The 144,179-nt window shown below is 43.7% G+C and overlaps 1 protein-coding gene across 1 annotated transcript; it reads left to right on the top strand.

Annotated features, from left to right (window-relative positions):
- Positions 1 to 46,426: 46,426 nt before the first annotated feature.
- On the top strand, positions 46,427 to 139,994 carry LOC121009490 (cysteine-rich and transmembrane domain-containing protein 1-like). The gene is made up of 3 exons (XM_040442647.1): positions 46,427 to 46,548; positions 77,272 to 77,497; positions 138,062 to 139,994. Exons 2-3 carry the CDS (start codon positions 77,278 to 77,280, stop codon positions 138,166 to 138,168), a joined length of 327 nt encoding a protein of 108 aa, XP_040298581.1. The 5' UTR covers positions 46,427 to 46,548; positions 77,272 to 77,277; the 3' UTR covers positions 138,169 to 139,994.
- Positions 139,995 to 144,179: the final 4,185 nt, after the last annotated feature.

Raw genomic sequence — 144,179 nt, 5'->3', positions numbered from 1 at the left:
AGGGGTGGAAGAGATAGAATGCACTAACGCACAACCACTTATGTTTCCTGATGATGAGGACATGGGAATACCACCTCAGCACGTCTCTGATGATGACGAAACACAGGTGCCAACTGCTGCGTCTTTCTGCAGTGTGCAGACTGAACAGGAGGTCAGGGATCAAGACTGGGTTGAAGACGATTCAGGGGACGATGAGGTCCTAGACCCCACATGGAATGAAGGTCGTGCCACTGACTTTCACAGTTCGGAGGAAGAGGAAGTGCTGAGACCGAGCCAACAGCGTAGCAAAAGACAAAGAGGGAGCAGTGGGCAAAAGCAGAACACCCGCCGCCAAGAGACTCCGCCTGCTACTGACCGCCGCCATCTGGGACCGAGCACCCCAAAGGCAGCTTCAAGGAGTTCCCTGGCATGGCACTTCATCAAACAATGTGCTGACGACAAGACCCGAGTGGTTTGCACGCTGTGCCATCAGAGCCTGAAGCGAGGCATTAACGTTCTGAACCTTAGCACAACCTGCATGACCAGGCACCTGCATGCAAAGCATGAACTGCAGTGGAGTAAACACCTTAAAAACAAGGAAGTCACTCAGGCTCCCCCTGCTACCTCTTCTGCTGCTGCCGCCTCGGCCTCTTCTGCTGCTGCCGCCGCCTCGGCCTCTTCCTCCGCCTCTGGAGGAACGTTGGCACCTGCCGCCCAGCAAACATGGGATGTACCACCAACACCAACACCTGCGTCACCAAGCATCTCAACCATGTCACACCGCAGCGTTCAGCTCTCCATCTCACAAACATTTGAGAGAAAGCGTAAATTCCCACCTAGCCACCCTCGATCCCTGGCCCTGAATGCCAGCATTTCTAAACTACTGGCCTATGAAATGGTGTCATTTAGGCTGGCGGACACAGACAGCTTCAAACAGCTCATGTCGCTTGCTCTCCCACAGTATGTTGTTCCCAGCCGGCACTACTTCTCCAAGAGAGCCGTGCCTTCCCTGCACAACCAAGTATCCGATAAAATCAAGTGTGCACTGCGCAACGCCATCTGTGGCAAGGTCCACCTAACCACAGATACGTGGACCAGTAAGCACGGCCAGGGACGCTATATCTCCCTAACTGCACACTGGGTAAAAGTAGTGGCGGCTGGGCCCCAGGCGGAGAGCTGTTTGGCGCACGTCCTTCCGCCGCCAAGGATCGCAGGGCAACATTCTTTGCCTCCTGTCTCCTCCTCCTCCTACTCAGCTTCCTCCTCCTCTTCTTCCATCTGCTCATCCAGTCAGCAACACACCTTCACCACCAACTTCAGCACAGCCCGGGGTAAACGTCAGCAGGCCGTTCTGAAACTCATATGTTTGGGGGACAGGCCCCACACCGCACAGGAGTTGTGGCGGGGTATAGAACAACAGACCAACGAGTGGTTGCTGCCGGTGAGCCTCAAGCCCGGCCTGGTGGTGTGCGATAATGGGCGAAATCTCGTTGCAGCTCTGGGACTAGCCGGTTTGACGCACATCCCTTGCCTGGCGCATGTGCTGAATTTGGTGGTGCAGAAGTTCATTCACAACTACCCCGACATGTCAGAGCTGCTGCATAAAGTGCGGGCCGTCTGTTCGCGCTTCCGGCGTTCACATCCTGCCGCTGCTCGCCTGTCTGCGCTACAGCGTAACTTCGGCCTTCCCGCTCACCGCCTCATATGCGACGTGCCCACCAGGTGGAACTCCACCTTGCACATGCTGGACAGACTGTGCGAGCAGCAGCAGGCCATAGTGGAGTTTCAGCTGCAGCACGCACGGGTCAGTCGCACTGCGGAACAGCACCACTTCACCACCAATGACTGGGCCTCCATGCGAGACCTGTGTGCCCTGTTGCACTGTTTCGAGTACTCCACCAACATGGCCAGTGGCGATGACGCCGTTATCAGCGTTACAATACCACTTCTATGTCTCTTTGAGAAAACACTTAGGGCGATGATGGAAGAGGAGGTGGCCCAGGAGGAGGAGGAGGAAGAGGGGTCATTTTTAGCACTTTCAGGCCAGTCTCTTCGAAGTGACTCAGAGGGAGGTTTTTTGCAACAGCAGAGGCCAGGTACAAATGTGGCCAGACAGGGCCCACTACTGGAGGACGAGGAGGACGAGGATGAGGAGGAGGTGGAGGAGGATGAGGATGAAGCAGGTTCACAGCGGGCTGGCACCCAACGCAGCTCGGGCCCATCACTGGTGCGTGGCTGGAAGGAAATGCAGGACGATGACGATACGCCTCCCACAGAGGACAGCTTGTCCTTACCTCTGGGCAGCCTGGCACACATGAGCGACAACATGCTGCAGTGCCTGCGCAACGACAGCAGAGTTGCCCACATTTTAACGTGTGCGGACTACTGGGTTGCCACCCTGCTGGATCCACGGTACAAAGACAATGTGCCCACCTTACTTCATGCACTGGAGCGTGATAGTAAGATGCGCGAGTACAAGCGCACGTTGGTAGACGCTCTACTGAGAGCATTCCCAAATGTCACAGGGGAACAAGTGGAAGCCCAAGGCGAAGGCAGAGGAGGAGCAAGAGGTCGCCAACGCAGCTGTGTCACGGCCAGCTCCTCTGAGGGCAGGGTTAGCATGGCAGAGATGTGGAAAAGTTTTGTCACCACGCCACAGCTAACTGCACCACCACCTGATACGGAACGTGTTAGCAGGAGGCAACATTTCAATAACATGGTGGAACAGTACCTGTGCACACCCCTCCACGTACTGACTGATGGTTCGGCCCCATTCAACTTCTGGGTCTCCAAATTGTCCACGTGGCCAGAGCTAGCCTTTTATGCCTTGGAGGTGCTGGCCTGCCCGGCGGCCAGCGTTTTGTCTGAACGTGTATTCAGCACGGCAGGGGGCGTCATTACAGACAAACGCAGCCGCCTGTCTACAGCCAATGTGGACAAGCTGACGTTTATAAAAATGAACCAGGCATGGATCCCACAGGACCTGTCCATCCCTTGTGCAGATTAGACATTAACTACCTCCCAACACAGGTTAATGAAACGCACAGGACTGAGGAAAAATTAGGACGAGGTGCTGCCAGTAAAAGAGGATCCGCCCTTCCTCTAAAGTGAATAAATAATGTTAAAAAATATACTGGGCACACTCACTTATGTAGACTATATTTTATTCAAGGGCATGTAAGGTAAAGTAAAATCAATTATTCTAAAAACACATATAAAATACAGTCAAGCAATATAAGAACACATTGATACAATAAAACACATAGATATAGAATAAATAGTAGAACCAGTGGTGGATAGGCTGGGGATGGTATAGATCAATCCATACGAAAGTCAGAAAAAATAGAAGTATAGCCCAGCTGGTGGCTTGAGCTAGTATAGTGGCTAGCTTCACAAAGTACTATAAGGTTCACAGTCCTGATTCGCTGGAAGAGGATAATGTAACTGTGGTCAAACAGGGTTCACTTAAGTAAGTATACTTGCGGCGTCCCGCTAATACTCACTGTGCAGTGCGATTCCTTGTGCAGGTAAACTTGGAGACAAATTGTCGTTATCAGCTGCTGCTGTAGCAACTGAAAGATACTGTGTCTTTTCTCTGTGCCCTTGCGATCCTCTGGCTGTCGCTCCGTAGTAACAGGAAGCCGGTCAGCGCTGGGACTCAAGATACTTTTCCCCTCGTCGGTTTGGTATGCGACACACTCCTCGTGTGTTTGCACTTGTGGATCCCGGCGTATCAGGGGTTTAGTAAGGCACGGAGTTCTCAAAGACTTTGAATTGCCGCACGGCTCTGGATAGTTCAAGCACGTACTCCTTGGGGTTGTTCCGGGGGGCTCCTCACCAAACGCGTTTCGGGGTACTTGCCCCTTGGGGGGCAAGTACCCCGAAACGCGTTTGGTGAGGAGCCCCCCGGAACAACCCCAAGGAGTACGTGCTTGAACTATCCAGAGCCGTGCGGCAATTCAAAGTGAATCAGGACTGTGAACCTTATAGTACTTTGTGAAGCTAGCCACTATACTAGCTCAAGCCACCAGCTGGGCTATACTTTTATTTTTTCTGACTTTCGTATGGACTGATCTATACCATCCCCAGCCTATCCACCACTGGTTCTACTATTTATTCTATATCTATGTGTTTTATTGTATCAATGTGTTCTTATATTGCTTGACTGTATTTTATATGTGTTTTTAGAATAATTGATTTTACTTTACCTTACATGCCCTTGAATAAAATATATGAGTCTACATAAGTGAGTGTGCCCAGTATATTTTTTAACATTAACTACCTCCCCTTAACAATATATTATTGTACTCCAGGGCACTTCCTCATTCAATCCTATTTTTATTTTCATTTTCATTTTACCATTATATTGCGGGGCAACCCAAAGTTGAATGAACCTCTCCTCTGTCTGGGTTCCGGGCCTAAAAATATCTGACAGTGGCCTGTTCCAGTGGTGGGTGACATGAAGCCTGATTCTCTGCTATGACATGAAGACTGATTCTCTGCTGACATGAAGCCTGAATCTCTGTTATGGGACCTCTCTCCTCTGCCTGGGTGCCTGGGCCTAAATATGTGACAGTGGCCTGTTCCAGTGGTGGGTGACGTGAAGCCTGATTCTCTGCTATGACATGAAGACTGATTCTCTGCTGACATGAAGCCTGAATCTCTGTTATGGGACCTCTCTCCTCTGTCTGGGTGCCGGGGCCTAAAAATATCTGACAGTGGCCTGTTCCAGTGGTGGGTGATGTAAAGCCTGATTCTCTGCTATGACATGAATACTGATTCTTTGCTGACATGAAGCCAGAATCTTCGTTACGGGACCTCTCTCCTCTGCCTGGGTCTAAATATCTGACAATGGACTGTTCCAGTGTTCGGTGACGTAAAGCATGATTCTCTGCTATGACATGCAGACTGATTCTCTGCTGACATGAAGCCTGAATCTCTGTTATGGGACCTCTCTCCTCTGTCTGGGTGCCTGGGCCTAAATATCTGACAATGGACTGTTCCAGTGTTGGGTGATGTAAAGCATGATTCTCTGCTATGACATGCAGACTGATTCTCTGCTGACATGAAGCCTGAATCTCTGTTATGGGACCTCTCTCCTCTGTCTGGGTGTCGGGGCCTAAAAATATCTGACAGTGGCCTGTTCCAGTGGTGGGTGACGTGAAGCCTGATTCTCTGCTATGACATGAAGACTGATTCTCTGCTGACATGAAGCCAGATTCTCTGTTACGGGACCTCTCTCCTCTGCCTGGGTGCCTGGGCCTAAATATCTGACAATGGACTGTTCCAGTGTTGAGTGACGTAAAGCATGATTCTCTGCTAGGACATGCAGACTGATTCTCTGCTGACATGAAGCCAGATTCTCTGTTACGGGACCTCTCTCCTCTGCCTGGGTGCCTGGGCCTAAATATCTGACAATGGACTGTTCCAGTGTTGGGTGACGTAAAGCATGATTCTCTGCTATGACATGCAGACTGATTCTCTGCTGACATGAAGCCAGATTCTCTGTTACGGGACCTCTCTCCTCTGCCTGGGTGCCGGGGCCTAAATATATGACAATGGACTGTTACAGTGGTGGGTGACGTGAAGCCAGATTCTCTGCTATGGCATGAAGAGACTGATTCTCTGCTGATGTGAAGCCAGATTCTCTGCTATGGGACCTCTCTCCAATTGATATTGGTTAATTTTTATTTATTTTATTTTTATTTTAATTCATTTCCCTATCCACATTTGTTTGCAGGGGATTTACCTACATGTTGCTGCCTTTTGCAGCCCTCTAGCTCTTTCCTGGGCTGTTTTACAGCCTTTTTAGTGCCGAAAAGTTCGGGTCCCCATTGACTTCAATGGGGTTCGGGACGAAGTTCGGGTCGGGTTCGGATCCCGAACCCGAATATTTCCGGGAAGTTCGGCCGAACTTCTCGAACCCGAACATCCAGGTGTTCGCTCAACTCTAATTGCAGGCCTTTTCGGCTATTAAGAAATGTTTTGCGTCTGCTCCCATTCTGATGCAGCCCGATGTGTCTCAGCCATTCGTGGTGGATGTGGATGCATCAGAGGTGGGGGTTGGAGCAGTGTTGTCGCAGGGTTCATCTCCTGGCAAGTGGCGTCCGTGTGCTTTTTTTTTCCAAGAAGCTCTCGGTCGGCGAGAGGAATTATGATGTAGGAGATAGGGAATTGCTGGCCATCAAATTGGCCTTTGAGGAATGGCGTCACTGGTTGAAGGGGGCGTCTCATCCCATTACGGTATATACTAATCATAAGAACTTGGCTTACCTGCAATCTGCCAAGCGTCTGAATCTTAGACAGGCTAGATGGTCACTGTTCTTTACTAGGTTCAACTTTGTGGTTACATTTTTCGCCCGGGGTTAAGAACGTCAAGGCAGATACATTGTCTCGTAGTTTTTCTGGGGGAGGTGATTCAGAGGATCCTGCTCCGATTTTGGCTGATGGGGTGGTTGTTTCCGCTCTGTACCCTGAGTTGGAGATGGAGGTGTTGGGATCCCAGGAGGAGGCTCCGGATTCTTGTCCCCCGGGTAGGTTGTTTGTTCCTGCTGAATTGTGATACAAGATATTCAAGGAACATCACGATACTGTCCTTGCAGGACATCCCGGTGGCAAGTCCACCTTTGATCTGATTTCTCTGAGGTTCTGGTGGCCCGGGTTACGTAAGAGTGTTTGGGATTACGTAGCAGCTTGTGAGACCTGTGCACGGGCAAAGGTTGCTCACACTCGACCTTCTGGTTCACTTCTTCCTTTGTCTATTCCATCTCATCCTTGGACGCACTTGTCTATGGACTTTATTACTGATCTGCCGAGTTCCCCTGGGAAAACTGTGATTTTGGTGGTTGTTGACCGTTTCAGTACAATGGCTCACTTTGTATCATTAGCTAGTCTGCCCAATGCTAAGACTCTTGCTCAAGTTTTTGTGGATAACATCGTAAAAATTACATGGCATTCCCTCGAATGTGGTTTCTGATAGGGGCACGCAGTTTGTTTCAAGATTTTGGAGGGCGTTCTGCTCTCGTCTTGGTATCCAACTTTCGTTCTCTTCGGCTTTTCATCCGCAGTCCAATGGACAGACAGAGCGTACTAATCAAAACCTGGAGACCAACTTGAGGTGCTTTGTGGCTGAGAACCAGGAGGTCCTCATTCTTATCACTAGCTGAATTTGCTTTGAATAACCGTAGGCAGGAGTCCACGGGTAAGTCGCCATTTTTTGGCGCATACGGTTTTCATTCTCAGTTTGGTACCTTTTCTGAGACTAGTTCCTCTGGGATGCCAGAGGAGGAGAGATTTTCTTCTGCCTTGTCCTCTATCTGGCGGAAGATTCAAGTGAATTTGGAGAGGATGGGTGTGAGAGGTACAAGCGAATGGCTGACAAGAGACGTATGACTGGTCTGGACCTGTGTGTGGGTGATCTGGTGTGGTTATCTACTAAAAATATTAAACTGAAAGTACCATCTTGGAAACTGGGTCCAAGGTTTATTGGACCTTACAAAATATCTGCGGTGATCAATCCAGTAGCGTTTCGTCTGGATCTTCCGCAGATCTGGAGGATCCATGATGTGTTCCACAGGTCTTTACTTAAGAAATATGTGAAACCGGTTGAACCATCGCCATTGCTTCCTCCCCCTGTTCTGATTGATGGAAATTTAGAGTTACATCTAATGTAAAAACATATCAATACTTGTAACGGATGAGAACCTAACTGATCCCTGCAACATTGAACTCCAAATTGAGTCCATAAGGTTGCAGGGACCTTAGGGTGTATATCCACTTAAGTTCTTTTTTCCTAAGAGCAGCATCTCTGTCACCACCCCTCCGTAAAGCACCCACACAGTCTATCACCCTAAAACGCAATTGATTGACAGAGTGTCCTGCCTCCACGAAATGTTTGGCTACTGGTTTGTCCAAGTTAGTCTTGCGATCAATTGCAATCAATTGCGTTTTAGGGTAATAGACTGTGTGGGTGCTTTACGGAGGGGTGGTGACAGAGATGCTGCTCTTAGGAAAAAAGAACTTAAGTGGATATACACCCTAAGGTCCCTGCAACCTTATGGACTCAATTTGGAGTTCAATGTTGCAGGGATCAGTTAGGTTCTCATCCGTTACACGTATTGATATGTTTTTACATTAGATGTTTATATACACCCCCTGGTTAATCATTGTATCTATTGAAGTTTGTCTATGTAATGATCTGTATGCCCTATTACTGTGGGGCATCTTTTAATATAGGATTAGTGTGGCAATTATCATTACACTTCATGATATTTTGACCGTCTCTCTTCATAACAGTGGGCGAGTATTCAATATACTTCGTGGTTCCTCTTGTGAAGATGCACATGTCCTGGGCGGTGACAGGTTGCGATAGCATCATTGCGTGGCTAATAACAATGTATATGTAAACAGCGGTCATGTGATCGAGACTATCGGCCATGTGACTTGCACGTCGGCTATGATGTTGATGGTGCGGGCGCCTCCCATTGTTGATGACGCTGCTGGTTCATTTCAATTGTGATCCACCGGAGAGGCGGGATCACAGTTAAGCCCGCGAGATTTTATCTGCCCTCGCACTGTCACGGACAATTATGTGTATGGACATGCGCAGTTACTCGACAGGCACGCCAAGGTTTGCACAGCCGCGATTATGGGAAGCTCATACAGGTGAGCTAGAGGGGCGTACAAAGATTATGTTAAATAGGCATTGCAGTGGGACCCCTTTACTATTGGTACTGATTAGATTTCCCTCATTAATTCTGTTTTTTGATTGGGTGAATAACTTTGTGGGAGTGTATGTTTTTAACTATTTATATGTGGGCATTATCACTTGTATTGTATGCTTGACAAAGGCTAGATGTAGCTGAAACGTTGCATGTTTTTTGTACACCGTGCCATGGAGTCTTGAATAAAGAGGCAACTTTATTGGAGATGCTGCTGTAGCCCATGTTTTCTATTACAAACAGCATAAGAGACTGCTGCATGACTTGAGGCTCAGATAGGTTCCCCGATATGCACGGGGGTGATGTGCGCTTTCTGCAGAAGACTGGGTGGGAGATAATGTGAACGTGCTGGATCCACTGTCGGCCACCCAATCGACTAGCGCCTGTACTTGCTCAGGCCTTACCATCCTTAGAACAGCATTAGGCCCGACCAAATATTGCTGTAGATTCTGGCGGCTACTGGGACCTGTGGTAGTAGGTTCAGTAGGACGTGTAGCTGTGGCAGAACGGCCACGTCCTCTCCCTGCACCAGAGGCTCCACCAACACCACGACCATGACCGCGTCTCTTATTAGATGTTTGCCTCATAGTTAGCGTTCACCAAGCAAAGTAAAAAGTGGTTGAGTCTGTTAAAAATAATTATCCAATAAAAACCCTGATGTAGGGTATTGCACTCAATTATTATTTTTTTTACTCTATATGACAGCGGTATTTGTGGCCTAAATTTCACAGTAACTTATGCACCTCTAATCCCAGATGTGCAGTATATCAGAGTTTTTTTTTAACCCCAGTAAGCAAAAGCCGTATTTGTGGCCTAAATTTCACAGTAACTTATGCACCTATAATCAGAGATGTGCAGTATATAAAACACAGTGTTTTTTCCACCCTGGTATGCGAAAGGCGTATTTCTGGCCTAAAATGAACAGTCCCTTATGCACCTATAATCCTAGATGTGCACTATATGAAACAGAGTTGTTTTTTTCACCCAGTATGCCCCAGTATGCCAAAGCCGTATTTCTGGCCTAAATGTAACACTCACTTATGCACCTACAGTGGGGGAAATAATTATTTGACCCCTCACTGATTTTGTAAGTTTGTCCAATGACAAAGAAATGAAAAGTCTCAGAACAGTATCATTTCAATGGTAGGTTTATTGTAACAGTGGCAGATAGCACATCAAAAGGAAAATCGAAAAAAAAACTTTAAATAAAAGATAGCAACTGATTTGCATTTCATTGAGTGAAATAAGTATTTGAACCCCTACCAACCATTAAGAGTTCTGGCTCCCACAGAGTGGTTAGACACTTCTACTCAATTAGTCACCCTCATTAAGGACACCTGTCTTAACTAGTCACCTGTATAAAAGACACCTGTCCACAGAATCAATCAATCAAGCAGACTCCAAACTCTCCAACATGGGAAAGACCAAAGAGCTGTCCAAGGATGTCAGAGACAAAATTGTAGACCTGCACAAGGCTGGAATGGGCTACAAAACCATTAGCAAGAAGCTGGGAGAGAAGGTGACAACTGTTGGTGCGATTGTTCGAAAATGGAAGGAGCACAAAATGACCATCAATCGACCTCGCTCTGGGGCTCCACGCAAGATCTCACCTCGTGGGGTGTCAATGGTTCTGAGAAAGGTGAAAAAGCATCCTAGAACTACACGGGAGGAGTTAGTTAATGACCTCAAATTAGCAGGGACCACAGTCACCAAGAAAACCATTGGAAACACATTACACCGCAATGGATTAAAATCCTGCAGGGCTCGCAAGGTCCCCCTGCTCAGGAAGGCACATGTGCAGGCCCGTCTGAAGTTTGCCAATGAACACCTGAATGATTCAGAGAGTGACTGGGAGAAGGTGCTGTGGTCTGATGAGACCAAAATAGAGCTCTTTGGCATTAACTCAACTCGCTGTGTTTGGAGGAAGAAAAATGCTGCCTATGACCCCCAAAACACCGTCCCCACCGTCAAGCATGGGGGTGGAAACATTTTGCTTTGGGGGTGTTTTTCTGCTAAGGGCACAGGACAACTTATTCGCATAAACGGGAAAATGGACGGAGCCATGTATCGTGAAATCCTGAGCGACAACCTCCTTCCCTCTGCCAGGAAACTGAAAATGGGTCGTGGATGGGTGTTCCAGCACGACAATGACCCAAAACATACAGCAAAGGCAACAAAGGAGTGGCTCAAGAAGAAGCACATTAAGGTCATGGAGTGGCCTAGTCAGTCTCCGGACCTTAATCCAATCGAAAACCTATGGAGGGAGCTCAAGCTCAGAGTTGCACAGAGACAGCCTCGAAACCTTAGGGATTTAGAGATGATCTGCAAAGAGGAGTGGACCAACATTCCTCCTAAAATGTGCGCAAACTTGGTCATCAATTACAAGAAACGTTTGACCTCTGTGCTTGCAAACAAGGGTTTTTCCACCAAGTATTAAGTCTTTTTTTGTTAGAGGGTTCAAATACTTATTTCACTCAATGAAATGCAAATCAGTTGCTATCTTTTATTTAAAGTTATTTTTTCGATTTTCCTTTTGATGTGCTATCTGCCACTGTTACAATAAACCTACCATTGAAATGATACTGTTCTGAGACTTTTCATTTCTTTGTCATTGGACAAACTTACAAAATCAGTGAGGGGTCAAATAATTATTTCCCCCACTGTATATTCACAGATGTGCACTATATGAAACAGAGATTTTTTTTTCACCCCAGTATGCCCCAGTATGAGAAAGCCGTATTTCTGGCCTAAATTGAACAGTCACTTATGCAGCGATAATCTTAGATGTGCACTATATGAAACAGAGTTTTTTTTAACCCCAGTGTCTCAAAGCAGTATTTCTGGACTTGCAGACATGCAGATATCCTGTGCTGGTGCACTATCATTGCATAAAATGGCTGCCGATTATGTATTGACTAACTGAAGGAAAAAAAGTTAGTTTTCAGTAGTAGTTGGCTCAGGGCAGGCTTAAAGGGAACCTGTCACCGGGATTTTGTGTATAGAGCTGAGGACATGGGTTGCTAGATGGCCGCTAGCACATCCGCAATACCCAGTCCCCATAGCTCTGTGTGCTTTTATTGTGTAAAAAAACTGATTTGATACATATGCAAATTAACCTGAGATGAGTCCTGTACGTGAGATGGGTCAGGGACAGGACTCATCTCAGGTTAACTTGCATATGTATGAAATAGTTTTTTTCACACAATAAAAGCACACAGAGCTAAGGGGACTGGGTATTGCGGATATGCTAGCGGCCATCTAGCAACCCATGTCCTCAGCTCTATACACAAAATCCCGGTGACAAAACAATTGTGCACTGCACCCACAAAACACATTTGCTGTAGATTGCTGAGTAAAGAAGCAGTTCTTCATAAGATTCCTCCCTGATCTCTCCCTCACAGCAGCTGCAGCTTATCCCTACACTAATCCGAGCAGAGTGACAGGCGGCGCTACGTGACTCCAGCTTAAATAGAGGCTGGGTCACATGCTGCAGTTGGCCAATCACAGCCATGCCAATAGTAGGCATGGCTGTGATGGCCTCTTGGGGCAAGTAGTATGACGCTTGTTGATTGGCTGCTTTGCAGCCTTTCAAAAAGCGCCATGAGAAATCGCCGAACACCGAACCCGAACTTTTACGTAAATGTTCGGGTTCGGGTCCGGGTGCCGAAAAACCTAAAGTTCGGTACGAACCCGAACTTTACAGTTCGGGTTCGCTCAACTCTAGTTAAGACTGTTTAGCTTTATTGGTTCGTCTATTCGTCCAGTTGAGAACATTATTCGTTGTTTACAAATTAGGCCCAAGGTCGGTGGCGTTTTATTTTTGCATAAAAATTTATTTCCAGTTACTAAGTATCAATTCAATTCGGTTTTTAAAAAGTGCTTGTTGGAATTGGGTTTAGGGAGCTTCTGTTTTTCGTCTTATTCTTTCAGGATCGGAGCTGCAACAGAAGCAGCTAGGTTGGCATTGAATGATGCATTGGTTAAAAAGATTGGACAGTGTGAATCAAATAGATTTAAATTATATGTTAGACCTGAGTTGCTAATTACGAATTAATTTTTCTCTTTAGATCCTATTGTTATATGGATCGTGGGCCACTCCTTAATTTACTGGGCTCAGAAGTGAGCTGGCTCAAGATGTTACTGTGAGAATTTGGGCTTTAATTGTAAAATGTTTAATGTTTTTTGGTATGGAGTTCAAGGTTTGAAATGGAGGAATTTGCTTAATGAAATGCATAAGTTGAACGCAATTTGGCCTTCACCAGATGTTTTAATTTTTTATCTAGGGGCAATGAAATTCGAAAAATAAATACCTTGGATTTGTTATTTGAGATGAAGCGAGATGTAGGGATCTTGCACTGCATTTTTCCAAATTCATTTTTAATCATTTTAGAAATCATTCCTAGATTGGTCTGGGCCAATAAGCATTGCGTTTTTCTTCAAAGAATTAGGAAGAGAATCAATCGAGCAATGTTAAAATTCATGTCGTTGATTGGTGGATTCTCTTATCGTCATACTGATCTAGAGGGTTTTACAGTTGGTTTTTACAGAAATGACAATGGGCATTTATCAGATGTAGGTCTCAATATCTTTAACAATGGTCCTGAGAATATGATTGAGCAATGGCTGCGGTGTTTTGGGGGGGCCACTCCTTTTTGAGTGGTGATGTGTGGGAGTTTGTCGCTTAGCAAATGCTGGGTAAACTGGTGTTTATGGTTTTCTGGAATTTAATTGATGATTTTATTTGGGATGAATTTAATAAAATTTATGCTAATTAGTATTTATTGTGCTAATTTGTTATGCTAATGTGATTATTTATTATACGGTTATCCTTAATAAACATTGCGGCCATATATTTCCACTCAAAAAGTGTCTTTGTATTTATTTATTAACCCCTTGAAGACCAGGCCTATTTTCATTTTTACATTTTAGATTTTTCTTCCTCATGTTCCAAAAGCCATAACTTTTTTTATTTTTCCGTTCACATAGCTATATGAGGGCTTATTTTTTGTGGGACAAGATGCATTTTATAATGCCTCCATTTAATTTACCCTGTCTCGTATTAGGAAAAAAGGAAAAAAAATATTTGTGTGGTAAAATTGAAAAAAAATATGGAATTCCACCAAGGTTTTGGGGGTTTTGACATCACAGTGTTCACTATGCACTAAAAAATGACCTGACATTCTTATTCTGCAGCTTAATACGAATGCAGCGATACCAAACTTGAACAGTTTTTTTTTTTTGTTTTACTACTTTAAAAAAAAAATTTAACCTTTAGAAAAATCTAAATTTTCTTTGCATCTCTATATTCTGACAGCCATAACTATTTTATATTGCTGTCTACAGTGCTTTATAAGAGCTTGTTTTTTGCGTAACAAACTGTAGTTTCCATTGATGCCATTTTTTTTGTATACACAACATTTTTATCACCGTTATTCAATTTTTGGGGAGACAAAATGACCCAAAAATGGCAAATAGCGTGTTTTTAATTATTTTTCTGTTAATGCGTTCACCGCACAAGAATAAAAAAAATTATTTTTAATAGTTCTGACATTTTCAGACGCGGCGATACAGGCATTACCAGTGTTTATGCGCCGTTTAAATAGTGTGCTTAATCGCGATTCCGGTCATGTGACCAAAAGTGACGAGGTACGTGGATCGCACGCCTGCGTTCCATAGGGCGGAAGTATCAGTGAGCACAATGGTTCTGGTCACATGACCGGACGTAACGAGGTATGTGGAGCGCAAGTATGCGTTCCATGCACCATCACATGATCAAAAGAAGTCTGTGCATGCCGGAAGTAGTCAATGCATGTCTATATCTGAATCGGCGTTATTATCTCCACATATAGTTCGATCTAGTTTATATTAAATACTATTGAATATTGGATGTCTAGTTGAGCAGCAAGAAACAATCTATCGGTGGGGGGTGAGTGTAATTGAGTCAGGAAACACTGATATAGAATGGGAACGGTTATAGAGGGTCTAATAAGATTTGGAGGTGTAAATCAGGAATGGAAATGGTAATAAAGGAATAACCTTTGGGACTAATTTTAAGCAGAAGCATATGAGGAATGGTGGCACTAATGGCGAGGCAGGGGCTTCACATCCTATCTGTGGATGAACAGAGTGCGGTTCCTCACTTTACTACAGTGTAAGAAGAAAGAAGACCTGGATCAGCGCCCCACCCTCCCTCCCTTAATTTTGTTGCGATGTTTATTAGTGGGAGTTTGTCGCCCTGCTAATGCTGGGTGGACTGGTGGTTACGGTTTTCTGGAGTTTAATTAATGATTTTATTTTTAATACATTTTTATTAATTTATGCTAATTGTTATTTATTATGCTAATTTGTTATGCTAATTTATTTATTATAACTTAGAAAGTGTCTGTGTATTTATCTATTAAGGTTGTTTAATGACTATGTGGCTTGGGCCACCATGTCTGCAGCCACACTCATGCATGCACTTCACTCGATGATGCCATTACCTGTAGTCCGCACGGGCGCAGACTACAGTGTGTAGTGCGCACGCGCGGGATTTCAAACAGGCTCAGGGAATAAGTCAGTGCGCCGGCTCTTGAATATATTATATTAGAGGCGGCGCTGGACTCATGAAGGCGGCGCTGGGCACCGGACTGAGGGGTGCGGCTGGGCACCAAGTTAGGAAAGGACATCCCCTTGGGCACCTTATGTAAATCATTAGCATATCACAAAAATCGATTTTATAAAGAAATAAATCAAGACTATTAGTTAATGAGGGCATCATTTAATGCAGCTCAGGGAGACCTACAAGTAGCTATGTTTTACTATAGGGGGTAAAATGTGGTGACAGAATCCCTTTAATTCCCCTATATATGCAAATTGTCTCTAGGCGTATGAATGCACAAATGTGTGTGTGGCTGAGATAAGCTGAATCTAGGAAGGGTCTGACGCTGCTCCCCCTGAGCCAAGCTTAAAGTCTGGAACTCGCTGACTGGCTTGTCCAGTTCCTGTCTCTGGAGGCCTCTGGTTCTAGTGGAGGAAAGGTTGACGGACCTATCCTGGAAGAGGCTGTAAAAAGTGGCAGTGTATAAAGCTGTCCAGTAAAATTAGATAGGGGCCCTGCAGTTCCTTGTTGGTACCTGGAAAGGCGCCAGAGGTCAGGGGTTGTTCCAATGTTATGTCATGTGAGATTTCACATGTACTAAATGCCTGCTGATATTGTATGAGGAAGAATTACTGCTAACTCCTGTGCTGCATATTGTATACATGCATGGATATTATGATACTAGATTGAATTGGCTGGTTGCAGTTATAATAACTTGCATAGTAGTGTTTGTGGCTTCCTGTGCCATAGAAAGAGCCTAGAGGGGTTTAAGGGGTTTCCAGGGCGTAACCCCAGAATGGACGTGTGAGTTACTTTGTGTATGGGCAAGACTATACTGTAGTGTTGCCACCAGTGGATAGTGCTGCCTCGAAAGTGTGTCCACAGCACCACTGGTACTTGAGGAAAGTGGTGCTGCCTCGGAAGTGTGTCCACAGCACCACTGGTAGTGCTGCCTTGGAAGTGTGTCCACAGCACTGTTGTAATTCACCAGGTGTGTGAGTACCTGAATAAGTGAATTACAAGGAGCCACCCATGGGATGGGGGCAACAGAGAGTAAGCGTTCCTCTGAGAAGAAAGCAGAGAAATGGGTCTCTGCAATTAAATTATGCAATGCGTAAAAGGCACTGAAGCAGCCAAAGACTGTAGACAAATGTTAAAAAATTAGGAGCAGGTGTGAATGGAACATTGGATGAATCAGTATGGCAGAAATTTCTTACTAATTTTAAAGGGTGGTTGAAGGACCATAACAGATATTACCAGGCCACAATGTGGTATGATGTAGTCCAGGGAATGACTATGATTGCCCATAAGGCAAAAGACACTGACAAAGGGACCGTGTATGAAATATGGGATGTGATTAAATTGCCAACAAAATAATTAACCATCCCTCATGAAGTACGGTCTAGGGCTTATACCCACTGGTCAATAAGACCCTCCCCACAGTCAGAGCTAGGCAAGTGGAAACACATGATTATAATGTTTATCGGCCAAGGACCCCTAGTGAGTTGATGGCCATGTGTAACACTTTGCCAGACCCCCGTACTGTCCCCAGTACTTTCCTTTGTATATTGGAAAGTATCCAAACCGCATATAAAGCCACATGGACGGATATGGAGAGTCTTCTAGAGACAAAAGGAGGGGAGATACTTAAGAATCAAATGCTGGCAAAGGCCCCTGGTATTGTCCCCATAGATAAAGTCACAGACTAGTTGGGCCAGGAGTTTATCATGACCCTCAAACCCTGGGTGAAAGAGCAACAGGACAATCAGACTGATACCTTTATGAAGCAAACACAAGAAGCAAACACAAGACTCTAAGCAGACTGTAGCTAACTACGCCACAGCTTTAGAACAGCTCTGGCTTGACTATGGGTATGAGACAGGAGACAGTAAGGACATGAGACTACTAAAACATACATTCATGTCTGGATTAAAAGCACCCATACAGGATGCTGTAAAAAAGTCTCGCCCTGATTGGCGGACCTGTCGGTTCCGTGACCTAGTGGCCATAGCAAAAGGGAGCTAAGCTAGACTTACAAAATAAAAAGAAGCCAATAATGGATAACCAACCCTTCGAACCAAAGGGTGGGTTCCAGAAAAAGGTATGTAACTGGGACCAATTAACTTGTTGAAATTGTGGGAAAAAGGGGCATTACTCAGTCAAATGTCCCCAGAGAGGTCAAGCTACTGCCCAGACCTCTCAATGAAGTCCTGTGAGTCCAGACCTCTCACAGCAATCCTGTGAGTTCCCTCAACATTAACTACCCCCTTGACATATCCCCAGGTCCACAACTAATCATCACATCCACATGTGAGGACATGGGGAATTCAATTTACTTTTTGATAGACACAGGAGCAGCCCGTACCCTAATACAAGAAAAATATGTGCCTGAGGAGCTTATCTCATCAGATTACATCTATTGTCAAGGGGTTAAGGGAACGTCCGTTAAACTCCCACTAACAAAGCCTGTAAAACTTAACATTCATGATGCTTTATTGTCACACGTGTGTTGGTAAGCTCAGATAGTCCATATAATTTACTTGGGACTGACGTGCTTAGTGCCATGAAAGCATCTGTAGATTTCTCTTCAGGAAAACCCCAACTTATGTCCTTAATGACACTTAGTGCCTCCTCTACCTCTAAATTTACACCCCCAGACTGTCTGTCTGAAGTCCAATCACATTTGTGGGTGACTTCAAAGACAGATGTTGGTAGACTGCCAGTAACTCCGATAGTCATGCAACTGAAACCTGGCACTAAGCCACCATGTGTACATCAGCACCCACTAAATTCTTCACAGGAAGATGTAATTTCAAATGATCTAAAAGATCTGTTGGGGAAAGGGTTAATATTGCTATAAAAAAAACTTAAATACGCCCCTATTTCCTGTGTAGAGACAGGCTGTGAAGGGTCAGCCTCCAGTCTATCGTATGGTACATGATTTAAGGGCAGTAAATGCTGTCATAAATAAACTACAAGTACCCAATCCACACATCCTGTTAAACCTATAGATGCCACATCTTTTACTGTCATTGATCTTGCAAATGCTTTCTTCTCAGTCCCTTTACATGAAGAATGCTTTCACATTCCATCACAATATGCATGGGTCGTTTTACCGCAAGGTAAATCCAGCTACTTTGTTGTCAGTGGATTTAGAAGAGGTGGGGGAAGTGGAAGTACAGATGTAGTAGGGTTAGCACTCCTGCTGTTAAGTCAAATTTCTTAACTCATTTCATTATCTTGAGACAAAAGCCATTGAAAAGCAATTTAAGGTGTTTGCTTAGATTAGATAACCAAACTCAGAAATCTCAGAAAAAAGGAGTGCTAACCATGTTACATCCGTAGTAGAAATGTCTGATCCAATTGCAAATCATAACTGTCATGAATTGATGATTGCAGAAACAAAAGAGTTACCAAATGTTACTGAAACACCATTAACTAACCCTGATGCTGAGTATTTTGTAGATGGCTCCAGATTGTGGAATGATGAATAAGGACACTTTATCACCGGGTATGCGGTAATCCAAGATGGTAAGGTAATTATACATGTCGGGGGGTAATAATTCAATTAAGAATTATTAATTATGGTCATAAAAATAATTAACCATAAAAAAATAAAATTTATAAAATTTGTCATAAATTCTTAAAATTATGACCTGGTAAATTGTAGACAACCTAATTGATACAATTCACATCTGAGTCCGACTATTTCCTCAGATAAATAAGTTATTTTTGACGTGAGATGATGTTAATGATAAAATGTAGTTCAGCATTATACAATAATACACAGGTATTATAAAAATATGCCGATTTATTGGTTACAAGGTTATAAACATATATAAGTAAATAAACACAAAGATACATGCAAATGAATATATATAGCGTTAATATAAAGCATTACAAGCTTAACAATACATGTGAGTGGAAATAACTTGTCACATTATAACCAAGCTATTATTAGGTTAGGATATCAAAGTAGGAACATAAGTTATATACATTACTTCTGTTCAGAGAAAACCTCATGATATCAGGATGGGCATGTCTAATCCTAGACATCAATATAGAATGCTAAATACATTCCACCCCCCTCTAACCAACTACACATCACATGACTTCAAGATGGGCAAATCCATTCAATGATTTAACTTAGAAGAGATAACTGTATCCTTCCGCCCCATCCTGGACTATTTTCACATATATAATTTTGGTAAGACTATTAAGACAAATAACAGGGATCTAGGATCTTAAATGGAAAGGACTTGAAATAAGTCTTTCCTGTGGGAATCCATCACTTAGATTGGCGAAGAATGTTCTATCGATATATATATATATATATATATATATATATAAAAAGCAATTATTTAATGCTTTGCTAGATTATGAGTCTAGATTCTTCTGCAGGTAGAATGAAGCCTCACAATATCCTAAGACTACATCTCAATATGGAGATGATCAATTGATTTATTTATTCGCCAATCTAGATGGTATAATTTCACCCACACTATCAAATTAGTCTTAATAAAATGAAATATCATTTTCTGTGTCTCTTACCAAGTCCTAGTAGGAATCTCACTTCTGCTACTAGGAAAGCTGGGTGGTCCATCATAGCGCATCTCATTATGGCTTTCATCTTGATAGCCCCTCTAGAAAGCTTTACTTTTCTTTCCTCTTTTCCTCCTTCTCCTTCTTTCTTTTCCTCCTGTGTATGGTTTATGATCACAAACTTATCAGTTAGACACACCTTCCTAGTTTGGAACTTTCCAATAATTGTCGGATGGGCGTGACCATTGATAAAATGTGACATCATAACCTTACCCAGAATGCATTTTTGATACTGTTGTAATGTCACCTACTGATACCTAGGTGGCACTGCTGTATAAGCTGTCTGCATCATAGTATAAAGGGTTAACTTATGTAAGTCTGAATATACATTTTGACCTTAGAAGCTTTAATTCAAAGCCATAGATTAATTCTGACACTTGTAGCAATTAGAGACAGACCTCTAGGCGTCTCTCTGAATGTTTCTCACACTTTTGATTTATTGATTATGATAGTATGAATGGCTTTGTTTTCTCACAGAGATATCAGTACCTCCTGTCACACCAAAGATGTAATTAATGTTTACAAAATACACATCTTTACAGACACTCTTTTAGAAACAGATACTCCTAATGAGAAATATATATAATATACTGGATACATGTTGTCTTCGTAACATATAACAACATAATATAAACAAATATATATATATATATGTCCTACTGATTGTCTTATGCTAAGGACTAACTAAGGCTCATTAAATGAATACATACATATTATATATTTTGCTTCATTAATAAATGCCTAATTGTATAGGTAATGATCACCAGCTGCATAGAGCTTATCTTTATCTCCCGTCATAAATTTATAAGTAGGCAAGGAGGCATCTTCTCAGACTGGTACATTCATGAAAAAATCAACACTGAAGAGTATAAACCTTTGTGTGACCTTAATTTGGCCTACTCAAGACATACAAAATTGCAACTATAGTCGAGCATGGCTCTTAAAGGTAATGAACATCCATCTTGACAATAATGAATTGGATATGAATGTATTTACCTATGAAAAGGCACAACATACAAAAAACTAGTTTGATAGTAAGACGGCTCACTCCCTATAATCACGGCTCGGTGCCTGTGTCTAATATGAATCACCCTTTCAAAATAGTAGAAATATTGTAAAAAATATAGACCGGCACTCAAACATGGAATCACGTAAGAAACTCAGGAGATATGTGATAATATAATACAATTTAATAACTAAATACACAGTAAAATCTAATAAAAATACAACATAAAAAGCAGCATAGACGTGGGATAATATTAGGTACGCAGTCCCATATAAGAATCCGCAATACCGCGTGCTGATAATTATAGCTGGAAAGTCTGCAGGTTGTTACAGCTGTTTAGATAAATATGCCAAGTTTAGCATGCAACTGTGGAAACACCATCCCGTTGTAATAGTAGCTTCAGTTCCCGTTTCATAAGGTTTGTAGTAATAAATAACAATGTATGGCTCTTTAGTACTCACTGTTCGGTAGTGCGCGTACTTGTGGCGTCCCACGTGTAGAATCGCTTACCTCGATGCAGAGTGGATCGGATACATACGGCAGAGTATAGTGTCTCGCTGCTAGAGTGAGTCGGAATCTCGATGACTTGTTCCTATTCTCGCGAGATAGACTGTTGCCTTTCTTTTGTGTGGTGCATTGAATGGCTTCAATTCACAATGAATCTTTGTTCGTATTATCGCGAAAGTGGGAGGATACCTTTTTTTCGTATAATGCCGTGAATAACTTCGATCCACAGTGAGTCTTCGCTCGTTTTATCGCAAAGTAATTCCTTGACACCACAACGATCTTTTAGTGGGTATTCTTTCAGTAGTGCATGGCCATGCTAATGTACTGGACTCTTTATGAATAAACCTTAAGTCCCGTGCTCCTCCGTCAACAGCAGGCTGGCAGCGCGCCTTCCAGCAGTTTGTCTTCCTAGCTCGTTGTACTGTCACACTTAAGGGGGACTCTCTAGGCGACCTCACCGATCTTGGTGTGTCGGTATTAGTGGTGCAAATCAGTCAGGGGAGTCAGGATTCTGCAGGATTGCGGGAGAGCTCTCTGCCATGCGTCTCTACTCCATGACAGTTAGGCCACGCCCCCCCCCCCCCCCTCAGCAGCCATTCTTGTGAGTTATTCAAACTCCTTACTTAGTTCTATGTACCAGCCCATAGAAGGGCAAAGATCACAGTATCCCCAGACAACCCAGAGAGGTAATGAAGATATTGACAAAGGAAGGTAACTGTCATGTATCTGACTCCAGCCTCCTTTGCATTAGGTGGAGAGATCTCAAGCTATCAGCTACCCACAATACTTAAAGGCAAAAGGATCATTTGTCTGAATATAGTATTTCTATAAAAGAAAACTGAAGTATAGGATTATACAGTACAATAAGAACAGCATTAACCTCCAAATTGGAGCCTAGAGAGAGAGAGAAAGACTGATTGTCATAATGGACTATTCCCCATGCAACTTCTGAGAACTAATGGGAATCATTATAAAAGCTGCACTGATGTAAATGACTTTTCATACATTGATAACCTGTGGATCAGCTTCAGTAAAATACCAGGAGTTTACTTGAAACTCTCTAGTCTCTTTATTCCATATCATTCCTACAATTACTATTCTCAACATTTGCACCTAACGGTGCTGGCGTCACGGACACAGGGGCCCAGCCACAAGCACCCTAAACATCACCTCCATCAAGGGCACCTCAACCAACATCTGGCTGGTGTTCTCTGCAACGGAGAGTGCCCTGGAAGATCTTGTGCTGTCTTCCCATCCACTGCACTGCTGACCCAGGGAGGCATCTGCTAACCGTGAGTACAAGCAACCACTACCCCCATCGGCCCACCATGAGCCTCACATGTTTTCCCCTGCGGTCCGGTACACTGCATGAAGTGTTGGAGTGGAATACTGCCCTGCGGCCTCGTTTCTAAAGGGAGGGGATCATGCGCTGCATCAGTATGCATCAATACATGTTGGCATTCATGGTTTCCTCAATGAACTGTAGCTCCCCACAGCCGGCAGCACTCATGCAGCCCCAAACCATGATCCCACCACCATGCTTGACTGTATGCAAGACACACTCGTCTTTGTACTCCTCACCTGGTTGCTGCCAACCACGGTTGACACCATCTGAACCAAATAAGTTTATCTTGGTCTCATCAGACCAGAGGACAAGGTTCCAGTAATCCATGTCCTTAGTTTGTTTGTCTTCAGCAAACTGTTTGTGGGCTTTCTTGTGCATCATCTTCAGAAGAGGCCTCCTTCTGGACCAACAGCCATGCAGACCAATTTGATGCAGTGTGCGGTGTATGGTCTGAGCACTGACAAGCTGAAACCACCACCCCCCCACCACCACCCCTTTAACCTCTGTAGCAATGCTGGGAGCCCTTATACGTCTTTTTTAAAAAGACAACCTCTGGATATGACGCTGAGCACGTGCAGCCAACTTCTTTGGTCAACCAAGGCAAGTCCTGTTCTGAGTGGAACTGTAACGGTCGCGTACACACACACACAGGGGGAAGGGAAGTGACCACTGCGCTCCACCCTTACCCCTGGCCCTGCCTACTTGCCTCGCGAGTCCTAATGACAGGGGACAACTGGACGGCAATCCCTAACTTGGAGTAAGTGCAGGGATAACAGACAGACAAACAACAGGACGTGAACGGACCGAGTCAATACCAGGAAAGCTGCAAAGTACAAATGGAGCAAGCAGAGAATTGTCAGGAGAAGCCGGGGTCATAAATACCAGGAGAGCAGAGAAGTACAAGAGGAGTCCTAAGAGAGTAGTCAGGTGGGAGCCGAGGTCACAATACCAGGACGGATGCGCAGTACAGGAGGATCAGGCAAAAGGATGGTCCCGGGCCCAAACTGTGCACAGCTCGGCGCTCAAGGCAGACTTAGGAGCAAGGAGCCACCCAGCTAGTAAAGCCGCCCTGGGAATGAGGTCAAACACAGAACCTCATTCCAAAAGCTAAGCAACAGTTCTGCGGGCAATGGGGGACCGAGTGCACCTTCGGAACCCCGTGACAGTACCCCCCCTTTTACGAGGGGCCACCGGACCCAAGACTTCAGGCGATGGCTTTTCAGGGTGTTCTAAATGAAATTTACGAACAAGTCTAGGAGCATGAACCTCCCTGGCAGGTACCCAAGATCTCTCTTCAGGTCCATACCCCTTCCAGTGAATCAGGTACTGCAAGGAATTACGCACCTTCCTGACATCCACTATTTTAGACACCACATACTCGACAGCATCATTAACAAGAACTGGCGGAGGCGAGGCTTTTGATGGTACTACCGGTTCAAAATATTTTTTAAGCAGAGATTTATGGAACACATTATGAATGTGGAATGACTCAGGCAGCTCCAACCTAAAAGATACCGGGTTAATCACTTCCGTGATCTTATATGGTCCAATAAAACGAGGAGCAAATTTTTTAGAAGTTACCTTGAGAGATAGATTCTTGGAGGACAACCATACTTTATCCCCAACCTGAAAGTTTACCCCCCTTGAACGTCTCCTATCGGCCTTGAGTTTTTGAGAACATTGAGCCTTTTCTAGGTTCGATTGAACCCGGGCCCAAACTGTGCACAGTTCGGAGGAGAGTTTATCAGCTTCAGGGTTAGAGGAGGAGACGGACGACCCAGAATGAAAACGGGGATGAAAACCATGGTTACAAAAGAAAGGGGAGACCCCAGCAGAAGAATTGACACGGTTATTCAGAGCAAATACAGCCAATGGAAGGAATTTGACCCATAATTGCTGGTCATCAGCAACATACAACCTCAGGAATTGTTCCACAGACTGATTAAGGCGTTCAGTCTGCCCATTACTCTCAGGATGGTAGGCGGAAGAAAAAGACAACGAAATTTTACATCTTTGACAGAAGGCTCTCCAGAATTTGGACACAAACTGCACACCCCTGTCCGAAACAATATTTTCCGGGATACCATGCAATCGAACAATTTCTTTCACAAAAATAGACGCCAGGGTTTTGGCATTCGGGAGTTTAGACAGGGGAATGAAATGGACCATCTTGCTAAACCTATCCACCACTACCCACACTACAGTCTTACCCTCCGCCAGTGGTAGGTCAGTTATAAAGTCCATCGAGATATGGGACCAGGGTCTACTGGGAATGGGTAGGGGTCGTAGGTTACCAGCAGGGCGAGTCCTAGGTGTCTTGGACCTGGCACAAACCTCACAGGCTGACACATAGGACTTGACATCCCTAGTTAGAGTGGGCCACCAATAAGATCTAGAAACCAGATCCTTAGTGCCCTCAACACCCGGATGTCCACAAAAGGCAGAATCGTGACACTCACCCAACAGCTGGAGACGAAATTGTACGGGAACAAACAACTTATCTGTTGGGGTGGATACCGGTGCCAGATGTTGTTCCGACCTAATGCGAGCCGAGATATCCTGGGTAAGAGCTGCTAAGAAGATTTTTGCTGGTAGGATGGATTCAGGTGGTACCTCAGTAGGTTGAAAAGCCTGGAAGCTCCGAGATAATGCGTCCGCCTTCACATTTTTACTTCCCGGCCTGAACGTGATGGAAAAATCAAAACGAGTAAAAAACAGAGCCCATCTGGCTTGACGGGGATTCAACCTCTTAGCAGACTCGAGAAACATAAGGTTTTTATGGTCAGTGACAACAGTTACACAATGCCTTGCCCCCTCCAGAAAATGCCTCCACTCCTCAAATGCCCATTTAATGGCCAGCAGCTCCCTATTCCCTATGTCGTAGTTTCTCTCCGTGGGAGAGAATTTCCTGGAGAAGAAGGCACATGGTCTCAGATTAGTGAGGCTGGCAGGACCTTGTGAAAGGACTGCTCCTGCGCCGTCCTCGGACGCATCCACCTCCACAATAAAAGGTTTCTCCTGATCAGGCTGGATCAGAATGGGAGCGCTACTGAATGCCTTTTTTAATTTTTCAAATGAAGAAATGGCCTCAGTAGACCAATTCTCCAAATCCGCCCCTTTCTTAGTAAGGTCGGTCAACGGTTTAGCAATTACAAAAAAATTCATAATAAATTTACGATAGTAATTGGCGAAACCTAAGAACCGTTGTAAGGCCTTTAAGGATGAAGGTCTTACCCATTCCTTAATTGCTAGTACCTTACCAGGATCCATCTTGAAGGCGTGAGGAGTCAGAACATGCCCTAGAAACAGAATCTCCTGCACACCAAAGACACATTTCTCTTGTTTAGCGGATAGCTGATTCTCCCTCAACACCTCTAATACTTGTCTAACATGAGACACATGGGATTCGAAGTCAGGAGAGAATATCAAAATGTCGTCAAGATAGACAATAACAAATTTACCTAAGAATTCCCTAAGAATGTCATTCATGAAGTTTTGGAACACAGCTGGGGCATTGCTGAGTCCAAAAGGCATCACCTGATATTCAAAGTGTCCTACCGGAGTATTGAACGCCGTCTTCCATTCGTCTCCCTCCTTGATTCGGATTAGATTGTATGCCCCTTTCAGGTCAATTTTGGAAAACCAGGTTGCCCCCAGGACCTGGTTAAATAAATCCGGAATCAATGGGAGGGAGTATCTATTCTGGACAGTGATTTTATTTAATCTCCGGTAATCGATACATGGCCTAAGACCACCATCTTTTTTCTTAACGAAGAAAAACCCCGCCCCCATAGGAGAGACAGAAGGTCTAATATGCCCTTTACCAAGGCTCTCCTTAATATAATCTTCCATGGCCTTGCGTTCGGGCATAGAAAGATTATAAATTCGTCCTTCAGGAAACTTGGCCCCCTCTACTAGCTCTATGGTACAATCATAAGGTCTATGGGGGGGTAGAACCTCTGGGGTTGGTGATGAGAATACATCAGAATACACTGCGTGCAGAATTATTAGGCAAATGAGTATTTTGACCACATCATCCTCTTTATGCATGTTGTCTTTCTCCAAGCTGTATAGGCTCGAAAGCCTACTACCAATTAAGCATATTAGGTTATGTGCATCTCTGTAATGAGAAGGGGTGTGGTCTAATGACATCAACATCCTATATTAGGTGTGCATAATTATTAGGCAACTTCCTTTCCTTTGGCAAAATGGGTCAAAAGAAGGACTTGACAGGCTCAGAAAAGTCAAAAATAGTGAGATATCTTGCAGAGGGATGCAGCACTCTTAAAATTGCAAAGCTTGTGAAGCGTGATCATCGAACAATCAAGCGTTTCATTCAAAATAGTCAACAGGGTCGCAAGAAGCGTGTGGAAAAACCAAGGCGCAAAATAACTGCCCATGAACTGAGAAAAGTCAAGCGTGCAGCTGCCAAGATGCCACTTGCCACCAGTTTGGCCATATTTCAGAGCTGCAACATCACTGGAGTGCCCAAAAGCACAAGGTGTGCAATACTCAGAGACATGGCCAAGGTAAGAAAGGCTGAAAGACGACCACCACTGAACAAGACACACAAGCTAAAACGTCAAGACTGGGCCAAGAAATATCTCAAGACTGATTTTTCTAAGGTTTTATGGACTGATGAAATGAGAGTGAGTCTTGATGGGCCAGATGGATGGGCCCGTTGCTGGATTGGTAAAGGGCAGAGAGCTCCAGTCCGACTCAGACGCCAGCAAGGTGGAGGTGGAGTACTGGTTTGGGCTGGTATCATCAAAGATGAGCTTGTGGGGCCTTTTCGGGTTGAGGATGGAGTCAAGCTCAACTCCCAGTCCTACTGCCAGTTTCTGGAAGACACCTTCTTCAAGCAGTGGTACAGGAAGAAGTCTGCATCCTTCAAGAAAAACATGATTTTCATGCAGGACAATGCTCCATCACACGCGTCCAAGTACTCCACAGCGTGGCTGGCAAGAAAGGGTATAAAAGAAGAAAATCTAATGACATGGCCTCCTTGTTCACCTGATCTGAACCCCATTGTGAACCTGTGGTCCATCATCAAATGTGAGATTTACAAGGAGGGAAAACAGTACACCTCTCTGAACAGTGTCTGGGAGGCTGTGGTTGCTGCTGCACGCAATGTTGATGGTGAACAGATCAAAACACTGACAGAATCCATGGATGGCAGGCTTTTGAGTGTCCTTGCAAAGAAAGGTGGCTATATTGGTCACTGATTTGTTTTTGTTTTGTTTTTGAATGTCAGAAATGTATATTTGTGAATGTTGAGATGTTATATTGGTTTCACTGGTAAAAATAAATAATTGAAATGGGTATATATTTGTTTTTTGTTAAGTTGCCTAATAATTATGCATAGTAATAGTCACCTGCACACACAGATATCCCCCTAAAATAGCTAAAACTAAAAACAAACTAAAAACTACTTCCAAAAATATTCAGCTTTGATATTAATGAGTTTTTTGGGTTCATTGAGAACATGGTTGTTGTTCAATAATAAAATTAATCCTCAAAAATACAACTTGCCTAATAATTCTGCACTCCCTGTATTCTCTAACAACAGAGAGTAAAGTATCAGACTTTACTGAGACCCCAGCCTGTACCACGGACAGGCACGAATCACACTTAGGCCCCCATCTCACCAACTCCCCATTGGACCAATCTATAGTGGGGTTATGTAGTCGGAGCCAAGGCAACCCTAGTACCACCTCAGCAGGTAGGTTCTCCAGGACTAGAAGCGAACATCTCTCTGAGTGGCACACACCCACGGTTAGAGAAATCTCCGAGGTACATAAGCTCACCGTACCACCAATAAGAGGAGTAGCATCAATAGCCATGACATGGATAGGAGTTGGTAAGGCAAACATAGGAATACCCAATCTAACAGCATACTCAGAGTCAATAAAGCTAGCCGCTGAGCCAGAATCAATAAAGGCCTTACCCGGCCATTTATCTACTCCCAGAGAAATCGTAATGGGTACCGAAAGCTTACATTTAGAAAATTCAGGGTGTACCTGGTCTTTAGGTTGCCTTGCCTTAGGAGACTTGACAGAGAGGACCTTCTTAGGACACTGGTTGATCCAATGGTCAGAATCTCCACAGTAAAAGCATTCTCCACGTCTGCGGCGAAGATTCCCTCGGGTCATGCCAACCTGCATGGGTTCCTCGGTGGAGACCTCAGCATTGTCTCTGGGATAGGCCTCTGGCTGGACCACCATCTGGGAAGAGAACTGTTGTTCCTGTCGTCTCTCTCTAACCCGTCGGTCAAGTCGGACAACAAGGGTCATCATCTCCTCTAAGGTCTCTGGAAGTTGATAACTGACCAGAAGATCCTTTAATTTATCAGACAGACCTGACCTGAACTGACTCTTCAGGGCTGGTTCGTTCCATCCTGAGGGGACACACCACCTTCTGAATTGGGTGCAATAATCCTCCGCTGGTAAATTGCCCTGAACCAGTGCCTTTAGAGCCGTCTCGGCTACTAGAGCCCTGTCTGGTTCATCATAGAGGGTACCTAGGGCCTGAAAGAACCCCTGCACAGAATATAAACAACTGGCGCCAGCAGGTAAAGAGAACGCCCAGTCCTGGGGATCACCCTGTAATCGGGAAATGATAATGCCCACGCGTTGACTCTCGGGGCCAGAGGACACGGGGCGCAAACGGAAGTAAAGTTTACAACTCTCCTTAAAAGAGAGAAACTTCTTCCGGTCTCCAGAAAAGGTTTCTGGGAGCTTAATCTGGGGCTCAAAATGCGGACTGGAGGCCTGAGGAGTGGAAGAGCCTTGCCCTAACTCAAAAGAGCTGAGTTTTTCCCCTAACTCCTGCACCATCTGCGTCAGATTAGAGACATAGTCAGTCAGGGTCACCAGAGGATTCATAATACAGTGGTTATTGGGCCTGTTAATCTGTAACGGTCGCGTACACACACACACAGGGGGAAGGGAAGTGACCACTGCGCTCCACCCTTACCCCTGGCCCTGCCTACTTGCCTCGCGAGTCCTAATGACAGGGGACAACTGAACGGCAATCCTTAACTTGGAGTAAGTGCAGGGATGACAGACAGACAAACAACAGGACGTGAACGGACCGAGTCAATACCAGGAAAGCTGCAAAGTACAAATGGAGCAAGCAGAGAATTGTCAGGAGAAGCCGGGGTCATAAATACCAGGAGAGCAGAGAAGTACAAGAGGAGTCCTAAGAGAGTAGTCAGGTGGGAGCCGAGGTCACAATACCAGGACGGATGCGCAGTACAGGAGGATCAGGCAAAAGGATGGTCAAGGAACAGGATCAGGTAAGTATTCAGCAGTCCAACAAATACCAGGAACCTAGAAATTAACAGGCAACCTGTAGCCAGCAGGCTGCATGTATTTATAGTGGGGAGTGAGGGTCATGTGACGTGGCCAGCGTCACATGACCGACAGACCAACCAGTCGAGCACCGAGTGATCAGCTCGGCGCTCAAGGCAGACTTAGGAGCAAGGAGCCACCCAGCTAGTAAAGCCGCCCTGGGAATGAGGTCAAACACAGAACCTCATTCCAAAAGCTAAGCAACAGTTCTGCGGGCAATGGGGGACCGAGTGCACCTTCGGAACCCCGTGACAGGAACCTGTCTTGTTAAACCACTATGGTCTTGGCCACCGTGCTCCAGCTCAGTTTCAAGGTGTTGGCAATCTTCTTATAGCCTAGGCTATCTTTATGTAGAGCAACAATTTTTTTTTCAGATCCTCAGAGAGTTTTTTGCTAGGAGGAGCCATGTTGAACTTCCAGTGACCATCATGAGAGAATGTGAGAGTGATAACACCAAATTTAACACACCTGCTCCCCGTTCACACTTGAGACCTTGTAACACCTAGAAGTCACATGGCATCAGGGAGGGAAAATGGCTAATTGGGCACAATTTGGCCATTTTCACTTAGGGGTGTACTCACTTTTGTTGCCAGTGGTTTATACATTAATGGCTGTGTGTTATTTTGAGGGCACACCAAATACATGCTGTACACTGACTACATTGTATCAAAGTGTCATATCTTCAGTGTTTATATAATAAACTGGTTACAAGTGAGGGGTGTACTCACTTTTGTGAGATACTCTGTATATGTTGGTAAGGCTGATTAGTCAGCCTGCATTTGTGGGAGGGGCGGAGGCTCTTCATATACGAGCCACAGCCTCACTCACAGGCGTGGGTTCTCAGGTGCACAGCTGCTGCTGGGTGTCATTAGCAAACTAGCTTCTCTGGTGGTAGGAGTCTTTGCAGCATGGAGCTTGTTATTTTGCTCTCTGCTACCGTAGTATGCACGCGCCATACTATGTAAGTAGGTTGGGCTGATATGTTAAGGGAATTATGGCTTTCAGCCAGAACCTCATCCTGATGACCACACAAATATGCCTAATAATTGGACCCAGTGGTATTCACCCATTCAGTATGGCCAGTAGCATTGTGTCCCTTGTTAGCATATCTAAGGCAGTTGAACAACAACCTCTTGACCAAGAGATGGGGGAAGATATTTGGGTGGTCACAGGGTGGAGTCTATGGTGGGGGGCTGGGACACAGCAAGATATAGGTGAAAGTTGGGAGTGAGGCGGGGGCTTCTCTTTCTGGACACCGATGGATGCAGGAGCAAGCTAAGTTATATGTGTGCGTATGTGGGTATGTATATAAGTATAATATCCCAGTAGACTTTATATGTGTACATATAGATATTAGCAATTGTATTACCAGTTAGATTATATGCTGTTTATGCATGAGTCTCTATATGTACATGTACTAATGGTCAGGTACTGGAGGTGAGTTGGTTAGAAGAGTAGATCCAGTAGACTGTATATTGGTGGACTCTGGATATACTGTATATACATACACATTATTAGCCGCATTTGCTTAGCATCCAGGGTGGACAGGAACTGAGGTGGCTGTGTGTGGTGGTGTCCTCTATGTATTGTGTTATCTGTATCTCTATGTATATTGTCCATTGCTTTGTCATCTCCATGTTATCAGTAAACTATTTTTATATATAAGTATCTGCGAGGGTTGTGTGTTGCTCCTGGGATATATGAAGGACTGGAAGAGGTGTAATTATACACAGGATACTCGGGTTGTATGGGAAACAAAGGCAACTTGCTAGGAATAGAATAGAAGGGATGGAAAACGGAGATATACATAAACAAACGGAAAATACAAATTTGATCGCACTCTGCATCCAGCATTCTGTCCTGCCTCCATGCTGGATGAGGCATTGGTGTACATTTTGGCCAAAGCGTAATAAGCCACTCACCACGTCAAGGTCGCCTCTACTGAGTGGTCCCTAACACTAGTTCCTACCTGTTTATGGGCCATGACAGCCACACAAAGTCCAGGGAATGCAGGTCAGCATGCACGCCAAGCACACTCTGCTTTTAACCCCGTCCGGTGCCATTACAGCTTTCATCGGATCCAGGGATGCAAGTACCAACATGCATGCTGAGCCCACCATATACGTCTCCTGGAGCCAAATGGCTACTGGTAGGTTCTATATAAGCAGACTCAGTTTTATACTGACTTTAAAACCAGCCTCCAGGACAGATTGACTGGTCAGGTGTGCATGACTGCATGGAGATCGCCACGCCTCCAATATACACTACAAAGAAAAAATGTGGGGGATTGGGTCAGCACAACCTGTATGTAGGTGCACATCACTATGGCGAAATACATATACAAACGGAAAATACAAATGTGATCGCACTCTGCATCCAGCATTCTGCCCTGCCACCACATTGTGTGCTGTCCGCATCCATTTCTGCCCCATAGAGAATGAATGGGTACCCACCCGTTCCGCAATTTGCGGAACGGATGCGAACCCATTCTATGGACGTGTGAATGGACCCTAAAGAGAAATTTTACGGTGGGCCAATGCCCAGGGGGCTGCTGAGCCCTCCTCACAGCCGCTGGCCATTTACATCAGGTACTTATGCACCTGGCCAAGAACCACCCTCCTGAATTCAACTGTACCACCCTCCTCAGCAGTATTTTATGCTGGACTGTGGTATTTGGTTTTGCTGGGACGATATTTTGTGCTGCACTATGGTATTGCTGCTCCCACCTACTTCTGTTTTTCCATCTGTCAATTTGGACTCTCCTACAAATTGGGGCCATGTTTTTTTATTTATTTTCCCAGGGTCAATTTAAGTTCCCAGTCCGCCCCGAGAACAAGTGATTATGGACGCAGCCCTGCTAAATATGTCTATTTTCTTAGAGCCATATTTTTTTTATTGTTCTGGCAATGGTCTTCTGTGGGGGCTTGATTTTTGCAGAATGATGTGATGTTTTCATTGTTGCCATTTTGGGGTACATGTTTTATTTGTTCACTGTGAAATCGCAAATGCAATCATGTCACGACACATAAGGGTGAATTTTCAGATAATACAAATATAAAAACCTCTGCTACATAGAGGGATAGACAAAGTGTGAACCGTCGTGTAAACCCCTGGTCTCTGACCAGATGCCTTGCAAGCATCATCTACATGTCAGAGAATAAACTAAAGAACTAACAGACTTAGGCCCCTTTCACACGGACGAGATTTCCGCGCGGGTGCAATGCGTGAGGTGAACGCATTGCACCCGCACTGAATCAGGACCCATTCATTTCTATGGGGCTGTGCACACGAGCAGTGATTTTCACGCATCACTTGTGTGTTGCGTGAAAATCGCAGCATGCTCCTCTTTGTGCGTTTTTCACGTAACGCAGGCCCCATAGAAATAAATGGGGTTGCGTGAAAATCTCAAGCATCCGCAAGCAAGTGCGGATGCAGTGCGATTTTCACGCACGATTGCTAGGTGACGATCGGGATGGAGAACCGATCATTATTATTTCCCCTTGTAACATGGTTATAAGGGAAAATAATAGCATTCTGAATAGAGAATGCATAGTAAAATAGGGCTGGAGGGGTTAAAAAAAAAATTAAAAAAAATTTAAATCTCCTTTATCCACTTGTTCGCGTAGCCGACATCTCTTCTGTCTTCATCTGTGGGCAATAGGACCTTTGATGACCATGGTGATGGATCATGTGATGGATTATGTGATGAACACAGTGACGTCATCAAAGGTCCTATTGCTAACAGATGCTCCGTGAAGAAGTTCGGGTCTGGGTACCACAGTCGGTTTTTTATCACGCGCCTGCAAAACACATTGCACCCGCGCAATAAAAACTGAACATCGGAACGCAATCGCAGTCAAAACTGACTGCAATTGCGTACCTACACGCGCGGGTTTGCCGCAATGCACCGGGACGTATCCGGACCTAATCCGGACACGCTCGTCTGCAAGCGGCCTAAGGCCTAGTTCACACGAATGTATGGGTTTTAGGCCTAGTTCACATGATCGTTTTTTTTGCGAGTGTACGGGCCTTTTTTTGTGTTCCGTATACGGTCCATATACGGAACTATTCATTTCAATGGTTCCGCATTAAAAACGGAATGTGTTCCGTAAGCATTCCGTTTCCGTATTTCCGTTCAGTTGAAAGATAGAACATGTCCTATTATTGCCCGCAAATCACGTTCCATGGCTCTATTCAAGTCAATGGTTCCGCAAAAAAAAACGGAACACATACGGAAATGCATCCGTATGTCTTCCGTATCCGTTCTGTTTTTGCGGAACCATCTATTGAAAATGTTATGCCCAGCCCAATTTTTTCTATGTAATTACTGTATACTGTATATGCCATACTGAAAAACGGAACGGAAAAACAGAACGGAAATGGAAACACAACGGAACTCAAAAACGGAACAACGGATCCGTGAAAAATGGACTGCAAAAAACTATAAAAGCCATACGTTCGTGTGAACTAGGCCTTATAGTTTTTTGCGGTCCATTTTTCACAGATCCGTTGTTCCGTTTTTGAGTTCTGTTGTGTTTCCGTTTCTGTTCCGTTTTTCCATTCTGTTTTTCCGTATGCCATGTACAGTATACAGTCATTACATAGAAAAAATTAGGCTGGCATAACATATTCAATAGATGGTTCAGCAAAAACGGAACGGATACGGAAGACATACGGATGCATTTCCATATGTGTTCCGTTTTTTTTTGCGGACCCATTGACTTTAACCGCTTTACGTCCGCCCATAGGATATAAACGTCCTATGGGTGGACGTCTATTTCTGAAAGCACGTTTTAGAACGTCCTTTCAGAAATAGCAGCTGCACGCTAATCGTGCAGCTGCTGATCGGGTTGCCCGCTGTCAGTGACAGCAGGGCAACCCTAAGACAAGGCAGGGACAGTGCCCAGGTGTCCCTGCCTTCCGGATCGCTGCAGACACAGTGTTCACCGAGCGCTGTGTCTGCAGAGAAGGAAGCGCTGTGCGCTTCCTGTTCCGGCCCGGCGGTCATGTGACCGCCGTGACCAGAGAGTGCAGGGGCTGTGTGAGGTCTCTCAGAGACCTCGATCAGCCCTGCTGTGAGGCTGTACAGCGCTGGATTGCTGCTGTACAGCCTCTCTAGGGGTGTATTTGTCCTGTAACTGGGGCTACTATGTTAGCCCCAGTTACAGGAGAAATCAACAGTGGAAAAAAAAAAGTGAAGCAAATGTCCCCCAGAGGTCTTGTATGACCTTATGGGGGACGAAAAGTGTAAAATAAAAAAAATAAAAATAAAAGGTTGAAAATAAAAATAAAATAAAAAGTTTCACATGTAAAAAAAAAAAAGTCCCCAAGTAAGGAATGAAAAAAAAAAGTTAAAAATAGAAAAAATTAAAAAAAGGCACATATTAGGTATTGCTGCGTCCGTAAAAACCAGCTCTATAAAAATATCACATGACCTAACCCCTCGGGTGAACACCGTAAAAAAAATCCCCAAAAAAACTGTGTCAAAACAAGCAATTTTTGTCACCTTGCATCACAAAAGGTGCAACACCAAGTGATCAAAAACGTGTATGTCCCACAAAATAGTACCAATAAAACCGTCACCTCATCCCGCAAAAAATGAGCCCCTAGATAAGAAAATCTCTCAAAAAATAAAAAAACTATAGCTCTTAGAACATGGAGACACTAAAACATCATTTTTTTGGTTTCAAAAATGCTATTATTGTGTTAAAGTGAAACAAATAAAAAAAAGTATACATATTAGGTATTGCCGCGTCCGTAAAAACCAGCTCTTTAAAAATATCACATGACCTAACCCCTCGGGTGAACACCGTAAAAAAAAAAAAAAAAACTGTGTCAAAACAAGCAATTTTTGTCACCTTGCATCACAAAAGGTGCAACACCAAGTGATCAAAAACGCGTATGTCCCACAAAATAGTACCAATAAAACCGTCACCTCATCCCGCAAAAAATGAGCCCCTACATAAGAAAATCTCTCAAAAAATAAAAAAACTATAGCTCTCAGAAAATGGACACATTAAAACATAATTTTTTTGTTTCAAAAATGCTATTATTGTGTAAAACTTTAATAAATGAGAAAAAGTATACATATTAGGTATCGCCACGTCCGTAACAATCTGCTCTATAAAAATGTCACTTGACTGAACCCCTCAGGTGAACGTTGTAAAAATAAATAAATAGAAACTGTGCTAAAACAACCAATTTTTTTGGTCACCTTGCCCCATAAAGTGTTATAATGAATGATCAAAAAATCATATGTACCCAAAAATAGTACTAATAAAACTGGCACCTTATCCCCTAGTTTCCAAAATGGGGTCACTTCTTGGGAGTTTCTACTGTAAGGGTGCATCAGGGGGCTTCAAATGGGACATGGCATCTAAAAACCATGTGGAGTTCCTTTTCTTCTGCGCCCTGCCGTGTGCCCATACAGCAGTTTATGACCACATGTGGGGTGTTTCTGTAAACCGCAGAATCTGGGTAATAAATATTGAGTTTTGTTTGGCTGTTAACCATCGATGTGTTAACGAAAAAAATTGATTAAAATGGAAAATCTGCCAAAAAAGTGAAATTTAAAAATTTGATCTCCATTTTCCTTTAATTCTTGTGGAACGCCTAAAGGGTTAACAAAGTTTGTAAAATCGGTTTTGAATACCTTGAGGGGTGTAGTTTCTACAATGGGGTCATTTATGGGGGTATCCACTATGTAGGCCCCACAAAGTGACTTCAGACCTGAACTGGTCCTTAAAAAGTGGGTTTTGGCAATTTTCTTAAAAATTTGATGAATTGCTTCTAAACTTCTAAGCCTTCTAACGTCCTAAAAAAATAAAATGACATTTCCAAAATGATGCGAACATAAAGTAGACATATGGGGAATGTTAAATAATAAATATTTTATGAGGTATCACTTTCTGTTTTAAAAGCAGAGAAATTGAAATTTAGAAAATTGCGAATTTTTCAAATTTTTGGGTAAATTTGGGATTTTTTCATAAATAAAGGTGAAATATTTTGACTCAAATTTATGACTATCATGAAGTACAATGTGTCACGAGAAAACAATCTCTGAATGACTTGGATAAATAAAGGCGTTCCAAAGTTATTACCACATAAAGTGAGTTAGGTCAGTTTTGCAAAATTTGGCCTGGTCAGGAAGGGGGCAAATGGCCCAGATGGCAGGTGGTTAATGGAGCCACGGAACGTGATTTGCGCCCAAATATAGGACATGTTCTATCATTCAACGGAACGGAAATACGGAAACGGAATGCATACGGAACACATTCCGTTTTTAATGCGGAACCATTGAAACGGACCGTATACGGAACACAAAAAACGGCCCGCACACTCGCAAAAAAAACGTTCGTGTGAACTAGGCCTAATGGACTCATGTAGGTTGCCCCTAAATTGTTCCCTAGCATATCATTCTGTATGTTGGAAGGACATCATCATGGATTTAATCTTCATGGTTGTGAGCTGAATACAAATAAGGCTACTTTCACATTAGCGTTTTTTGCGGATCCGTCAAGAATCTGCAAAAACGCTTCCGTTACAATAATACAACCGCATGCATCTGTCATAAACGGATCCGGTTGTATTATGTCTTCTATAGCCATGAACACCATTGAAAGTCAATGGGGGACGGATCCTTTTTCTATTGTGTCAGAGAAAACTGATCCGTCCCTATTGACTTACATTGTGTGTCAGGACAGATCCGTTTTCTCTGACATTAGAAAATGGATCCGTCCCCCATTGACTTTCAATGGTGTTCAAGACGGATCCGTCATGGCTATAGAAGACATAATACAACTGGATCCGTTTATGACAGATGCATGCGGTTGTATTATTGTAACGGAAGCGCACCACATCACGGACAGGACAGAAAAAACGCTGCTTGCATTGTTTTTCTGCCCGCAATGGGGATGCAACCAAATGGAACAGAATGCATTTTGGTGCATTCTGTTTCGTTCAGTTCAGTTTTGTCCCCATTGTCAATAAATGGGGACAAAACTGAAGCGTTTTCTTTCGCTATTGAGATCCTATCAGAATTGAGAACGCTAATGTGAAAGTAGCCTAAACCGTTTTCACCTACAAAATAGACCCTTTGTCCCTTTAGCCATGAATTTTTCTGTTGCAAATGTATCCATTAACATGAAAAATGACATTGAACTAATAATTTTGGCTGGGATGGCAGGTTTCAACCATGCGTTTAAGAGACATAGTACCGCAACAAGTAGAGCCACATCAACTCAGCACCACACTGCCAATCAAAAAGCTATGAAAAAGCAATATTTCTAATTTGAAAGGAATAGTTATCGCCCAAGTAACAAAAATCCAACTGAATATTCTTTGCCTATATGCCTGTACTATAGGAGATTTCCATAGACACATAAAACTTTTTGATCACTTAAAGGGGTTATCCAAACTACAAAAGATGCCCCCAATGCCCGGGCCCCTCATATAGATTATACTTACCCGGCACCCGCGTTGCTCCTGACGGATGCCATACAGTGGTATCCATCACCGTAGAGATTCATTGTAAAAAAATAAATAAAAAAAACATACGTTAACCTCTTAACCACCTCAGCCCCCCTAGCTTAAACACCCTTAGTGACCAGACCACTTTTTACAATTCTGCACTACACTACTTTCACGGTTTATTGCTCGGTCATGCAACTTACCACCCAAATTAATTTTACCTCCTTTTCTTCTCACTAATAGAGCTTTCATTTGGTGGTATTTTATTGCTGCTGACATTTTAACTTTTTTTGTTATTAATCGAAATTTACCGAAATTTTTTTAAAAAAAAGATATTTTTCACTTTCAGTTGTAAAATTTTTAAAATAAAACTACATTTCTATATAAATTTTTCTCGAAAATTATTGTTGTACATGTCTTTGATAAAAAAAAAATAAGTGTATATTTATTGGTTTGGGTAAAAGTTATAGCGTTTACAAACTATGGTACAAAAATGTGAATTTCCGCTTTTTGAAGCAGCTCTGACTTTCTGAGCACCTGTCATGTTTCCTGAGGTTCTACAATGCCCAGACAGTAAAAACACCCCACAAATGACCTAATTTCGGAAAGTAGACACCCTAAGGTATTCGCTGATGGGCATAGTGAGTTCATAGAACTTTTTATTTTTTGTCACAAGTTAGCGGAAAATGATGATTTTTTTCTTTTTTTCCTTACAAAGTCTCATATTCCACTAACTTGTGACAAAAAATAAAATCTTCCATGAACTCACTATGCCCATCACGAAATACATTGGGGTGTCTTCTTTCCAAAATGGGGTCACTTGTGGGGTAGTTATACTGCCCTGGTATTTTAGGGGCCCTAATGCGTGAGAAGTAGTTTGAAATCAAAATGTGTAAAAAATGCCCTGTGAAATCCTAAAGGTGCTCTTTGGAATGTGGGACCCTTTGCCCACCTAGGCTGCAAAAAAGTGTCACACATGTGGTATCGCCGTACTCAGGAGAAGTTGGGCAATGTGTTTTGGGGTGTCTTTTTACATATACCCATGCTGAATGAGAGAAATATCTCTCTAAAAGACAACTTTTCCCATTTTTTTATACAAAGTTGGCATTTGACCGAGATATTTATCTCACCCAGCATGGGTATATGTAAAATGACACCCCAAAACACATTCCCCAACTTCTCCTGAGTACGGCGATACCACATGTGTGCCCAAATTCCTTTTAGGAGGGCATTTTTAGACATTTGGATCCCAGACTTCTTCTCACGCTTTAGGGCCCCTAAAATGCCAGGGCAGTATAAATACCCCACATGTGACCCCATTTTGGAAAGAAGACACCCCAAGGTATTCAATGAGGGGCATGGCGAGTTCATAGAAGATTTTTTTTTTTTTGGCACAAGTTAGCGGAAATTGATTTTTTTTTTGTTTTTTCTCACAAAGTCTCCCTTTCCGCTAACTTGGGACAAAAAGTTCAATCTTTCATGGACTCAATATGCCCCTCAGCGAATACCTTGGGGTATCTTCTTTCCGAAATGGGGGTCACATGTGGCGTATTTATACTGCCCTGGCATTTTAGGGGCCCTAAAGCGTGAGAAGAAGTCTGGAATATAAATGTCTAAAAAATTTTACGCATTTGGATTCCGTGAGGGGTATGGTGAGTTAATTTGAGATTTTATTTTTTGTCACAAAGGAGTGGAATATGAAACTTTGAAAGAAAAAACAAAAAAAACAAAAAAATATATATATATATTTCCGCTAACTTGTGCCAAAAAAATGTCTGAATGGAGCCTTACAGGGGGGTGATCAATGACAGGGGGGTGATCACCCCATATAGACTCCCTGATCACCCCCCTGTCATTGATCACCCCCCTGTAAGGCTCCATTCAGAGGTCCGTATGTGTTTTGCGGATTCACGGTTCCATGGATCGGATCCGCAAAACACATACGGACATATGAATGGAGCCTTACAGAGGGGTGATCAATCACAGGGGGGTGATCAGGGAGTCTATATGGGTTGATCACCCCCCGTAAGGCTCTATTCAGACGTCCGTATGTGTTTTGCGGATCCGAACCGTGGATACGTAAAAAACATACGGATGTCTGAATGGAGCCTTACAGGGGGGTGATCAATGACAGGGGGATGATCAATGACAGGGGGGTGATCAGGGAGTCTATATGGGGTGATCACCCCCCTGTCATTGATCACCCCCCTGTAAGGCTCCATTCAGACGTCCGTATGTGTTTTGCGGATCCGATCCATGGATCCTCAAAACACATACGGACGTCTGAATGGAGCCTTACAGGGGGGTGATCAATGACAGGGGGGGTGATCAATGACAGGGGGGTGATCAATGACAGGGGGGTGATCAGGTAGTCTATATGGGGTGATCAGGGGTTAATAAGGGGTTAATAAGTGACAGGGGGGTGTAGTGTAGTGTGGTGCTACTTATTACAGAGTTGCCTGTGTCCTCTGGCAGGCTGTAGATCCACTCGCTTACCTGCAGTTCCTGTGAACGCGCGCGCCAAATCTGCCAAAAAAGTGAAATATTGAAATTGTATCTCTATTTTCCATTAAATCTTGTGCAACACCTAAAGGGTTAACAAAGTTTGTAAAATCAGTTTTGAATACCTTGAGGGGTGTAGTTTCTTAGATGGGGGTCACTTTTATGGAGTTTCTACTCTAGGGGTGCATCAGGGGGGCTTCTAATGGGACATGGTGTAAAGAAAAACAGTCCAGCAAAATCTGCCTTCCAAAAACCATACGGCGCACCTTTCCCTCGACGCCCTACTGTGTGCCCGTACAGTAGTTTACGGCCACGTATGGGGTGTTTCTGCAAACTACAGAATAGGGGCAATAAATATAGCATTTAGTTTGGCTGTTAACCCTTGCTTTGTTACTGGAAAAAATGGATTAAAATGTAAAATTTGCCAAAACATTTAAATTCTCAAATTTTATCTCCATTTGCCAATAACTCTTGTGCAACACCTAAAGGGTTAACAAAGTTTGTAAAATCAGTTTTGAATACCTTGAGGGGTGTAGTTTCTTAGATGGGGGTCACTTTTATGGAGTTTCTACTCTAGGGGTGCATCAGGGGGCTTCAAATGGGACATGGTGTCAAAAAAAACAGTCCAGCAAAATCTGCCTTTCAAAAACCATACGGCGCACCTTTCCCTCTATGACCTACTGTGTGCCCGTACAGTAGTTTACGGCCACATATGGGGTATTTCTGCAAACTACAGAATCGGGGCAATAAATATAGCATTTTGTTTGGCTGTTAACCCTTGCTTTGTTACTGGAAAAAATGGAAAATGTGCCCAAAAATCTAAATTCTGAAATTTTATCACCATTTGCCATTAACTCTTGTGGAACACCTAAAGAGTTAACAAAGTTTGTAAAATCAGTTTTGAATACCTTGAGGGGTGTAGTTTCTAGAATGTGATCATTTTTGGGTGGTTTCTATTATGTAAGCCTCACAAAGTGACTTCAGACCTGAACTGGTCCCTAAAAAGTGGGTTTTTGAAAATTTCTGAAATATTTCAAGATTTGCTTCTAAACTTCTAAGCCTTGTAACATCCCCCAAAAATAAAATATCATTCCAAAATTGATCCAAACACGAAGTAGACATATGGGGAATGTAAAGTAATAACTATTTTTGTAGGTATTACTATGTATTATAGAAGAAGAGAAATTGAAACTTGGAAATTTGCAATTTTTTTCAAATTTTTGGTAAATTTGGTCTTTTTTTATAAATAAAAATGAATTTTTTTTACTTCATTTTACCAGTGTCATGAAGTACAATATGTGACGAAAAAACAATCTCAGAATGGCCTGGATAAGTCAAAGTGTTTTAAAGTTATCACCACTTAAAGTGACACTGGTCAGATTTGCAAAAAATGGCCTGGTCCTTAAGGTGAAATATGTCTGTGTCTTAAAGGGGTTAAAGCATGTGTATTTTTTTCTGGACTCTGTATCCTTCTTTTTTCCCCCCCAATGTATAAGGCCTCCTGCACATGAACGTTAGCGCCCCGTGTCCGTGCTGCGGCCCGCAATGCACGAACACAGACCGTGGGGCAGCCGCAGAGGATCGCGGACCCATTCACTTTCATGAGTCCGCGATCCGCCCGTTCTGCAAAAAGATAGGACATGTTCTATCTTTTTGCGGAAAGGAAGTACGGGACGAAACACCACGGAAGCACTCCTATGTATGGCGAAAACGTGATGTGAACACAGCATTAGGCCTTTTTAAAGTTGGTGAATCACGGATGTGTGCTGTCCATGGCCTCGCGTACCCATTGACTTTAATGTGTGTATTCACGCATAAATGGTTTTGAACTTGAGTGACACCACAGAAGCATGCTCTAGTCTGGTCCCTGATTACAGATCCCTCAAACATTATATCACTACGGACACAACACTGATGCAATCCATGTTTGATCTGTGGTTTTCACAGATTGTCGCCAGGAGATGCTTTGGAAATTTATTTTTGGCCAAGCAGTGTTTGTAAAATACAGATATATACCTGCACGATGCCCTGAAGATGCTGGGTGACCAGCGAAACATGTCAGGATGCAGGGTGTATGTGTGTATGTGTTTTTAGGCTCAGTGAGGGAGCTCCAATATTAGGAGTATAGAAATAAGAGAACTACAAAGCGCAATATCAGGCTGTAGTTGATATTGACACAATCTACTTGCTGTGAAGCAACATTAACAGCAGTAGTATATAGAGAAAAAGAGGGAGCGACCCAGGCCACTGATAGTTTTAATCTGTCATAGTTTCATTAGCACTCATTTATAATCTGGTTTTTAAAGGGAAATGATAAATAAAAGCGATGTTTTATAGAAACACAATAGCATATGAAATAAGACATATATAGGTCCGATTGGACCATGGTTAGTTTACTACGTAGAATACAGACACACGGAGGGCTAAAACCAGACACATGGGCCAAACACAGATTGTTCGCGATACCTTCACAGATGAACCACTGACCATCTTGTGTGACGCCCGAGGAAGGGGCTAGTCCAGCCTGGAAGCGTTGCTATTCTACCTAAATAAACGGATATATTAAGACCACACAGTTGAAAGTTTCTTCAGCTAGCAGCGCCCATGAGAAGTCTTTTTTTTTTTTTAATACTCTTCAACTGGATTTTGTCTGAAAATACATTGTGGCAGCAGCTTCAAGTACCCCGATTTGGCCCATCTGGGTACAAAAGTAAGTATATAATTGCTAAGTACCTCATATTCATTTGTTATCTATTGGATATAGCATTAGTTCATATAGTCTGTGTTTGCAGAGTGCTTTTGCATTGTGTTTGCTTTTACCTTCATTTATAATCAGAGTCCTGCAGACACAGTCACACACAAAAGAGTCACCAGTATAGGGCTCCTTGTACATGACATTACAGATGAAGTCTCTGGAGTGAAACCAATTAACATACGCAGCTAACCTCACCTATTTCCCCACCCATATTTCAAAACTGGAATGTTGTCAAAATAGAAAAAGTCACAATTTTTTGGATCAATAAGTCCAAAAAGTTATGAAAGCCTCAATTTTGCGACTTTTTGAGCCGGAATTTTGAAGTGAAGGTATGATAAATCAGGGCCTAAGTATACAAAAAGTGCCAGGTACTAAAACACTAGAGATGAACAAAGTTTACAAAAGCGCATTTCTTTGTAAGTAGCCGGCACAATGATGGGGAACAGAGATTGCGCCGACCCCTGACATCGAACCCCTATGATGCCACATTCATGGCTGAAAGCGGCATTGGAGATAAAAAATAAAAAAAATGTAGCTTTCAGGGGTTAATCGGTTAAAAAAACAACTCTCACCTCACTGACCGGCGTGGTGATGTCATACATCACCATGCATGAGATTTCTCACAGGATCTTCAATCAAGATGGCTGCGAGAGGTGAGAATGATTTTTTTTTACCTTCATTTCAGGCAAAAATGATTCCTTACCATGAAGCACGAGGAAATTTGGTGAGGTGAGTATGTGATGTTTATTATTATTTTTTACTGCCTATGAAAGGGGCACAGCTGGGCATATTACTGTGAGGGGACAAATCTGGGCATCGCTATTGTGAGGGGACATAATCTTGGGCATATTACTGTGATGGGGCACATATCTGGGCATTGCTACTGTGAGGGGCACATATCTGATATAACTACTATGAGGGGGCACATATCTGGGCATAATCTGTGAAGGGGGCACAATTCTGGCATAACTACTGTGTGGTGGCATAAAGGGGGAATAATTACTATATGGGGCATTTAGGGGTTTAATTATGTTTTGCGCATATTTAGAGGCGTGGCCTAGTCCGGAAAAAATATGCCACACAAAGTGTCCCTCTTCCTTCTTTCCTCAGTATAGGTCATCAATATCAGATCGGCAGGGGTATGCTCATACAGGTGATCAGCGGGGGTTTCGGGTGTCGGACCCCTGCCGATCTGATATTGATGACCTATACTGAGGATTCAAAATGATAAGTTTCTCCTTTAGATTTTGCTGCAACTGCAGGGATCTCAAGTCTCCCGGAGGTTCAGGGAGTCTCCCGCTATTAGATAGCAGCTCCCTGACACCCCGCATATTTCACATATATCCCGGAAAGGTTTACTGATAGCAGAGCAGAGAGATAAAAGAAGTGACAGATGACACAGAGTTTAGATTACAGGTTGAATTAACCCTTTAGGGTCAAATTGACTTCTAAAGGAGATCTATATGTTAAAGGCATCCCTTCTTCTGTCTCATTCAGTAGCTATATAACTATTGAGAGAGCTGTATTTTTTTTTAAATACATTTACACATTTAACCCTCCATTTGAATTATATTATTTACCCCAGTGTTAAATTCACCCCCCCCTGGATGCTTGTTTTTTCCCTACAGTGGGGTAGATAATTACACACAGGGTTTTAAAGAATAAACTTCCTGATTCAGACCAAGAGCCGACTCAGCGAGTCAGCAAGTGAATGGAAGCATCCGCGCATGCGCATTGCGCAACCTAAACTTCGGTTCCCTTGCTTCTTGTCAGCTCAGCGAATGAACGGAAGATTCGATTCATGAACCGATTCATGTGAAAGATCCGAACTTCCCATCTCTAGTTTACTTGCAGTAAATTTTTCCGGCAACCTGTAGCAGTGTCCCCTTCTCGGCGGGTGCGCACAGTGCAAGAAGAAGCCGATGCCAGCAGTCCGCAACGGCGCATCAGGCTGAGTCTGTGCACACGCGCGGGATCTCAATGCGAGAGGAGGGGGAGGGAGAGGCGGCACTGAGGAGTAGAAGGCGGCGCTGGGCACGAACGGCGATGCGCGTGGCCGGGCACCATGCATTCACAGACCTCCCCTGCTTGGGCACCTTAATTAAATGATTGACAGGTTAGTCAAACCTGTTTTTCCGCAGAATAAAGCCACAAATAGCTTTTATAAGGCCACCTTAGAAATCAGAATGCTACCTGGACATGAGCAGATGTTTAGCTCACAGGGCTTCTAGGTGGTGACAGAATCCCTTTAATCATATACATAAATGATAATTTGGGGCAGGGTAATGAGCCCCGTCCTCCACACCATAGAGTAAAGTGTGCAGATACTGCATATGTTTGGGAAATGTAGTTAAAAGTTTGTGAAAGAAAAAAAAAGAAAACCTCCCTGAAATGAGTTTTTGCAGGTTGGGATGTCTGCAACTGCGAACATAGAGAAAGAAAAGTGACAAGAAACACTTACATAAATACATCAGATAAAAAAAAAACAACAACAAACATCTCTCTGCATAACAAAGTGTTCAGTCACTGGAAGGAGGGAGTTTCACCTGAAACCAGGTGCCCAGCCTGCCTGTATTTAGGGCGTCCACAAGCACTCCTCAGATAGCAAGCTGTACTCTGGCGTCACCAATCACTGCCTCATGTCGCCTCTGCGTCCACGCCCTACGGAGAGAGCCTAAAGTCTGCCGGTACCGGGCTCTGCAGCTTCTCACCAAGACGTCTACGGCCGCCGGTAAGGAGCTGGGCCTTTACTGGAGCGGGGTGTGGGCAGTGGCTGGTAGTGCTGGGATGTCCAGTAACCGGCGTGTAGAAGGGATTCGGTGCCAGGTTACCGGGATAATGGGCGCGGGGCTGATACCGGGCAATGAGGGGACAGGGTTTGAAAGTGGTAGTTTTCTCTGCAGGAGTGGGCAGTGCAGAGCCAGGAGACTTATGACAGCCTCTGCCAGCTGCTGCAGGGGCATAGACTTTCATGTTGGCAGAGGCACAGAAGAATGCTGTCTACGCCACGTTCACATGTCATTAAAAGACGCAGGTTCATACTCCTTTTTGTACTGCAGCTTTGCTGTGGTTGTTGCCAAAATGATTTGTGGTGCGATATGTAAGGGCTCATGCACACGACCGTTGGTGGCCCGTGCCCGTGCTGTGAACCGCAAATTTCTGTCCGCAATGCACGGGCACCGTCCGTGGGGCAGGCGCCTGGGGATCGCAGACTCATTCACTTGAATGGGTCTCCCTCCGTTCCGCAAAAAGCGGAAGAGCATGTTCTATCTTTTTGCGGTGCGGAGGCACGGAACAGAACCCCAGAAAGCACTCCCGTAGTATTCCGTTCCGTGCTTCCGTTCCACATCTCCGGATTTGTGGACCCATTGAAATGAATGGGTTCGCATCCGTGATGCGGAATGACAACGCATTGTGTTTGCTTTTACCTTCATTTATAATCAAACACAATGCGGGAACAGGACACCAGCGGTCGTCTGCATGAGCCCTAACTCTGATGGAGGGGCGTCCCCAAAACATCACAATTTTCAGCTGGGATTTTGTGAACAGGATTTTATAAAATTCTGATGATTTATAGAATGAGAAAACCTCAGGAAAAAGCCAGGTGTGGACTGGGCTCAGATCAGCAGAGAACATTAGGAGATTGGTTCTAGTTCTACTTACTGTCCAATTTATTATTTATCAGCAAAAAGGCAAATTGCACCAAATGTGTTTGTGTTTCATCCGCTGTGCTCCAGCGCGGTGGCCGGGATTTAACCCCTCAGGGTTTGGCTCACGCAGCTTTTTTCTGCATTTTGCTGTCCATGTCATGGGACAGCAAGACGCGGAGAAGTCGCGTGACGCAAAAATACTGTATGTGTGACTTGTCTGCAACTTGCTGTCCGGTGACCATTTTAGAACTGTGATTTTTTCCAGGGAAACACAGAAAAGTCACCAGTGAGCTGCATGTCCCCCGCCACTTACATTAAAGTCAGTGGAGTAAACATTGTGGGTGACCTGCGACACACAGTCCAACATAAATTGAAGGAGTAGGGCTCACCTTCATTCAGATACACATGGAAGAGTTTTTCCAGACAATAAATTTATTTATACCAGAAAAAATATATATACATAAAATATTATTAAACATATATTTGCATGCTATATAGATTTATAGTCACTTTAAAATTATTAAAATTGCAAACATCCATAAAAAGCAACACTAAAATATAAAATTATGTGAAAAATCCTAGGGAAGAAATGTCCTGAATAGTCTCAGATTTTTCTGTTATTTTCTATTACTCTGAATGTCCGTGTTACAATGTAAGGCCGAGTTCACACGAACGTGTGTGACCCGTGCCTGTGCTGCGGCCCGCAAATAGCGGGCCGCAGTGCACGATCGCCGGCCGTAGGTCAGCCGCATCGGATCGCGGACCCATTCACTTTAATGGGTCCGCGATCCGGCCATTCCGCTAAAAGATAGGACTTGTTCTATCTTTTTGCGGAACGGAAGTACGGGACGTAACCCCACGGAGGCACTCCGTAGTGCTTCCGAGGGGTCCCGTCCCGTGCGGCCGTTCCGCGATTCCGGATTTGCGGACCCATTGAAGTGAATGGGTCCGCATCCGTGATGAGGAATTCACACGGAACTGTGGCCGTGTATTGCGGGCCGCGATTTGCGGGCCGCGATTTGCGGGCCGCAATACGGCCACGGATCACACACGTTCGTGTGAACTTAGCCTAACACGGACATTAAGAGTAATAGAAAATAACAGAAAAGTTTGAGACTCTATTCAGGACATTTCTTCCCTAGGATTTTTCACATAATTTTATATTTTAGTGTTGCTTTTTATGGATGCAATTTTAATAATTTTAAAGTGACTAAGGCCTCTTTCACACTTGCGTTGTTGGGATCCTGCGTGCACTTCCGTTGCCGGAGGTGCCTGCCAGATCTGGAAAAACGCAAGTGTACTGAAAGCATTTGAAGACGGAGCCATCTTCAAAATCCTTTCAGTGTTACTATGGCACCCAGGACGCTATTGAAGTCCTGGTTGCCATAGTAGGAGCGGGGAGCGGGGGAGCGGTATACTTACAGTCCGTGCGGCTCCCGGGGCGCTCCAGAATGACGTCAGAGCGCCCCATGCGCATGGATAACGTGATCCATGTGATCACGTGATCCATGCGCTTGGGGCGCCCTGACGTCACTCTGGAGCGCCCGGGGAGCCGCACTGACGGTAAGTATGCTGCTCCCCCGCTCCCCGCTACACTTTACCATGGCTGCCAGGACTTTAGCGTCCTGGAAGCTATGGTAACCACTCTGAAAAAGCTAAATGTCGGGTCCGGCAATGCGCCAAAACGACGTTTAGCTTAAGGCCGGATCCGGATCAATGCCTTTTCAATGGGCATTAATCCCGGATCCGGCCTTGCGGCAAGTCTTCAGGATTTTTGGCCGGAGCAAAAAGCGCAGCATGCTGCGGTATTTTCTCCGGCCAAAAAACGTTCCGTTCCGGAACTGAAGACATCCTGATGCATCCTGAACGGATTTCTCTCCATTCAGAATGCATTAGGATAATCCTGATCAGGATTCTTCCGGCATAGAGCCCCGACGACGGAACTCTATGCCGGAAGACAATAACGCAGGTGTGAAAGAGCCCTAAGTCTATATAGCATGCAAATATATGTTTAATAATATTTTATGTATATATATTTTTTTTCCACATTCGGGAACAGATAGTTAGGCCTCTTGCACACAAACATTTTTTTCCGTTTACGTTCAGTTTTTTTTGCGTTCCGTATACGGAACCATTCATTTCAATGGATCCGCAAAAAAAACAAAAACGGAAGGCACAGACAGGGTGAAGAAAGTGGCAGTCTGAAAGTCTTTGAATCTCCTCTAAGACTTGCTCAGTGTGGGGGACTAAAAGAGGAGACTCTCAACCACCTTCTCCTGGAACTCGAGGTGTGTGTTCCTTGGGCCTTTTTAAATAAAACAAAACCATTATAGGTAGCTACTTGAAATCTGAATGAGATGGATTGCTACCTTTTTATACCAAGTAGGGTTGTCACGATTAGGGTTGCATCGGGTATCGAAATTTCGATACCCAATCCATACTTTTGTGCCAGTATCGATTCGGTACCGGGATTTGCGTTATTGCGATACTAGGCTGCGCTGCTGTGCATATCTCCTAGTATCTCCTCTTATAAGAGAACATGGCGTGTGCCGCGCTCGGCGCGTGCTATGTTCTCTCCGGCCAGACAGTGGAGAAGAAGGGAGTCCCTCAATGACGCTGCCGCCACTGAAACCAATGAAAAGGGTGGGCTCTGAAGCTGCCCACACCACTGCCACCAATGAATGTGCAGCTAATTAAAGCAGGAGGAGGGACGGGGGAGGGAATAAACTGCTGCGCCGTCTGAGCTAGTGAGCTCAGCGAACAGAAGCAGCGGCAGTAGCAGCCTCCTCCTTCTCCTCTTCCTGAGTGTCCTGTCCTCCTCAGCGTCAGCGTCGGGCCCCAGAGTCAGTGTGCATTAGTGCACTGAGCAGCCAGCATAGCAGGTACCCCACCCCCACACAGTGCAAGAGTGATTAGCCTGCCTCAAACTAAAGGCAGCCAAAATACATATGTATCAGGCAGCCAGTAAGATTTTGTTAAAGTGACTCATTAACCCCAATCTTGCCACTGCCATGTTTTAAACATGAAGGGGCGTCACTTATTTTTAATGACAGGCTGGGCACATGGTTTTGGACTGGACGCCATGTACCTCACATTAATAGTAAGTGACCCCCAAAGTACCATCTCACATAATGGTCAACATGGGGTCAATGTGAGTTACAGAATACAGGCCACTTATTAATATGAGGCACATGGATTGGAAGTGAAAATTTATAGCAAGTGACTGTTCATATAGCTCATGCATTAACCCCATTATGTAAGGATATGGATACTTGATAGGGCACATGGGGGTTTTATCACTAGGAACGGTTGGACCTGTGCCTCACATTAACCCCATTATGTATCACTTTGGCAGTTTCCGATTGGAGCCATGGCATCCAAGACGGTTACCATGGTAGCCAGGACGCTACTGAAGCCATGGTAGGCTCCCTGCTGCTGTGTGCACAGCCCAGGGACAGTGTAAAGTCCTATTCACCCTAAGGCCTCATGCCTCCGCAAAAAACGGATCCGCAAAAAATACCGATGATGTCAGTGTGCATTCCGTATTTTGCAAAACGGAACAGCTGGCCCCTAATAGAACAGTACTATCCTTGTCCATAATGCAGACAATAAAAGGACATGTTCTTTTTTTTTGTGAAACGGAAATACGGACATACAAAAACGGAATGCACACAGAGTAACTTCCGGTTTTTTTTTTTGCGGACCCATGGAAATGAATGGTTCCGTACAGGGTCCGCAAAAATCCCCCCCAAAAAAACGGAACGGACACGGAAAGAAAATACATTTGTGTGCATGAGGCCTAATAGAGATCTATCAGGTTGAATAGGATAAGGGTTGTAGCCCCTAAGGGGGCTAATAGTTATTAAAAAGTAAAAAAAATATATAAATCATTAAACAAAACCCCACATTCACCCCTTTCCCAATTTTACATATAAAATACATAAACAATAAAAAATAAACATATTAGGTATCGCCACGTTCCTAAAAAGTCTAAACTATTAAAATATAAAAAAAATCTCCTATGCTGTGAACGCTGTAACAGAAAAAAATAAAAAAAACTAACAAATTCATCTTTTTTTTTTTGTCACTTTGTCCCCCAAAAAATAGGATAGGACGGACGTTCCATAAAATGCGGAATGCACGCGGCCTTGTTTTTTTTTCCGCGTGGTATCGAGTATCGCAATACTTTTACATGGTATGAAAAAGTATCCGCAAAATACGGAATGCACACGGACATCATCCGTATTTTTTGCAGAGAGCAAAATACATACGGTCTTGTGCATGAGGCCTAACTGCTACTGTGGTGTCTGCGTGCACGGTGGGGAGCATGTATAAATCCTTACTGTCCTACTTCACTGTAAACGCTTGGACACCAGTGGTTTATTTCTTTCTTTATTTTATGTACTATATTCTGCAGCACTTTACAGACATTAGCATCACTCTGTCCCCAATGGGGCTCACAATATAAGTTCCCGATCAGTAACGCCCCTTTCACACGAGCGAGTTTTCCACGCGGGTGCAATGCGTGAGGTGGACACATAGGACCCACACAGAATCCTGACCCATTCATTTCAATGTGTCTGTGTACATGAGCGTTTTTTTTCACGTGAAAAACGCTGACAAAACTGAACAGCTGAATGCAATCGCAGACAAAACTGACTGAACTTGTTTGCAAAATGGTGCGAGTTTCACTGAACGCATTCTGACCTAATCCGGGGCCTATGTCTTTGTGAGTGTGGGAGGAAACCGAATTACCTGGAGTTAACCCACGCAAACATGGGGAGAACATACAAACTCCATGCAGATGCTGTCGTTGGTCGGATTCGAACCTAAGACCCCAGTGCTGCAAGGCACCAGTGCTAGTGGTTGCGGGAATCCCACTCTGTCCCACAAGTCCCTGTGTTTGCAGCATGAAGGGATTTAAAAAGGTGTACACTAGTGTGAACGTTTTCAGTGTACGCATGGTGCGCTTTGCACAGGAATGGCTCCAATATGTCCCTCACAATTTCTGGGCAGCATTGTGGATTAAGTAGACGGTTTCAGCCCTCGTAAACAGAAAAACTGCAGCATTCTGTATTAAGAATGCTATTATTTTCCCTTATAACCATGTTATAAGGGAAAATATTAAAATCTACAGAATACCTAACCCAAACCCGAACTTCAGTGAAGAAGTCCGGGTTTGGGTACCACAGTCAGTTTTTTATCACGTGCGTGCAAAACGCATTGCACCCGCGCGATAAAAACTAAACATCGGAATGCAATCGCAGTCAAAACTGACTGCAATTGCCTACCTACTCGCACGATTTTCCCTGATCGCAGACGCAACGCATCCGGACCTAATCTGGACACGCTCGTCTGCAAGGGGCCTTATGCAAGATAAATACCTTTCCTTGTGGGGTATAATGCTGCCACCCTGCCTGTTTTTTTTTTTTATATCTCTCCTACGCCCCGCTGTGCCCCCCTGTATTTTTCCCGCTCAGTATGCTAATACTGAGCATCGGTACAGGGAGGAGGAGACGGACAGTTTATTTGTGTGATTTTTATGTGTTTTTGTTTTCCACTGTAAAGCGCACTGTCAGGACAGTAGTCTGATCTCTCTTTCCTCCAAGTACTGCCCTGAGGACTGGGAAACAGCCCCTGTCCTGGCTGTGTTAGTAAGGCCTCATGCACACGACCGTTGTTGTGTTCCATTCCGCAAAATGGGGTTCCGTGATCTGTTTCCGTGTGTCTTCCTTTATTTTTGGAGGATCAAAAACGCGTGGACAATCTTGTGTGCCTCCGCGTTTTTTCACGGTCCCATTGACTTTAATGGGTCCGCGAACTGTTTTCCGTGAATAAAATAGGACAGGTTATATTTTTTTGACGCACTGGAACCACGGATCACGGACGCGGATGACAAACGGTGCATTAGCTGAGTTTTCAACGGACCCATTGAAAGTCAATGAATCCGCAGAAAATCACGAAAAACGGAACAACGGACACGGAATAAAACAACGGTCGTGTGCATGACCCCTAAGTATATAGGTCTCTGATCATTTCCCCGGGGTACCGATGTGCTGTGCCAGGATCTAGCTGAGCTGAGGAGTACACGCAGGAGCAGTGATGTGGGCTCCTGCCTGTATAACGCTCACTGTGGCTCCTATTCGACCAGTACAGTGGAAACAATACACCCGTACGCTGCTGATGTGTCAGCCATATGCGAGTATACTGATTGTAAAGCACTCAGGACTTTGCCTATTTCTTTAGTAAACCAGTAAAATCCATTTATAAAGTATATTACAAAAATATTTTTAAAGGCATTTAGAACATTTTTTTAATAAAGTTGCCCAAAAAGTCATACGGGTTTTGCCACTTCAGCAAATAGCATTTACATGGTTACGACCACCCTGCAGTCCAGCAGCATGGCCGTGCTTGTACACTATAGAAAAAAGCACCAGCTTATATGAGCTCCCACGGTCCGTCACCAGAGAGGCTGGCATTTTTTCTTATAGTGTGCAAGCACGACCACCACTGATGGATTACAGGGTGGTCATAACCATGGAAACGAGCAGTGTATACTGTGATAGAAAAATGAATCCAGCCAGCAAAGGAGGCAATATGGATAATAAAAATACATTAGTAAGTGCCTTGTATTAACTTCCTCTACATGATAAATGCCACTTGCTGAAGTGAGACAGACCTTTAACCCCTTCCCAACACATGACATAATAATACGTTATGGCGGCAGGTACGTTCTCGCATTTTGACGTACCCCCAAAAGTAAAGTCCCAGAGTGGGACAGAAATAAAGTTTAAAAAAAAAAGTCAAAAAAAGAGTTTTTAATTTAAAAAAAATTACATTTCAAGTAAAAAAAGAAAAAAAAAAACATCCCTTTCCCCTGATTTTATATTTAAAAAAACAGAAAAAAAAAACAAAACACACCCATATTGGGTATCGCCGTGTCCGTAACGACTGGCTCTATAAATATATCACATGATCCACCCCGTCCGTTAAACACTGTAAAAAAATGAAAACTGTTTAAAAAAAAAAGCAATTTTTGTCACCTTACATCACAAAACGTGCAACACCAAGCGATCAAAAAGGCGTATGCCCCCCAAAATGGTACCAATAAAACAGTCACCTCATCCCGCAAAAAAAAAAGCCCCTACATAAGACAATCACCCTCCAAAAAAAAACTATAGCTCTCAGAACATGAGACACTAAAACATAATTTTTTGGGTTTCAAAAATGCTATTATTGTGTAAAACTTAAATAAGAAAAAGTATACTTATTAGGTATTGCCACGTCCTTAAGGACCTGCTATATAAAAATATCACGTGACCTAACCCCTCAGGTGAACGCTGTAAAAATAAATAAAAACTGTGCCAAAACAACCAGTTTTCAATTTGTTTGGTCACCTTGCCTCATAAAGTGTAATAATGAATGATCAAAAAATCATATGTACCCAAAAATGGTACCAATAAAAACGTTAACTCTTCCTGCAAAAAATTAGCCCCTGCACAAGACGATTGGCAAAAAATATGGCGTTCAGAAAATGGAGACACAAAAACATTTTAATTTTTTTCAAAAATGCTTTATTATGTAAAACTGAAACAAAGAACGTAGACATATTTGATATCACCGCATCCGTAACAACCTGCTATAAAAAAAAGCGCATGATCTAATCAGATGAACGTTGTAAAAAAAAAAAAAAAGTGCCAAAACAGCCATTTTTTGGTTACCTTGCCTCACAAAAAATGTAATATAGAGCGATTAAAAATCATATGTACCCCAAAATTGTACCAATAAAACTGTGACCTTATCCCCTAGTTTCCAAAATGGGGTCACTTTTGGGAGTTATTACTGTAGGGGTGCATCAGGGGAGCTTCAAACTGGACATGGTGTCTAAAAACCAGTCCAACAAAATCTCCCTTCCAAAAACCATGTGACCGTCCTTTCCTTCTGCGCCCTGCCGTGCGCCCTTACATCAGTTTACGACCACATGTGGGGTGTTTCTGTAAACCTCAGAATCAGGGTAATAAATGTTGAGTTTTGTTTGGCTGTTAACCCACGATGTGTTAAAGAACAAAATGGATTAAAATGGAAAATCTGCCAAAAAAGTTTAATTTTGAAATGTCATCTCCATTTCCCTTTAATTCTTGTGCAACACCTAAAGGGTTAACAAAGTTTTTAAAATTAGTTTTGAGTAACTTCAGGGGTGTAGTTTCTACAATGGGGTCATTTATGGGGGGGGGGTTCTATTATGTAAGCCCCACAAAGTGACTTCAGACCTGAACTGGTCCTTAAAAAGTGGGTATTGGAAATTTTCTTAATTTTTTTTTTTAGAATTGCTTCTAAAATTCTAAGCCTTCTAACGTCCCCAAAAAATAAAATGACATTTACAAAATGATGCAAACATAAAGTAGACATATGGGGAATGTCAAGTAATAAATATTTAATGAGGTATCACTTTCTGTTTTAAAAGAAGAAAAATTGCAATTTTGAAAATGGCGAATTTTTTAAAATTTTTGAATGTTGTATGTTCGTTTCCATGGTTACGACCACCCTGTAAATCCAGCTGTGGTCGTCGTGCTTGCACACTATAGGAAAAAATGCCAGCCTCTCTGCTGGCCGGGACCGTGGGAGCTCACATAGGCTGGTACTTTTTTTTTTATAGTGTACAAGTACAGCCACACTGCTGGACTGCAGGGTGGTCGTAACCATGGAAACTTTCTCTGCATAATAAATGCTATTTGCTGAAGTGGCAAATCCTCTTTAAAGAGGATCTTTCACTAGAATAAAACATCTAAACTAACTATACAGCCATGGAGAGCGGCGCCCAGGGATCTCCCTGCACTTACTGTTATACCTGGGCGCCGCTCCGTTCTCCCGTTATAGCCTCCGGTATCTTCATAGTTAGGCTCCACCCAGGGGAACCTGCCGGCGTCTCATTCTCCCAGGCTGTAGCGCTGGCCAATCGCAGCACTCAGCTCATAGCCTGAGAGGCTTTTTTTTCTCTGAGGCTATGAGCTGAGCGCTGTAATTGGCAAGCGCTACAGCCTGGGATAATGAGACGCCGGCAGGTTCCCCTGGGTGGAGCCTAACTATGAAGATACTGGAGGCTATAACGGGAGAACGGAGCGGCGCCCAGGGATAACAGTAAGTGCAGGGAGATCCCTGGGCGCCGCTCTCCATGTCTGTATAGTTAGTTTAGATGTTTTATTCTAGTGAAAGGTCCTCTTTAAGGCACATTTAGATGCTGTGAGGAGCAGATTGTCTTTAAGGAAGCACTCCGAAGGTTGGGCTGTGTAAATCCAGCTCTGGCTATATATTTTAGATGATGGCTGTATCTCCTGACCCCCCATAGAATCTGATGGGCGGTGGTCTGGCTCCTGGAACCCCGCTGATTATCAGTTTGAAGAGGTTGCAGTGCTCACAGGTTGCCCTAGGCCAGTGATGTCATGTTCATCTGTCACGTGGCCTAGGAGCAGCTGTCTCGTTCAAGTGAAAGGGGCTAAGCTGTGATACCAAGCATAGTCGCTATCCAATTGACAACACTGTATTAAGGTGTTCCACAGCCTCTTCAAACAGCTGATTGGCAGGGTTCCTGGGAGTCGGACCACCACCTATCAGATACTGATGACCTATCCTGAGGACAGGTCATCAATATAAAACACTCGGAAATGCCCTTTAATTTGAAAAAAAATAAAAATAAAAATCAGTTGTAGGATGTTTTATAATTTCCTATTTGCCAACATGTACACCTGGCCACAACAAAAACTATGTGCAACCCCCTTTTTCATTTAGGCTTGCACACATTAATTCGGCTACCGTATATTTTTCACCAGTATTTTGGTGTGTTTTTTTGTGATATTTTCTTTACACATTTGTTTGCCCACTATTGTTTTCTTCATGTAGTTTTTTCCCTCAACGATGTCTAGCCTCAGATTGGTGGCGGGGTCCACAGTGCTCATATGAACCTTGCATTCCCTTACGTCCTAACCAGCAGCACAAGTGGGGAGTTCTCCCCGGTGAAACTAGTAGGACAGGTGGAATTTTTGATGATAATAAATTTCCTACCAAGTAATAATTCAATAATTAGTAAAACCCACCCCTATAAAGGGCAGACTGCCCATAATTCAGTGCTTTTTTTCCTCTGTCCCTGTGGACAGTAGGACGGGTCAGGCTGCGGCCTGTTACTTAAAAAAAAAAAAAAAAATCTTTTTCGTTCGGATAAAAATTTTTCCTACCACTTGACTGATGGTCCTAGCTCCTGGCCAAAAGTTGCTCCCGGTCCCCTCTGCCCATGGCGTTGGTCCGCGATCCGCCGCATGCTGCACCTGTGGTAGCGGCAGTTCCAGGCTACAGGGGCGGAGCCTATCGGCACTCTGTCCGCCTACAGGGCTTGGATCGCCGGCGTCTCTTCGCCGGCTCCTGCTGCACAGCCGACCGGAAGTGCGTCATTGACGACTTCCGGTTTTCGGCCGGGTTTGTTTAATCCTAAATGCAGATGTATTTTAGTAATATGAGCCGCGTGCGGCAGAATTAAGAATAAGATGTAATATATATATATGTTTTAAAAACTAATATTCCTAGGCTTTCAGGGAAAGATTTAAGTGAGGCGAAGCTATCGCAGAGGGGGCCGAGCTAAGGTCAGAGGTGGAGCTATTCCACCTATATAAGCCCACAACAAGAGGAGTACTTCCTCTTTCTGAGCAGAGAGCTAAGGCTACAGTTCTGTGCCTGCTAACTACTACTGAGAGCTAAAGCTACAGTCTGTGGCTATTACTACTAAACTGAAAGTTTCTTTCCAGATGGCATCCCCTAACGGTGATCAGCGCGGGAAAACGGCCCGCAAGCAGAGACATTTAGTCTGCGCTTCCTGCGAGATGCCAATGCCGGACTCCTATGAGTACAATCGGTGTCCATCATGTCGTCCCCCTCTCGCGCAACCGACTGTAAGCGACATGTTTGAGTGGATAAAGGACTTCATGGGAAATTCCATTTCCGAAATTAAGAGCGCCCTCGCCTCAAAGAGACCAAGAGAATCATCTTCGGGTCCGATGCCCATGCTGGAAGCGATCTCCGTGGACGACCATTCTTCTTCTTCCTCTGACGACGAAGATTCCCAGCCGAGAAAACTCAAAGGCTTTTACGCTCCATTCGGTCAAGGGATCGGGATGTTGAGCAAGGGGAAGCTCCGCCATCCACCTCTAGGGGGTTAAGAACCTTCAAAGTGGATGAAAACCTTAAACGTTTTATGCTTACGGAATGGAAACATCCAGAGAAGGTCCAGTCCTCAACAAGAGGTTTAAACTCATGTTTCCCCTCCAGGAATCTGAGTCTGACCTTTGGGTACCGCCTCCAAAGGTTGACATGGCGATATCCAAATTGTCCAAAAGGACCCTAGTCCCGTCAGATGACGGTAGTAATCTCCAGGACCCGTTAGACCGAAAGGTCGAATGCACCTTAAGGCGCAATTATTCTGCTGCGGCAGCTTCCGCGTCAGTAGCTGTCGCCTCCTCTGAGACCGCGGACTTTGTACGTTCCCGCATCCTAAGAATTCAGGCTGACCTAGAGGCCGGAGTGGCCAGAATGGACATTCTGGACCAATTTAAGACCCTCCTATTAGGAGTGGATTTTCTATGCAACGCCTCTGCGCAGCACTTGAAGCTGGCTGCGAAAAGTATGGCGCTTTCTTCTGACAGCCGTAGGCCCCTTTGGTTACGACCATGGGTCGCTGATAACACCACCAAGTTCAACTTATGTGGCCTACCCTATGAGCCAGGAAGGCTATTTGGTTCTGAGCTAGATAAGCTCATGGAAAGCTTGGCAGATAAAAAAGGGAAAAATCTCCCTCAACAGTCCTTTCGGGGTCGCAGTAGGTCCAGAAACACAAGACCTCAGGGCCCCTCGAGATCCCAGAGGCGTCAGGCGTCCTCCAGATGCGGACGCGGTCGTGGTAGAGGCAGCGAACGTAAGGCGGACCTATGACTCTCCCGCTTACCTTCTCCCTTCCCCTCCAGACCCTCCTTGCAATGCACAACTTCCAGTTGCTCCTCCGGTCGTTGAAGTTTTTTTCAGCAGACCTGGCTGCAAGAGATCCCGGACCAGTGGGTCCTAAATATAATTTTGTTTGGTTACACGATAGATTTCGTGTCTCCCCCTCAGGAGAAATTTGTGTTAACCCGACCTTTATCCCAAATCAAACAAAAGATCCTGGAGGACGCAGTCCTCCTTTATATTCACAAAAAAGCCCTAGAGGAGGTTCCCTCCCACGAACGAGGGCGAGGGGTGTATTCCCCCATATTTCTAGTCCCAAAGCCTTCTGGAGACTGGCGCATGATAATAGATCTGCGCTACCTAAATCTCTTCATAAGGCAGAAGCGCTTTAAAATGGAGACTGTCCGTTCCTTAATCAATATTCTAAATCCCGGAGACCTCATGGTCACTATAGATCTAAAGGACGCTTATCTTCATGTCCCTATTCATCCAACTCACCGAAAGTTCCTAAGAGTTGCGGTCTCCATTAAAGGTGTGGTAAAGCATTGCCAGTTTGCTGTTCTACCCTTTGGCATCTCTTCCGCTGCCCACACCTTTACCAAGGTTGTGGCTCCGGTTGTTGCCAAGCTCAGGCTTCAAGGACTAGACATTGTGCCATATCTAGACCGTCTCTTAAAAGCGGCGTCTCTAGACGTTCTTCAGACCCATCTTCATCTGGCTCTTCAGACTCTCCAGCGGTTAGGCTGGCTGATAAATTGGGAAAAATCCCAGATTCTGCCTTCCACTGTATTCCTGGGGTTTATAGTGGGTTTATAGTCCTTGATTCAACCTTGTTGGATCACGTTGACCACAGACGCCTCCCTTCTAGGTTGGGGAGCCCATCTGGAAGACAGTCCAGTACAAGGTATCTGGACTCCACAGGAGAGGCTTCTCTCGTCCAATATGAGAGAACTAAGAACTGTACGTCTAGCTCTTTATCACTTTGCTCCTCTCATCCGCGGAAAGGCGGTGAGAGTCCGTTCGGACAGCACGACTGTGGTCGCTTACATCAACAGACAGGGAGGTACGAGATCTCAACCTCTTCTCCACGAAGTTGGTCTAATTCTCTCTTAGGCAGAGCTCAGTCTATCCCACCTATCCGCGGTTCACATCAGGGGAGATCTCAACATAGTTGCAGATCGACTCAGTCGGGGTCTACCAGTTCCAGGCGAATGGTCACTGAACAGAGACATCTTCTCCCAGATCACTGTACGTTGGGGTACTCCGGAGATCGACTTGATGGCGACCCGGTTGAACGCGAAGGTGGACAAGTTCTGCTCCCTCTACAAGGAGGACAACCCTTTGGCGATAGACGCTCTGTCCATTCCATGGAGGTTCAGGCTGGCATACATATTCCCTCCGCTTTCCATGATACCACGGGTATTGACGAAAATCAGACAAGACCAGACCCCGGTCATTGCAATAATACCATTCTGGCCGAAGAGGTCTTGGTTCACCCAGCTCATGAAGATGAGTCAGGGCACATATTGGAGAATTCCCCTAATGCAGGACCTTGTGTATCAGGACACAGGCCCCTGCCTAGATCTAAAGAAACTCAATCTGACAGCCTGGAGATTGACAGGCCCCTACTAGAAGCTAGAGGGCTTTCTGCGGAGGTCTTGAGAACTATTTCACACTCCCGTCTACTCTGAGTCCACATCAGTGCTCTCTCTGCCTCTTTAGGTAGACCATTATCTCAAGACCCCCTACTCAGGAGGTTCCTCAAGGGAGCCGAAAGATTAAAACCTAGAATCCTGAGACCTATCCCTGAATGGGATTTATCCATTGTTCTAAAGGGGCTATCCTCTCCCCCCTTTGAACCCTTAGAAAATGTAGACCTTAGGTTTCTATCCTTAAAGGTCACATTTTTACTGGCCATAACTTCGGCCAAAAGGATTGGAGAATTACAGGCCCTAGCTGCCACTGAGCCTTATACCCTCTTTCTCCAGGACTCTGTCCTGTTGAGATTTCTACCGACCTTTGCTCCTAAGGTTCCCTCATTCGGTAACCAAAATCAAACCATCTCCCTGCCGGTCCTACTCCATCATCTCCTGAAGAGGAAGCCCTTCACTCCTTGGACATTTCCAGAAATCTAAAAATCTACCTGGACAGGACTGCGAACTTTAGGAAATCGGAACACCTACTACTCTCCTTTTCTGGTAAAAGCAAAGGTCTAAAAGCCTCTAAACCCTATCTAAGTAGATGGGTAAAGGAGGCAATCCGGGAAGCCTTTTTATCCCAAGGCTTGGCTCCTCTATCCTTTATCACCGCCCACTCCACGAGGGCAATATCTACTTCTTTTGCGGAAAAGAATCTCGTTCCACTTGAACAGATTTGTGCTGCGGCTTCCTGGAGCTCCCACAGCACTTTCATTAGACACTATCGCCTAGACTCTAGGCGTTCGGAGGGGGTAACATTCGGACGTACCATTCTGTCTGCCGCCCTCTCATAAAAAATAAATAAATAAATATATATATATATAATTATAATTATACCTGGGAAAGGCCCTCCCAATTTGTTGGGTTACTTGCTAAGTCCCCACTTGTGCTGCTGGTTAGGACGTAAGGGAAGCGTTAATTTTTAACGTAAATTTGTTTTCCCTTAGTCCTAACAGCAGCACACAAATTTCCCACCCTTGTTTGTTTCTACTTGTTATAAAGCACTGAATTATGGGCAGTCTGCCCTTTATAGGGGTGGGTTTTACTAATTATTTAATTATTACTTGGTAGGAAATTTATTATCATCAAAAATTCCACCTGTCCTACTAGTTTCACAGGGGAGAACTCCCCACTTGTGCTGCTGTTAGGACTAAGGGAAAACAAATTTACGTTAAAAATTAACGCTTCTTTTCATCGTTTACCTACTTGCCGTTGACATCGCAGTGGTGAGCATGTGTAATTGCAGTGAATTGAAGTGAATGGGTTGGAGGAGCTGCAATTACACCTGCTCGCCGCTGTAATGTCTGGATAGGAAACTGGCTAAGCCCTTTGTGACCACTAATAAGCCTTTTTTACAGTGTTCACTTAGGCTAGGTTCACAATCTGCACCCAGTAGTCTGGATTACCGTAATCGTCATAGCTGGACACCACCAGGGCCCTTTGGATCCCCATTCACTATAATGCGATTTGTTGGGCTTCTTGCCTAAATGCTGTCTTTCTGACGGAAGATTACCACTTTATGCATACGTTCTTTTTTCCCCCAGAAGAACGCCGTCATTCTTGCTGGACACGCAACGGATCCCATTATAGTAAATAAGGATCTGGTGGGCTACAGTGGTGCCCAGTTTTGCGGATAGATAATTCCAGTAGTCTGCTCCTCTGCCAGAACAGACTACCGAATTTACCAAATGCATATATGGATGTAGCCTAAGGGCTCTCAGGCTAGGCCTCCGACCTTATACGATGGCCTAGTCTATGGCTACTTTCACACTAGCGTTTTTGCGGATCCATCATGGATCTGAAAAAAACGCTTCCATTACAATAATACAACCGAATGCCTCCGTCATTAACAGATCCGTTTGTATTATCTGTAACATAACCAAGATGGATCCATTATGATCTCAAAGTCAATGGGGGACAGATCCATTTTCTATTGTGTCAGAGAAAACAATCCGTCCCCATCGACTTACATTGTGTGCCAGGACGGATCTGTTTGGCTCCGCACTGTCAGGCGGACATCAAAATGCTGCAAGCAGCGTTTTGGTGTCCGTCTCCAGAGCAGAATGGAGACTGATCGGAGGAAAACTGATGCATTCTGAGCGGATGCTTTTTCATTCAGAATGCATTAGGGCAAAACTGATCCGTTTTGGACCGCTTGTGAGAGCCCTGAAATGATCTCTCAAACGGAAAGCCAAAACGAGAGTGTGAAAGTAGCCTAAGCATTGCATGGGTCTCCCATGCAGTGAAGAGCAGAAGTTCGGCTCTCTCATAACAGCCAAGTCCCTGCTCTAACAGCCTGGATTTGCAGAATCACTGATCCCAGCCATTTAGCCCCACTGTCAGTCATCAGCATCCCAGCGAATGAGATTACAGGGTGCCGATGTCTGTTTATGGCAGTCAGGGGTCCAGTTAAGATCTGCAGGTCTGCCTTCAGTTCTTGCCTCCAGCATGGCCAAATAGGTTGCCTGTCAATTTTCTACTGACAGCATAATAGACTGCACTACATTAGTACAGTGTATTATGGAAGCGATCGAAAAAATAAAATAAAAATCGCATGTGAAAGTCTGTAAACCTGTAAATTATATTAAAGTTTCATTTAAAAAAGAGACTCCAAGTTAAAAAAAAACACACAGCTTTTTCCATTTAAAAATTATTTTCAATGAAAAAAATTAACCCTACCATATATTTAGTATTGCTGCATTTGTAAGAACCTGAACTATACAATTATCACATAGTAAACGCCATAAAAAATGCTAGAATTTCGTTTTTTCTTACCTTCCATCCAAAAAAATAACTAAAAGCAATCAAAACATTGTATATAAACCAAAATCATACCAATGTAAACTACACGTTTTCCTGCAAACATCAAGTCCTTACACAGCTTTGTAGAGAGAAAAATAAAAACGTTTTGGGTCTCAGGATATGTAATGCAAAAACATTTTGTTCTCTTTTTTTGTTAAGGGTCCATTTACACGTCCGTAAGTGTTTTGCAGATCCGCAAAACACTGACACCTGCAATGTGCGATCCACAATTTGCGGACCGCACATCACAGACAATATAATAGTATAATAGAAAATGCCTTTTCTGGTCCGCAAGAATAGAAAGAATTTTTTTTCAGGAACGGAATTGCGGATTCCGAAAAAACTGATGCGGATTCGCATCCGTTCCAGCCCTATTGAAAGTGAATGAGTCCGCAAATTGCGGAAACTAATGCGGACCCAAATTACGGACGTGTGAATGGACCCTACAGGTGTTTTATTTTTCAAAAGTAATAAAAAATTTATATATTTGTTTGGTATTGCTGTAATCCTACAGATTCAGAGAGTGAAATTATCAGGTTAGTTATCCCACAAAGTAGGGCTGCAGTAAACGATTATTTTGGTAATCGAGTATTCTATCGATTATTTTTTACGATTAATCGAGTAATCTAATAAGAAAAAAATAATACTGTTTTCCTTTATAAAAACTCAGACGCCCTGCCATTAGCCCCCAACACCCTTTGTTCCCCACTGTGCGATCAGCCCAAGTGCATCAGTTCCCCCCCAGTGCCATCAGCTCCACTATCCCCCAGTGCCATCAGCTCTCCCTCACCCCAGTGCCATCAGCTCTCCCTCACCCCAGTGCCATCAGCTCTCCCTCACCCCAGTGCCATCAGCAATCCCTCACCCCAGTGCCATCAGCAATCCCTCACCCCAGTGCCATCAGCTCTGCCCCCTTGTTCCATCAGCAGCTCTGCCCCCTTGTTCCATCAGCAGCTCTGCCCCCTTGTGCCATCAGCAGCTCTGCCCCCTTGTGCCATCAGCAGCTCTGCCCCCTTGTGCCATCAGCAGCTCTGCCCCATTAGCTCTGCCCCCATTGTGCCATCAGCTCTGCCCCCATTGTGCCATCAGCTCTGTTGCCATGCTCCTCCTGACACCCGTAGTGCACAGCGTCACTGGTTTCTATGACGCTGTGCACTCCAGGCGCCTGGCCTTAGTTGCGCCCCCACCCCCTCGGTTTCATCCACTTACCTTTCCAGCAGGGGCGCTGCCGACACTCCATCGTTCTGCGCTGCTCTGCTCCTGACGTCACACGGTGCGTCGGGTCACGGCGTGCGTACGTCAGGAGGTCAGAGCAGCGCGGGACCATGGACGTACTGTGGAGTGTCCGGAGGCCGCCTGCTGGAAAGGTAAGTATTCCAAGCGCCGCAGGAGACCACGGAGCGGGAGTAATAGCAAGCGCTTCACTCCCGATCCGTGGTCACATGACACAAACGAATCTTCGATGCAAAAAATTTGCATCGAGGATTTTTTTGTGTCGAATTACTCGATTTAATCGAGTAATCGTTTCAGCCCTACCACAAAGTGAATGCAGCAACATTTCCTTTCCAACGTAAAAAGGCAATGGGGGAGGTCATTTATTATGACCCCCCCATGCCAATTTTTTGGCTTTACAAAGTGTCAAGACCCAATTTTGCATCTTTATAAACACCTGTGCTCCAAAATTTATGCGCATATGAGGTTTTGAGGCAAATTGACCAACATCTGTTACCAGGTGTAAATGACTATTGAAATCTATTGAATTATAAAAAATAAAATAAAGATTTAGATGTTTCATCTATAAATTTTCTGCACTCAATTCAGGTAAAAGTTCGCCAAGCAGTATAGGTCACATGTGTGAGATGAGCTGGTGTTGTCATGTTCAGTCGTTTTGGCTGCACACTGTCTCCATAGGGGAAAAAAATCTATGAAGAACCTGAGGGGTTAACTGCAGCGGATCGCAGCTCCCTGTCATAGAGGTTGGGTGCCGACTATTTGATTCCGGCACCCGCCTCCTTTTTTTTTTTTTTTATTAACAGGTCAGTTATCTACATTGGTGGCGCAGTGCACCCCCCCCCCCCCCCCAACACCCCAGTATAATAAACATTGGTGGCGCAGTGCGAACACCCAACACCCCAGTATAATAAACATTGGTGGCTCAGTGCACCCCCTCAACACCCCAGTATAATAAACATTGGTGGCGCAGTGCGCCCCACAACGCCTCAGTATTAAAGTCATTGGTGGCAGTGGCAGTTCCGATCGGAGCTCCAGCAGTGTAATCGTGGGGCTCTAGCTGCTATAGTAAGCTCCCTGCTGCCGTGTGCACAAAGCCCAGGGCAGCAGGGAGAGTGTGGTCCTATTCACCCTGATAGAGGTCTATAAGGGTGAATAGGACAAGGGTTCCAGCCCCTAAGGGGGCTAATAGTAAGTTAAAAAAACAAAACACAAACACTGAAATATTAAGTTTAAATCCCCCCCCTTTCCCAATTTTACATATAAAATATATAAACAATAAATAAATAAACATATTACATAGCGCTGCGTCCGAAAAGTCCAAACTATTACATTATTAAAAAATATCTCCTATGCGGTGAGAGCCGTAACAGAAATAAATAAATAAAAACCATTTGATTTGCAATTTTTTTAGTCACCTTGTCACCCCAAAAAATAGGATAGGACTGTTCTATTATGGGCCGAACGTTTCATAATATGCGGAGTGCACATGGCTTTTTTTGGTGTTTTTTTTTTTTTTTTGTCCGCGTGGTATTGAGTATCGCAATACTTTTTTTATGGCGTCGAAAGCGAATCAAAAATTTTGGTATCAAAACAACCCTATGCCGATCTGATCGGCATAGCGTTGTCACGATACCAAAATTTGGATTCGGTTTGGCGACTAAAAATTTAATTTGGCTCCTAAATTTTTCAGTTCAGGAGCTACTAGGTATTTTTTTTAGTCTGGAGCACTGTAGCTGTGGTGCACACAGCTGATCAGAACACTGTTTTTCTTTGGCTGACACATTTATCAGTATGTGTGGCAGAAAACTGCTCCTTGGTAGCTTAGGGTACTTTCACTCTTGCGGCAGGACAGATCCGACAGGCTGTTCATCCTGTCGGATCCGTCCTGCCGCTATTTCGCCGTGCTGCCGGACTGCCGCTCCGTCCCCATTGACTATAATGGGGACGGGGGCGGAGCTCCGGTGCAGCACGGCAGTGTGCGGTGAGAGGCCGCTGGACTAAAGTCAGACATGCAGTACTTTTAGTCCGGCGGCCTCTCGCCGTGCACTGCCTTGCTACATCGGAGCTCCACCCCCTGTCCCCATTATAGTCAATGGGGACGGAGTGGCAGTCCGGCGGCACAGCGAAATAGCGGCAGGACGGATCCGACAGGGTGAACAGCCTGTCGAATCCGTCCTGCTGCTAGTGTGAAAGTAGCCTTAGATTTATTTTTTTGGCATATGTACACCACCTGAGGATGCACCGGAATTATTAAGAGGCATGCTTCTTAATTGTATTTATTCATTTTTTTTATGCATTCCACAACTTTTTTTTATTATAAATAAGTGTGGATCCAACTTTATGCTTACTAGAAATTTATGGCTAAATAACAAATGAGTGTTAAAGTGGTGTGTCCCTGTCACTGCCCAGAGATTGCTGACAACTAGTAACGCCCATTTGTTAATTTACTCATACATTTAAATAGTAGGAATGACACAGCTCAGATTTCTAAGAAAAGATGCTTCAGAATTATTATTTAATGGGGAATACAATTATTTCCTAAAACGTCCTTGTCAGGCGAGGTAGATGGGTCCTCTTTAAGAACATGCTTGTGTATTTATCATTGCAGTAGATTTTCCCCATTTATGTAATGTAATCATTAACTGCAGGCCATTATTCTGTTATCAATATTTTCACTGTAAAACAGTGCTCCACCCAGTACCTGGCAGGTGACTCATTCATTTGCAGTATGAATACAAGCTATGTTATCATCAGCATGTGACTGATAAGGAAATTTTCCATGTTACTTAAGGTCCTTTTACACGGACCGATAATTCGGCCAGTTACCTGGAATGAACCTTTCTAGAAATGCTCCTTCCCGATAATTGGCCCAATAATTGGCCTGCGTGAAGGTGCCAGCAATCACCTGATCCATTTAGACCTCTTGCACACACAAAAGTTTTTTCCGCTTCTGTTCAGTCTTTGTGGATTCCGTTTGCGGTCCCTATGCGGAACCATTCATTTCAATGGTTCCGCAAAAAAACCTGAATGTACTCCGTATGCATTCCGTTTCCGTATATCCGTTCCGCTGGAAGATAGAACTTGTCCTATTATTGCCTGCAAATAACGCTCATTACATTAATGATTAAAAATGTTATGTTTCTGTTTGTGATAACATACGGAAACCATACAGAAATTTTTTGCAGAACTACGGAACGGAAACCCAACGGAAACAAAAAAAGGAACAATGGATCCGTTAAAAACGGACCGCAAAATACTGAAAAAGTCATACGGTCATGTGCAAGAGGCCTTATTGGGTGACCAAAAATTATTTCTGTGCAACACATCTCCCTGTGTTAATAGGGATCTGCTGCCCAGAAAGAATGATTCTCCATGGGTACAAGTGATCACAGAGGAGATGATTGCTGCAAGTTAATGCAGCTCTCACGTCCTCTGAAGATCAGGCAATTATCATGAACAAATTATTTGTTCCCAGTCATTGTGTGTGACGTTGATCCATGTAAAAGGATCTTTAGGGTATTTGGCTGCAAATAAAAGAAAGCGGAGCGCCACACCGGGCAATGTATAGTACCTACAAGGTAAAATGTTGTAACATGTAACTGTCATTTGTTTTTTGTAATGTGTAGGGCAGTGATACTGACCATTTTTGTAATATACTTTAATTACTGAAATTGTACATTTCTATTAGAAAATAGCTCTAAAGTGGCCCATTTTGTCCGTCTTCTGTTTACTTTACTGTGAGGACACGCTCCACACTGACTGCTGCTGCCCACACTGCCTCTCTCTTTCTTTATATATATATATATATATATATATATATATATAATCTATCTATCTATATCTCAAGGAATGTGGGCAGCACCACTGTCTGAAAGGTACAGACGGAGTGCCAGCGGCTGAGTCGGCGATCCACCTCCAAATAATATAAAATAAATGAAATCCGCAGCACATCCAGGTAGTGAACAAGTAAAGGAAGCTTTAATCACCAAGCATGCAATGTTTCAATCCTCTCGATGGGATTTTTCTCAAGCAGTGACTGCTTGAAAAAAAATCCCATTGAGAGGATTGAAACGTCGCATGCTTGGTGATTAAAGCTTCCTTTACTTGTTCACTACCTGGATGTGCTGCGGATTTCATTTATTTTATTTATATATATATATATATATATATATATATATATATATATAAAGAAAAATGGTGGCACTGGCACAAAAGAGGGAATGCGGGTGCACGTCTCAAGGGGATTAGACTTACAGCCCCAATTAATGGATCCAGAAAAAAGAGCGGCACTCCGGTAGATAAAAGCAAAGTGAACCCTTTTTTCACCCAGGTGGTGCAGCGTTTCGGCTCCAAGCATGAGCCTTCTTCAAGCAGAAGAAGGCTCATGCTTGGAGCCGAAACGTTGCACCACCTGGGTGAATAAAGGGTTCACTTTGCTTTTATCTACCGGAGTGCCGCTCTTTTTTCTGGATATATATATATATATATAAGTATAAAATAATTTTGTAAAACAGTCTTTAATGGGATTTTTTAAAAATGTAATACATTTAACAAATTTTTTAATAAAAAAGCTAGCAAAAAAAAAATAAAGGGATTATTTTACATAATACATTTTATTGCACAAACATTATGTAAAAAAAAAAAAAAAAACTACACCTATTAGGTAACCATAAACCAATATAACCTGAACAACTCCCTTAACGTGTTATTCAGTGTGAATTGTGTACAGTATAAACAATAACTAGCTTTTTCTATATTTACAATGCAAAAAATAAAAAAATAAACTACAAAGTAATTTATGTATACTGTCAAACGGCACCAGAAATTCATTTCTCTCGAATTAAAGCCATCTGTCTTAAATCAGCTTGACAGATTAAGGCCTCTTTCACACGGGCGTTGCGTGTGAGGGCCGGACAAGATGCGGGTGAGTTGTGGGAAAATGCGCGATTGCAAAGCATTTTAATGCGTTTTGCACGTGCGTGAGTAAAATCGGCATGTTTGGTACCCAGACCCAGACTTCCTCACAGACGTTCGGGTTTAGGATCGGTGCTGTGTAAATTTTATTAAAAAAACAAAACATGATTTTACAGAAGGAGTATGTGCACAATTGTGAACCATTATCACACATTATATTTATTCATCTAATGATGGTTTATATTGATCTAAAGAAAACAAATAAAATGTAATAAAATAAGTGAATGGCATGCAGAAAATGTGCAAAAAGTGACAAAAATAAAGTGCCAGTGTGTAAAGTGAAAAAATAACATCCGTTACTTCGTTATAAATATAATATAAATAAATAACAGTAAAACACGTGAATTCTTGATATTTTCCTTCTATTCAACATGATAATCTATGTGGTCATCATTAGTAGGCCTGTGATTTATAAGTGGCAGAGTGTTTAAATGGTGTATATTAATATTCCATTCTGAGTCATATTTTCTATTCCATATTTCTTTTATTTTTCATTTCTCTCCTTTATTGTTTATTATTCCATTTAGTTCTTTATTTCCACTTTTTCTCTCTACTTCTTCACTTATTCATCCTCATTCTACTAGACGTATAAATCTTATTCCCCTCAGGCGGACATATTCTTTGAAGAAAAAATAAATAAATATATTAAAATAAAATGCATAAAAACAATTGTACAGTCGTGGCCAAAAGTTGAGAATTACATAAATATTGGAAATTGAAAAAGTTGCTGCTTAAGTTTTTATAATAGCAATTTGCATATACTCCAGAATGTTATGAAGAGTGATCAGATGAATTGCATAGTCCTTCTTTGTCATGAAAATTAACTTAATCCCAAAAAACCTTTCCACTGTATTTCATTGCTGTCATTAAAGGACCTGCTGAGATCACTTCAGTAATAGTCTTGTTAACTCAGGTGAGAATGTTGACGAGCACAAGGCTGGAGATCATTATGTCAGGCTGATTGAATTAAAATGGCAGACTTGACATGTTAAAATGAGGGTGATGCTTGAAATCATTGTTCTTCCATTGTTAACCATGGTGACCTGCAAAGAAACGCGTGCAGCCATCATTGCGTTGCATAAAAATGGCTTCACAGGCAAGGATTTTGTGTCTACTAAGATTGCACCTCAATCAACAATTTATAGGATCATTAAGAACTTCAAGGAAAGAGGTTCAATTCTTGTTAAGAAGGCTTCAGGGCGTCCAAGAAAGTCCAGCAAGCGCCAGGATCGTCTCCTAAAGAGGATTCAGCTGCGGGATCGAAGTGCCACCAGTGCAGAGCTTGCTCAGGAATGGCAGCAGGCAGGTGTGAGCGCATCTGCACGCACAGTGAGGCGAAGACTTTTGGAAGATGGCCTGGTGTCAAGAAGGACATCAAAGAAGCCACTTCTCTCCAGAAAAAAACATCAGGGACAGATTGATCTTCTGCAGAAAGTATGGTGAATGGACTGCTGAGGACTGGGGTAAAGGCATATTCTCCGATGAAGCCTCTTTCCGATTGTTTGGGGCATCTGGAAAAAGACTTGTCCGGAGAAGAAAAGGTGAGCGCTACCATCAGTCCTGTGTCATGCCAACAGTAAAGCATCCTGAGACCATTCATGTGTGGGGTTGCTTCTCATCCAAGTGAGTGGGCTCACTCACAATTTTGCCCCAAAACACAGCCATGAATAAAGAATGGTACCAAAACACCCTACAACAGCAACTTCTTCCAACAACAGTTTGGTGAAGAATAATGCATTTTAGCAGCAAACTTTGTGAAAACTAATATTTGTGTCACTCAAAACTTTTGGCCACGACTGTACACTCGGTATCTACAATAAATGTAACAAAGGTGGAAAAATAATCCCAACCAGAGAGAACAAAGAAATGGGACTACACTATTTGTTTTGTCATTTTTGACAACACTCACCATAATACCTCTGTCCATGGGAAATCTGAACATTTAACCCCCGAGGTATTAAAACCCCAGCCAAGTACCTCTCCAATGTTGCTCAGTACCACCATGTTTTAGTCCTTGTGTGTGGCTGGTGTGTAATATTCCCTTTAACTCCATCAAATTCCTACGGCCAGGATAATCCCACAACACACCAATGATTCTAAACCAAGTGTGTAGTCATATAAATAGAAAACCCAAAAAGACACACTACAAAAATGTATATAAATATAATATTTATTAGTTTAGCTTTTCTGTACGAAGCAGAAATATCCACTCCAGTTCCTTGCGTAGTAGTTTGGTATCTAGGTCACCTCCCCTTATAGATTGCCTCTTTTGTTCAATGCCCTGGAAGCTAATTGTCTTTAAGTCACCCCCTGTGCCTCTGTGTCACATGTCTTGCCAGGGTGGTGTCTCTTATTTCGGATGTCTCCAAGGCATTCCCCAATGCGGTGTCTAAATTCGTGGATAGTTTTCCCAACATATTGAAGACCGCAGGAGCAAGTTATTAAATATATTACTCCGGCGGTTCTGCAATTGATGAACGTTCTTATGTCATATTGTTGGGAGGTCACCGTACTTATAAATGTTTTGCCTGTTTTTATAGACTTGCACGCAATGCATTCACTACCTCTGTAGTTCCCTTTTATGTCATATGTTATCCAGGACTGCGGTTGTGAGGGTTGTGTGAAGCCGTGTACTAGGCGGTCCTTAAGATTACGGCCACGTCGATATGTAATAGAAAGTGCTGACCCTATGAGGTCACTTATGTTGGGGTCAGTTTTGAGAATGCCCCAGTGACGACTAAGTCCTTCACTAACGCGTGTCCTGCTTCATATGTCCCTATGATTATCAGCTCCTCCTTGTCCTGCTCTTTCTGTTTAGCTTAGCGGTAGATAGGGTCCGCTATTGATCTGGCAAACAACAGATCAGTACAATACTATAAGGACCCTAGATTTAATTGTGATTTGTGATGTAGTGTAGTTGGGCGATACAGGAATTAAAGCCCCACAGGACATCACTTCTGAGATGGAATAGGGAAATACACAACTGCAAATATACAAACTGGACTAGCAGGCAGCACTACGATACTGCACGCATGTTGTATACCCATCCATCCCAGCATTGATTTGGCCTATTTATGGAAAGGGATCACTTTACTTTTAAAGGCTATACTAATAAAGATTTGTTATGTTAATTTTTAAAACTGTCCTATAGTCAGTGACTTGGTACTTAACCTAGATGGTAAACATCCCTATAAGTTTTTTCTAAAACTTACATAAATAAAAAAATTTTTTTACATATTAGGTATTGCCACGTTCGTAACGACCTGCTCTAACAAAATATCACATAACCTAACCCCTCAGATGAACACCGTAAAAAAACGGTGTGAAAAAAAGCCATTTTTTGTCACCTTGCATCACAAAAAGTGCAATAGCAAACGATCGAAAAGTCATGTGCACCCTAAAATAGTGCTAATCAAATAGTCATCTCATCCCGCAAAAAATGAGCCCCTACATAAGACAGTCGCCCAAAAAACAAAACAAAAAAATACTTTCAGAATATGGAGACACTATAAAAAAATATTTTTTTTCAAAAATGCTTTATTATGTATTGTTGCGTCTAACAACCTGCTCTACAAAAATAGCACATGATCTAACCTGTCAGATGAACACTGTAAATAACAAAAAATAAAAACTGTGCCAAAACAGCTATTTTTTGTTACCTTGCCTCACAAAAAGTGTAATATAGAGCAACCAAAAATCTTATGTACCCTAAAATAGTACCAAGAAAACTGCGACCTTATCCCTTAGTTTCCAAAATGGGGTCTTTTTTTGGAGTTTCTATTCTAGGGGTGCATCAGGGCGTCTTCAAATGTGACATGACAGCTTAAAATTAGCCCAGTGAAATCTGCCTTCCAAAAACCATATGGCATTCCTTTCCGTCTGCCCGTACAGCAGTTTACGACCACATATGGAGTGTTTTTGTAAACTACAAAATCAGGGCAATAACTATTGTTTTGTTTGGCTGTTAACCTTTGCTTTGTTAGTGGAAAATAATTTATTAAAATGGAAAATCTGCCCAAAAAGTGAAATTCTGAAATTTCATCTCCATTTTCCATTAATTCTTGTGGAACACCCAAAGGGTTAACCAAGTTTGTAAAATCAGTTTTGAATACCTTGAGGGGTGTAGTTTCTAAAATGGGGTCATTTTTGGGTGGTTTCTATTTTGTAAGCCTCACAAAGTGACTTCAGACCTGAACTGGTCCTTAAAAGTGGATTTTGGAAATTTTCTGAAAAATTTCAAGATTTGCTTCTAATCTTCTAACGTCCCCAAAAATAAAATGGCATTCACAAAATTTTCCAAACATGAAGTAGACATATGGGGAATGTAAAGTAGTAACTATTTTTGGAGTTATTGCTATTATAAAAGTATAGAAATTTAAATTTGGAATTTTTTTTCAAAATATTTGGTAAATTTGGTATTTTTTTATAAATAAATTAAATTTTTTTACTCCATTTTACCACTGTCATGAAGTACAATATGTGACGAGAAAACAATCTGAGAATGGCTTGGATAAGAATAGTGTTTTAAAGTTATTACCACATAACGTGATACGTCAGATTTGCAAAAATCTGCCTGGGATTTAAGGTAATAGTGGCTTGGTAGTGAAGGGGTTAAACAAGAGGCAGCTGCAGCCTCTTATTATGGGGTTATTCACATGGCCATTTTTTTTGACAGCCAGTGAATAATGGACATAAAAAATAGGAGATATCCTATTTTGTCCATTGTCATGGACTGATAGCCACATACAATCAAAGGGGACTTTTTAATGTTTGTTTTTCAGAAAGGCATCAGTGGAAAAAAACGTTAAAAATTGACCATTTTGCTGTTTTTAATTGGACTCTTTTTCACTGTCGTGAAAATGTAGCCACAATAACAACAAGCTCCTTACTTGCCCCTTATGTCACCTATTGGTTGCGAGTAAGCTGTAATATTGGCCATGTCGGACGCCACACTATAGCTGTGCCAGTCAGTGTACTCCTCAGTGCAGGGAAAGTGCCATGCATAGAAATACATAAGTGACTGTTTGCCGAGCATAACATTTATTGTACAGGAATCTGTGCATCCTCCGTTGTGGACCGAGTGTTCTCCTTCCGGCCTCGTTAACTGTTTAGTTCTGACACAAACAGCTGATTGTTGGGGCGCTGGAGTGTCAGGCTCAGGAGGATAGGTCATCGGTTTCGAAAAGCTGGAATTCTCCTATAAACAATGGCATTAGGACCTCATGCACACAACTCATACATACCCCACAGAATTGCTACCGATTGGCAGTATTATTGTCTGTATAAGGCCTCATGCACACACAGTTGTTGGGTTACGAGTCCGTTGTTCCGTTTTCCGTGATTTTCTGCGGACCCATTGACTTTCAATGGGTCCGTTGAAAACTCGGAAAATGCACCATTTGTCATCCGCATCCGTGATCAGTGTTTCCAGTCCATCAAAAAAATATGACCTGTCCTATTTTTTTCACGGACAACGGTTCGGACCCATTCAAGTCAATGGGTCCCTGAAAAAACACGGAGGCACACAAGATTGTGATCCGTGTCAGTTTTTTTCCTATCATTTTCAAGGCAAACTTGACTTGATTTTTTTTTTTCACTTTTCATGTCTGGTGATCCTCCAAAATTCAAGGTAGACACACGGAGAAAAAAAATGAAACGGATTACGGAACAACGGGACCCCGTTTTGCGGACCGTGAAAAAATACTGTCGTGTGCATGAGGCCTAAGTTAGTTGTCCAGTGGAAATTTCTATACCTCCATAAGATTCTATACTGTTTCCCTGTTTATTTTTTATGAAATCTGTGTGCTACTACTCGAGTTTCACCTGTATAGTGCTGGCATATTCCACAGTACTTTACAGACATTATCATCACTCGCTGTCCCCTTTGGGGCTTACTATCTAAATTCCCAGTATGTCTTCAGAGTGTGGGAGGAAACCCACACAAGCACAGGGAGGACATACTAACTCCATGGAGATGTTGTTCTTGGTCAAATTTTACTATAGCTGTGTGTATTGGGCCTAAGGCCTTGTTCACATGTCTGTTATTTGATCAGTTATTTCCATCAGTTTTTGTGAGCCAAAACCAGGAGTGGAGGCTACACAGAGATAAGATATAATGGAAAGATCTGCACCTGTTTTTGACCCGCACCTGGTTTTGGCTCACAATAACTGATCAAATAACTGGTGTGGGAACAAGGCCTAAACCGTACAAAAATAAGTATGATGATCGAGATGGTTAAGCCCTGAATAAGCAGTTTGCTTCTTTTTTTAAATGGCAGTAAATATATATATATATATATATATGGTTTCGCATTATGGAAGATATTATACAAACTGGAAATTCCACTTAGGCTACATGCAAACGACCGTATGCGTTTTGCGGTCCGCAAAAAAACAAAACGTATGCCATCCGTTCTTTTTTCGTGGATCCATTGTAACAATGCCTAAAACGGACAAGAATAGGACATGTTCTATTTTTTTTGCAGGGCTACGGAACGGACATACTGATGCGGACTGCACACTGTGTGCTGTCCGCATTTTTTGCAGACCCATTGAAATGAATGGGTCCACATCCTATCCGCAAAAAAAAGGGAACGGACACAGAAACAAACAAAGTTTGTGTGCATGTAGCCTAAGGCCTCTTTCACACTACAGTTTTTTTTCCGTTTTGCGGGCCGTTTTTTGCGTTCCGTATACGGAACCATTAATTTCAATGGTTCCACAAAAAAAGGGAATGTGTTCCGTATGCATTCCGTTTCCGTTCCGTTGAAAGAACATGTTCTATATTTGGCCGCAAATCACGTTCCGTGGCTCCATTCAAGTCAATGGGTCCGCAAAAAAAACGGAACACATACGGAAATGCATCTGTATGTCTTCCGTATCCGTTCCGTTTTTTTCTGAACCATCTATTGAAAAGGTTATGGCCAGCCCAATTTTTTTCTATGTAATTACTGTATATGCCATATGAAAAAACGGAACTGAAACACAACGGAAACAAAAAACTGAACGGATCTGTGAAAAACGAAACACAAAACACTGAAATCGACATACTGTAGTGTGAAAGAGGCCTTAGTCAGATCCTCTGTGAAAACTTGTTTTTTGTTTTATGAATTACAGCTCACCATGAATTATGAAAATCCTCCACCATACACTGGGGTTTATCCACCTGGACCTTACCCACCATATGGACAGCCTCAAGGTGGGCCAGCTCCGTATCCTGGTTATCCACCCGCTCCTGCAGGATATCAGCCAGGACAGCCCGGCTCTCAAGGATATCCTCAACCTGGATGGCAAGGCGGTCAACCTCCAGCCCCAGTATACATGGAAGCCCCTAAAAACACAGGTATGTAATCTGTGAATAAAATGACTGTATTTCTCATTGTTAACATGCACACAATATATTGACTAAGTACGATAGTCTTATTTTAGACTTTTATGACAGTCAGGTCCATAAATATTGGAACATTGACACAATTCTAACATTTTTGGCTCTATACACCACCACAAGGGATATAAAATGAAACGAACAAGATGTGCTTTAACTATAGACTGTCAGCTTTAATTTGAGGGTATTTACATACAAATCAGGTGAACGGTGTAGGAATTACAACAGTTTGCATATGTGCCTCCCACTTGTTAAGGAACCAAAAGTAATGGGACAGAATAATAATCATAAATCAAACTTTCACTTTTTAATACTTGGTTGCAAATACTTTGCAGTCAATTACAGCCTGAAGTCTGGAATGCATATACATCACCAGACGCTGGGTTTCATCCCTGGTGATGCTCTGCCAGGCTTCTACTGCAACTGTCTTCAGTTTCTGCTTGTTCTTGGGGCATTTTCCCTTCAGTTTTGTCTTTAGCAAGTGAAATGCATGCTCAATCGGATTCAGGTCAGAAGATTGACTTGGCCATTGCATAACATTCCACTTCTTTCTCTTAAACTCTTTGGTTGCTTATGCAGTATCCTTTAGGTCATTGTCCATCTGCACTGTGAAGCGCCGTCTAATGAGTTCTGAAGCATTTGGCTGAATATGAGCAGATAATATTGCCAGAAACACTTCAGAATTCATCCTGCTGCTTTTGTTAGCACTCACATGATCAATAAATACAAGAGAACCAGTTCCATTGGCAGCCATATATGCCCACACCATGACACTACCACCACCATGCTTCACTGATGAGGTGGTATGCTTAGGATCATAAGCAGTTCCTTTCCTTCTCCATACTCTTCTCTTCCCATCACTCTGGTACAAGTTGATCTTGGTCTCATCTGTCCATAAGATGTTGTTCCAGAACTGTGAAGGCTTTTTTAGATGTCGTTTGACAAACTCTAATCTGGCCTTCCTGTTTTTAAGGCTCACCAATGGTTTACATCTTGTGGTGAACCCATCTGTGCAAACTGTTGTAATTCCTACACCGTTCACCTGATTTGGATGCAAATACCCTCAAATTAAAGCTGACAGGCTGCAGTTAAAGCACATCTTTGTTTCATTTCAAATCCATTGTGGTGGTGTATAGAGCCAAAAATGTTAAAATTGTGTTGATGTCCCAATATTTATGGACCTGACTGTATAGGTGAATGTCTACTCTTGAATACAATTTTTCTTTTTTAATTAAATAGGTTCAAACTTCTACACTGCCCTGCATATATATGTGAGCACCTTCATGCAATTTTGCGTCCGTGTAATATTTCAGAAAAATTCATATTAGAGGCTGAAAGTGTGACTCAAGCAAGAAGTTATACACACACACAATTCCTCCTAAAAATGTGAACGGTTCCTAAATTTAAATGCACATATATACATATGGTCACCAGACCTGGGGTCATTTATCAAACTGCTGTAAATCATATTCCACCTTTCATTTTCCAAAGGAACTATCAAAAATGAAAGGTGGAATCTGATTGGTTGCTATGGGCACCCAAGACAAATTTATCTTCATTTACATTAGTTTTCTGGTGCAAATGAAGCCAGGATTCTACGTCAGCTCAGAGCTGCTGTAGATTTCTGTTTAGGCACACGCACTGCTGAGGGACGCCCCCAGTTTATGACAAGCCTAGCTGTTGAGCTTTGAATCTACAGCTAGCCAATATAGCAGTTATAGTTACCACTTTATGACTGAATTAATGCTTAAAAATGTTTTTCAACATTTTCTTGAAAAATGCTTCTAAAATTCTAAACTTCTAACGGCCTAAAAAAATTAAATGACATTTACAAAATGATGCCAGCATAAATTAGACAAATGGGGAATGATTGATAACTATTTTATAAAGTATTACTATCTGTCTCAAAAAGAGAGAAATTCAAGCATTCCAAATGTCAGATTTGCGAAAATGGTCTGGGCTGCAGGCAGTGGCGTACCTACCATATAGGCAGACCACGCAGCTGCTATGGGGCCCGTGAGGAAGAGGGGCCCGCAGTGGAGGAAAGGCCCCGCCCCCTCATTTCTCCTGTCTATCGTTCTAAAGCTAAAGGACCTTTGATGATGTCATCACAGGTCCTGTAAGGGAACTGCACAGTGTAAAGTGTAGTTCCCAGGTTAGAACAGTGCATCTGCCAGGACCTGTGATGACATCATCTTCAGCATCACAGGTCCTGCAGAATCTAGCAAAGGAACTGCACCAATGATGGTGTAGTTCCTAGGTTTGAAAGGTACATCTGCCAGGACCTGTGATGACATCATCACAGGTCCTTCAACCCCTAACAGCAAGTATTAGAAGTTCACAATCAACTCTGCATTGATCCATACAGACTGGAATGGAGTGGTAAGAGGAGGTCCTCCACTTTTTATCATTTACCCCCCTCCCCCCATGCCCTGTTTTACTCATTGCTCACTCATGTATAATACTTCAGACAGTTACAGTGACCACTACCTCATGTACCTCACACACACAGTGACCATAATGTATAACTGACCACATATTTCTGTAAACACTGCATCTACAGTATTATACCTTGTATGCCTCACATCAATACACTGTTCTGTATGCATATATTACACAGTATTAGAGATGCAATATGTACAGATACTGTATATAGTATATACAGCAGTGTACTGATATGTGAGGTACGAGGTATAATAGATGCAGTGTGTACAGATATATAGTATATACAGCAGTGTACTTATATGTGAGATACGAGGTATAATATATGCAGTGTGTATAGATATATAGTATATACAGAAGTGTACTTATATGTTAGGTACGAGGTATAATAGATGAAGTGTGTACAGGTATATTGTATATACAGCAGTGGATTGATATGTGAGGTACGAGCTGTAATTTATACCTCATACCTCACATGTCAGTAGCTGCTATATATACACAATATATCTGTACACACTGCATCTATTATACCTCGTACCTCACATATTACACTACTGTATATACTATATATCTGTACAGACTGCATATAATATACCCTGTACTGCACATATCAATACACTGCTGTATATACTATATACCTGTACACACTGCATATATTATACCCTGTACCTCACATATCAATACACTGCTGTATATACTATATACTATATACCTGTACACACTGCATCTATTATACCTCTTTTGTGTGCCAGGGCTGTTTGGTAATCCCAATCCGGCCCTGATGGCATAAATTATAAAACGCAGCAGCAAGCATAGTTCATGGAACAAAGAGAGAGGCCTGGAATGGGTAGTGGGAGGGGCTATAAAAGGGGAATGGGGGCCCAATTTAGATTCTTGCTATGGGGCCCAGTGCTTTCTATGTACGCCCCTGGCTGCAGGGTGAAAACAGGGCTGGAATAGAAGGGGTTAATCAATATAATGGAACAACGTTTTAGTTTTGTTTTTACCGTCCTGTCAGGCTTAACTAAAATTCATATGCCTATATAACCTACAATGTATTACTAAAAATAAATTCATACAAAACAAGTACAATTTAAAGAAAAGTACATAAACTAATGGACCAATCGCTCAAAAAGAATGTATCTCTAGAATGACATATTACTTAAGTTATATATACAGAGGGGTGAAAGGGGTTTTCTGGGACCCAGCAGGTAACATACATGAAAGTTTCTAATATATTAGGCTACTTTCACACGTTGTGTGGATCAGTCATGGACGGATCCGTTCAAATAATACAACCATCTGCATCCGTTCAGAACGGATCTGTTTGTATCATCTTTAACATGGTATCCAAGAATGATCCGTCTTGAACACAATAGAAAATCAGTTTTTTATTGTGTCAAACGTATCCGTCCTCATTGACTTACATTGTGTGTCAGGATGGATCTGTTTAGCTCCGTTTCATCAGACGGACACTAAAACTGATGCATTCTGAGCGGATCCTTTTTCATTTAGAATGCAAACTGATCCGTTTTGGACCGCTTGTGAGAGCCCTGAACGGATCTCACAAACGGAAAGCCAAAACGCGAGTGTGAAAGTAGACAAAGTTGTGTGGATCTGCCGCTTAGGAACCTGGTAACGTGACACTTCTATTCTGAAAATCTTGCCTTTGCTGATGTCACATTTGAAATGTCACTTCAACTGTGAATAGGGCCAGAATCATTCTTCTACCTGGCACATGCACAGATGAGGCGGATTCAGGAGTTTGCATACGCATCAGGGAGAGAAATGGTTCTGGCCCCAGAGCAGAAGTTACATCTTGTACATAACCCAGGCTGGAAGCCTGGTAAAGGATGTGGAAGACCAGGAAAATCCTTTTAATGTGAACATCCTTGGTGACCTATGGAAGTTAATGGGCTGGTGGTGCAATCACCGGTCCACAAGTAGGGATTTTAGGAGCTGAGAATGCAGGTATCCTACCAGGACAGCTTTATACTTTCCTCACACAGACACATATACAGCAGACTAAATATAGGTGCTTGAACCAGTCTCCAGAATAAACAAACAAAGGTGGCCAGACCAGACCCTACCTCAATAACAAACACCACTACAGGACTTCTGTCTCCTCCTCTGAAGAGTGTTCCTGCAATGACCCTTGTCTTTCGGAGCTAAACAGTCATGGTCATTTGACTGGATCAATTAAAGTTCTTCTATATGTCCTGCACAAATATGCAATAATCTCAAAATACACAATGGAGGAGATATATCAAGACTGGTGCATCCATCCGCCAGTCTTGATCTCTCTGCACTGGTGTGAGAGGCGCCTAATTTATTAAGAGACAGAAGCTTCTTAACAAATCAGGCCCGACCACTACAGAAGATGTCGATACTCCACAATGCAACCAATCACTGTTCAACCAGCACTTCAAATCACACTTCCACCTGTCTCTCCTTTAAATGGTTAGATAGAAGAGCAAGGGATAGTGAGGTACCGCAGTAGATCTTCTAAAATCAGCATTTAATATACTCACAAGATTATAAAAAGATACAAGCATATCAAATGTTTAGAGACCGGTCTAAACATTTGATAAAAGGGGCAAGACCACAGGTTGGGGGGGGGCGGGGCGCAATACTTGGCTTGTCCCGGGTGCTGGCAACCCACGCTGCGCCACTGTTATCTTGTACCATATTTTAATTATCTGATGATTTTTGGAGTAATTCAGACATCTGCTGGACTGTTGCCAAAGAGCAACACAATGTAGATGCTCGGATGACTGCTACACCTGTAAACCTATAACAGATCAAAACCAGCAGAATATGAAAGCAGGAATGTCATACAGATGACACCCACTACGTATGGCGTGCGCTTAGCTCCTGTAAAGTTACAACAGATGGAGCCAAGGGGTTAAAGGTATAATGGGAAATTAAGCCATAGTTTGACACTATTATACAAAACAAAATGGCAGCAATATGCACTGTTTGTGCATTCTAATGGAATTTTTTATGGATGCATAATTTGGTTGTATGAGAGCTCTACTTGTTTGAAGGCCATCACGAGGGCAGTGCAAAGTCAGGTACCCAGGAAGCGCACCAGTCACTGCATGAGAACTTATAAATGAACTGGAGCTAATAGATAACAATGGGCAAACCTGGTTCCCAACATTGTTATGCCCCTTCACAGTAATTTTGCCCTCTTCTGTGCCCCCATAATAGTTGTTATGCCCTTGTGTCTGTGCCCCCATAATAGTTATGTCCTGGTCTCTGAGTCCGGATCATTTATCCGCTATGGGATATTTCTGATAGAGGACCGGGCTTGTGTGTAGCACACGGTTTCACAGAAATTATTTTTCTCATATTGTACATAGTAACTGTGGTACTGCACAGATGGCACAAACATACTGATTTACTGCATTTAAAACCCCTCTCGGTGCATCTCAAGGTTAAACAGGTATATAAAAAGGAGTTATATTACATTTCAGAGTTCTGATTACATTTTGACTAGGAAATAGTATTGCTTGCGAGATTATGTGGACAATGGAATATGCTCTGTATTGTGTTGTGTTCTTTACATTGTACTATAAATAATATCCTCATTATGCTTCCAAAAATGCTGTGCCTACAGTAACCTTAAATAAACATTGCCTTTAAAGACCATGAATGGAAAAGTAAAAGTAAAATGAACATCAATGTGTCTCCATGTCTGTTGGCAGAATTTTCTAAAATGATTATGAGAATTATTCTGGATTTATTTTCAAGCCTGTACAAACATCAAGAAATGAAAATAATAATGTATTAAAGAGAATATATTGTCAGGAAATTAACAGCTGTTAAAATGATAAATTCTGGTCAGATCAATCGTATTTTATCAGGATTCAGCTTAAAAGGTTATTCCTACCTTAAACATTGATGACATATAGCTAGAATATACCATCAGTATCAGATAGGTGCAGGTCCCACTTCTGGTGCGTTCTCCTTTCCATTCTTCTGCTCCATTATAGGAGCAAAAAATGGAAAGGATGGATCCGGCGCATAACTGAGTGGAACGGAGCCTATAATGGGATCTGTTAGGTTTCCGTTCAGATCATCGATTTTGTAGCTGACACAAAAGTCCTGCATGCGCAACTCTTGTCTCAGCTACAAAAACCTTCCCCTGAACGGAAACCTAACGATCCCATTATAGTGTATGGGGTCCGTAGGTTCGGTATGTGCCGAATCCATTCTTTCTATTTTACTGCTCCTATAACAGAGCAGAAGAACGGAAAGGAGAAGACAGATTTAAAAGCAGCCTAAAATGAGCGTTCAAGAGGAGAGAAGGTCTGACGGAATTGGCGGTAAAAGCATCAAGCAGCTTGCTCCTGTATGTATTTTAGAACACACAGGCTGCAGATGCAAAATATTACAAAATGTAACCATTTACAAAAGTGTTTAGCACATAATAGATGTAATGCAATAATGAAAAATGAACACAGTGGTGGTCTATAATTGTTGCAGTCATCACACTATCCTCAGAGCCCCGACAATCTGCTGGCATTTACTGTTTTGTACAGATGGATTTTTTTTTTACTCCTGTAAAGGTTGTATTAGACTGGAAGATTGTTGGCCAGACCATAGATAACAAGCGTTTGATGATGTGCATTTCTGTAGCATATCTGCACCAAAATCGGCAATGTGTGTGGATTGGATGTGGTTTTGCCGCAGATCTGAAATCTGCATGGAATGTCAGTATCCACACAGAAACAATCTGCAAAGTGTACCTGAGAATTGTGTAATCTCATACACTTTGCTGGTATTGTACTACGCTGTGGTTTTTCCACACGGAAATCTGCACCTATTTGGCAACGTGTGCATGTGGCCTAAAACTGATCAGATTCAAGCACTGGAGGAAATTTATTGGGACATTTCATATGCCAGTCTTGATCTAGTTCTGGGCTTGTTTCGAATAAGTGTGCTGGTGGTTTTCTGCACTGGCCCGTTGACTCTGTGGATGGTCTAGTAATATACAGCTGTTAGCCACTGTTATCATGTAGTACAGGCCGGACCTAGGGCTGCAAGACTGGGGGAGGCCTGGCATGACAGAGTCCTGGAGGGAGTGGAGCTGTTAGGGAGTTAATTAGTAGGTTTTAGGTGGGCGTTGCATTAGGGGAGGGGGTAAGGTTTTAAAAGGGGTGGGAGGAGCGGGAAGAGGGGCCATTTTGCAAGGAACAGCCAAATCTGCAGCAGCCACATTGTCAGAGCTGCTGCATTACTACTTTGGTGGCTCTTGGGTCCCTGCGACTGTCTGCAATCGATGTACTGCTGGCGCAACTCTGGGCGGCAGCGGAGAGTAGGAGTCAGGAGTGCCTGCAGGCTTCTGTGGCAGGCCTGCTGCCGGGGTCGGGGGATCCAGCCTCTACGGATGCCCCCATTAACCGGCTGCGGAGGACCAGGCATCCGGCGCGCCTTAGTCCGGAAGAGACCCCGAGGGTCCAGTGCCGGGGTAGGAGCCCCTCCAACACGCACCGCAGGTAAGAACACCGGTGTCAGGCAGTCGCGTGCTGGGAGGAATACTGTAGAACGGCGGGACCCTGGGTGGGGGAGGCAAGAGGTTCCCTCATCCGATTTAGCCGGCAGGGATGCAGGACCAGGTTCGGCAGGTGGGTCAGGTCGGACTTACCTTGCCCGGTGGGGAAGAGATGCCTAGTCTTCCAAGTGTCGGCGGGGTCAAGTTGGCAGCCCTGTGCTTCCTTCCCTGATCAGGCAACGTGTGGCTGGCTCAGAGACTGCTCCAGCTTGCACAATGGCGGCTTCTAGTGGTGGAGCTGCAGAAGCGCAGGCTCCTGGGCTTTCTTCAGTGATCGGGCAGTCACAGTTGGTTCCAGCTTGTACGATGGCGGCCTCTAGTGGCGGAGCTGAGGAAGTGCATGCTCCAGCAGCAGCAAGTGGTGGCACAGGCAGTGCTGAAGTCCAGATGACAGCCAGAGGAGAAATCAGCGCCGGTCAAAGTCCGTTTTCCGGCTGGTGGATTCTCAGCGTCCACGCAGCCAGGTGAGATACGCGGGGAGTCCTCATTAGCGGTTGCTTGTCTCGGAGGGGCTCCCAGGTTGGGGGATTTATTACTGAGTTTGCGGGAGCTAGTAAAAGGACTGGCGGGACCAGGGATGGGGTCACCGCTGGCTGCTTGGAGTGTGCAGGGGTCAGTAGTACCGGGTATTGCGGAACAGATGGGGGGGTAATTGGGGTGCGGGGGCCAGCAGGGCGTTGGGGCATAGTTACAGGGTTCGGCTGATTCGGATGGGGTTAGGGATAGTGAGGGTGGTAAGGATAAGAACGGGGGGAGCAGTGTTTAGACGACACGGCGCAAGGTGAGGTATATGTTTGCTTTGAGGGGCCTCTGGGGGCACACTTGAGGATGGAGGTAAAAGAAAAAATTTGGAAAGAGGAATATGTGGACATTTTCTCATTGCTCCCACTTAGTACTCCCATAGTAACATAGTACATAAGGCCGAAAAAAGACATTTGTCCATCCAGTTCGGCCTGTCATCCTGCAAGTTGATCCAGAGGAAAAAAACAAAACAAAACTGAGGTAGAAGCCAATTTTCCCCACTTTAGGGGAATAAAAAGTTACTTCCCGACTCCAATCAGGCAATCAGAATAACTCCCTGGATCAACGACCCCTCTCTAGTAGCTATAGCCTGTAATATTATTACACTCCAGAAATACATCCAGGCCCCTCTTGAATTCCTTTATTGTACTCACCATCACCACCTCCTCAGGCAGAGAGTTCCATAGTCTCATTGCTCTTACCGTAAAGAATCCTCTTTGTGTACAAACCCTCTTTCCTCCAGACGCAGAGTATGTCCCCTCGTCACAGTCACAGTCCTGGGGATAAATAGATGATGGGATAGATCTCTGTACTGACCCCTGATATATTTATACATAGTAATTAGATCTCCCCTCAGTCTTTTTTTCTAAAGTGAATAACCCTAATTTTGATAATCTTTCAGGGTGCTGTAGTTGCTCCATTCCAGTTATTACTTTAGTTGCCTTCCGCTGGACCCTCTTCAGCTCTGCTATGTCTGCCTTGTTCACAGGAGCCCAGAACTGTACACAGTACTCCATGTGTGGTCTGACTAGCGATTTGTAAAGTGGTAGGACTATGTTCTTATCACGGGCATCTATGCCCCTTTTGATGCAACCCATTATCTTATTGGCCTTGGCAGCAGCGAGTGTTTTATCATTTAGTATGTACGGGTGACTTGCATTATTCCTTCCCATGTGCATAAATTTACATTTGTCAGTGTTAAACCTCATCTGCCCAAGCCTCCAATCTATCCAGATCCCTCTGTAGTAGTATAATGTCCTCTTCAGTGTTAATTACTTTACACAGTTTAGTGTCATCTGCGAAAATTTATATTTTACTATGCAAGCCTTCTACAAGATCATTAATAAATATATTGGAGAATAGGGCCCAATACCGACCCCTGAGGTACCCCACTAGTGACCCAATCTGAGTATGTACCGTTAATAACCACCCTCTTTTTTTCTATCACTCAGCCAGTTACTTACCCACATACAGACATTTTCTCCCAGTCAGAGCATTCTCATTTTATATACTAACCTTTTATGTGGTATAGTGTCAAATGCTTTGGAGAAGTCCAGATAAAAGACATCCATTGATTCGCCGCTGTCAAGTCTAGAACTTTCCTCCTCATAGAAACTGATTAAATTAGTTTGGCATGACCTATCCCTCATGAAGCCATGCTGATATGGCGTTATTTGCTTATTTCCGTTGAGATGCTCTAAGATAGCATCTTTTAGAAAACCTTCAAACAGTTTACCCACAACAGATGTTAAACTTACCGGCCTATAGTTTCCAGGCTCTGTTTTTGGACCCTTTTTGAATATTGGCACCACATTTGCTATGTGCCAATCCTGTGGGACATTCCCTGTCAGTATAGAGTCTGCAAATATCAGAAAGTGTCTGGCTAGGACATTACTTAATTCCCTTAGGATACGGGGGTGTATGCCATCCGTTCATGGCCATTTGTCTATTTCTTTAATCTTTTTAAGTCGCTGTTGTACTTCTTCCTGGGTCAGACAGGACACTTTTAATGGGGAATTTATTTTTACATTCAGCATTTCACCTGACAGTTTATTTTCCTCAGTGAATACATTGGAGAAAAAAAAATATTTAACAGCTTTGCTTTCTCCTCGTCGCTCTTTGCTACTCCCCTCTCATTACTCTTTAAAGGGCCGCTTGAAAGGTTTAATTTGGATAGGGGGGGGGGGGGGGGGGAAGGATGATGAAAAGAAAAGACTAGGATAGGCGGTGGTATCGTTTGATTCCTCTGACTTTTTCCAAATGGATGCAGGAGTTTGTGATCTGGCCAGTGTCATTGGGGAGAAGGCACCGGAGAATGCGCTTTTCTGTTATCTCAACGCGATGGGGGAGGCGTATAGGGTATATGGGGGGGCTCGGGAGGTTGAGGTATGATGAGCAATTTTGACAACGAAAAGCATCTCAGTCTAGCATTCAGTGGGATCATAAAGATATAGGTTTGTGGATGCGGGTGATGGCCCCGGGCAGGGCAGCCCTTTCCAGGGGGCGCTGGGGGTTCTGGGCAATCGGAGCGCTCGGCAGCCTTACAAAAGGGATTATGTTTCCAGTTTAACGAGGGTGGATGTAGGTATGGGGATAAGTGCAAATTTAAGCACGAGTGTTCCTCATGTGGGGGGAATCATGGAGCGCAGTGATGCTTTAAAGGTCGTAGAGGAAAAGGGGGGGGCGATGGGTATGGAAAAGGGGCAGACACCAATTTGGGTAACAGAGATGGTACCCTAATGTGGAGGCGGCGGCGTTTTGTTTGGGGGTTTTAGGGAGGGTTTCTCGGATTCCGTCGGCAATGGAGTGTCCAGGGGTGGTGACCGAGAAATTGCAAAAAGAGGTGGAGCTAGGTCGCATGGCAGGGTCCTTTCGGGACCTGCCGATGCAAGATCTGTGGGTGTCACCATTGGGAGTTGTGCCAAAGAGGGAGCCTAACAAATTTTGCCTTATCCACCACCTTTCATTTCCAAAACGGGGTTCGGTTAACGACGGGATTGCGCCAGAGTTGTGTTCGGTGGTGTATACATCGTTTGATGAGGCGGTTCGTTGCGTTTGGTCTTATGGGCGGGGAGCGTTGTTGGCTAAGGTGGATATTGAGGCGGCTTTTAGTCTCTTACCGGTACACCCGGATTGTCAGCACTTGCTGGGTTGTTTTTGGGACAGGTTTTTTTTTTTGTTGAACAGTGTTTCCCTATGGGTTGTTAGATTATCCACAATTTGGATGATTTTTTGTTTATTTTGCCACCAGGTTCGAATGGATGCTCCGAAATGTTGCATTCTTTTGAAGCCATGTCGGAACTTTTTGGGGTTCCCTTGGCACGGGAAAAAACGGAAGGCCCTACGACTGTGCTGAGTTTTTTCGGTTTCATCATAGATACTGTGGCGATGGAGTGCAGGTTATCCGAGGACAAGTTAGATGATCTTCGACGTGAGGTTTAGTTGGCGTGTGGGCGTCAAAAGATGCAGCTACGTGAGTTACAGTCTTTGTTGGTTATTATGCCAATGGGGTGGATTTTTTGTAGGAAATTGGCCAGGGCGACTGCGGGGATTCAGGCTCCCCATCATTTTATGCGGCTTAAATCGGGAGCTGCGGGGTGATTTAAAAGGTGTGGGCTTCCTTTTTGGAACTGAATAATGGGCGGTCTATAAGGATGGCGGATGGGGTGTTGGCGGCAGAGCTGGACTTGTTTACTGATGCAGCGTGTGGGCACGGTTTTGGGGTGTATTTACAGGGTCGGTGGTGTGTAGGCGAGTGGCCGCTGAGATGGAAGGAAGAAGGCTGGGTGAAGAATTTAGTGTAGAGCTTTTTCCCATTGTGGTGGCAGTGTCCATTTGAGGGGAATTTTTTCGAAATAGGAAGGTGCGATTTCATTGTGACAACTTAGGGGTGGTGGAGGCTATTAATCGTATTTTGGCTTCATCTCCGCCGGTTGTGTGCTTGCTTCAGCATTTGGTTTTGGGTTGTCAATCATTGAATGCTTGCATAGTAGAGACTCATGTGCTTAGGGTAAGTAACTCAATTGCAGATGCATTGTCTCGTTTTCAGTGGGACCGGTTTCGGGTTTTGGCACCGGAGGCGGACGAGCAGGGAGCGAGCTTTCCCCAGGAGCTGTGGAATCTGCCATTTGGTCGGTGAGAGTTATTGAGGGGATACTTGTCGGGGGGAACTGGGCAGCATATGATAAGGCATGGGGGTGTTGGGAGGAATGGTGTCAGCGTTTTAAGGGGCATGGTCTAGAACAGGGGTCTGCAACCTTTAAGACATAAAGAGCCACTTAGACCCATTTCCGAAGGAAAAAAAAAACTGGGAGCCGCAAAACCATTGCGACATTTAAAACAAATATAACACTGCATATATTGTTTCTTACCTTAATGCTATATACAGGATCGTGCAGTCAGCTGTCAATCTGAAGAAAAAAAGGACTTTTTCACTTAACAATGTAAAATATATTTTTGCAAATTAATAGCTAATTAAAATATTTAATTTACCTTTACCAGACCACCCCCAATCATGTGCCAGTAATACCAGACCCCCCCAATCATGTGCCAGTAATACCAGACCCCCCTCCAATCATGTGCCAGTAATACCAGACCCCCCAATCATGTGCCTGTAATACCAGACCCCCCTCCAATCATGTGCCAGTAACATCAGACCCCCCTCCAATCATGTGCCAGTAATACCAGACCCCCCTCCAATCATGTGCCAGTAATACCAGACCCCCCCAATCATGTGCCAGTAATACAAGACCCCCCCAATCATGTGCCAGTAATACCAGACCCCCCTCCAATCATGTGCCAGTAATACCAGACCCCCCCAATCATGTGCCAGTAGTAATACCAGACCCCCCCAATCATGTGCCAGTAATTCCAGTGGCCCCCCCAAATTCCCCAATCATGTGCCAGTATAACACCATTATGTGCCAGACTGCCAGTTAAAAAAAATAAAAATTAACATTTATACTTACCTCTTTGGAGCGATGCGTTGTACGGCTCAGGTGGCGCAATGAAGTCATCGCGCCGCCTACGCCGGCCTCTGATAGGCTCCCGGCACTACTAGGCCGGCAGCCTATCAGAGGAACAGGAAAGGGACACACCTCCCTGCCCTGCTCATCCGCACAGCCTTCTGTTTGTATCGCTGTCCTGAGGACAGCGATGCAAACAGATCACTATGGAGATGAGCGCTTCGCTTCCACAATGGAAGCGCTCATCTCAGTGCCTGCCCCGCCGGCGCACACACACTGCTCATGCCGCACACACACTGCTCATGCCCATGCCGGAGCCGCGGCAAAGGTTCAAAAGAGCCGCATGCGGCTCCGGAGCCGCGGGTTGCTGACCACTGGTCTAGAAGATGGGGTTCTGTTGTTTGTTGGGCATTGCAGAGAGGAGGGGTGGTCGGCGTCCAGAATGGGTAAGTTTATGGCGGGAGTGGCTTTTGGTTGTAAGTGTCAGGCAAAACCGGATGTGACAAAATCATTATGGGTGTTGCAGGCATTGAAGGGTTGGAGGAGGCGGTCTCCCAGTGAGGATCAGCGTAGGCCTATTTCCTTCACGCTGTTAGTGGACATGGAGCAGTTGGGTCGGGTTTGCGTGTCGGTTGGGGAGGTTAGGTTGTTTCAGTTAGCTTTTTCTTTGGCCTTTTTTGGGGTATTGCGCATTGGGGAATTGGTCAGTCCGAGTAAGAGCCATGGGGGTGGGCTTCAGAGAGAGGAGTTATTTGCTGACAGGGTGAAATTTCGTATTAGGAGGTTTAAAACGGATCAGTTGGGTCGGGTTGTCTGGTTGTTTTATACAGGTAGTGGGATCGGTCGCATGCTCGCTTCAGTGTCTTAAAGAATTTGGGGGGGAACACGGTTGAGGGTGATGGGCCACTGTTTGTGCATGAGGATGGTTCTTTTCTTTCACATTTCCATTTTTTTGCGATGTTACGGGCTTGTTTGGCAAAGTTGAATAGGGACCCCTCGCTGTTTAGGGGGGGGGGGGGTTACTCTTTCTGGATTGGCGCGGCCACGGAGGCCACTAAGAGGGGGTTGGGGAATGACGTCATTCGTCACATTGGGCGATGGGAGTCTATCCGGTTCCAGTCCTATGTTAGGCTGGCGTTATAAGAAGGGGAATGGTGTTTGTCAGGGTTGGGTGGCATGTGAGGGACGTTTGTTGTATTTTGTGTTTCCTGCAGGTGGTTCGGCCTGCCTGGTGTGGATCATGGGGCACTCTTATGTGTTCTGGGGAGCGTTGCGGGCAGCAGTTAGGCCGGATGGAAGGTAATTGGGTTTTCCAGAGAGGTGGTAGTGATTCGCTGTTTGGGGATGAGAGGAATGCTGTGAAGTCGGGTTCTTCCAGAAATCCATAGATTTGCAAGGTTAGATGTTGCCCCGGGGGTATTGGTGTTACATGTGTGGGGGGGGGGGGGGGAATCATTTGGGAGTGTGTCCTTTTAGGGAGCTAACGAAGGATATTAAATTTGATTTGTTGCGTTTGTGGTCTTAGTTTCTAGGCTTGGTGACAGTCTAGACGGATATGGTGCCACGGAAGCAGTGGAGGGACGCTAGAGGTCTGTGGAGAAGGTCAATAAAGCCAGGATCAAAGTTAATAGGGCAGTAGGGAGTTTTGTGGTGAGGAATGGCAGTTTTGCGGTGAGTCATGGGGATTTGGAAGCTGGTGAGAGGGAGTTTTGGAGGGGGGATGGAGTACACCTGAACGGGGTGGGGATTGATTTATGGTGTTTGGGTTTACAGGACAGGATTGAGTTTGCTTTGCGGGTGTGGCGGGACACAAGGAGGTGAGGTGTTACCACCTTGGGTCGTGGGTAGTGGTGGTCCTTGGAATTGGTGGATCTGGTGTGGTGGGGAGGGAGCCAACTGGGCTCTGGACTCCCCAGGTACTGAAATTTGGGGCGTGATATGGCGGGTATCTGCCTACGTTTGTCTCCCATGGTTACAGTTTTCTGCCTCTGAGCTGGCGTTTATCGGCTAGAGGTAATTTAATTGAACGGCGGGGCAGATACCCATCGGGTTTGCAGGGCTCCAAGGACCCTCCCCGTGTTTCAGTTTTTTTTCTTGGGTGGGCCTTCAGGTGGGAAGGCCTTTTTGGTTGGTTGGTTATTTATTGTATGTTTTGTTATTTATTAAATGGCTGCTGTGGCCAATAAAATCCACCTGTGGTGTTGCGTCTTTATTTGGTTGGGAATGGGGGGGGGGACATAGGGGGAAAGACTCGACAGTACGCTTGTCATGTGGAAATCACAGGGCTGCTCACAGCTCTTCCACTCCATTGGCTTTTTTGCACTCAGCTTTTATTCTCAGCAGTAAAGTCTTCTATCAATATGCCATAAATGTGCAGTAGAAGTTTAAGAAATCTTTGAAAGTGGGAATTACCCTTAGGCCTCTTTCACACTACAGTATGTCCATTTCAGTGTTTTGCGTTCCGTTTTTCACGGATCCGTTGTCCCGTTTTTTGGGTTCCGTTGTGTCTCCGTTTCCGTTCAGTATGTCCGCAAAAACCTTTCAGTATGGTTTCCGTATGGTTCCCGTATACGGTCCATTTTTCACGGATCAAAAACGGAAGCCACCTGTATTTGTGCTCAGCCAAAGTTTGGCAACAAGAAACACATGGCCACAGTGGGCTGGGCCTAGCATTTGTTAATGACGGATCCGCAAAAAACGGATGACATACGGATGCCTTCCGTATGCATTCCGTTTTTTTGCGGACCCATTGACTTTAATGGAGCCACGGACCGTGATTTGCGGAGAAACATAGGACATGTTCTATCTTTCCACGGCACGGAAATACTGAAACGGAATGCACACGGAGACACTTCAGTATTTTTTGCTGAACCATTGAAATGAATGGTTCAGTATCTGTTCCGTATACTGAACTCAAAAAACGGCCAGTATACTGAACGCAAAATACTGTAGTGTGAAAGAGGCCTTAATGTGTTTATCAGTTTATTGTCCCTTTTAAAATATAAAAATATATATATAACATATCCCTCTTAGTTATGCCTTCAAGGCTGTCCGCAAGCTGAAACAGCAAGCAGTTTTACTGAAATCTTGCAGGCAGATAGTTGCCCTTTTCTCCACCCACCAATGGGCGGATCTTAGTCCCCATTATCTATAATGGAGCGGGGGGCTGAGAACCTCCAAGGCAACAATTAGAACAGGTATGGTGAGAATTGTATGTTTGTTGTTTTCATTTACTTTGTGGTCAGATCTTTTAGAACGTAAGTGTACAAATGAAAAAAACTGGCTATTTTGAGGCATGCTTTTGGAGCCAATTTTGAGGCAGTAACAGCAGTGGCCCTAAGATAAGAATTCACAGATTTTCTATTATGTTTTTTGTGTGCAGTTGTGATATAGGACAGGAGAGGGACAAGGAGAAAATGATTATATTTTTATTTGTTTGGACTCCAGGATAAAAAGCTGAACTGGATGGACAGATGTCTTTTTTCGGCCTTATAAACTATGTTACTAGGTTATAAACTATGACTCTAGTTTAGTGTCTGTTTAACTGGACATCTTAAGAAAATGGCATATGCTGCCAAATTCTTGAAATCCACTGCCACACACTTTATGTATTATGTACATTGTACCATAAGTAGAAATTGTAATTCTACAGCAACAAACAGTCAAGATACAGCAGGTATGCCACAATGCAAAATTCAAGAAACAAAAGATTGTTACATAAGCACAGCGACAAGGGGTTGATGTATCTCTACACAGTCTTGCAAGCACCTTCAACTTCAGGCTGCATATTGAACATAAATCATACCCCAAACGCCATCCACACACTTCAAATAAATGCTGCCACCACCAGTTGTTACAGCTGATGAGATGCTGATCGTTCCTGGATCTTCCCATGGCAGCATACGGTTTGACAGGGGTGACAAGGCCGCTGCAGCCAATGAATGGCTGCAGTGATAAATGTAACATCCACACGTCATATCACTGGGTCACATGACTCATGTGTGACAGTGACCGCTGCTGAAAGTCATTGGCTGCATGCACCACTTGACCCTTGTCAAACTGGATGGTGACACAGGGGGACCCAGGAGCGAAGGAGCCATAATCTGGTGATCAGGTCAGTATGATTCCAACTTCAGGTCTGGCCACACTCTGGGGTCTGCAGAAATCCATAACCCCTTTAAAGTTTTAAAAAGGACCTTTAATTTCTGCTTGTATGGTCAGTTGGGTCAATGCCTCTTTACAAACAAGTTAACAGAGCCTCCTTTCTTTGTTTTCTGTACATTGTTACCATAAAAAAAATGGAAAAGAAATATGGGGAAGTGAAACTGCTTGCTCATACAGTATGTATCAGAAATAAGTACAAGTCCTTTTAGCGCTGTCGTACTCCTAGAAAAGATACTGCCAGTCCATTAGTGCAGGGAATAATTGCTTAAAAGTGAATATGTAACCATTTTCTACTAGTTAAAACCAAATAGCAACACTTATCCTTTTTTCTAATCTGTTTTTTATTTTCTCATTGCAGATTTTTTAAATTCTATTTCCTGAACATAATTATGGGACTTTCAGCTTACCTGTGCTGTTCTTAACAGCATTTAGAGAATTTATTTACAGCAGCCACCATGGGCCATATACAGAATGGACAGGAGGGGACCGCTATATGGGATAGTTTTCTTGGCATGCTCTGTCACCTGTGAATAAGTCAGAAAGGAGTAGATAAACTTTGGCAATCACCTATTGTGAATGGTTGATCCTATGTTATTTATACACATAGGTGCTATTTGTCATTCCAACCCTGCCTGTAATGATAAGCAGATAACTGCAGTAAAATGATCTGTATAGACCAAGAGGTGGTGCCTATTAGTCTGTGGCCATTGCCATTTTTGCAGGATTTTATGGGATTTATTTATATGAATTACATGAAACAAAAAAAAAAAAAACACCACCAACAATGTTGAACATAAAAACATGATTTAAACAGTAGGTCATTTTCTGATTACACATTCCTTTTAAACCAAGCAATAATGCTCCAATAGAAGTAAAAAATATCCCACCGCTGTCAGATAGTCTATTACATACACATGTGGCTGCAAGAAGTTTATCTAGCTCCACTGCCTCGATCTTGCACACACCTTTTGTTTTCAGGTTGCACATTGAGCATAAATCACACCCCAAATATACACTTCCATCACCTTTTGAGATGCAATCTGTTAACACACAAGTACACACTGCTTTCAGGCATTACTCATCGAAAAGTTATGAGTTACTAAAGCTTTAAAACAAAAAGCTACTATGCTTATAAAAAAAAAAAAAAAAAAAAAAAAAACAAAATCCCATACAAAAAGGCAAACAATTAAAAAGTAAAATAGAGAAAATAAGCAAGAGGTCTACTGTAGCACCCAGTCTTCACTGCCCTCAAAATGTGTGAACTCCGATTTACGGTTTCAAGTATGTTTTATATCTTCATACTTTCCTGACGCAAAGGAGAGTAACTGACACAAAGGAGAACCTGGAATATTAAATAACGGATTGTCCTGTAATGCCCCACTATAGAAGATAGGGGGTTCACTTTAGACAAACAAAAGGTCAATTTGATGTGCATTAGAGACGAGAGAAACCAGGCCTGAGAGTCACATCTCACACTTCTCTCTGGTTTCGTTAAAGCATCCTCTGGACAGATGAAGCGGAGCTTACTCTCACTGTAAAATTCACCCTGTGAATGTCAAACATGCACAGCCATATTCCTTTTCAGAACAATCATCCTCAAGCAAGCCATGTTTATTGTGCCCAGCAAAACATACATTACAGCAGCCACATTTCAACCATGTTTCAAGCCTGAAAAAGACCAGTTTATTGTAAGGGTCAAAATGTGGCTGCTGTCTGGTTTGCTCTTCTGGGTATAATAAAACAAGGATTGCTCAAGGATGATGTTGCCATGTTTTTCTGCAGAGTGCTCTGCCCCCTGTCATTCTCTGTGTAGCAGTGGCATCCTGACCTAGGGACATATGCAACTGCTGCAGTCACTGGCTATGGTCGGTCACATGTCCCTGTGTCAGGGCATCATTGCAGCAGGAGGAGTATAGAGAACAGTGAGGTATCGGACATCCTTGAAACTGGTTCAGCAGGAGATTGGTAAGGTTTTTTTTCATTCTTGATTTTTTTTTCCCATTCCTGGAAAACCCATTTAGCATACTGGAAATAAGAGGCTACAGTCCCAAACCCTGGAGCAGCCCAATAATAGTGTTCCCTTGGCATCTGCCCAACCCAGATTTGTCCATCAGACTGCCAGGTAGTAAAATGCGATTTATCACTCCTGAGAACATGCTCAAGTCCAGTGGTGGCATGCTTTGAACCACTCCTGCTCAAACAATGCACATAGATATCTTAGGCTTGTATTTTGCTGCTTGACTATTGGAAACCTCTCATAGAACTCCTGACACACCATCCTTGTGCTGAGGAGGCTTCCAGAGGCATGCAACACACTATGCCCTTCAATACTGAGGAAGTGCATTGTCTACCACTCCTTGTGTTGTTGTTACTCCTATCCTGTCACACTTCACACTTATGGCCCTCATACACAGTAGTCAGTGGAATTGGCCGATATTCTAATGTGTGTGAGGAACTCCTGACTCTCCCACAACAGATTATGTCAGGGGAGAGAAGGACTGGGCAGAGTGAATATTCTTTCCTTATCCTTTTGTTCTCCTGGGAGATAAGCCACCCCCAGACTGAATGTGTATGTGTTTGAGGAAGCCACGAGAGAGTCATGAGAGATACACCCGTAGCTCCTGTGACAGCTATTTAATTTATATGGCCGCCACTGCATTGACCAGGGCAGATCAGAAATCGTACAAATTGACATAAGGAAAAAAGGTGACCTCCTATGGCAGTGCCATTTGTCACCAAGATTTTTCAGTACAACCAAACTACTACCAGTGTTTGTCTATGGATGTATTCAGATGTACAGAGGGACAAAAAAGAAATCAAACTTTTGAAACACCGCCACAGAAATCGTAGTGGCCTACATTTATTAATACTGTCTAATCTAATTTTGTTTGACATTGTCGCATGGAAAGCCATGCTTATTTTTAGAAGGCCACACCCCTTTTCAGGTGATCCAGGAAAAGTGTCTAAGGGCACCTGCACACGTTGCGGAATACGTGTGTTTTTTCCACTCAAATTCCCATGCAGAAAAAACTAGCATTTAACAGCACCAGCAAAGTGTATGAGATTACACAAATCTCAGGTACACTTTATGGATTTCTCAGTGCAGAAATTGACTTGCTGCATGGATTTCAAAATAAATAGCATGTCAATTATGTTTGCGGTTTCAATGGAATGGTGAGATCTTAAATCTGCACCAGAATTTGGTGCAAATATGCTGCAGAAACGCACCAATCTAATAGTATATATATGAGAGATGTTGTGGATGCACGAAAGGTATCCTAGGGTGACCAAGTTTTTGTATCAAGGGAAACCTCTGGGAGAGTTTGGGAGATCAGTTCCTCCATTCTCTGATATATGGCCACTTCAGTAAACCATTCCTCCAGAGGAGGTGGAGTAGGAGTTTTCCCAATGGCGCAGGATAACCGCTTTAGCAGCTTGAATAATATGCTTGAGAAGAGATTTCTTATATGCAGGAACAGTGAAATCAAAGATAACAAATTAAATTTCTGGAGAATGTGGTACAGGGATCCCAGTCACTTCTCCCAAAATCTTATAAACAGAATCCCAAATTTGGTGTAAGGCATTACATTCCCACCATACATGTAACATTGTACCCTCTGCTGATCCACATCTCCAGCAGCGGTCTGATACTGACAGATACCATCTGTGAAGAAATGCCAGGACCCTGTACCAAAAGGACAAGATTTTATAACCGGTTTCCTGCAACTGAAGCTTTGTGTAAGAAAGAAACACCTGTGCCATTGAGAGGAGGAAAACTGCTTACCTAACTCGCTCTCCCAGGCCTGACAAAATGGATGAAGTGTGCTAAGATAATAATTTATAAAAGGGTAGAAATATCATGAAATGTTGTTCCACGAGTGTATAGAGAAGTAGAAATGCTGCAATTGAAGGTATTCAAAGGAATGATGAGCTGTAGAAGTATAGTCCGTAAAGGCCTCATGCACACGACTTATTTTGTTTCAGTGTCCGTTCCGTTTTTTTTGTGGATAGGATGCGGACCCATTCATTTCAATAGGTCCGCAAAAAACGCGGACAGCACACAGTGTGCTGTCCGCATCAGTATGTCCGTTCCGTTGCTCCGCAAAGAAAATAGTGCTTGTGGTCGGATAGGCTATCAGAAAGGTGAACCTAACCTATCCAACCCCTATCTACAACAAGCAGTGGAGTTATGCCATGACTGCCATGGTAGGGCAGCCTAAAGGGGCCAAAAAGAGCAGACCTTGTTTAGAGTAAATATATATATATATATATATATATATATATATATATATATAGTTACAACACCCGATTTTTAACGGAAAAGACTTTTCACGATGAAGGTGTGGAATATACCGTATATATCACAGTGACTTCCAACTACCTTACCTCTTTGTCATGTGTACCGCCACATCGTTCTTGGAGATGGTTAATGCTGATGCAATTGAAAGAGTGGCTGGTAACCAGGAACGATTTACTCCTATGTTGACTAACATATGACCATATTACGAGAAGGTCTGAATCCTGAGAGCTGCAGACTGAAACAATGGTGAATCTGTTGGAAGGGCCTAGATGAACTCCAACCATCCGCCAAGGGCCCTGATCGGGCACAGACTGTTCCTGGTGGCAAAATACTTTACCTCTACTTATTCCCCAGGCCACACTTTCTATTAAGGGCCCAAAAGTCAGAACATGGCGTCTGCCGTCTTACTGTAGTAGTAAATTAAGTGAAATGTGTAAACCCACCAGGCCTGGGGAACCATCCACAGGAATACATGGCTATTTCGATTAACGAGCTAATGTTGCCTGTAATAAGGACAGAACATACACAATACCTGCAGTTGTGACAGAAAATGCTTAAGGTCGTGATAAACTATGTATGCTGCGCCTGTAGTCGTGATAGGACTTGTCGTGTCAGAAGACATGACAGGCTTCGTAAACTGCGCCTTATTACTGTACCTCCTACTGGAAGATGGACCGATACCCAGGACTTAGCCCAAGTTTGTAGATGAAGTAAGCATGCCTGGGAGAAGATGATGTCCGCAAAGGCAGGCTTGGGATGACTGCTTATAAAGAAAACAATGAAAAACCAACAACCTAGAAAATAAAAAAAGTCAGGGAAAACAATAACGTGAGTGAGACTAATAGCACAAGCCACACGTGCGAGCCACCACAAGAAAATTGTATTGCGAGCCACAGATGACCGAGCCATGCGAGCGGGTCTGAGGGCAGAAAAGACATGGAACTTGTTGTGGGACCATGCAGCCCGGCCTCGAATGGCAGAGTTAAGTGTGTAAAATTTAAACTGAGAAGCCATGCGTGAGAGACTAATGGCGGAGTCATATGTAACACTAAAAGGGAGAAGCCATGCGTGGGAGGCTCTAATGGCGGAGCCATGCGTGGGAGGCTCTAATGGCGGAGCCATGCGTGGGAGGCTCTAATGGCGGAGCCATGCGTGGGAGGCTCTAATGGCGGAGCCATGCGTGGGAGGCTCTAATGGCGGAGCCATGCGTGTAAAACTAAAACGGAGAAGCCATGCGTGTAAAACTAAAACGGAGAAGCCATGCGTGTAAAACTAAAACGGAGAAGCCATGCGTGAGAGATTAATGGCGGATTATTTGTTTATTTTTTAAACCACTTATGCAGCACCAGTATGACTTGGGGACTCGCATGACCATGACCCTCTCCGACAATAAACCTAGGACGCTAACCAGCCTACAACCAGATTGTACCCCTAACGAACAACATGAAGAACGGTCATCGGGCCCCTGAAGCCAAGAGACTGACCTGGATGACCTTACAGTGACGGTAAGTAATTAAAACGTGAGCCAGACCTAATGGAAAATGCATAGACATTAGTGATCCGAACCACTTGCATGAACGAAACATTAACCAACCGTGAAATTGAAACAGATGGGAGAAAAACAAGAGCCAGGGGCATTGCAGTTCGCTAAGAAAGGACCCTCGTCGTGACAAAGGAATGAACAACTGTGAAAACATAGTAGGAACTTACTCCTATTGGCCCACTGTCCGCTAGGGAGCTATTTGGTTAACTGGGGCGGGAGATCAATCTGAGTGAATGCGAACCAGAAGTAAAGGAGACCAGTCTGAGTGAATGCAAACCAGGATTAAAGAACACCACCCATTTTTTTTTTTTTTTTTCCATTTTCTCCTCTCTTCCCCCCAAGTAAACAGAAAAAGGTAGGCCTAAGGAATGTAACAAACCACCGAGGAAAGAAACGTAAGCGGCTATGTTTATCGGAAGAGCAGTATCAGAGCGGTGTGCTGATAGCCCTAGTAAGAATACTGAGTAACCATTATGTAGCAATGAAAAGAAATGCAGCTTTAAGTGGAAGCAGAGTATAACACATGATGTAAGAACAAGTGGGTGAATGCAGCTCTGGATGTGAGTGGTGCCTAAAAACATGGTATGGGCACAGCTCTGTGTATCAGTATGAGGATCATGGTATAAAGCAGCCGTATGAATGCAATCTGAAAGTGAGCAGAGTATTAATGTAATGCAACAGCGGACACATGAACGCAGCTCTAGTAGTGAATGGCGTATAGGACAAAATGTAAATGCAGACACACGGACGTAGCTTTGAAGGTAACAATCCTAACCACGATCATTTGACCATTGGAGCCCAACCCCCTTCGCCCCAGAGCGCTACAAGTCACAGACCGCGTAACCAAGTCCAATCCTACCGTGAATGCCAGCACTCGCCTGGCACCTTCTGCCATTGCCCAGGCGCAACCAAACCTCCACATAATGCTGCAGGAGTTTTTTTTTTTTAAATCATCGACCATTGATCCACATTTACCATCACTTAAACCCAGTATGCGTAGCTTGAGCCAACTGCAGACACGCGCCCCGCATGCAACGCAGGTATCATAAAACATACAACCATGCCCACTCTAAGCACATGCTACCCCAATAACTGAATGCAATGGCTCCACCAGGCCTCTGAATAGCCAAACAACCATGGTTCGACCATTAGCACCCAAACTCTGCTTCATCCCAGAGCGCTACATGTCGCGGACCGCAGAGTGGGTCCCGTGCAAACAACTCCGATCCTACCATGAATACCAGCGCCCTCCTGAGACATTCTGCCGTCGCCCAGCCGTAAGGAGCCTCCACACCATGCTGCTGTATCCTAGAGCTGACTCAGGTGCCTATAAATAGCCTAGTAATCAGCCAGCCTGGGCCCACAGGTGCGTGTAATTAGCCTGGTAATCAGCCAGCCTGGGCTCACAGGTGCATATAATTAGCCTTGTAATCAGCCTCCCCTCCCACAAATGCAGCAATATATTTGCTTAATACATGTCCTATTTTTTTCTAGTTTGCGGACAAGGATAGGCATTATTACAATGGATCCGCAAAAAAAACAAATGCCATACGGAACGGAATCAGTTGTTTTTTTTCGGACCGCAAAACACATACGGTCGTGTGCATGAGGCCAAACAAAGAGGGCAAAGAGTTTCCCGAGTGGACATTGAAGCGGGCATAATTTTCAGCCTGAGAGGAAGGGAAAGGATGAAGTCCCAGAAGGAAATAAAGGATTATCTGTGATCGGCACAATGGGATCTTTTGGGGTCAATCAAGGAATCCGAGTCCAAGGGCAGCTAAAACTGCAAATGTATTTTCAGCAGTGAATGATAAAGTAGGGGGAGTATTAGAGGGATTAGGCATAACCGAAAGAAGTATTGACAAGCCATTGGGTGATTCACCCCAAGATTTTGAGCTGTTGAGCCATAACAGATCCAGCAGTCTAGTTTATGTAAGCATTGGAGTGGTAATACAGCCGGCAGTCCAAGAGACCAACCCTCATTCTTAGGGCGAATAAGAATTTCCCTACATATCCTAGCTGAAGAGCCATAACTTTATTTATTTTTTGTTGACTGAGCTGTGTCAGGGCTCATTTTTTGCAGAACAAGCTGTATTTTTTTATTGGCACCATTTTGGGGTTACATTTGGCTTTCTGATCGTTTATTTCATTTTTTGGGAGGAGATGTGGGCTTAAACTCTGTCAGTTTTTTATTTTTTATGGGGTTCAGCATGTTGTATATATGATATGGTACCTTTTTTCTGCAGGTTTATATGATTATGGTGATACCAAATTGATATAGTTTTTTTATGTTTTACTATTGCATAATAAAGTCAATTATTAAAAATCTGTTTTTTGCAGTCCTATACTAACATCCATAACATTTAAATTTTTCTGCCAACGTAGATGTCTGAGGGTTTATCTTTTTCCAGGATAGACTACTTTTTATTGGCACTATTTTGGGATACATACGACTTTTTGATTGTTTGATATCATGTTTTTTTGGGAGGTGAGGTCACAAAAAATAAAAATAGCTGTTTTGGCATTTTTTTTACAGTGTTCACCTAATGGGGTAGATCGTGTGATATTTGTGTCGCCATTTTGTTAGCCATATTTTTAGCTTTTCTGCAGATGATCTTGTGTGAGGGCTCTTTTTTTTGCGGGATGAGGTAAAGTTTTCATTGGTACCATTCTGGGCTACATATAACTTTTTTTGATCGTTTGGTATGTTTTTTGGGAGGTGACGTGACTAAAAATAGCTGTTTTGGCAGATGGGGTAGATCATGTTATTTTTTTTAATATATTTTTTTAATTTTTTTAGAGCCGTCATTACAGATGCAGTAATACTATGGGAAATGTATATTTAATTTATACCCATCAGGCTGTGAGGGAGCAGGGCAGGCAGAGGCCCACAGCTCCCAGCAGACCCAGTCTCCCTAGTCAGCATAGTACTATACTGATGGAATACGGATGTCCCTTAGCAACGCTCATTTGAAAGAGCGCTGCTAAGGGACATTTCAGTCCAAGTTTTCTAGCATAAATAAACTTTTTCGATAAAAATAGTCCCTACACATTATCAATTTTTTTTTAATGGCAGTTATATTTTAGCATTACTTTAGTTTTTTTTAATTGCTGATTTCTCTTGTACCTGGGGCTGACATAATAGCAGAGGGGGGAATACAGCCCCCAGAGAGCTTGTACAGCACTGTTTAGTCTCACTGCAGGGCTGATCAAGGTATAAGGAAGACTCAGCAGCTCCTGCAGTCTCCGGGCATCGGTGGTCACATGATTGCTAGGGCCGGAACAGGAAGCTGCATAGCACTCCTTCAGTAGTGTGTGTATATATAGCAGTCTATGAGGCAGGGACACAGGAACGTCCCTGCCTTCTTTTTGGGATGCCCATTTGTCACTGACAGCGGGCCCCCTGCTCAGCAGCTGCACGATTAGCAGCAATTGTGGAACATCCATTCAGAGATAAGTCCTGACAGTCAGGAGGTTTATAGTCAGTGGGCGGTCGGGAACTGATTAAAGATCTGATCAGTGCAGGTGCTTAGGATAGGCCATCAGTATGGTTTACTTAGAAAACCACAAGTGACTGAAAATCCAGCCGAAAAATGTGCTGCTGAAATCTCAACAAAACCGCATTAAATTGCAAAGGGTAAAATCTACATAAAAAAAATAAATATAAAAAATAAAATCGCTGTATAAATTGACATGCTGCAGATTTCAAATCCGCAACGCCACATCTTTGTTTCAATAGTTTTTATTGTGTTTAACAATGTAAAAAAAACAATCGGGCATACCCGATGGGTAGATACAAGAGTTACAAAATATCTAGTAACATTAGTCAATAACAAAGGAAACAATCTTCAATACGAAGAAACCAATATGAATTACAATGACTGATAATGCCTGCGGTAAGCAAGTAATTGTTGAGTTGAGATAAGTGGCCACCTATGTCATACATATACCAATGGTAAAAGGCCTATATTTCAAGCCTGTCAGCTCTTTAAAGGTATTGGTTTAGGACCATATAGGTGAACAAACTAGGGAGTCTCTAAAATTGGGAACTATATGGGGAGCTCGACCAAGGCTTCCAATTTTGGAGGAAACTATCGTACCCCTCTCCCCCCATAGCAATAATTCTCTCATACGAGTAGGTAATGTTAAGTGTAGATATCAATTCGGAGGTGTCTGGGGTCTTCCACTTCCGCAACAATAATAATTTTGCTGTCACGCAGAACATACAGAATAAGGCCTTTAAGCGGGCGGGCAGGGCATTCACTCCCATCAATAACAGGACTAGTTGCGGTGACCATGTTGTCCCATAGGGCACAATCCTGGCAAGTAATTCTCTACAAGCAGACTAATACAATTGAATCTTAGGACATTGCCACAGTATATGAAATGGGGTTCCTCTGCATCCGCATCCTCTCCAGCATAGATTAGATACAGAATCATACATAAGAGCCAGTCTATCCGGCATGTAGTACCATCTTAGCATAGTTTTAATCGCTGATTCTACATGAGAAGTGCACTTCAGATATTTGTGGATCATTTTAAGGGCCTGCATCCATTCAGTGTCAGATATAGACAAATTAAAATCTTTCTCCCACGCTATCATTAGGTGAGAGCGTTTAAAAGACCCCGAGTGGAGAATGGAGTTATATAGAGGTTTCAAACCTTTCACGTTGCCTGTGATATACAATTTAGCTAATCTGTCTAGTGTCACCCCGGATGGATGCAGGTCCTGTAATAAATGGTGGATCTGGAGATATTTGAAAAACTCCCTGCTAGGAATAGAAAACTTCTCTCTGATCCATTGGAAGGGTTGTAGTACTCCAGGATTTAACAGGTCCCCCACCATATGTATATCGGCCGAAGCCCACAGTGACAGATCAGTTTGAGGAAGTAGTGTCCGAAGCAATGAGAAGGGGAGAGAGGCAATTGTGGGGAAAGCGTCAGCATCTGCTAATATATGATATGTGGACCATGCTTTCAGTGATGCTAACACCGTCAGGCCTAGATTTTTGGGAGTAGGGGTCTTCCAAAATGGCAAATTTAACAACCCCTCCAAGGAGTATGGGGCAGCTTGTGATGCTTCCAGCTGTACCCAGGGCAGATCCTGGGGAAGCTGCACCCAACCTTTCAACATGGAGACCAAAGAAGTTATATAGTACAATTTTAAATCTGGCAGTGCTAAGCCTCCCATTCGGCGTTCCCTGGTTATGATGTCCCGGGCCATCCTGGGGCGTTTCTTGCCCCATATATAATTAGAGAGAAGTGAATGCGCTCGGGAAAAGTACTTCTCTGGGAGGGTTATGGGCTGGGTGCAATACAGATATAAAAACTTAGGAAGGATAAACATTTTAAATGTAGCAATCTTCCCCATCCACGAGATGTCAAGTCTAGCAAATTCTGCGAGTTCCTTTTCTGTAGAAAGTAGTAAGGCGTCATAATTGAGTGTATACAGCTGGTTCTGGGTAGAAGAAAATGCCACATCTATTATACTGAATTTCCACTTTGCTGGTACTGTACAACGCTGGGGATTTGCTGCACGAAAATATGCAATGGCAAATCTGCAGCTAATTGGTGACATGTGACCCAAGGCTGGTGTCACACACAGGTTGGTTTTCTTTTTTATGTGGGGAGGGGGTAAAGTTGAGTTTTTAAGGCTGGGTTCACACGGGCGTTGCGGGAACATGAACGATTTTTCCGCGCGAGTGCAAAACATTGTAATGCGTTTTGCACGCGCGTGAGAAAAATCAGCATGTTTGGTACCCAAACCCGAACTTCTTCACAGAAGTGTAGATTGCTATTATTTTCCCTTATAACAGGGTTATAAGGGAAAATAATAGCATTCTTAATACAGAATGCATAGTACAATAGCGCTGAAGGGGTTAAAAAAAAAAAAATATATATATATATATATATATATATATTTAACTCGCCTTAATCCACTTGTTCGCGCAGCCGGCATCTCTTCTGTCTTCTTCTTTGCTGTCTACAGGAAAAGGACCTGTGGTGACGTCACTCCGGTCATCACATGGTCCATCACATGATCCATCACCATGGTAAAAGATCATGTGATGGACCATGTGATGACCGGAGTGACGTCACCACAGGTCCTTTTCCTGTAGACAGCAAAGAAGAAGACAGAAGAGACGCCGGCTGCGTGAACAAGTGGATTAAGGAGAGTTAAATTATTTTATTTTTTTAACCCCTCCAGCGCTATTGTACTATGCATTCTGTATTAAGAATGCTATTATTTTCCCTTTATAACCATGTCTCCTAGCAACAGTGCGGGAAAATCGCACCGCATCCGCACTTGCTTGCGGATGCCTGCGATTTTCACTCAGCCCCATTCACTTCTATGGGGCCTGATAAACGTGATAAACGCACAATATAGAGCATGCTGCGATTTTCACGCAACGCATAAGTGATGCGTGAAAATCATAGCTCATGTGCACAGCCCCATAGAAATGAATGGGTCCGGATTCAGTGCGGGTGCAATGCGTTCACCTCCCGCATTGCACCCGCGCGGAAATCTCGCCCGTGTGAACTCAGCCTAAGGTGTTTTTTTTTTTCTTGGGCAAGAAGAAATGCCAAGGACAAAACTGCATGAAGGGTGGTGTCAAAAAGCTTTTTATTGAAGTCTATGGAGTTTTTTGAACCAAAGCCAGTAGTGGATCCAGCAGGAAGAAGTATAAAACCTTCCTTTATATTTCTCATTCCCTTCCAACCCACTTCTGACTTTGGATAAAAAAAATAAAAAAAACTGCATCATCAACTGCCAAATAAAGCTGAGTGTGACACCACCCTATTATTTACTTAGGTATCAAATGTGTGCTGAGAGTTTGTATTTCTAACCACCTCCTTTATAGCATAGTCAAGAAATAGCTTAAGCTTCATGCACACAACCGTTTTTTTTCCCGTTTATGGGCAGTTTTTTGCGTTTCGTATATGGAACCATTTATTTCAATGGGTCCGCAAAAAAAAAAAAAAAGCAATGTACTCCGTATGCGTTCAGTTTCCGTTTTTCTGTTCCATTGAAAGATAGAACATGTCCTATTATTCGCCGCAAATCATGTTCCGTGTCTCCATTCAAGTCAATGGGTTCGCAAAAAATGGAACACATATGGAAATGCATCTGTATGTCTTCCGTATCCGTTCCGTTTTTGCGGAACCATCTATTGAAAATGTTATGCCCAGGCCAATTTTTTCTATGTAATTACTGTATACTGTATATGCCATACGGAACAACGGAACAGAAACAAAAAAACGGAACTACGGATCCGTGAAAAATGGACCGCAAAACACTGAAAAAGCCATACGGTCGTGTGCAATAGGCCTTAGGCTGCGTTCACACCTCTATTTGAGATGATCTGGCGGATCCCATTATAGTCAATGAGAATCCAGCAGTGATCTATTGAATCTAGCAATGCCAGATCCGATGAATGCCAACAGGCTGTTCCCTGCCGGAACAGTCTAGCGGAAGGGTTCAGCAGAGATGCGAGTGTGGTCTTATAGGGGTCATGCAAAATTATTCACGTTGTATTAATGAGGTTTTGAAATCCTGTTAAAAGGGGTTCTCTGGGATTTTCATATTGATGGACTATCCTCAGGATAGGTCATCAATATGAGATCGGCAAGGTTCACCGGAGCTTCGGTGAGTTCCACGGGCTCCTTGCAGCTTACCAAGCACAGCCCCGACCTTGAATGGGAACTGCAGGGTGAATAGAATTTTTGAATGGCACCAGCCCAGCCCCAATAACTTGAATGGGAATGAGTTGCGCCTTCACGGTCTAGGAAGAGACCCAGGCACTTACAGAGCACCACAGCCGATTCATACAGCTTATTGGCCAGGAGTCGGACTCCCGCTAATCTGGTATTGATGACCTATCCTGAGGACAGGCCATCAATATCAAAATCCTAGAGAACCCCTTTGACTATAATGTGGTTTAAAACCAGTGTCAGGTCTCTTGCAGTAAATGTATAGCACTGGCGAAAAGGTTGTTGTTCATTTGTAAAGTGAAGCAGAATATGTTGACGCCATATAAATATTATTCATATATTTTTCATTAGTTTATTAATTTTATATTAAATCCATGTCAAATACAATTTGTGGAGAACATGTGCGCATTTGGGGGCACATTTATTAAGACCTGCGTTTTAGACGCCAGTCCTAATAAAGCCCTATAGCTAGCGGTGGATCAGCAAAGTTATAAAGAGGCGCTGGCCTCTCCATAACTTCAGCACATCCAGCGTCAGTTCTAAATGCTGTCTTACATTTAGACCATTTTTTAGACCTGAAACAGTTGTAAAAAATGATAAAATGAGATGCGCCTGCCGGCCCGTCCCCTTCCCACACCACTCCCAAATTTTAGACCTGGCGTGAGCGGGGTAAAGTCTCAGATAGCGGCGCAACGGTTAATTGTGCCGCTATCTGTGCCTGATATGCACTTAATATAGGAGTATTTCAGCATGATAAATGACCCCCTGGTTTTGAATTTATGGCCTAAAGAAACATGGTAGATGTGTATTTTGATAGGGGATATATAGGGCAGCTCTCCCTCTGATTGGTGATGGCAAGGTGCTCCAAACTGATGTCGCACCCTGTTCACCAAGTAAAGTCAATGAGGAAAAGTGAATGGGCACTCTTAGGCTGAGTTCACACGAGCGTGTCCGGATGCGTTGCGGCAAACCCAGCGGAGTAGGTACCCAATTGCAGTCAGTTTTGACTGCGATTGCGTTCCGTTGTTCAGTTTTTATCGCGCGGGTGCAATGCGTTTTGCACGTGCGTGATAAAAAACTGACTGTGGTACCCAGACCCGAACTTCTTCACAGAAGTTCAGGTTTGGGTTCGGTGTTGTGTAGATGTTATTATTTTCCGTTATAACATGGTTATAAGGGAAAATAGCATTCTTTAATACAGAATGCTTAGTAGGTGGTCAATTGAGGGTTAAAAAATTATTAACTCACCTTCTCCTCTTGATCGCGTAGCTGCCGATCTCTTCTTACTTATTTAATCATGAGCTGCCGGCTAAAGGACCTGTGGTGACGTCAGATCACATGGTCCATCACCACGGTATTAAAACTAAGCATTCTGTATTAAAGAATGCTATTATTTTCCCTTATAACCATGTTATAAGGGAAAATACAGTGAATAGACTGTCATCTTAGCAACCATGCGTGAAAATCGCACCGCATCCGATTGCGGATGCTTGCGATTTTTACTTAGCCCCATTCACTTCTATGATAAACGCACAATATAGAGCATGCTGCGATTTTCACGCAACGCATAAGTGATGCGTGAAAAATCACAGCTCATAGAAATCACAGCCCCATAGAAATGAATGGGTCCAGATTCAGTGCGGGTGCAATGCGTTCACCTCCCGCATTGCAACCGCGCGGAAATCTCGCCCGTGTGAGATTAGGATTGTATCCACAGAGATAATACACTTACAATTCGGGTCTCTCTGGAGAGTGTAGCTGTTAGTTAGAAGATGCTGATTATCACGTTATCAACTTGGTATTTCTTATTGCCTAATATTCATATATTGCTGCAATCCGGATTCAAAGTTCAATAGCAAAGTTCAATAACAGAAGTATAGTTGCAGTTATATTCTTGATTGGTTAAAGGAGTCTGCTCCATACCTTTATTCTGATTGGTTAAAGGAATTGTCACACAACTACCATACTTGCAGTATTCATCTTATTAATCCCTTAAGGCCTCCTGCACACGACCGTTGTGTGCACCCGTGGCAGTTGTCCGTTTTTTTTCGTGGACCTATTGACTTTCAATGGGTCCGTGGAAAAATCGGAAAATGCACCGTTTTACAGCCGAGACCGTGATCAGTGTATCCTGTCCGTCAAAAAAAATATGACCTGTCCTATTTTTTGGACGGACAACGGTTCACGGAACCATTCAAGTCAATGGGTCCGTGAAAGAAAACGGATGCACACAAGATTGGCATCCGCGTCCGTAGGTTACTTTCATACAGACTGATCCGAAGATCCGTCTGCATAAAAGCTTTTTCAGAGCTGAGTTTTCACTTTGTGAAAACTCAGATCCGACAGTATATTCTAACAGAGGCGTTCCCCTCTGTATATTCTAACATGACTGCCCCCTGCTGCCTGGCAGGTGCTGCCAGGCTCTTCCCCCCCCTGTAGTTAACACATTGGTGGCCAGTGGGCCCCCCCTCCCTCCCATGTAGTTAACTGGTTGGTGGCCAGTGGGCCCCCCCCCTCCCCAATAAAATCTCCCCCCCCCCCCCCCTATCATTGGTGGCAGCGGAGAGTACCGATCGAAGTCCCAGTTTAATCGCTGGGGCTCCGATCGGTAACCATGGCAACCAGGACGCTACTGCAGTCCCGGTTGCCATGGTTACTTAGCAATTTGTAGAAGCATTATACTTGCCTGAGAGCTGCGATGTCTGTGTCTGGCCGGGAGCTCCTCCTACTGGTAAGTGACAGCTCTGTGCGGCGCATTGCTTAATGATCTGTCACTTACCAGTAGGAGGAGCTCCCAGCCGGACACAGACATCGCAGCCTCGCAGGTAAGTATAATGCTTCTACAAATTGCTAAGTAACCATGGCAACCGGGACTGCAGTAGAGTCTTGGTTGCCATGGTTACCGATCGGAGCCCCAGTGATTAAACTGGGACTCCGATCGGTACTCTCCGCTGCCACCAATGATAGGGGGGGGAGATTTTAATTAGGAGGTGGAGGGAGGGCCCATTGGCCAACAAAGAGTTAACTACAGGGGAGGGAGGGAGGGGGGCCGGCCGCACTGGACAACAAAGTTAAGACCAGGGTGGGTAGGGATCTGCCCCCTGCTGCCTGGCAGCACCTGCCAGGCAGCAGGGGGCAGTCATGTACACAGTTCTTTTAGTATATTCTAACCTGAAGCATCCCCATCACCATGGGAACGCCTCTGTGTTAGAATACAGGTCCTTCTCAAAAAATTAGCATATTGTGATAAAGTTCATTATTTTCTGTAATTTACTGGTAAACATTAGACTTTAATGAATCTAAAATATGACACACAACTGAAGTAGTTCTAGCCTTTTCTTGTTTTAATATTGATGATTTTGGCATACAGCTCATGAAAACCCAAAAATTCCTATCTCAAAAAATTTGCATATTTCATCCGACCAATAAAAGAAAAGTGTTTTTAATACAAAAAAAGTCAACCTTCAAATAATCAAGTTCAGTTAGGCACTCAATACTTGGTAGGGAATCCTTTTGCAGAAATGACTGCTTCAATGCGGCGTGGCATGGAGGCAATCAGCCTGTGGCACTGCTGAGGTGTTATGGAGGCCCAGGATGCTTCGATAGCGGCCTTAAGCTCATCCAGAGTGTTGGGTCTTGCGTCTCTCAACTTTCTCTTCCCAATATCCCACAGATTCTCTATGGGGTTCAGGTCAGGAGAGTTGGCAGGCCAATTGAGCACAGTAATATCATGGTCAGTAAACCATTTACCAGTGGTTTTGGCACTGTGAGCACGTGCCAGGTCGTGCTGAAAAATGAAATCTTAATCTCCATAAAGCTTTTCAGCAGATGGAAGCATGAAGTGCTCCAAAATCTCCTGATAGCTAGCTGCATTGACCCTGCCCTTGATAAAACACAGTGGACCAACACCAGCAGCTGACATGGCACCCCAGACCATCACTGACTGTGGGTACTTGACACTGGACTTCAGGCATTTTGGCATTTCCCTCTCCACAGTCTTCCTCCAGACTCTGGCACCTTGATTTCCGAATGACATGCAAAATTTGCTTTCATCCGAAAAAAGTACTTTGGACCACTGAGCAACAGTCCAGTGCTGCTTCTCTGTAGCCCAGCTCAGGCACTTCTGCCGCTGTTTCTGGTTCAAAAGTGGCTTGACCTGGGGAATGCAGCACCTGTAGCCCATTTCCTGCACACGCCTGTACACGGTGACTCTGGATGTTTCTACTCCAGACTCAGTCCACTGCTTCCGCAGGTCCCCCAAGGTCTGGAATCGGTCCTTCTCCACAATCTTCCTCAGGGTCCGGTCACCTCTTCTCGTTGTGCAGCGTTTTCTGCCACACTTTTTCCTTCCCACAGAGGTGCCTTGATACAGCACTCTGGGAACAGCCTATTCGTTCAGAAATTTCTTTCTGTGTCTTACACTCTTGCTTGAGGGTGTCAATGATGGGCTTCTGGACAGCAGTCAGGTCGGCAGTCTTACCCATGATTGCGGTTTTGAGTAATGAACCAGGCTGGGAGTTTTTAAAAGCCTCAGGAATCTTTTGCAGGTGTTTAGAGTTAATTAGTTGATTCAGATGATTAGGTTAATAGCTCGTTTAGAGAACCTTTTCATGATATGCTAATTTTTTGAGATAGGAATTTTGGGTTTTCATGAGCTGTATGCCAAAATCATCAATATTAAAACAAGAAAAGGCTTGAACTACTTCAGTTGTGTGTAATGAATCTAAAATATATGAAAGTCTAATGTTTATCAGTACATTACAGAAAATAATGAACTTTATCACAATATGCAAATTTTTTGAGAAGGACCTGTATACTGTCGGATTTGAGTTTCACGATCTAACTCTTATCCGACAGTATATTCTAACATAGAGGCGTTCCCATGGTGATGGGGTGTCACGGCGAGCGTGCACTCAGTATAACAGATAACGAACCAACCAGGCTCAGTCACCTCCTAGCTAATCCCTGACCTCTTTCTCTGCACTGCTCAGCCCATCTACAGACCTTGAAGGTAGATCTGAGATGTCCCCGCTCCTGGGCTGACAAAACCCTGAATTCCCTAAGATGGTGAAGTGGGAAATAGGAGCAGCCTGCTCGCACAGAACCTGGATGGGATAGATGACACAAAACAACCAACTAGAAACAACACTTATCTTCCTGAGCTGGAGCAGACAGCCAACCTTCCTTCCTAGCTTCCAAGATCACAATGATGAGTATAATCCGCTCAGGGCACTGGGCAGAGGAGCTATTTAAACTAATGACTCCACCCAGTGCACCTGATGAGTGGCGGATCCAGCACGACTCCAAAACAAACACTAAACTCGAGCTGCAATCCTGGCCAACCTCCGCACATCGTCAGAGTGGGGCATGACATGGGGACGCTTAAAGTTAAAATATACCATCGGATTGGAGAAAACTCCAATCCGATGGTATAAAAGGGACTCCTGACTTTACATTGAAAGTCAATGGGGGACGGATCAGTTTGCAATTGCACCATATTGTGTCAACGTCAAACGGATCCGTCCCCATTGACTTGCATTGTAATTCAGGACGGATCCGTTTGGCTCCGCACGGCCTGGCGGACACCAAAACAACATTTTTTTCATGTCTGGATCCTCCAAAAATCAAGGAAGACCCACAGACGAAAAAACGATCACAGACCTACGGACCCCGTTTTTGCGGACCGTAAAAAAAAAAAAACGGTCGTGTGCAGGAGGCCTTAGGCCGCAGCCAGTTTCCATTGTTTTGTTTCATAGTCTCCTTCCAATTACCATAGGGCCTCTTTCAGACGGGCGTTGCAGGAAAAGGTGCGGGTGCGTTGCGGGAACACGCACGATTTTTCAGCGCGAGTGCAAAACATTGCGCATGTTTTGCACACATGGCTTGGGATCTGGGTTGTGTAGATTGTATTATTTTCCCTTATAACATGGTTATAAGGGAAAATAATAGCATTCTGAATACAGAATGCATAGTAAAATAGCGCTGGAGGGGTTAAAAAAATAAAATAATTGAACTCACCTTAACCTCTTAAGGACATAGGGCGTACAGGTACGCCCTTGTGCCCTGGTACTTAAGGACACAGGGCGTACATGTTTTAGGGTGAGTTCGTGAACACCCGTGCCCCCACACACACGCACACAAAATAAAGAGTTACACACACGCACATATACACACACAGACACACACTCCCCTATGGCCCGCCGGACGTTCTCGGCCGAGGAGGCATACGCCCAGCTTGCCTCCGACTCCGAGAGTCCCAGTGAGGATGAGGATGACCCCACATTCCTGTTGTCATCCGCATCCTCCTCATCATCTAGCGATTATGATGAGCCCCCAAGGCGGCGGAGACGCCGCCAGGCAGAGCAAGGGGACCGCCATGTTAGGGACCCTGTGGCCCACACTAGTACGAGCAGCTCTGGGGCTCGTACTGGTTTCCCGAACCCACCAGTTAAATCCGCCGAAGCCCCCTGCCGGTGAACTTGTCTGGTGTAGCCCAGAGCGATACGAGCCCGTGATTCCTGATTTTGTAGGCCAATCAGGAATCCAGATTTCCACAGTGGACTACACTGAATATGATTTTTTTTTTGTCATTTTTTCAGTGACCCACTGGTAAATCTGATGGTGGAGCAGACGAATCTGTACGCCCAACAGTTCGTCGCTCAACACCCGGGCTCCTTTTTGGCTGGACGCCGGTCAGTGCAGCCGAAATGAGGATATTTTGAGGCCTCGTGCTGCATATGGGCCTGGTCAAAAAACCCAGTGTCAGGCTGTACTGGAGTGGGGACGTCCTATACCAGGCCCCACTTTACAGTACAGCCATGACACGCTCCCGGTTTGAGGCCATCCGGAAATGTCTGCATTATTCCGATAATGCAGCATGTCCCCCCCGAGGTGATCCTGCCCATGACCGTCTGTATAAGATACGGCCGGTCATCGATCACTTTGGGGCCAAATTCATGGAGGCCTATGTACCTGGAAGGGAGGTCGCGGTTGATGAGTCTCTCATTGCGTTCAAGGGGAGACTCATTTTCCGCCAGTAAGTGCCCTCCAAGCGGGCGAGGTATGGCGTTAAGCTATAAAAAATTTGTGAGAGTACCTTAGGGTACACTTACAAATTTTGTGTGTACGAGGGGCGAGATTCCCGGATTCAACCCCCAGAATGTCCCCCCACTCTGGGTGTTACCGGGAAACTTGTGTGGGACCTTATGTACCCACTGTCCCACTGCTGGATAAGGGTTACCACCTTTACGTGGATAACTTTTATACCAGTATCCCCTTGTTCCAGTCCCTTGCCGCCAGATCCACGTCCGCTTGTGGGACCGTGCGGAAAAATCAACGCGGCCTCCCTGCCCACCCCCTCCAGGTACCTATCCCCAGGGGTGAGACCCGTGCCCTTACCACTGGAAACCTGTTGCTGGTCAGGTATAAGGACAAGAGGGATGTCCTTATGCTGTCCACAATTCATGGTAACGGCATCACCCCTGTCCCTGTGCGAGGTACCGCGGCAACGGTCCTCAAGCCCGATTGTATCGTCGCCTACAATCGGTATATGGGAGGAGTTGATCTCTCTGATCAAGTCCTCAAGCCATATAATGCCATGCGCAAAACCCGGGCATGGTACAAAAAAGTTGCGGTCTACTTGGTGCAGGTTGCCATGTACAACTCTTTTGTACTATCCCGAAGCGCTGGCAGCACAGGGACATTCCTCCAGTTCTATGAGGCAGTCCTCAAGGCCCTGATCTTTTCGGACCGGGAAAGAGCAGGCCGGAGTACCTCGGGAACTGTAGGTGCCCGGATCGTCCCTGGCCAACACTTTCCAGGTGTGGTCCCCCATACTGGAAAGAAGGGACGAACCCAAAAAAAGTGCAGAGTGCGTCGCAGGAGGGGGATACGGAAGGACACGACTACTCAGTGCGACACGTGCCCCGATCATCCAGGCCTCTGCATGGAGTACTAAATTTATATCCCAATTTAGCACTGACATCGGATAAAAAAAAAATGGTTCTCAGACCTGAGACACCCAAAAAAACTAAAATAATTTATTAAAAGTAGACATATTAGGTATCGCCGCGTCGGTAATAATCTCCTCTATAAAACTACCCCATGACCAACCCCCCCCAGATTAACACGGTCAATAAAAAAAAAAGTGCAAAAAAGTTTTTTTTTGTCACCTTACATAATAAAAAGTTTAATAGCAAGCGATCAAGAAGTCATATAGCCCCCAAAATAGTGCCAATAAAACCATCCGCTCATCCCGCAAAAAATGAGCCCCCACATGAGATAAATGGATAAAAAAAAATTAAAAAAAATGACCCTTAGACTTTAGAGATACCCAAAAAATAATTTGTATCAAAAAAGATAATAGTCTAAAACCTAAATAATTGTAAAAAAAAAAGTTGACTTATTAGGTATTGCCGCGTCCGTAAGAATCTCCTCTATAAAAATATCCCATTACCTAACCCCCCAGATTAACACGGTTAAAAAAATAAATAAATAACGGTGCCAAAACCGCTATTTTTGGCACTTTTCCATTTCAATCCGTTTTTTCCGGTAACAAAACAAGGGTTAACAACTAAACAAAACTTTATATTTATTACCCTGATACTGCAGTTTACAGAAACACCACATTTGTGGTCGTAAACTGCTGTATCAGTAAAAGGGAGGCCGCAAAAGGAAAGGACTGACATGGTTTCTGGAAGGCCGATTTTGATGGACTTTTTTATTGACACCATGTCCCTTTTGAAGCCCCCCTGATGCACTCTAGAGTAAAAACTCCCCAAAACTGACCCCATCTAAGAAACTACACCCCTCAAGGTATACAAAACTGATTATACAAACTTTATTAACCCTTTAGGTGTTCCTCAACAGTTAATGGCAAATGGAGATGAAATTTCAGAATTAAAATTTTTGGTAACCTTGCCTCACAAAAATGTAATATAGAGCAACCAAAAATCATATTTACCCTAAAAATAGTCCCCAAAAAAATGCCACCTTATCCCGTAGTTTCCAAAATGGGGTCACTTTTAGGGAGTTTCTACTCCAGGGGTGCATCAGAGGGGTTGAAACAGGACACGGTGTAAATAAACCAGTCCATAAAAATCAGCCCTCCAAAAACCAAACGGCGCACCTTTCACTCTACGCCCCGCTGTGTGGCCGTACAGTAGTTTATGGCCACATATTGGGTGTTTCTGTAAACGGCAGAGTCAGGGCAATAAAGATACAGTCTTGTTTGGCTGTTAACCCTTGCTTTGTTAGTGGAAAAAATGGGTTAAAATGGAAAATTAGACAAAAAAATGAAATTCTCAAATTTCTTCCCCATTTGCCAATAACTCTTGTGCAACACCTAAAGGGTTAACGACGTATGTAAAATCAGTTTTGAATACCTTGAGGGGTGTAGTTTCTTAGATGGGGTCATTTTTGGGTGGTTTCTATTATGTAAGCCTCGCAAAGTGACTTCAGACCTGAACTGGTCCCTAAAAATTTAGTTTTTGTAAATTTCAGAAAAATTTCAAGATTTGCTTCTAAACTTCTAAGTCTTATAACATCCCCAAAAAATAAAATATCATTCCCAAAACAATTCAAACATGAAGTAGACATATGGGGAATGTAAAGTCATCACAATTTTTAGGGGTATTACTATGTATTACAGAAGTAGAGAAACTGAAACTTTGAAATTTGCTAAGTTTTTCCAAATTTTTGTTAAATTAGGTATTTTTTGGTGCAAAAAAAAAATAATTTTTTGACTTCATTTTACCAGTGTCATGAAGTACAATATGTGACGAAAAAATCTCAGAACGGCCTGGATAAGTCAAAGCGTTTTAAAGTTATCAGCACTTAAAGGGACTCTGGTCAGATTTGCAAAAAATGGCCTGGTCCTAAGGTGTAAAAAGGCTGTGTCCTTAAGGGGTTAATCCACTTGATCGCGCAGCTCGGCATCTCCTTCTGTCTCCTTTGCTGAACAGGACCTGTGGTGACGTCACTCCGGTCATCACATGACCCATCACCATGGTAAAAGATCATGTGATGACCGGAGTGACGTCACCACAGGTTCTGTTCAGCAAAGAAGGAGACAGACGAGATGCCGGCATCGCGAGCAAGTGGATTAAGGCGAGTTAAATTATTTTTTATTTTTCTTTAACCCCTCCAGCGCTATTTTACTATGCATTCTGTATTCAGAATGCTATTATTTTCCCTTATAACCATGTTAAGGGAAAATAATAATGATCGGGTCTCCATCCCGATCCTCTCCTAGCAACCGTGCGTGAAAATCGCACTGCATCCGCACTTGCTTGCATTCACTTTTTATGGGGCATGCGTTGCGTGAAAAACACACAAAATAGAGCTTGCTGCGATTTTCACGCAACGCACAAGTGATGCGTGAAAATCACCGCTCATGTGAACAGCCCCATAGAAATGAATGGGTCGGTATTCAGTGCGGGTGCAATGCGTTCAACTCACACATCGCATCCGCACGGAATACTCGCCCGTGTGAAAAGGGCCTAACAGTTTTTTTATTTTTCCACTGACATGGCTGTATGTTTTTCTGCAGGGTGAATTGAATTTTTGAATGGCACCATATAACGTATTGAGAAACATTTATAAATATTACTGTAGAATAGCGATTCCACTATTTTGGGAGGGAGGGGGGTTTATATTCATGGCGTTCACCATGTGATAGAAATGATGGCCCTGATTTACCATGCCTTCACTGCAGAATTCTGGCTCTAAAAAGTAAAAAATAGGGCTTTTTGCGACTTTGCACTTGCACAAACATTTTGCAACTTTTTGCATTTTTACAGCACTCACTCAAGTTTTGTAATGTGGGTGGAAAAGTGGACATGGTTATCCATTTTAATGAGTTTCACTCACTCCAGATTTATCATTGAGACTTTTTTTTTAAGTCGCAATCTCAGTCCAGTCGGAAGGAGCAGGAAAACTGGGGTAGTTTTTCTAGACAACCTGTGACATTTTTATCTATAAGCATAAGGGTGGTGGCAGATTCCCTTTAAAGGGGCTATATCAGAATCTTTATATTGATGGCCTATCGATATCTGATTGTGGGGGTGTGATACCTCAAACCTTCACTGATCAGCTGTTCCTGAGTAGCTACAGATCCAGAACTACACAGCTTTGTCTACTCTGTTGTGGATGACTCTGGTTAAGGCCTCATGCACACGACCGTATTTTATTTCCGTGTCCTTCCCTTTTTTTTTTTTGCGGATAGGGTGCGGACCCATTCATTTCAATGCATATCGTGTGCTGTCTGCATCATTAGGTCCGTTCCGTTGCCCCGCAAAAAAAAAAAAAATAGTGCATGTCCTATTTTTTTTTCTAGTTTGCGGACAAGGATAGGCATTATTACAATGGATCCGCAAAAAAAAAAAAAAAAAACTGATCCAAAAAAAAAGCCATATGGAACGTCATGTGTTTTTTGCGGATCCGCAATTTACGGACCGCAAAACATATATGGTTGTGCGCATGTAGCCTAATGCAGTGCTGCTCCTATTCGTATTATTGGGAGCCGCGCTGCAGTTACCAGCGCCCCCTACTACACCAGGGATTGGCAACCTTTTTCGAGTGGAGTGCCAATTTAAAAAACAAAAAAAACAAAGCTGAAGTGCTCAGTGTGCCATGCAATACAGAAAAGTCACAGTATAACCTAAACTGTGTGTGAGAGAAACCAAACAGTTTAACTTTCCATTCTGTGTGATCATTGTCTCTGACTTTCCAGCTGTGGTTTATACAAGGTGACTTTGTGCTGGACACATGCCTCAGATGGTCTGCAGTCAGCCTTCTTCCTGAGGGGTAGAGGCAGGGGCGTAGCTAACTGCTTATGGTCCCTGGTGCAAGAGTTTAGCTTGGGCCCACCTTACCTCAGTGCTTTGTGGCCAGGGGCAGGGAAGCACATAGCCTTCGTGCTGCCTGAGGCAAAAATTAGAATGACATTTCCCCTGCGCCCCCCAAGCCAAATTCTTGTCCTAACCCCTTCCTTCCAGCCAGAGGTGTAAATTGACCAACATGCACCTTCTATAAAACCGGTAACTTCTTATGAGGCACAAACGGTCTTTGTGTCCCCTTAGGCCCCTTTCACACGGGCGAGTTTTCCGTGCAGGTGCAATGCGTGAGGTGAACCCATTGCACCCGCACTGAATCCTGACCCATTCACTTCAATGGGGCTGTGCAGTAGGGCTGCACAATAAATCGGAAAAATAATCGAATCGCGATAATCAGCAAATGCGATATGGCAATTTGGCCGACCCGAAAATGCCGCGATTATATATGAAGGGGCCCCGCGCACATAACTGGCTTTGTGTGTAAAGTATTTTACTAGTGTGTGAAACAATCTCTCTCCTATTGATAACAGGTCCAGCCTCTGTACTCACTTTCACGATGAATGCACTGCAGCGAACGGCAGCGAGCGGGCCGGCCGGCGCGTGACTGACGTCACTTAGTAACGCTCCTGCTTCCTGAAGTGGAGCTCGCTGCAGTGCATTCATAGTGACAGTGAGTACAGAGGCTGGCCATGTTATCAATAGGAGAGAGATTGTTTTACACACTAGTAAAATACTTTACACACAAAGCCAGTTATGCGCGCAGTTTAGGACACATGAGGGGACACATAGGGCTATGAGGGGGACCAGCATAAGATGCTATATGTCTTATGCTGCCCCCCCCATGGCCCTATGTGTCCTCCACAGATCCAACCCATAGCAGTGCGTCCTCCACAGATCCAACCCATAGCAGTGCGTCCTCCACAGATCCAACCCATAGCAGTGCGTCCTCCACAGATCCAACCCATAGCAGTGCGTCCTCCACAGATCCAACCCATAGCAGTGCGTCCTCCACAGATCCAACCCATAGCAGTGCGTCCTCCACAGATCCAACCCATAGCAGTGCGTCCTCCACAGATCCAACCCATAGCAGTGCGTCCTCCACAGATCCAACCCATAGCAGTGCGTCCTCCACAGATCCAACCCATAGCAGTGCGTCCTCCACAGATCCAACCCATAGCAGTGCGTCCTCCACAGATCCAACCCATAGCAGTGCGTCCTCCACAGATCCAACCCATAGCAGTGCGTCCTCCACAGATCCAACCCATAGCAGTGCGTCCTCCACAGATCCAACCCATAGCAGTGCGTCCCCCACAGATCCAACCCATAGCAGTGCGTCCTCCACAGATCCAACCCATAGCAGTGCGTCCTCCACAGATCCAACCCATAGCAGTGCGTCCTCCACAGATCCAACCCATAGCAGTGCGTCCTCCACAGATCCAACCCATAGCAGTGCGTCCTCCACAGATCCAACCCATAGCAGTGCGTCCTCCACAGATCCAACCCATAGCAGTGCGTCCCCCACAGATCCAACCCATAGCAGTGCGTCCCCCACAGATCCAACCCATAGCAGTGCGTCCCCCACAGATCCAACCCATAGCAGTGCGTCCCCCACAGATCCAACCCATAGCAGTGCGTCCCCCACAGATCCAACCCATAGCAGTGCGTCCTCCACAGATCCAACCCATAGCAGTGCGTCCCCCACAGATCCAACCCATAGCAGTGCGTCCCCCACAGATCCAACCCATAGCAGTGCGTCCCCCACAGATCCAACCCATAGCAGTGCGTCCCCCACAGATCCAACCCATAGCAGTGCGTCCCCCACAGATCCAACCCATAGCTGTGCGTCCCCCACAGATCCAACCCATAGCAGTGCGTCCCCCACAGATCCAACCCATAGCAGTGCGTCCCCCACAGATCCAACCCATAGCAGTGCGTCCCCCACAGATCCAACCCATAGCAGTGCGTCCTCCACAGATCCAACCCATAGCAGTGCGTCCTCCACAGATCCAACCCATAGCAGTGAGTCATCCACAGATCCCCCATAACTGTCATACCCAGCCGCGTCAGCAGCTCATATGGGAAAATCCAAGCAAATAGACCTCTAGCACAATTCCCTTAAAATATTGCATCGCATATCGTTATCGCAATTTTTAGGGCCCTAATCGCAATTTCTCAAAATTCCCATATCGTGCAGCCCTACTCTATATTACACTTTTTGTGAGGCAAGATAAGAAATAGCTGTTTTGGCGCAGTTTTTATTTTTTGTTATTTACAACATTCATCTGAAAGGTTAGGTCATGTGATATTTTTATAGAGCCGGTCGATACAGACGCGGCGATATCTAATATGTATACTTTATTTATGTAAGTTTTACACAATGATTTCATTTTTGAAACAAAAAAAATATATCATGTTTTAGTGTTTCCATAGTCTGAGCGCCATAATTTTTTCAGTTTTTGGGCGATTACCTTGGGTAGGGTATGATTTTTGCGGGATGAGATGACTGTTTTATTGGCACTATTTTGGGGTGCGTGTGACTTTTTGATCGCTTGCTATTACACTTTTTGTGATGTAAGGTGACAAAAAATGGTTTATTTAGCACAGTTTTATTTTAAATTTTTTACGGTGTTCATCTGAGGGGTTAGGTCATGTGATATTTTTATAGAGCCGGTCGTTAGTCTGAGCCATTTTTTTTTTTTTGGGCGATTGTCTCAGGTAGGGGCTCATTTTTTGCGGGATGAGGTGACTGTTAGATTGGTACTATTTTGGTGGGCAAACTCCTTTTTAATAGCTTGCAGTTGTACTTTTTGTGATGTAAGGTGACAAAAAAATTGTTTATTTAGCAGTTTTTTTTTTATGGTGTTCATCTGAGGGGTTAGGTCATGTGATCTGTTTATAGAGCCGGTCGATACGGACGCGGAGATACCTAATATGTAACTTTAATTTTTTTGGGGTGGGGGGGAACGTTATTTTTTCAACTTTTTTTTTTCACTTTATTTTTTGTCCTACTTTGGGACTTGAACTTTTGGGGGTATATTCCTTTACAATGCATTCCAATACTTCTGTATTGGAATGCATTGGCTGTATGAGTAATACTGTGTGTATTACTCATACAGCTTCATGCCTGTGAGATCCAGGGGGCTGGATCTCACAGGCTAGTCACCGGAAGGCAGCGCGATGCCTTACTTAGACATCGCGCTGCCTTCCATGCCATCTGGTCCCCCCCACAGCCTCATGGGGACCCGATGGCACCGCCGACACCCGCCGCAACCGCAGGTAAAAGCCGCAAACCGCAGGTCTGAATTGACCTCCGGTTTGCGGCAATCGCCGACACATGACCCCCCCTGGCTTTGTGACAGGATGCCGGCTGAATGATTTCAGCCGGCATCCTGTACGGATTAACCCCCGCGGCGCCACAATCACAATTTAAACTTAGGACGTACCAGTACGTCCTGAGTCCTTAAGGGGTTAAATTATTTGCTATGGAACGCGGCAATAATAATTTCTAAAAGAATTTTTAAGATAATAGCTACTCTTATAACAGATCTGGTATGGCGTGGTAAAAAAACGAGAATAAGAGCACAGATACTGTACATTCAGGAGAAAGAGGGCGGCTTATTAGTTCCGGATTTGGAGTTGTACTTTATTTCCGGACAGATTAGGAATACGATAACTTGGAGTTAGTTATTCAAAGAAATACAAGAGTTTGGTAGCCGGGTTTAAGAAAGGTTTGGAAACTGTAATATCTTCCAATTAATAGAAGCAGACATTTTGTTACAAAAACAAGTTAATAAAATACCTTTATTAGACATGTGGACTAAATCCTGGAACAGGGTAAAAGAACTTTGGTCACACAAGGGAATACACTCAGACACCCTGTTATGGGACAATACTCCTCTAACGGAACTAAAACTAATTGAGCAAAATGTCTGGTGGAAATATGGAATTAATAAACTGGGCCAGATATGGAGATATAATTACTTATCCGAAACTAAAAAAAGGAGTACGTAAAAGACAATAAAGATCTGAGTTTTTTTTTACCGACAAATGAAACAAGCACTGCGGGCGGAGATAGGGAGAGGAACGCAAATCGCCCCTCTTCCATCAACCCTAGCTAATATCGCAAATTTAACAGCAGGGAGGAAACGGATTTCCAAAATATATGGATGCCTGATACATCGGAAGACAAAAAATAAAGCCATTAATACTTTAAACGGCAACATGTTTTAAATACGCAATGGGAAGAATTTTGGGGAAAGGCTATACATTCGAAAAATAGGGTGTCCAATAGCTTATCCCATAGAATCACTCAGTTTAACATATTATATCGCCTGTATTAGGGCTCTTTCACACCTGCGTTCTTTTCTTCCGGCATAGAGTTCCGTCGTCGGGGCTCTATGCCGGCAGAATCCTGATCAGGATTATCCTAATGCATTCTGAATGGAGAGAAATCCGTTCAGGATGCATCAGGATGTCTTCAGTTCCGGTACGGAACGTTTTTTGGCCGGAGAAAATACCGCAGCATGCTGCGCTTTTTGATCCGGCCAAAAATCCTGAAGACTTGCCGCAAGGCCGGATCCGGGATTAATGCCCATTAAAAGGCATTGATCCGGATCCGCCCTTAAGCTAAACGTCGTTTCGGCACATTGCCGGACCCGACATTTAGCTTTTTCAGAGTGGTTACCATGGCTGCCGGAACGCTAAAGCGGGGAGCGGTATACTTACCGTCCGTGCGGCTCCCCGGGCGCTCCAGAGTGACGTCAGGGCGCCCCAAGCGCATGGATCACGTGATCACGTCATCCATGCGCATGGGACGCTCTGACGTCATTCTGGAGCGCCCCGGGAGCCGCACGGACTGTAAGTATACCGCTCCCCCGCTCCCCGCTCCTACTATGGCAACCAGGACTTTAATAGCGTCCTGGGTGCCATAGTAACACTGAAAGCATTTTGAAGACGGCTCAGTCTTCAAATGCTTTCAGTACACTTGCGTTTTTCCGGATCCGGCGGGCACCTCCGGCAACGGAAGTGCATGCCGGAACCCAACAACGCAAGTGTGAAAGAGGCCTTACTCCCCTAAGATGTTAATGAAATGTTATAAAAAAAACAATTTAGCTGCAAAAAATGCGGGGAAGTAGGGGTAGATGACATTCATATTCTTTGGATTTGTAAAAAGATTCAGAAATTCTGGGAGATAGTGTGTGGAAAAATAGAGTAATACCATCAGGTTAAAGTTCCCCTTCTCTTAGAGATCTGTATTTTGGGCATAATTGACAAAATAGCTAATATTAAAGATCGAGAAGTGGTTTCCAAATTGTTATTCTATGCGAGGAAATGTATTGTAGCACATTGGGGAGAAAATGTTTTACCTACAGTTAAAGAATGGGAGAACCTGACTAGATCCTCACTTGTCAGAGAGGAATTTCATCTAGTTTCATCTAAGAAAAAACATATTTTTGCTAAAGGGTAGCAGAGATGGTTGAACTAGTGGACAGTGGCTGGGCCCGGTGGGGAGAGGATTGTGAGAGCTGCGTGGTATATATATATATTTTTTTTATTGTTTTCCCCTACGCCTCCCACCGCCCCCTCTCAGGAGTGGACTAAGAAACAGGTAGGGTTGGGATGCTTATATATACTGTGTGATAGTCTGTTATTTAGCTCACCTTTCCAGAGGTGAAAAGGTAGTGGGATTAGTCAGATTGTTTCGCACAAGGAGACCTCAGGAGACAGAAGTGCATTTCAACTGGCTTCCTGCCAGCTTTATTTCACAGGTTGCATTAACCCCTTAAGGACCCAGGACGTACCGGTACGCCCTATTTCCCGAGTCCTTAAGGACCCAGGACGTACCGGTACGTCCTGACTTAAAATCTGTATTCCGGCGCCCCAGGGGTTAATTGGAACGGGATTTCGGCTGAAATCATTCAGCCGGCATCCCGTAACAATGCAGGGGGGGGGTCATTTGACCCCCCCGTATCGGCGATCGCAGCAAACCACAGGTCAATTCAGACCTGCGGTTTGCTGCGCTTTTTGCAGTTTCTGATCGCCGCGGTCCCTGACCTCTGTGAAGATGTCAGCCGTTTAACCCTTTCCATACCGCGGTCCGTACGGACCGCTGTATGGAAAAAGTTAACTGTCATCGGTCAGGGAGCTCCCTCCCTCTCCATCGGGGGGCTGCTGTGCCTTTGCAGCCCCCCGATGGAGAGGGAGAGAGCCCCCCTCAGCCCCGTGCTTACCCTTCCCCGTCTGCGAAGTTCTGAGCAGACGGGGAAGGTTCCCATGGCAACAGGACGCCTGCTCAGGCATCCTGCTGTCCATGGTGCTGAACAGATTTGTGCTAAAAGCATAGATCTGTTCAGTGTAAGTAAAATACAGTACAGAACAATATATATTGTACTGTATTATACAGACATCAGACCCACTGGCTCTTCAAGAACCAAGTGGGTCTGGGTCACAAAAATGTAAAAAAAAGTGAAAAAAGTTAAGATAAAAAAAAAAAACATTTATCACTGATTAAAAATAAAAAAAATAAAATACACTACACATATTAGGTATCGCCGCGTCCGTAACGACCTGATCTATAAAACGGTCATGTTACTTTCCCCGCACGGTGAACGCCATAAAAATAAAAAAATAAAAACTATGAGAAAATTGAAATTTTGCCCACCTTACTTCCCAAAAAAGGTAATAAAAGTGATCAAAAAAGTTGCATGTACGCCAAAATAGTACCAATCAAACCGTCATCTCATCCCGCAAAAAATCATACCCTACTCAAGATAATCACCCAAAAACTGAAAAAACTATGGCTCTTAGACTATGGAAACACTAAAACATGATTTTTTTTGTTTCAAAAATGAAATCATTGTGTAAAACTTACATAAATAAAATAAAAAGTATACATATTAGGTATCGCCGCGTCCGTATCGACCGGCTCTATAAAAATATCACATGACCTAACCCCTCAGGTGACCACCGTAAAAAAATAAAAACAAAAACGGTGTAAAAAAAGCCCAAAAACTGAAAAAACTATGGCTCTTAGACTATGGAGACACTAAAACATTTTTTTGGTTTTAAAAATGAAGTTATTGTATAAAACTTACATAAATAAAAAAAATTGTATACATATTAGGTATCGCCGCGTCCGTGACAACCTGCTCTATAAAATTACCACATGATAAAACCTGTCAGATGAATGTTGTAAATAACAAAAAAAAAAAAGTGGCAAAAAAGCTATTTCTTGTTACCTTGCTGCACAAAAAGTGTAATATAGAGCAACCAAAAATCATATGTACCCTAAACTAGTACCAACAAAACTGCCACCCTATCCCGTAGTTTCTAAAATGGAGTCACTTTTTTGGAGTTTCTACTCTAGGGGTGCATCAGGGGGGCTTCAAATGGGACATGGTGTCAAAAAACCAGTCCAGCAAAACCTGCCTTCCAAAAACCGTATGGCATTCCTTTCCTTCTGCGCCCTACTGTGTGCCCGTACAGCTGTTTACAACCACATATGGGGTGTTTCTGTAAACTACAGAATAAGGGCCATAAATATTGAGTTTTGTTTGGCTGTTAACCCTTGCTTTGTAACTGGAAAAAAAATATTAAAATGGAAAATCTGCCAAAAATGTGAAATTTTGAAATTGTGTCTCTATTTTCCATTAAATCTTGTGCAACACCTAAAGGGTTAACAAAGTTTGTAAAATCAGTTTTGAATAGCTTGAGGGGTGTAGTTTCTTAGATGGGGTCACTTTTATGGAATTTCTACTCTAGGGGTGCATCAGGGGGGCTTCAAATGGGACATGGTGTCAAAAAACCAGTCCAGCAAAATCTGGCTTCCAAAAACCAAACCGCGCACCTTTCACTCTACGCCCTACTGTCTGCCCGTACAGTAGTTTACGGCCACATATGGGGTGTTTCTGTAAACGGCAGAGTCAGGGCAATAAAGATACAATCTTGTTTGGCTGTTAACCCTTGCTTTGTTAGTGGAAAAAATGGGTTAAAATTGAAAATTAGGCAAAAAAATGAAATTCTCAAATTTCATCCCCATTTGCCAATAACTCTTGTGCAACACCTAAAGGGTTAACGACGTATGTAAAATCAGTTTTGAATACCTTGAGGGGTGTAGTTTCTTAGATGGGGTCACTTTTAGAGAGTTTCTCCTCTAGGGGTGCATCAGGGGGCTTCAAATGGGACATGGTGTCAAAAAACCAGTCCATAAAAATCAGCCTTCCAAAAACCAAACGGCGCACCTTTCACTCTACGCTCCGCTGTGTGGCCGTACAGTAGTTTACGGCCACATATTGGGTGTTTCTGTAAACGGCAGAGTCAGGGCAATAAAGATACAATCTTGTTTGGCTGTTAACCCTTGCTTTGTTAGTGGAAAAAATGGGTTAAAATGAAAAATTTGACAAAAATATGAAATTCTCAAATTTCCTCCCCATTTGCCAATAACTCTTGTGCAACACCTAAAGGGTTAACAATGTATGCAAAATCAGTTTTGAATACCTTGAGGGGTGTAGTTTCTTAGATGGGGTCATTTTGGGGTGGTTTCTATTATGTAAGCCTCGCAAAGTGACTTCAGACCTGAACTGGTCGCTAAAAATTTAGTTTTTGTAAATTTCTGAAAAATTTCAAGATTTGCTTCTAAACTTCTAAGCCTTATAACATCCCCAAAAAATAAAATATCATTCCCAAAACATTTCAAACATGAAGTAGACATATGGGGAATGTAAAGTCATCACAATTTTTTGGGGTATTACTATGTATTACAGAAGTAGAGAAACTGAAACTTTGAAATTTGCTAATTTTTTTCACATTTTTGGTAAATTAGGTATTTTTTTGTGCAAAAAAAATAATTTTTTTGACTTCATTTTACCAGTGTCATGAAGTACAATATGTGACGAAAAAACAATCTCAGAACGGCCTGGATAAGTCAAAGCGTTTTAAAGTTATGAGCACTTAAAGTGACACTGGTCAGATTTGCAAAAAATGGCCTGGTCCTTAAGGTGAAAATGAGCCCGGTCCTTAAGGGGTTAAAACACAAAAACATAAACGAAACACCTAGCCTTGTCCAAGCTCTAACTAGGCTACTTTCACACTTGCGGCAGAGAGATCCGGCAAGCAGTTCCGTTGCCGGAACTGCCTGCCGGATCAGGCAAAATGTATGCTAACTGATGGCATTAGTAAGGGCTCTTTCACACCTGCGTTATTGTCTTCCGGCATAGAGTTCCGTCGTCGGGGCTCTATGCCGGAAGAATCCTGATCAGGATTATCCTAATGCATTCTGAATGGAGAGTAATCCGTTCAGGATGCATCAGGATGTCTTCAGTTCCGGTACGGAACGTTTGTTGGCCGGAGAAAATACCGCAGCATGCTGCGCTTTTTGCTCCGGCCAAAAATCCGGAACACTTGCCGCAAGGCCGGATCCGGAATTAATGCCCATTGGAAGACATTGATCCGGATCCGGCCTTAAGCTAACCGTCGTTTCGGCGCATTGCCGGAGCCGACATTTAGCTTTTTCAGAGTGGTTACCATGGCTGCCGGGACGCTAAAGTCCTGACAGCCATGGTAAGTGTAGTGGGGAGCGGGGGAGCAGTGTACTTACCGTCCGTGCGGCTCCCCGGGCGCTCCAGAGTGACGTCAGGGCGCCCCAAGCGCAGGGATCACGTGATCCATGTGATCACGTCATCCATGCGCATGGGGCGCTCTGACGTCATTCTGGAGCGCCCCGGGAGCCGCACGGACTGTAAGTATACCGCTCCCCCGCTCCCCGCTCCTACTATGGCAACCAGGACTTTAATAGCGTCCTGGGTGCCATAGTAACACTGAAAGCATTTGGAAGACGGTTCCGTCTTCAAATGCTTTCAGTACACTTGCGTTTTTCCGGATCCGGCAGGCACCTCCGGCAACGGAAGTGCATGCCGGATCCCAACAACGCAAGTGTGAAAGAGGCCTAAGACTGATCAGGATCCTGATCAGTCTTAAAAATGCCTGATCAGTCGAAAAAATGCATTGAAATGCCGGATCCGTCTTTCCGGTGGCATCCGGCAAAAACGGATCCGGCATTTATTTTTTCACCTTTTTTTCAGTCTGCGCATGCGCATACCGGAAGGACGGATCCGGCATTCCGGTATTCTGAATGCCGGATCCGGCACTAATACATTCCTATGGGAAAAAATGCCTGATCAGGCATTCAGGCAAGTCTTCAGTTTTTTTAGCCGGAGATAAAACCGTAGCATGCTACGGTTTTCTCTTTTGCCTGATCAGTCAAAACGACTGAACTGAAGACATCCTGATGCAAACTGAACGGATTACTCTCCATTCAGAATGCATGGGGACATACCTGATCAGTTATTTTCCGGTATAGAGCCCCTGTGACGGAACTCTATGCCGGAAAAGAACAACGCAAGTGTGAAAGTAGCCTAAACAATAGGTCCCTCTCTAGAACGTGGATGAGCTATCCTCAGTCCACCCAAAATAAGCACGCTGTCTGAACAGCAACCTGTTATACTTGCAGTTTGCAGGCTCTGGACCTTCAGGGTCCCTCAGTGAGATGTGGCTTCTCTCACTCCCAGGAAGTTCTGAGCAAGTGTGTTGACAGCCCAGTTATCTAGCAACTCCCCAGGTGCAGCTCATCAGGACCCAGGCTTAGTTTTTTTTTAACCCTTTCCTAAATAACTTTCTTCAGCATATGCTAAGAACCTGGGAGACACATGTATACCCTCAATTACTTCACCCTGTGAGACACCACAACTGTTTTAATGCATACTGTGTAAAAGAGAAAAAAAAATTGTCCGTTTAGGAAGGGAAAAATTGAAAAAACAATTGTATGAACTGATAAAAAATAAGAATTCAAAAAATAAAGATTATTTAAAAAAACAAACAGTATTTTTAGGTATAAGTACGCAAATCTATCTTACCACATCATAAGGCATTCCTAAATACTGTACCTGCTAACCATGCATTGTGACATCTTAATGGATTCTTGGATACCATCACATGCTGACCGTACATTGTGACATCATAATGGAATCCCGGATACCATCACCTGCTCACCATACATTGTGACATCCTAATGAAATTCTAGATACCATCTTTTACTGCCCATACATTATGACATCATAATGGAATCCTGAATTCCATCACCTGCTGACCTTACATTGTGACATTATAATGAAATCCTAGGTTCCATCACCTGCTGAACATACATTGACATCTTAATGGTATCCTGGATACAATAATTAACTGCCTATATATCATGGCATCATAATGGATTAATGGATACCATTACATGCTGACCATATATTGTAACATCATAATGGAATCCTTTGTATCATCACCTGCTGCCCATACATTATTACATCATAATGGAATCCTGGATACCATCACATGCTGACCATACTTTTTGAAAATATAATGGAATCCTGAATACCTTCAGCTGCTGGCCGTACATTGTGACATCATAATGGAATCCTAGGTACTGTGCCTGCTGTCCATACATTGTGACATCATAATGGAATCCTGAATACCATCACCTACTGACCATACATTGTGACATCATAATGGGATCCTGGATACCATTACCTGCTGACTATACATTGTGCCATCATAATGGAATATTAGATACCATCACTTCCAGACCATACATTGTAACATAATAATGGATTCCTGGATACCATCACCCGTCTGTCCATTCGACTCTGGATGAAAAGCCGAAGAAAAGGACAATTGTACCCCCAGTCGAGTACAGAATGCTTTCCAGAATCTGGAAACAAACTGAGTCCCCCGATCAGACACCACATCAGAGGGAATGCCATGTTACGATGTTATGTCACAATGTTATCGACAAACACCTGTGCAAGAGTCTTGGCATTAGGTAGAGCAAGCAATGCTATAAAATGCGGCATTTTGCTAATCCGATCAACTACCACCAGGAGCACGTGTTTTCCCTAAGAATTTGGTAAATCCGTGATAAAGTACATGGACAAATGCGTCCAAGGTCTCCCCCCCCCCCCCCCCCCCCCCCCCCCCATAGGAAAGCAGTGCGACAAAGCATCTGCCTGACGTTCTTAACCCCATGGCGGTAGGCAACATTGAAGTTAAATCTGGTGAAAAACAGCGACCATCTGGCCTGCCTTGGATTCAGTTGTTTAGCCGACTCAGGGTAAGCCAGAATTTTGTGATCAGTAATTACCGTAATAGGAGGAATTTCTCCTTCAAACCAATGGCGCCAATCTTCAAAAGCCAACTTAATGGCCAGCAATTCCCCATTACCCACGTCATAATTTCTATCAGCAGCCGAAAGTTTTTTAGAGAAAAAAGCACATGGGCACCATTTACTAGGTGAAGGACGTTGCGACAAAACTGTTACTACCCCTACCTCGGATGTGCCCAGGGCAGTCTTTACCAAGGGGCAAAAGGGGCAGCTGCCCCGGGCCCAGTTGCTCCTGGGGGGCCCAAGGCAGTTGCCTCTTGAGCCCTGCTAGCCACTGTCCCGGGTGTCAGGCTGTCAGCTACACAGGAGGTGCTGCCATGCCTGCCGACACTGAGTCCAGCCAGCGTACTGTCTGTGAAAGCTGTGATTCTTTAGGACCTTAGATGACATCATCACCATGTGACCAGTAACCTAGCAATATTACTGGTCACATGGCTATGAGGTCATCACAGGTCCTACAAGGAGTGTTGACAGAAGTTTGCCTTAACTGTGGAGCTTACATCAGAAAAAGGTGACGGGCTGTTATTCTAATATACTATAAACTACTGTATAGTGTGGGGGGCCTGTATAGTGTGGGGGGCCTGTATAGTGTGGGGGGCTGTATAGTGTATATTGTGGAGTGCTATACTGCTGTACTGTATACTGTGGGGGGCTGTATACTGTGGAGTGCTATACTGCTGTACTGTATACTGTGGGGGTCTGTATACTGTGTGGGGGCCTGTATACTGTGGGGGGGACCTGTGTACTGTGGGAGGCTGTATAGTGTATATTGTGGAGTGCTATACTGCTGTACTGTATACTGTGGGGGGCTGTATACTGTGGGGGGGGGGCTGTATACTGTGGAGTGCTATACTGCTGTACTGTATACTGTGGGGTGCTGTATCGTGTGGGGTGCTGTATCGTGTATAGTTTGGGGTGCTGTATACGGTGAGGTGCTATACTGCTCTACTGTGAGGTGTAGTATACTGTGGGGTGCAGTATACTGTGGGCTGCTATACTGCTCTACTATATACTGTGGGGTGCTATACTGCATACTGTGGGGTGCTATACTGCATACTGTGTGGTGCTGTATACTATAGGGTGCTATACTGCATACTGTGGGGTGCTGTATACTATAAGGTGCTATACTGCATACTGTGGGGTGCACTATAACACTAGGGTGAGCCGGTGCCCACTTCCAGCCTGAGCCCAGCTGCCCAGAGCACTGATCCTGAGCCGCTGGAGTCTTCAGAACTGGAAGTATTTATATCACTGGACTCTACCAGGGGTGTGGATTTTTTGTGTGTGTGTTGTGGTGGAGGGCGTGATTGCCTGCTAAGGTGTGGGAAGGCGGGATCCAGGGGGCCCAAGTAAATTTTTGCCCAGGGTCCAATCAATATTAAAGACAGCCCTGGATGTGCCAACCTCTACAATGAATGGCTGAGACACGTCCGGTTGCACCAGAATAGGGGATGAAGCAAAAAATTCCTTCACAGTAGAAAAGGCTTGTAATGCCGACCAAACAGAGAAATCGACCCCCTTCCTAGTCATGTCTTTTAAAGGTTTAAATTCACTGAACAGAGGGTAGTTTACGTTCCACTCTCTAACTAAATATCACTGAATGACGGAACGTTGTAAAGAAATGATAAAATCACCTTTATTGAATATTATTAAAATATATAAGGAGGGACAACACAAATTGTAATTAATTAATGGATGACTAACCACACATGAGAGACCAGTTCAGAAGTGAGTCTGATGTACTGAGCAGCTGTGTCGCTGAGAATTAGTGTAATTGGACATCCACATGTGAAGCAGCAAGTCAACCATATACACCACTTAGAACTATGAGCATACCATAGACATGGTCTGGTTACAAAAGGTCAACACCACTGGCTAAGTGTGGTCACAGTATTACCTGCTGGTGCAAGCGGCTAATCACGCTGACATATGGGCTGCAATTCTGGCTGTAAGTACCCTACCAAAAGAGATTCTGTCTTATGTCCTATAGGAGATTGATAAACATCTGCTCACATCCTGGTATGCATCCACATTACAGTGACGGGATGCACCCAGTATCTGAGATGTGAGCACAAATCAATCTCCCATTAAATGTCTAGCATTTAAGCCCCCAGTCCTGCTCAATGCGTTTCATCCTAAGTTGGGATCCTCAGGAGCATTAAGATATCTGGGCTGCAGACAAACATAAACGCCAACAGTCTCGTGTTCTGAGGCCAGCGGCAGCTGTGCTAGAATGGCCGTACGCGGCCGCTAAGATGCTCAGGTTAAGATGAGGAGGCCCCTCCCCTATGTTGGACCGAGCCCCTCGGTAGGCCAATAGCGTGGAGGGGGGCGCTGCTAACGGCAACTCAACCCCTCCCACACTGCCTGCCCACAAAACAGAGCGATACCAGCTGGAGTGTCAAAACACTCCCAAGACCAAACGGCGGTATTTCATACTGCGGCAGCACAGCAAGGATGGTAATCAAGGCAAGTTGGGTACACTGAAAGAGGAAATTTATACTGTCCATGCACTGAAGTTGTGACAGTTGATTTTCTTACTGTCATAACGTTCATATTAGGACAACGCTGAGGCAAGATTTAAGGCTATATCTGTGAATACATGAATGTAGGAGCGTATCTAAAACCATAGGGAGGTTTGGAAACCTCAAATCCATTAAGGCATGAGGAATATCACTAGTGAGGATGGTGATGTGTGACAAGAGGGAATACACGCACTACTCCATTGATTTACAGGAAGCACACATATAAGATGTGCTCATTCAGACCCTGCGGTTGAACAGTTCCCAGTCTGAATATCCATTGCGCCTCCTCCTGTAATAATTTTCTCTCTTGGCGACCTTCTCACAACTTCATTCCCTTGAAATTTGATTGCATTCCTATCATCCTTATGTAGGGAGGCTACATGTCGCGCAATTGCCGTATCAGCATCCATGTGGAAGTGGAATTCGGTTTCCTGCTTCCTAAATATCCCCAAACTCCTTGCTTTTATGTTCTCCTGAAGGTCCACAAGGGCCTATTGCCATTAAAAGGTAGACCTATCGTCTCTGGTACGGGCAGTCTCACCCATAGTATAAGCACGTACGTTGACAAGATACTGCGACCATTTGTATTGGCCCTCCCGTCATACGTGCGCGACTCAATGGAGGTCATAAAAAGACTTGAGGGGGGCCAGACAGATAGCGGAACCATGTTGGCCAGTTTGGATGTGGAGGCGCTGTACAGCTCCATACTGCATGAGAAAGGGTGTGGAGTTGTGGCGTCTTTCCTGCAACAGCGTGGTACGCATCTATGGCAACATAATGGGTTCATTATGGATCTTCTCCATTTCGTCTTGGAAAATAACATGTTCCTGTTTGATCGTCGCACGTACCACCAGCTCAGGGGGGTGGGGATGGGTAGCCCATCTGCACCCACGTTCGCTAACCTCAACCTGGGCTGGTGGGAACAGGAAGTGGTATTACCAGATGAGGGTAATGAGTGGACTGACTATTTTAGCCTGTGGCTACGTTATATAGATGACATCCTCATTCTTTGGTCAGGGAGTAAAACTGACTTTGATAAATTTGTAGAGGATCTAAATAAAACCTTTTTGGGACTTTTTTTTTTTTTACATCCGAGATCCATGAACATCAGATTGCCTTCCTGTACCTTACCATTTATAAGGATAGAGAGGGCAATGTGGGGACTCGGCTGTTCCGTAAAGAAACAGCTACCAACAGTCTCCTGCGTTGGGACAGTTGTCATCCTACGTCCTTGAAAAGAGGTATTCCCAAGGGTCAATATTTAAGACTGCGCCGTAATTGTTCCAGAGTGAGTGACTACCGTGTTGCATCTAAAGATCTGCAACATAGGTTTAGGCGCAGAGGATATCCACAAAAGGTCCTAGCTGGGGCATACCAACATTCGCTAGCCATGGATCGCAATACATTGTTGTCTCCCAAAGTGACATCAATGGAGAATGACAAGCTCCACATTATTGCTACATATGATGAGGCACACGAGGAGGTTAGAGATGTCCTTACACAATTCTGGGGAATATTGAAATCTGACCCAGATGTGGGACATCGCTCTGAAATCCGTAAGACTGTCGCGTGGAGGTCAGCTACCTCCAAAGACAGTCCCTGCAGCTGTTTGATGAGTACAGACATAGGATCCATAGTTGCACTGACCTGAACGAAATGGCGGTTTTTGTGGCAGTTGATAATGTCACGATCAGTGTGGGGGGAAACACCACACTAAACACAGGAGGGAAGGGGAACAGTAACTGGGCCTGGAAACTTGGGAAGAAACAGGTCATCTCCTAGACAACCCTATTCCAGGCCCTGACTACCTATCAATATGAATAGACCTTGAAGGTAGGAATATTCATAAGCAGTATACCTAGGCCCTGATTTCCCTATAAGGCCATGGAATAAGTTCAAGACCAGAGACAACCCATTCCGAATCCTCCCCAGATGGACGAATGGAAGTCTCTGTCTCAGGCCCAAATACAACAACAGGGAATATAACAAATACAAACAAACGCGACACTTAACTTCTGTAGAGATGGAAGAACAGGAACACCAGAGAGGATCTCACACTAGCTCAGCCAAACCCAAATTAAGCTATAACCGCATAGTCAGAAGGGTGGGGTGAGACTATAAAGGGTAGAAGTGACAGCTGAGAAAAGGGAAGTGGCCATTAACCCTATCAACACTGAATCAAGAGAAATCAAGGAGGCCATTAGATTCCTCCACGCTCAGCCAATCTCCTTGATTTCCTGACATCAGTCACCTGAGGGACCGTGACAATATGCACCTGTGACTAAGAATATGAATGTGCTAGTCTAAATTTTCTTGTAGCTTCTAACAGTAGATAGAGTTGGTGGCAGTTGAGCTATGGAACTGGGCATGTGTGTCCACTTTAACGATGTTACTGAGGTCGCCAGAAAAATAAGTAGAAGAACAAAGAGCAGGTGGTGCTATACAGATACATTTTATTGATTTTATACATGTAATTACAAAACTATTCAGTTGCTAGTTTGAAAAATGTGGAATATTTTTTGTTGGACAACCCTTTTAAATATGCTAAAAAGCTCAACTGTGATTGGTTACTTTGGGCTACAAGATCAGTTTTGATCATGTGTTTAATATTTACTTGGTTTTAAGTACATTTTATGATTATGGCAACATAACTTTACATTTGAGATTTGTTCTCTTGCCATTCCTTCTAGATAAATGAAACCACCAAATTAACTGAACTAACTGAATATTGTTTCCGTCTTGTTTCTTAGTGTACGTTGTAGAAGAGAGAAGAAGGGATAATTCTGGAGGAAGTACTTGTTTAACAGCTTGTTGTGCTGCCCTTTGTTGTTGCTGCCTTTGGGACATGTTAACATAAATATGTATATAGTTTTAAATAAAAACCAGGATGCCTACTGTTTGTACTATATGTCTTATTTTATGGTTTTCTTAAATTATTTTAATTAAAGGGGTTGGCCACTTTCTGGTTACAGTTGATAAATGTGTTTGAGAGATAATTATATGGTTCTTACTAATATAGCTGTTGTTGAAATTCGGCACCATTTTCTATATTTCATAAGGTATGCTCCCTTGTTTGCCAGCTCTTTTGTGCTGTCCACACAGTGGTCTTGTCCCTAAAATGGCTGCTGATGGAGGGTCATGTGACCAGACGCATCGCCTCCATGTGATGCCTCCTTCATTCAAATCACACTGCAGCTGCACTAAATTCCCAACAGAAAAATGTGCACTTAACAGGTGCAGTGTGTTTGAAAGGAGAAGACATCACATGGAGGTGATTTGCCTGGTCACATGAACCTCCATCAGCAGCCATCTTATGGACAGGACATCTGTGTGGACGGCACAAAAGACTTAGTAAACAAAGTGACATACCTTATGAAATATAGAAGTATTATTAGTAAGTACCATATAATCATCTTACAAACACATTGATAAACAGTAACCAGAAAGTGGCCAACAGTTTATAATCAATAAAAGATTGGATTCATTGATATAAAGGAAATTTGTCACCTTCCTTATACTGGGCACTCTGAGGGCAGCATGAGGTTGTGAGACACATGTATTCCGGTGTTTTGTCTACTGTGTGTCTGTCCTGTAGTCTCAGAGAAATATGCATTTATTTAGTTGCAGCACTCATGAGTAAAGAGCCGTCAATATTCATGATAAGCTCACTGACCTGCCCATCAGCCACTGATTCACCTACTTCTACCTCTTAGAGCTCATGCACACAGCCATGTGAAGTCTGAGAAACATGGCCCGTGTTTCAGCCACACCTCTCCGACTGACGATGGCTCATCTGACCTGAACTCACTACATCATGGTGATTTATGATGCAGTGAGTTCCTGTCTGACTGCAGGTTTATTGTACTACAATCAGTTTTTATTTGTACAGCACAATAGACCCGTGGTCAGAGAGGAGCTCACTGTATCATAAATTATTATGATGCAATGAGTTTGGGTCAGATGAGCGGTTGGTTGAGAAGATGCGGTCGACACATGAGCCATATTTCCTGGGCTATACAGAGTCATGTGCCTAAGTAGAAAGCTGTCAGACAGCAGTGGGAATTGCCACAACTCATGAATGCCAAGGACTCCATGCTTGTGTACATTGTTGAGAGGACTCCATCCTTACAAGTGCTGCAACTAATAAAGTGTACATTTCTCCAAAGGTACAGGACATACACACTTAACAGAACACTGAAATCACTGTCTTACTACATTTGGATTCCTTTAAATTTCATTTGCTATTGATTATTAATAATTTTAAGTGTGCACAATTGCCAAATCTTCTATCATGTTGCATGCCTTGTGATTTGTTTTGTCCTCTGTCATCTTCCTTAAATTGTCCATTATTCACAAAGACTGAGACATCTGAATTGACCATCATCATAATAAACCAATAGAGCATGTATAGGAGACTTGGACATTTGTAAGCTCTTACCTCTTACAATGCATGTATGTTTGCTTCTTGTAAGCCATTGCTCATAAACAAAAGAAATGTAATTCTTAAAGGAACATAATGGTTTTGGTGTTAGGATCAAAAGGACACAAGGATTCAGAAAACATTATGCAGTTTTGTCTCTGGTTCATTTATCTTAACAAATACAGATAAGATTATGAGGAATGTGTGAAATCCATAGTTTTATTTTTTCTGGCAAAGAATATTGTCACTATGCAACTATTAAAGAATGATTCCATAAATATCATGATCATTTGCTTTCTTTCTTTTTTATTCATTTAAACAACTGGTAACCCTTATGATGAGTTTACAGTAGTCACAAACACCCATAGCTTCTGTATGTAAACATATTACTGTTATCAAATACATGTCGGTACATAGTCAGATTGGGTCACTGTCACTAGTGGAGTACCTCAGGGGTCAGTATTGGGTCAGTATTGGGCCCTATTCTCTTCAATATTTATTAATGATCTTGTAGAAGGCTTGCATAGTAAAATATCAATTTTCACAGATGACACTAAACTGTGTAAAGTAATTAACACTGAAGAGGACAGTATACTACTACAGAGGGATCTGGATAGATTAGAGGCTTGGGCAGATAAGTGGCAGATGAGGTTTAACACTGACAAATGTAAAGTTATGCACATGGGAAGGAATAATGCAAGTCACCCGTACATACTAAATGGTAAAACACTCGGTAACACTAACATGGAAAAGGATCTAGGAATTTTAATAAACAGCAAACTAAGCTGCAAAAAACAGTGTCAGGCAGCTGCTGCCAAGGCCAATAAGATAATGGGTTGCATCAAAAGGGGCATGGATGCCCGTGATGAGAACATATTCCTACTACTTTACAAATCATTAGTCAGACCACACATGGAGTACTGTGCACAGTTCTGGGCTCCAGTGAACAAGGCAGACATAGCAGAGCTGGAGAGGGTCCAGAGGAGGGCAACTAAAGTAATAACTGGAATGGGGCAACTACAGTACCCTGAAAGATTATCAAAATTAGGGTTATTCACGTTAGAAAAAAGACTGAGGGGAGATGTAATTACTATGTGTATAAATATATCAGGGGTCAGTACAGAGATCTATCCCATCAGCTATTTATCCCCAGGACTGTGACTGTGACGAGGGGACATCCTCTGCGTCTGGAGGAAAGAAGGTTTGTACACAAACATAGAAAAGGATTCTTTATGGTAAGAGCAGTGAGACTATGGAACTCTCTGCCTGAGGAGGTGGTGATGGTGAGTACAATAAAGGAATTCAAGAGGGGCCTGGATGTATTTCTAGAGCGTAATAATATTACAGGCTATGGCTACTAGAGAGGGGTCGTTGATCCAGGGAGATATTCTGATTGCCTGATTGGAGTCGGGAAGGAATTTTTTATTCCCCTAAAGTGAGGAAAATTGGCTTCTACCTCACAGGGTTTTTTTGCCTTCCTCTGGATCAACTTGCAGGATGACAGGCCGAACTGGATGGACAAATGTCTTTTTTCGGCCTTGTGTACTATGTTACTATGTCAATGGACAACTCAGACTGATTTCTTGTCCTTTGTAACTTCCACCTGCTGGACTGGTAAGGGACATGCATGGTCAGTTCAGGCAGCATTGTAATTTGCCTCATTGGCTTTTCTATGTAAAAGCTGTACACATTTATTTTCTCTGCAATGCTTCTATAGTCCTGCTCGCAACGCACCATCAGGACGGCTATGCACTTGCATGCTTCAGTGTAATCTGAAAGCATAGTGTTCGGTATGAGCAAGACACACTCTGAAGGCCCCTGTATAAATTAGTTTGTCAGCCAAACCCAGTGAGACAGTTTAATGTGTACGGGGAGCTTCCGAGTCTCCCCCAACAGATGATGTCAGGGAAGAAAAGGATCTGGCAAAATGAATATTTTTGCCCAATCCTTTTCTCCTTCTGGGAGATAATGTGCTGCCATTAAAGGGCATCTATCAGCAGATTTGTACCTGAACCATGAAACTGGCAGATCTGTTGTATGTGCGCTTGGCAGCTAAAGGCATCTCTTTTGGTCCCATGTTCATATGTGTCCACATTGCTTAGAAAAATGAAATGTTAATATATGCTAATGATCTAGACGATACAGGGGCATTGTCTTTACTCCTAGAGGCTCTGCTTCCTCTGCAATTGCTGTGTCCTCTCCACTTTAATTGACTTTAGGGGAAGTCAGGGCCAGACGTAATAATGTTTTCTTTGCCTGGCCCTGTCAATCAAAGTGCAGAGGGCGCAAAAGTTGCAGAGAGACCAGAGCCTCTAGGAGTAATGCCAACACCCTCATATGTTCTCCAATGGCTGTAAAACTGCAGTGCCAATCAGTTGTTATAATAGACTGGGCCTGCCATTGTTAACTGCCTATTAAGCCCCACCTGCAGCAGGATTTAATAGGCGGACTACAAAATCCCCATAGACTGCAATAGTAAACTGTGGTAAAAGGAATCGAATGATCACATGTTGAAGTCCCCTAGGGGGATTAAAAATAAAAGTAAAATAAAAAAAAATATATTAAACAAAACCCCTAAAAGTATAACATTTAAAGCACCCCTTTTTCCAATTTTACATATTAAAATAAGCAATAATTTGAACAATTAGTCCAAATTATTAAAATATAAAAGTATCCTAGACGGTTAACACTGTAATGGAAAAAATATCAATATAGCTGAATCAGTTTATGGCCATTAACAATACAGACAGACTAAACAGTGTGGTCCTAATTGGTTTATTTAGAGCCTGCTGCAGCTCTTACAGCTGTTCAGTACTATTCCAAAGCGCAGTCACATTGCAACATGACTTCTTCATGTGCTTGTTTCCCTGAGAAAAGATATCAAATTCAATCCACATGTGACAAAAATATTCCAATGCTGAATTAGTATAAAAAAAATACCTGACAGTCTGGCATCAGAAGGTCCTTGGTGCGCTGTTGGCAATTACAGTGCATGGCAATCTTTTAAATGAAATCTGTCACATGTGTCATTGCTATTTAAGTAAAGGAATTGCATAGTAGCACATGTAACCTTATTCAGAAATGTACCTTTCTTTTAGCCAGTCTTCAGAAAACATGCAAATGCAAATGAGCCTGCAAAGTGCCTAGCTGGGCATTACATTCTGCAGAAGGAGCCCAGGCACACCTCTTACCAGTGTCCAAGCCCGCCTCCTCTCAGCTTTAACATAACTCTCCCTGTTTCAATATGTAAGCCCCCTCCTCTGCCACGTCACATTCCAGCCCTATCTCCAACCGCCTGTTTGCTGCTGTATCTCGTCTAAATCTCGAGCATGTGCAGTGCAGAACAGGCGGTTGGAGATAGGGCTGGAATGTGACGTGGAGGTGGGGGGGCATACATATTGAAGCAGGGGGAGTTATTTTAAAGCTGAGAGGAGGTGGGCTTGGGCACTGGTAAGTGGCGTGCCTGGGCTCCTTCTGCAGAGTGTAACGCCCCACTGGGCACTTTGCCGGCTAATTAGCATTTTAAACAAAGTTCGTTTTCTAAAGACTGGAACCACCAATGGCTGAAAGAAAGGTACGTTTGTGAATAAAATGACGTGCTACTATGCAATCCCTTTACTTAAATAGCGATGACACAGGTGATCGATTTCCTTTAAGGTACAGTATATTCAGATGTGGTAGATTGCAGAAATTTCTGTGGCTGTCCCATTTATCTGAATGAAACTTGCAGGATACAGGATATATGTGCTTCCTTCTGAAACAACCTAATATACAGGTTCAAAGAGAAAATAAAAGTATCCAGCAGGAAATTTGCTCCCAGGCTCTAAGTGTCACTGATCCGCCGCCCCCCATCTCCTCAAAAAAATAAGAAATCTCCAGGCTTCTCTTTTACTTTTCGCATCACACCTCCTCCAGTCTCTCTCCCCGGCTGTCACTACTCACCTAACTAAAATTCTCAAACTCCATCTCTCTTCTGGTAACTTCTCCTCAGCTTTCAAACATTCCATAATAACCTCATTATAAAAAAAGACACACTGAACAACTGACTACAGACCTGTCTCTAATCTCCCCTTCATCTCTAAACTGGTCTACTATTGCCTCGTCCTCTCTCCCTGCTAATTCTCTCCTTGATCCATTACAATCTGTTTTTCACAACCTACACTCTAAAGAAACTGCCTTTACCAAAATGACAAACGACCTCCTGACAGCTAAAGGTAATGGTGACTACTCTCTGCTAATTCTCCTCGATTTCTCTGCAGCATTTGACACTTTAGACCACCATCTTCTCCTCCAATCTATCAGGCCTTAAAGGAGTTGTCTCATGTTGCCCTGATCCATTCCTGTCTCGATTACTGTAACTCCTTACTAATTTGTCTCCCCCTCACCAGACTTTCCACTCCCCAATCTATCCTGAATACAGCAGCAAAGCAGAAACTGGAAATTTGATA

The sequence above is a fragment of the Bufo bufo genome, chromosome 1 (genome assembly GCF_905171765.1).
Source record: "Bufo bufo chromosome 1, aBufBuf1.1, whole genome shotgun sequence".
Taxonomy (NCBI): Eukaryota; Metazoa; Chordata; class Amphibia; order Anura; family Bufonidae; genus Bufo; species Bufo bufo.
Note: the sequence above shows the minus strand (reverse complement) of the source record. Positions and strands in the feature narration are given on the sequence as shown.

What these genes read in the sequence shown, in the direction of transcription:
- LOC121009490 (XM_040442647.1), top strand. Translation starts at nt 77,278, where the DNA reads ATGAATTATGAAAATCCTCCACCATACACTGGGGTTTATCCACCTGGA. An exon ending in GGAAGCCCCTAAAAACACAG is followed by an intron (nt 77,498 to 138,061) that starts GTATGTAATCTG and finishes CTTGTTTCTTAG; the next exon opens with TGTACGTTGTAGAAGAGAGA.